The sequence below is a fragment of the Mya arenaria genome, chromosome 17 (assembly GCF_026914265.1).
Source record: "Mya arenaria isolate MELC-2E11 chromosome 17, ASM2691426v1".
Taxonomy (NCBI): domain Eukaryota; kingdom Metazoa; phylum Mollusca; class Bivalvia; order Myida; family Myidae; genus Mya; species Mya arenaria.
Genome location: NC_069138.1, coordinates 52878559 through 52984283, shown reverse-complemented (window position 1 = coordinate 52984283; position 105725 = coordinate 52878559). Strand labels below are relative to the sequence as shown.

At 34.9% G+C, this 105725-nt stretch overlaps 3 protein-coding genes across 3 annotated transcripts; 1 reads left to right on the top strand and 2 right to left on the bottom strand.

Moving 5' to 3' along the window:
• Positions 1-5323: 5323 nt before the first annotated feature.
• On the bottom strand, positions 5324-47033 carry LOC128223833 (GTPase-activating protein and VPS9 domain-containing protein 1-like). The gene is made up of 25 exons (XM_052933251.1): positions 46952-47033; positions 45460-45603; positions 43536-44294; positions 41409-41551; positions 38907-39021; positions 34801-34932; positions 30826-31006; positions 27152-27315; positions 26309-26450; positions 25712-25887; positions 25280-25409; positions 24490-24629; positions 23426-23621; positions 20732-21747; positions 19751-19832; positions 18472-18501; positions 15147-15236; positions 14470-14687; positions 13999-14189; positions 13533-13667; positions 12746-12936; positions 11917-12031; positions 11164-11302; positions 10657-10789; positions 5324-9970 (listed from the first exon to the last, which is right to left on the bottom strand). Exons 2-25 carry the CDS (start codon positions 45559-45561, stop codon positions 9819-9821), a joined length of 4872 nt encoding a protein of 1623 aa, XP_052789211.1. The 5' UTR covers positions 45562-45603; positions 46952-47033; the 3' UTR covers positions 5324-9818.
• Positions 47034-52835: 5802 nt separating this feature from the next.
• LOC128223656 (carbohydrate sulfotransferase 12-like) lies at positions 52836-68189 on the bottom strand. The gene is made up of 3 exons (XM_052932928.1): positions 68162-68189; positions 63550-63668; positions 52836-55444 (listed from the first exon to the last, which is right to left on the bottom strand). The coding sequence occupies exons 2-3, from the start codon at positions 63665-63667 to the stop codon at positions 53919-53921; spliced, it is 1644 nt and encodes a 547-aa protein (XP_052788888.1). The 5' UTR covers position 63668; positions 68162-68189; the 3' UTR covers positions 52836-53918.
• A 13168-nt stretch (positions 68190-81357) lies between these two features.
• On the top strand, positions 81358-93588 carry LOC128224935 (carbohydrate sulfotransferase 12-like). The gene is made up of 3 exons (XM_052935040.1): positions 81358-81504; positions 86539-86657; positions 92109-93588. The coding sequence occupies exons 2-3, from the start codon at positions 86540-86542 to the stop codon at positions 93434-93436; spliced, it is 1446 nt and encodes a 481-aa protein (XP_052791000.1). The 5' UTR covers positions 81358-81504; position 86539; the 3' UTR covers positions 93437-93588.
• Positions 93589-105725: the final 12137 nt, after the last annotated feature.

Genomic DNA, 105725 nt, shown 5'->3' with positions numbered 1-105725 from the left:
TAGGCACACAATGGATCAAGAGCCATAGCTGCATAGGCATTCAAGGATAAGCACTAAATGGCACAAGGGTCAAAGCTGTACGAACATTCAAGGCTAGGTGCTAAATGGCACAAGGGTCAAAGCTGTACGAACATTCAAGGCTAGGTGCTAAATGGCACAAGGGTCAAAGCTGTATGGAAATTCAAGGAAAGGCACAGTGGCACAAGAGTCAAGGCTGTATAGACATTCAAGGATAGAGGCACAATGGCACAAGGTCAAAGCTGTACGGACATTCAAGGATAGGCAAACAATGGACCAAGAGTCATAGCTGCATAGGCATGCAAGGATAAGCACTCAATGGCACAAGGGTCAAAGCTGTACGAACATTCAAGGCTAGGCACACAATGGATCAAGAGTCAAAGCTGTATAGGCATTCAAGGATAGACACACTAAAGCACAAGGGTCAAAGCTGCATAGACATTCTATGATAGACAGTTTCTGACACATAGGTCAAAGCTACAGAGAGTCAAGGAAAGACAGTCAATGGTGAAAGGGTCATAGCTGCATAGACATTCAAGGATATACACATAATGTTACAAGGGTCAAAGCTGTAAAAACATTCAAGGATAGACAGTCAATGGCACAAGGGCCATGGTTGTATAGACATTGAAGAATAGACACACAAGGGTCAAGGTTGTATAGACATTCAAGGATAGACAGTCAATGGCACAAGGGCCATGGTTGTATAAACATTCAAGAATAGACGCACAAGGGTCAAGGTTGTTTAAACATTCAAGGATAGACACACAACGGCTCAAGGGTCAAGGTTGTATAGACATTCAAGGATAGACACACAAGGGTCAAGATTGTATAAACATTCAAGGAAAGACACACCGTGGCACAAGGGTCAAAGCTGTTAGTCATTCAAGGATAGACACATAGTGGCACAAGGGTCAAAGTTGTATAGACATTCAAAGTTAGACACACACTGGTACGAGGGTCAAAGTTGTATAGACATTCAAGGTTAGACACACACTGGTACGAGGGTCAAAGTTGTATAGACATTCAAGGTTAGACACACACTGGTACGAGGGTCAAAGTTGTATAGACATTCAAGGTTAGACACACACTGGTACGAGGGTCAAAGTTGTATAGACATTCAAAAATTGACACATAGTGGCACAAGGGTCAAAGCTGTATAGACATTCAAGAATAGACACATAGTGGCACAAGGGTCAAAGCTGTATAGACATTCAAGGATAGACACATAGTGGCACTAGGGTCAAAGCTGTATAGACATTCAAGAATAGACACATAGTGGCACAAGGGTCAAAGCTGTATAGACATTCAAGGATAGACACATAGTGGCACAAGGGTCAAAGTTGTATAGACATTCAAGAATAGACACATAGTGGCACAAGGGTCAAAGTTGTATAGACATTCAAGAATAGACACATAGTGGCACAAGGGTCAAAGCTGTATAGACATTCAAGGATAGACCCACAGTGGCACAAGGGTCAAAGTTGTATAGACATTCAAGAATAGACACATAGTGGCACAAGGGTCAAAGATGTTTAGACATTAAAGGATAGACACACAGTGGCACAAGGGTCAAAGCTGTATAGACATTTAAGGATAGACACATAGTGGCACAAGGGTCAAAGCTGTTTAGACATTAAAGGATAGACACATAGTGGCACAAGGGTCAAAGCTGTTTAGACATTAAAGGATAGACACACAGTGGCACAAGGGTCAAAGCTGTTTAGACATTAAAGGATAGACACACAGTGGCACAAGGGTCAAAGCTGTATAGACATTTAAGGATAGACACATAGTGGCACAAGGGTCAAAGATGTATAGACATTCAAGAATAGACACATAGTGGCACAAGGGTCAAAGCTGTATAGACATTCAAGAATAGACGCATAGTGGCACAAGGGTCAAAGATGTTTAGCCATTCAAGGATAGACACAGTGGCTAATGGGTCAAAGCTGTATAGACATTCAAGGATAGACACATAGTGGCAATAGGGTCAAAGCTGTTTAGTCATTCAAGGATAGACACAGTGGCACAAGGGTCAGAGCTGTATAGACTTTTAAGGATAGACACACAGTGACACATGGGTCAAAGCTGTTTAGTCATTGAAGGATAGACACAGTGGCACAAGGGTCAAAGATGTTTAGTCATTCAAGGATAGACCCACAGTGTCACAAGGGTCAAAGCTGTATAGACATTTAAGGATTGACCCACAGTGGCACATGGGTCAAAGCTGTATAGACATTTAAGGATAGATACACAGTGACACATGGGTCAAAGCTGTTTAGTCATTCAAGGATAGAAACAGTGGCACAAGGGTCAAAGATGTTTAGTCATTCAAGGATAGACCCACAGTGTCACAAGGGTCAAAGCTGTATAGACATTAAAGGATTGACCCACTGTGGCACATGGGTCAAAGTTGTTTAGACATTTAAGGATAGACACACAGTGGCACATGGGTCAAAGCTGTATAGACATTCAAGGATAGACCCACAGTGGCACAAGGGTCAAAGATGTTTAGACATTAAAGGATAGACACACAGTGGCACAAGGGTCAAAGCTGTATAGACATTTAAGGATAGACACATAGTGGCACAAGGGTCAAAGCTGTTTAGACATTAAAGGATAGACACACAGTGGCACAAGGGTCAAAGCTGTTTAGACATTAAAGGATAGACACACAGTGGCACAAGGGTCAAAGCTGTTTAGACATTAAAGGATAGACACACAGTGGCACAAGGGTCAAAGCTGTATAGACATTCAAGGAAAGACACATAGTGGCCCAAGGGTCAAAGATGTTTAGACATTCAAGGATAGACCCACAGTGTCACAAGGGTCAAAGCCATATAGACATTCAAGGATAGACACTTAGTGGCACAAGGGTCAAAGCCATATAGACATTCAAGGATAGACACACAGTGACACAAGGGTCAAAGCTGTATAGACATTTAAGGATAGACACACAGTGACACATGGGTCAAAGCCATATAGACATTCAAGGATAGACATAGTGGCACAAGGGTCAAAGCCATATAGACATTCAAGGATAGACACACAGTGACACAAGGGTCAAAGCCATATAGACATTCAAGGATAGACACACAGTGACACATGGGTCAAAGCCATATAGACATTCAAGGATAGACATAGTGGCACAAGGGTCAAAGCTGTATAGACATTCAAGGATAGACACACAGTGACACAAGGGTCAAAGCTGTATAGACATTTAAGGATAGACACACAGTGACACAAGGGTCAAAGCCATATAGACATTCAAGGATAGACACACAGTGGCATAAGGGTCAAAGCTGTATAGACATTTAAGGATAGACACACAGTGACACATGGGTCAAAGCCATATAGACATTCAAGGATTGACACAGTGGCACAAGGGTCAAAGCCATATAGACATTCAAGGATAGACACACAGTGGCACAAGGGTCAAAGCCATATAGACATTCAAGGATAGACACACAGTGGCACTAGGGTCAAAGTTGTATAGACATTCAAGGATAGACACATAGTGGCACTAGGGTCAAAGCCATATAGACATTCAAGGATTGACACAGTGGCACAAGGGTCAAAGCCATATAGACATTCAAGGATAGACACATAGTGGCACTAGGGTCAAAGCCATATAGACATTCAAGGATTGACACAGTGGCACAAGGGTCAAAGCCATATAGACATTCAAGGATAGACACACAGTGGCACTAGGGTCAAAGTTGTATAGACATTCAAGGATAGACACATAGTGGCACTAGGGTCAAAGCTATTTAGTCATTTAAGGATAGACACAGTGGCACAAGGGTCAGAGCTGTATAGACCTTTAAGGATAGACACACAGTGACACATGGGTCAAAGCTGTTTAGTCATTCAAGGATAGACACAGTGGCACAAGGGTCAAAGATGTTTAGTCATTCAAGGATAGACCCACAGTGTCACAAGGGTCAAAGCTGTATAGACATTTAAGGATTGACCCACAGTGGCACAAGGGTCAAAGCCATACAGACATTCAAGGATAGACACACAGTGGCACAAGGGTCATAGCCATATAGACATTCAAGGATAGACACACAGTGGCACTAGGGTCAAAGCTGTATAGTATTCAAGGATAGACACACAGTGGCACAAGGGTCAAAGCCATATAGACATTCAAGGATAGACACACAGTGGCACTAGGGTCAAAGCTGTATAGACATTCAAGGATAGACACACAATGGCACAAGGGTCAAAGCCATATAGACATTCAAGGATAGACACACAGTGGCACAAGGGTCATAGCCATATAGACATTCAAGGATAGACACACAGTGGCACAAGGGTCATAGCCATATAGACATTCAAGGATAGACACACAATGGCACAAGGGTCATAGCCATATAGACATTCAAGGATAGACACATAGTGGCACAAGGGTCAAAGTTGTATAGACATTCAAGGATAGACACACAGTGGCACAAGGGTCATAGCCATATAGACATTCAAGGATAGACACATAGTGGCACAAGGGTCAACGTTGTATAGACATTCAAGGATAGACACATAGTGGCACAAGGGTCAAAGCTGTATAGACATTCAAGGATAGACACACAGTGGCACAAGGGTCATAGCCATATAGACATTCAAGGATAGACACATAGTGGCACAAGGGTCAAAGTTGTATAGACATTCAAGGATAGACACACAATGGCACAAGGGTCAAAGCCATATAGACATTCAAGGATAGACACACAGTGGCACAAGGGTCATAGCCATATAGACATTCAAGGATAGACACACAATGGCACAAGGGTCAAAGCCATATAGACATTCAAGGATAGACACACAATGGCACAAGGGTCATAGCCATATAGACATTCAAGGATAGACACACAGTGGCACTAGGGTCAAAGCTGTATAGTATTCAAGGATAGACACACAGTGGCACAAGGGTCAAAGCTGTATGACAGTTGAAGGTTAGACCAGTCAAGTTCAACCACATTATCTCTTTTTTTGCTCTTATATTGACACCTTTACACTGTTTAATGCCATATGGACTTTGTATCTGACCAGTTAGGTTCAGACATAAACATTACTTTGCTCCAATATGGACACTAAGGACCAGTTGAGATCAGACACATACACGCTATTATTGCTTCAACAGGGACATTGCAGACCTCTAAAGTTCAAACACCTCATCAGTATTTTGTAGCCTTATAATAAGACTTGGCATCTGACTACTGGTAGTTAAGTTCAGACACATTAATGCAATTTGGATTTTGCAAACCTGTAACACATCTATTCAAAAGAAAAAATGACAAAAAAGTGTTCATATGGTATTTATTTGCATTGCATGTAAATGATATTGTGTAATTCAAACAAAACAACAGTTATAAATTATACTTCTTGTACAAAGCTTCTTTAATAAATTTAAGTTAAATACACCTACTTAGAATGTTCTAACAACTTCCTCATTTAGCATACAACAATATAATCTAAATCATAAAAAAGAAACAAAACAATATAAAATAACAACAAAAATAGAACTATCATTTTAGTGAAATCAAGTAATAATATAAAACAACATTTTAATGCAGTGTTTCAATCAAGAAAACAATATTCCGCTTTAACAATTAAGAAATAAGAACAATGTGCTTGTTTTTACTAAACTTAATAAACAATGTGCTTGATTTTAACTTAATAAACAATGTGCTTGATTTTAACTTAATAAACAATGTGCTTGATTTTAACTTAATAAACAATGTGCTTGATTTTAACTTTATAAACAATGTGCTTGATTTTAACTTAATAAACAATGTGCTTGATTTTAACTTAATAAACAATGTGCCTGATTTTAACTTAATAAACAATGCGCTTGATTTTAACTTAACTTCATAAACAATGATCTTCCTCTTTATTTAAATTTATAAACACTGTTCTTGATTATTATGCAACTTCATAAACAATATGCTTGCCTTTTATTTAACTTAACAGTATGCTTGCTTTTTATTTAATACTAAAAGCAACAGCAATATGTTAAATCTTTATATAAATCAAGTCACTTTGTTTTTTACAGAATGCAATATGGGTTACATGTATAATTCCTAAATTCCAACCCAATAAATATAGCAAAATCTACAAAATAACACTTCAAACATAAATTTCCTACTCAATATAAGCTCAATGACTTTTTTTCAAAGAGAAAAAATAATACATTTTTTCATAATTGCAAAAACAAATGGCGTATAAGACCTTAGTCATTCAGATTTAACAAGGTTTGTTTTAACTGACTTAAATAACCAATATTTTTCAGACTGGAGGGGAACCAAATTAGGAAGGGAACCAAATTATGATGTTGTAGGATAGCAACTTTTAAAGCTTAAGCCTGGCTGAAATGTATGTCATACTGTAATCTAAATAAAAAAATAATAAAAATAAAAGCATTGTGTCATGTTATTCTCTTGATATAAAATAACTTCTTGGTTTAAATGTACAATCATGCAACACATCATTTCTGCTAATTTTTAAGTTGTTGCTTAAAATAATACTTATAGGTAGACAACTCTGAAATCAGTTCTGTATTAAACAGAGTTTGATTATAAAACAACCTGATTTACCCTTATAGTTAAGTAGAAGATATATTTTTAATAAAATAAGAAATTATTGACATAATTTGTAATTTAGAGAATACTTGACATTGACATGTTTCAATACATAAAATTACCATAGGTTCGTAAATCAATAAAGTCTTGCCAGTGAAGTTTAACTTTCAAACACAACTACATAAATTGCCTTTGTATACATAAATGATGTTATTCCTATATTTTCAACTAATTTTGAATTTGCACTCGAAATATCCACCGAAAAAGAAGTTGTTATAATCATTCTTTTTTTTTTACTCCTAACATGATTGAATAGATATGACATAGGATTGGATTACAACTGTCCTCTACAGTTACCTACCAGTATTTTGTTTCACAAAGAAATATAAATTGAATCGAAGTCCACGACCACTTGTTTGTCCAGGGCTAATTCCTCATCATGAAAACTTTCATCAGGATGATATGGCATAATTTCAATTATAAATATTTCCCTACATAAAACCATCGTGAAATTAAAACAATTTACAGTATAGGGAAACATACCGTATATACTACACACGAGTATACGACAGTCAATAGTTATCACAGTCCTCAACAATCACAAACAACATTAACTAGTCATAATATACAAACACAGTATTACAATGTATCAGTAGTAATAAAAGCAAATATGTACAGTATACACTACAAGAAGGCAAACAATCATTCATTATTAAGGTTGCCAAAAACTTCTTTTACCGGTACCAAAAATGTATAGCATGTTTAGTGAGAATAATGTTACATGGGGCGATCTTGTTTTTTGTGAGACATTTTTGTTCGTACACTGTGTAAATAAGACTTTACAAAGTTGCCTGGCTTAAAAAACATGTAAGAATTGAAAAACATTTCACCTCTCATGCTATACTAATGAACAGATTAAGGTGTGTCCTTCAGATGCCTCAAATTATATAACCTACTCGAGTCCTCCTTGGCTATAAGCGATTAGACTACTGCGCGCGCAGTGCATCTAAACTCCAAACCATGCTCTATTACCAGTATAACTCAGAAATGTAATTTATTTCCTGATGAACAAAACTATCAGCAGCTCTTTTGCCTAAATAGATGTTGCAACATGGTATGGGTATGTGTGGACTACATTTTAGTCACTTTGTACTGTAATGTCGTTTAGTACATAAAACTTCGTCTTATATGGGGCATATGATATGTATCCCTATCAAATGTTCATGCCATAATGATTTATAACAGCAACATTATGTTATTTGAATACCTTTGCTTGTAACTGTCTCCTTAGTTGATTGCTGCACACACCTGTTATGTTTGATGGAAATTAAAATAAAATAATACAAAGTTGCTATGAAACTATTCTTAGCAGGGATGTGATTGACCTGGCAGCTGGAGGGCTGAAACCATTTCCACCATGGGTTCTTGGGGCACTTTTGGGGTCAAAAGCACACTGCCGTAGAAGAAAGACTGGCTTTGAGGGTTCTTCTGACTTTAAATTTGAAGCAAACTGGGATATCAACTCTAACAACCAAAAGCACACTAGTATCTTTTTTAATCAGCTAAAAAAAAACAAAATATATATATTTTTTTTTTGGGAGGGGGGGGGCCATTAGATCTGCGGAATTCCGCGAATCCGCGTACAAATCACATCCCTGTCTTAGTCTGCATCTTTATAAAAGTTTAACCTTGACCTTTGTGTAAAGAGCATGGCACCTTCTTCTTATGTTGCTCAACAGCTGTCATTGTGAAAATGTTTATATCAAATTACTGTGAATGATAATCTTAAACGGTATGGGTAATAGTTGCATGCTGGAGATGACATTTCGAGTAACTGTATAGGTTATAGTTGCATACTGGAGCATGCAGGAGATGACATTTCAAGAAACTGTATAGGTTATAGTTGCATACTGGAGCATGCTGGAGATGACATTTCGAGTAACTGTATAGGTTATAGTTGCATACTGGAGCATGCTGGAGATGACATTTCAAGAAACTGTATAGGTTATAGTTGCATACTGGAGCATGCTGGAGATGACATTTCAAGAAACTGTATAGGTTATAGTTGCATACTGGAGCATGCTGGAGATGACATTTCAAGAAACTGTATAGGTAATAGTTGCATGCTGGAGATGAGACATATATCTTTGAAACAAACTAAAAATAGGTAAGCACTATTCCCAACTATGCTATGATTAGTCAACATGAATATACTGGAACAAATATGTTATATTTCAAATCAATGTCATGAATGATTGACAGAACTCTATAATAAGCAATTCCAATTTTCCTACAAGCATAAATATACATGTAACAAATGAAATATATGTTGGTAGCTATCATCAACTGCAACACAATTCTAAACCACATAGTTCCTAATTCAAGTAAATGAATATTTTTGAGACCACAGGGTGACTCCAATATACCCCCTTCAAACTTCGTTTGTCAGGGTATAAAAATTTGCACATCAAACTATTACCCAAGACTCAGCTGCAAGGTAGAAATGTGGTAGTTTTTAGTGCTCAACAATTCTTAGCTTACACATTGAAACAAGCATTTAAGAATATATCTAAGTCGCATCAATACAGTCCTGTCTATAGGGTTGTCTATGATTTTTTTTATTCAACACTTTCAACCTCATGCACAGATATTTCTTTGTTGATCCAACGAATAAGTTTGGAATAGGAATGGTGATCATTTAATGACTTTATATCACTTTGACCAAAACATCTTTGGCTCAAATCAGATTGGCAAATGACCATAAATCTTGACAAAGAAATATTACTTTCCATCATTTGAATGATAGAAAACCTAAAAACACACTCCACTCAACACTGCTATCCTGAGAGTAATACATGGTTTTTAATAATAACAAAAGATTAAACATCCAAATACATCTCACATCAAATTTCTTTCCTTAAAATTTTAAGATGCCTTTTTAGATGCTAACAATTATGTTGCTAGTAAATAATCCCTCGCTTTGACAAGACTTAACTATTTGTTCATTTTACATGTGCTATGTGCCATCTACATACTGTTTTAATATTGTGAGGTCCTTTTAGCATCCTTTTCACAAGATTTAAGCTTTGGGACACCATTATTTTATCAATGGGTAATAAAATTACCCCAGTGTTTTATTTGGCGACCTTTATAAGTTGTGCAAAATAGCAAATATTAAACCCAAACAAAGTTTAACAAGTCTAAAAGTCTTCAGTAGCACTATGCACTGCTATCCCGTGGGTAGTCCATGGTTTTGATGAACTCTACAGCAGCCACAAACTGCATCCACCAGTACTGTTCCTCTCCCTGCAGTCTGTCCTGGTATAGGCTAGTTACATACTGTATAGTTGACAGCAGGCATGGGGGATTGGCTGGAGGAAAAACAGTTCATTTTTATTTAAAATTTAAACATAGCCATATAAGGATTGTAAGTTGTTAAAACATTAATCTGTTTCCTAAGCATGATATTACAGATACGTTTGGTCTTTAGCAGTTTGGGGAACCGAAGTTGTTGTTGTATAAAGGTCATGCCCGCGCCTTATAATGGCTGCATTATAGCATGACCCCGTCACATCCCCAAGAGTGACAAACAAAATTTTGAATCCAAAGGGGGAGTTTTACCCTCAACAGTTGATGGCTTATTCACTGAAGGAGCAATTTTGTACGCAAAATGCCTTGAGACTGACTACTGGATATGGTTTCAATTCTCTGGTCTTAAATTCAGGCAAAACCCATTGGCTTGATAACTCAGGGACCGGCCGAAATACTTTGAGCCATTCAAATATCGAGCCAAGCGGGAATGCTTACATAGTGTAAAAAAACAAATTGGTTCTTTACATCAAGTTTGAGCCAACAAGGATATCGAGCCAAACAATATCGAGCAAACAGGTTTCGACTGTAGTTGTAATTTAGAAGTGAGAAGCTAGTTGACATTCGCTGTGCTAACCAAACATCCTTGACCCCTTTCTACTGCAAGGCGTTTAAAAGCCTCCTTACCTTTAATTATCACAAAGATGATGACCCCTTTCTACTGCAAGGCGTTTAAAAGCCTCCTTACCTTTAATTATCACAAAGATGAAGACTGGTGTAAATTCGTCAGCAGCAGGGACTGATTTCTCGTTTGCCATACTCAGTAGGTTCATGATGGTTGTAGCACACCGCTGAATACAATACAGCTTATCCCTTGGTGTCTGGAAATGATATACATAGCATGTAATTTTTTCATAGATTTAAGTAATTGCATGCAAAACTCATATATCTCATTGGCCAAAGCTTCACAATTGTTGTGCCACATTGATGAATGTAATGCAGCATATCCTGTGGTGTCTGTAAAGGGAATATCCCGCAAGGGTTAAAGCTGCGAATGTTTCATAACTTTATCCATTTGTGCACTTACAAGCAATACTTTGACTAAGTTCAAGATGCCTGAGGCATATTTACAGCACTGAAGCTGATCAATTGGCATCAATAATATTATGGAATTTTAGTTTAACCCACTAGCTTCCTTAAAATGACTATTAAGCTTCTTACCTTGAAAACATGAAGAACAAGGACCATTACTAACCTTGTAAGCATTGATCATGTACAGTTCCCTCTGTGCAGCGGGCCAGGGACATTCTAGGTGATACATCTTGGGTATGGTCAGATCCTTGTGTTCTGGCGTGATCATCTTACTTAACTCTTTGATATGCGCTTGGAATAACCTGATACAAAACAAGAATGCGTTTTATAATATGAAAAAGTGACCCAGATATGTGAAATATCACACAATACACATTTTTTCTTAGGCATGACAGCACTTACTTTTAGGAATACCTTTTCAGTTCTTAGATCAATGAATACATACAACAAAAAACATATTTGAAGATTTCAGTTTCTTTTGTTCAAATGCTTTTATTTTTTTCTCCAAATTAAGAGACTGGTTTACTCATTTTTTTTCAAATTATGCTAAGTAAATGCATATTTCTAACAGCAATTTGAAACCAGTCTATGCTAGGAGCTTCCTTTCCACTTGGTCTCTGATGGAGCAGACAGTAATTCTATATAATATTGCCTATAAACAATGTACCAATTCGAGTGTTTTCTTTTTTAATAATATCATGAGACAATAAATTCCCTTTTTGATCTATTAACATGGAAAAGAAGTCCTTTTTCTATAAACATATATCTGGAAAGACTACATATTTAACTAAAATTTACTGAGCCTTTTAAGTTAAAATCCATGCACCCATATTGTTTTTATTGTCATTAAAGATACATTTTACTATTTAATTTATTAATTTATCCTATTGCAGCCTAGACATGCATAAACACGTACTGATCCCTGTGAATGTCCCCATCACCGTTGGGAAACATGGCATGGGTGTAGATTCGAGACATAATGTAACGCTCTATTGCTAGTTGACCGTCCTCCAGCTGGCTTTCATTGGCTGCTGCAATGAGAGAAACAACCGGTCTATGTTAGAAACTTAAAAAAATAGTCAAAAGATGAAACAAGAGCAAGGCAACATCCATGCCTACGAACAGGACTGTATCACGGCTATGAAATCGAGAGGATATTACATGAGTGGCCGGTCATTTATTAAACAAGTTTTCCAAAATTGATGAAAGGGATCCTTGGCAAATTTTTATAAATTTTAGTAAACAAGCTAAATAAACTTTGTATTAAATGACCATGATAGTGATATTTTAATTATGTCATCAATTATAGCTAATAGTAATTTATAGCACTAAATACATAACATTTTAACTACGAAGAGCCCACATTTACAATGCTTTTCATTTATGATGTCAACTCATAACCAAAACTAAACATTTATTTCTATTTTTAGTAATATTGACCTTGACGATGACCTCTACCCTCTCAAAAGTAAACCAAAGCTAGCTCTTTTCATAAGCTACCTACACACCAACTTTATCACTTACCACTCAATTGATAAGTTATTGGGCAGAAACGCCCGTCCAACAACATTCCAATTTAATAACCTGGTTTTCATTGATTTTCGTAGAGAACCAGGTTAATATGATATTATTGTATGATGGGGTTGTCATTTGTGATATTATTCGACTTCTTCTTTCATACAATATATATTGAACATAATAACATTTTCAAACAGAAAAGCAAACATGATTCTCTTTCCACATACCAAGCCAGATTGAATCAACGTTCATCTTCTGGTACAGATACTGTAGAAACCTCTCCAGCAGGTCCACTTTCTCGTCAGCCATTGTCAGCTTCTGAAAGTCCTGTATGAACCCTTGCAGTGCCTTCTCCCAGGTTTCTAGGAACATACGGATGCACACACTCGTCATGTGCTTGTTGTAAATCTCTTTCTCCCTGTAATAAAGGGTGGAGGTAAACTTAAACTTAACAAGTAATGAACAATTCAGTTATCAGCAATTAAAACAATGGCAAAGGGTTTAAAAGATAAGTACAGTGGAAACTCACTAAACCGGCTGTCAAAACAAAGTGACACGCGATTCGTGAATTCCTAATACACAAAATTATTTTGACATGTTTGATCAAATAAACGTCCGGTTTTGTGAGGTAAAATTACGTTGACAACTAACAAATTTTCTCGATTTTTTGTCCGGTATCCGGAATTCCGGGGTTCGGCTTTGTAAACCGGGACTCTGAAAAAAGTCCGGTATCCCGAGGATTCCGGTTTTGTGGAGATCCGGTTTAGTGAGTTTCCACTGTATATACAGTTGAACCGTGTTGACTCAAACTCACAGGGACCGTTGAAAATACCTTGAGTCTCGGGAAATTGAAGCCAAGCAGGAAAGTATACCTTTAGCCGAAAGATATCGATCCTTCACATCCAGTTTGAGCCAACAAAGAAATCGAGCTAAGTTAAGTTCGAGCCAATGGGGTTCAACTGTACATTTTTTGCCTTTTAAATATCTTTATTTCAAACCCTTCAGGTAACTCACCGCCTGGCCCTATCCTGAAGCTTTCTCAGGTGTGACAGGGTACACAAAAGGCCCTGTTTACACCTCACCAGATAGGAAATGTAGCTCGCCCTGGTACGATAGTCCTCCTGGAGGGACCTGACTAGCTTCTTACACCTGGAATAGGGAACAGAAGCTCAGATAATAAGAAACACTTCTCACCTATCTTCATATTTAATTCACATAGATTTCCTCCATTACAAGTCTTCCTTTATCTTTAGTCATTGATAATCATTTATACAGACAACACATGTATACCATCTTTTAGAACAACACTGCTTTCAGAACAACACTTAATTGTCAAACTGCCGATACATCTAAGCAACTATTTACTAAGGTATGGTTTCCTTGTCCCATCCATCAGCTGGTCAGCAGTATATTAACAAGGTATAATCTGTGCCTCTACGCAATTTACCTACAGGCAGTGTTACTTTAAAAAAAGTCTCACCCTTCGTTGTCAAACTGCCTGACGCATCTAAGAGCCTCATGTAGCTGTGCTATGGTGTCTTTGTTCTGTAGATTAATCGCCTCAGACAGCTGTGCCCTCAGCATGTTGACAAGGTCATTATCACGTGTAGAAGACACTTCCCGGGGACTGTAGGGCACACTTGGCTGACAGAACAGGCTGTATCCCACCTGCTGTGAAATTTAAGACCACAAACTTAATTCAAGTCAAGCAAAGTTTGACCTTTGTATAAGGTCTTTGACCTGATCATAAGAAAAATCTTGGGATTAGTGGAAATAACACAGTTTTTACATTCTAATCTGACTATTGAATTCCCAACATCTGATCTCTATAAAAAAAAATTGCTCTACTTTTCTGAAAGATTATTGCTATAAGATATGATATTTACCTAATCTTAAGTAAAAAGGTAGCCTTTAAGCATGAATATTAATCCCAAAGGGTATATGGAAGTACCTGGAAGTCAGCAGATCCAAGCACAATCCTCAGTTTCCTCTTGGCGTCCAGGAATGCAAGACATTTCTCCAGGTTGTCTGGATCGTACAGAGGGGTAGAGTCATCATTCTCCTTCAGAGTTAGGCGAAGGGCTCTCTCCGACTGGGCGGGCTCTGAGCTGGGCGCACTCGTCAGGATTGACTTTTTGCGATACTTGGCCAAAATGTCATCTGAAGTCTCTGTAAAATAAGGTCATAATCATAAAAAAACATCCAACAGTAAAGATTGATACAGTCACAAGTCATTATGTTGTTGATATACTTCTTGAAATATTTAACTAGGTTGTTTTGTTTAAATGCTTTGCTTTGACAAAAAGGCAATTTCAAGGCCAACTATTATATTAAATATTATTAATTCAAATTTTTTAAAGCGGTAGATTTTGTCAGAAGAGCAGAAGGAGCGTCTCAAAAGCGGTAGATATTACCTAACGCCGGTAGAGTTCACATGTCTGATTGATATAGTTTTGAAAACTGTTGTGGGTTGGAAGATGCTTAAAACAAAGTTATCATTTTTGTCAGCAATTTTGGCTAGTAGAAAGTTTTGAACTAAAAAGCTTTCATAAGGCCTAATTTACACCATTATTTAAATCTAAACAAAGAACTCGCCAAAGCCCCTTTACAAGTAGACTGTGTCCCTACCAGTGATGACAATGTTGGGCTCGGGTGCAGCCTTGTCTGTTGTATCCCCACCAACAGCCCCCTCACTATCTACAAGCGTGTTGGTACTCTCTGAAACATTGGGGATTTTTCATTACATGATGTGATATCATCGAAATGAACCCTGTCCTGGCGATTAAGTGATAAAAAACCCCCAAAGATTTATCCATGTGGTTAGATTGATAAAAAAGTTAACATGTATAATTAAACAACTCATATGTACCGTATAAAGATGCCTGCTTTAATTAAAGAATATACTTCACAAAATTTAAAGGCAATTCTTTCTCCATACGATTCAGTTTTGCAGCCTATTTCAATTAATAAAAAAAATCTTTCAATAAATATGTAAATTACATTTAACAGAATGTTCAAATAATTCAAAGTGAAGTATAAATGAAGTATATATCGTGTTAGATATATATATAAATATTAATAACAATGTTAATATGTGCAACAACAAGCATGAATGGTGACTACAAAGTCGCGGCCCTCTGTGTCCACACTTGCCTTGCATCCGGTCCTCTTTCTCCGGATGCCGTTGTCCCTTCTTTTTAATCCCTGAAACATGCAAGCGAACTTTACCACCAAGCTCCAGCTACATCATTATGCATATGCAAATACATTGGGCAGATTGTTCAGAACAACATTGTAAACTTCATCTTGTTTACTTTCATCTTGTTTACTTTCAAATCTTTAATACTCTATAAGTTTCATGGACACAGATGTGATCTGTAGTATTTTCACAAATACCGTAAATGACTGGGTATAAGACGATAGGGGGTATTAGACGCAGGCAAAAATCCGTGAAAAATCTAAGAAAAAACTTTTAATCTAAGTTTTGGTTTAAAGGACGCATAGAAAATATGTCAAAATGGTCTGCTAATCTTGGCCACCATGTTTGTTGACAGTGACGAATTTTTTTTTTTTCGTGAAAATGGTGATGGTTATCTTTAAAACCATACAGTGATAATGCAAAATGTGTTTCATTTTTATTCGTTTCATGTTAGGATAGGCACTGAAAATTACTTAGTGTGACAATTTGTTTCTGGATGGCACTGAAATGTACCTATGACTATTTGTAAGATTTCTTTTTGACAGTATATCGTAAAAGATAACCTGTCGAGAATGAATAGGGAAGTTACTGTATGCAAAAACTTTATATTGTATGGGCTTGTTCTCAAAGTGTCAACACCTACAGAAAAGAATAAAGAACATGGAAACGTGCGAAAAATCATGACCATTATTGCATCAGTTTGTAGTATTGGTATGTTAAACAGGTCTAGAGGCAGTGCGAATTTTTCACACCTTTATAATCGTACAACTGACAAAAATATTTTGACAGTGCCCAATTGCTTTTTTATATGCATGTTTAATTATTGTTTTATTCAAATTAATATTGAATAATTTTGATAATTTAAATCGTACAATATTTTTTTTCTTAATTATCTTGCGAAATACCGTATCCCGATATTCAACTGCCGTTTTAACCTGTATATACTCAATCGATATGACGCGAGTAACTTCCCTTTCTACATAAATCTAAACAAACTCTCGGCCTGAAATCGACCTCAGAAAAAATTCAAAAGGTTGTTACTGGGTTTTATACGCAGGCATTTTTTTACATCGAAATCTGAGGGAAAAAAATGCGTCTAATACCCAGTCATTTACGGTACTTAGACAACTGATCCAGCTATGCTTGTTTTACTTTCATATATTAGCATGTCATAAAATATTTAACCTTTAAAAGTTAACAACGAAATGGTGCTATTAATATATTGTTAACTTTAATAAAGTTCAATCAGCCCATCATGTATTAAACTGTGTACAACAATGTTTTTATTTATATTTTGTCAGTAACAGAATTATAACATAACAATAATATAAACAGCATACCTTTCAGTTTCATAATCAACCCTTAATTCACAAACTATCCCTTAACTAACATACTGTTTTAAATTGTTACTGCTCTTAAGTCTTCATAAAATTTCTTTCAGAAAATATGTATGAAAAGTTGAAAAAACATAAGAAATTTCAATAGGTTGGACCACTTAAGTGGCGAAGAAATTTACATTCACAACAATTCATGCAACTTCTGTAAGAAATGTACAAGACTTTTAATCAAAGTATTATAAAACATTTTGTTTTCTGTGAGGCTTCTGGCAATTAAAGTCAACTTGGTACAAACTTCCTATATAATGTGTTCCAACTATAACCAATGGAAACAACCTGGTAATTAATCTTAACATGAATATGAGTTGTTACCCTTAGATTGAATTTCGGTATACCGTACTTAAATTGGCTTATATATAGAAAATTTTAGTGTAAGCTGCATTAGTGAAGGAATGTGTTTTTTTAAACCAATGAAATTTTTTGTTTTATTTTGAAACTGAATAAAATAGTTTATATTCTTTCCAATCTATCTCTACAAAAACTCATTCATAACATACATATTCCATATAACAACATAGCAAACAAAATAAATGCAACAAGCATACAATGTAAATTCCTAGGGTACAATAGTATGAACGTCAAAATATTTTGCGAGCTATTTTATCAACACAATCTACCTATTAATCTATCAGCTATCCCCAGCTTGCCCCAAATTCTTAAAATCAGGATTGGCAATAGGGATTCGAAAACTTGGGGGAAAACCGATTGGAAATTTAAGGGTAACCTTAATATGTATTATCATTATGCATTTTTATTGACCAAATAAAATCTGCCCACCCCAACCATTTTTAAAAAAGTTTGTTGAGAATACCCATTTCTAGCCTTCCACATAATTTCATTCTCATCAGTGATCATGTGAGCAGCGCATGCTTGTGGTAATGGGTCTATGTAGTTTTACATAACAATATACGCTCAAAACAGACCTTTGTGAAATTTACATGTTCTCTTTTCTCCATTTCAAAAGCTTATCGTTTTTTTCACCAACAATATACATTATCTTGAGAAAGTGTTAGTTTTCCATACAATAATTATATTTTAGAACACAAACAATGTAGTGCCTGTAATTATTTGTTTCCACTGGCTTAATATTTTTATATTTCGAAGTTGTTGTATTTTCACATGTTTAAACAGAAGTCTGTTTTGTCAGTCAAAGAACCCAGTTATCGTTTAATGCAAGTTACAATTACAAACTATTCTACAACAATTTTCTAAAAAAAACAATAAAACAAACCATTCAAAGCACTTAAAATAATCATGCAATCGAATGACTTTGAAATGATAACTGGGCAAATTGATAAACCATGCATGATACTGAGAATGGCGGCCATATTTGTCGGCCATATTGAATATCAAGTACCTGCTGCAGTCTGCTGGGTGACATCCACCACTAAAGGCGAAACCGTAAAAGGCAACTGATTTTGTTAACAATAAAGATATTACAAATAATTTGGCAATATTCTTTTTAACATCATACTTTTCCTTTTTCTAAAATTTCAGAAGGTGTTACTGTGGGTATTTAGGATTTTGCCGTATGACTGTGATGAACCATGTCAATGTCATCATCAGTACTGGTACATCTAGGTATCGGGGGTAGTACTCACACTTTCTACAATAGTTGTCGTCAAATCAAGAAAACTAAAAATTACCTCTAAAAACTCTACAAATGACATTCCAAAAATCCATTCTTGAAGTTATTCAACGAAACGTTCGACAAGAGGAATGAGTTTCCACAAAATTTTCTTGACTCAAATTAACTGTCAATAAGTGCCATTTTATGCTTACTACAGTTCATTTTGTATTCACTATTGTTAATTATGCTAACAGAAACTATAACAGGAAAAAAAATCATGATATCAGAATACAAGGGAATATGACATACAATAGTGAATACTATATACATGGTGTTATGTTATGATCCAGCTGGCGGTTTCAATAAAGGATTTAAGTTGTAGCTTTAATTCTCTTAAATCTATACAAATGTTACAAATGAAAATTAATTTTTGTTTCTTTTTTTTATTTTTGTTTCTTTTTTTTCCCCCTGAATTTTGTGTGCATTTTCAAAGTTGGCTAAAGTTGCCCAAGATCATCTTTGAAACAGCCCCGAGAGCCTTCATGTTTGAATGAGACATCTTGGTCGTAAACCTTGCACTGCTGAAGAGTAGTTATTTTTATTGAAATGCAGATTACGCCCAAAACAGGGCTTTGCTGGAAATTTGCAATCTTTATTGAAGTGGGACCCAAAGCAATGGGAATTGATGATAGTTCATGAACATTCAAAGCCATTATTTTCCATTTGTTTTTTCATTTAATGACTGGTCAAAACTGGTTCAAAATTGTCCCAAAATATAATTTGTTTGCATTTTGTACAGAGAAAAATCTCATTTTCTCAATTTACATGATCACTATGAATTCCCCAAAATACATATATTTAGATCCATCATAGACGTAACATCTTAAAAAAGCAAAGGAATGCACAAATTAAAGGTTTACCCAAAAAATATATTTACGACTCATTTTTTCCCAATTATAAATAAACTAGAACCTGTTCCCAATACAGAGAAAACAATCGCAATTTTCTTACGACCTTAAACATTATTTATACAAAACAGAATATATCACATTGAAAGCTTATTTACCTTTATGAATTTTTTCCCTAAATGTCCTGAACAACCCTCGTTTCTTCCCTGGAGTGGCACCGTCTTGTTCCCCGGATAATTCCTGAAACATATTTTCTTTTTATTATACAAGTAATTTTTCTTCTTCATCTCGGGTCTATTTTTATACGGATCTTAGTCGATGATTTTGGCCAATTTAACTTCACTCTGATCTATGAAAATAGCGAAGTCGCTGCGGACCTGAACATCTATAGAAATTAGAGATTATTTTTATAGAAATTAGAGATTATTTTATAACTCAGATCCTTTAATAAAATGGGCCAATGGTGTAAACTTAAAATGTTTAAGCCCTCAGTAACAAAGTTAAGTAACAAAAAAAGTCAAGTTATGATTCTTATTTTAATAAAATTTGGCTATATCACCTTACAAATATACAAACATTTAAGTTTAGGAGGTTAGGATTGAGGAGAATGTCAGTAGCATATACATTGGGCATACAGCTTAAATTTTTCTTATTTTAATATCTGTAAAATTCACAGGGCCTTCCCAAGGTCAATTTAGCGCGCTGGCTCAATGGCACCTGAATACTGAAATTGGGTTACCAGGGCACTTAAAAGTCAAGTTTGTCAAAATTAACACCCAAAGCATTTTACAACAGTACAAGTACATGTGTACATCTGTTGAAATGTTCAGCACTGGTAATTAAGCCGATGAGAAATGTCAAACATTGCATGATTATTGAATTTCACTCATGACCAACTGCACTACCATGTGTTTTGATGCTTTTATGCTTTGATGGCACTCGAGAAACTTAGATAGTGCCAAAAAACACCAATAACAGTTTCAAAGCATTTTCATTTTTTCACATCAGAATACGGGTACTACCCCAAGGTAAATAACTCAAACCAACCCATATCCACCATTATTCTGAGGAAAGCTCTGCTTCATATTAAAATAACAAATTTAAAACTTGAACAATATAAAGTTGCTTTTAACACTAACCTTTTCATTCTGAAGGCTGGCCCTGTCCCCTGAATTTGACCCATCCTTAGATAGACTAGACCCCGACGACCGATTACTATCAGTACTACCCCTTCTTGGTTTTGGTGGCCCATCGGTTTGTAAAAACACATCCCCAGTGTCTATTAATGTAGCACTTTGGGCCTGTTCCTTGGTCCGACTAGGAAGATCTGCATTATCACTTTTGTTTTTGCCTCGGCTGTTGGGCAGTATTGCATTTGTGGCAACTTCTACAAAGTTTGGATTGGAAAAACCTTGAAAGGGGGACCGTTCATGTGGGCTGCTTGGACCCTCTAGTAAATCCCCACCTCCTAATCCTTCCCCCTCTGCTAACGGGTCAAATAAACTTAAAGCGGCGGAAAATCGGGTTTCATCGACATTTGTGTTCTGTTGTTCTAATATTCGCACATCATCACTTGGTGCCGCATCTATATATTGTGTAGACCCTACACCGGAATCATTGGATATTGGCCTAATTTCATCAGGAATTAAATTAACACTATTGACCCCATTAAATCTATAACTACTATCCTTCGTTTTAAAATTTGACACAACATTTTTATGATTCCTATTCCTATCATTAAAAATTTGTTTTGGCCTAGCACCATTCAAAATCCCAGTATCACTCGCAGGCCTGTGCTGATAACTCTCATAACGAGGCTCTAAGTCAAAATCGACCAATCGATTTCTGGTTGACCCTGTTTCACTATTCCGATCTGGAGATGAACCGGACGGTGATTGTCCACGTTTTTTCTTGATTGGCACAAATAATTTATTAGAGTCAATAGAGGGAAACTGCATATTTCCCTGCGCAGGGCCACTTATTGCTCGAGGCTCACGACTGTTTCTTCCGCTTTCAACATCAATATCGGAAAAGACACTATCAGAGAACGTTGGGGACATGCTGATGTTGTCAGAGTTTATCGATGTTCCCTGCCGACCTGCACGGCCTGTTGAGAAAATATCGACCGGAGCAGTGTCAGTTGGGCTCTGGAAACCTGAAAATCAATTACATTCAAATAGAAACTCTTCATTTTTTTAAAGTATATCGCTAAATGGTAAAGTTGTGTGTATTGTTTTTAATAAGAAATAAGGCAGAAATTCTGCAAAAAAATGTCATTACATAAAATTAACAAGACACGCCGCAATGCGACAAAACCAGGTTTTCAATGATTGACAGAAGAACTTCAGCCTGTGTCAGTTTTTCTATTTTTAGTAACAGCCACCTTGACCCTAGGGACCCCAAACGCAATCCCATGAAAGGTCTCCATATACTCTTCCTTTATACCAAGTTTGGTCAAGATATGTGAACCCTGACTAAAGTTATTCAGTTTCAACTGTTTTTCTATTTTTAGTAACAGTGACCTTGACCTTGACCCTAGGGACCCCAAACGCAATCCCATGAAAGTTCTCCATAAACTCTTCCTTTACACCAAGTTTGGTCAAGATATGTGAACCCTAACTAAAGTAATTCAGTTTCAACCATTTTTCTATTTTTAGTAACAGTGACATTGACCTTGACCCTAGGGACCCCAAACGCAATCCCATGAAAGGTCTCCATAAACTCTTCCTTTATACCAAGTTGGGTCAACATATGTCAACCTTAACTAAAGTTATTCAGTTTCAACTGTTTTTCTATTTTTAGTAACAGTGACCTTGACCCTAGGGACCCCAAACACAATCCCATGAAAGGTCTCCATAAACTCTTCCTTTATACCAAGTTGGGTCAAGATATGTCAACCCTAACAAAAGTTATTCAGTTTCAACCGTTTTTCTATTTTTAAAAACAGTTACCTTGACCTTGACCCTAGGGACCCAAAACACGATCCCATGAAAGGTCTCCATAAACTCTTCCTTTGTACCAAGTTTGGTCAAGATATGTCAACACTAACTAAAGTTATTCAGTTTCATAGCTGTGTTTGACGCCAGCCGTCCGCCCTAACAACGACGTTCGTCATTCTAATAACCAGATTTCACTATGTGAAAACCTGGTTAACAACTATATTTTTTTCAAACAAGAATAATCTTATTGTTATCTATGTCTAAGAAATATAAATATAATAAGTTTTTTCTTAACATATGGAAATGGTTGTAGACAAAACACAACCATATTATTTAATATAGCATTACAATAAAACTGCAATAACTCCAGGATGCCAGGGCTCGACCTAAGACCGGGCTTCATCAGATGTTTCTTATTATTCAAAGTTTCTATTTTTTGTCCTTTATGATGTTGATATAAATGCACCCAATATCGGTCATGCATAAATGGTGATTATTAGTTTTCACTTTTCACACCATTAATTATCTTTTGTCTTTAATTGCAATTTTTATAACTTGCTAAAATTTTAACACCTGTCAATTGTTTCTTTATTTTCTAACATTATTTCGAGAAAATGTGCGAAATTATGACCTCAAGTTATCATAAGCTTTGCGTGATTTGTGGATTTGAAATTCAGTAGTCAACTTATTAAGGTTTCGAGTTATCTTCAGTATATTTAACATGAAAATAGAAGGAGTGAAGGTCGGAACTTAGCCTTGACCTCGACGAATCTGCAGCTCTTAGAGCCATCAAGGTTTTACAGTACAACAATATCGTTAAAAGATAGCTTTCTCTTTGCATCTTATTTTTTAAACCACTTTACAAAAAAATAAAGTGCACTTTTCCAAACTTACCTGAAGCAAGGGGAGTAATCTCATTTCCATCTGTGGTGTCAGGCTCACTTCGCACATCGTCAAGGTTACTCCCTCCCCCGCCCACTGACATGTCGTCAAGCTCTGAGAACGTCTCGCACTGCTTGTCTTCTGTATCAGATGGCATTACGTCCATACTCCAAGCCTCACTGGGTGCCTTTGACAAGCCCGGAACATTCTGTAAAAAAAGTCACCCTCAAGATTATAATGCAACAAAAACGTTTTCTCTCAATAAAATCTCTACCAGTATACATAATCTTTTACTATCGTTAAGTAACATGTTGATGTTAAATTCATCTTTATATCAATAAAATAAACTTTTGACTTGTAACAGTCTAAGTGAACGCACTGCATGTTTATTTTTTAACACATAAAAGGTTTTAACAATACGGTAGTTGTTCTAGTTTTACATGGCTTTGAAATCAATGGAAAGTAAGCAATATACTTTTCAAGATGCAGTTTGATAGCCTTTGCAAGGTAAAACATACGAAAGCAATAGAAAATAAAACAGATGAAAGACATATTTGTTGTAATGCAAAAAGGTAAAAGATTCATAAAGCTAATGAGCCTAAGACCACAGAATAGCCATGCAATATCATGCAGCATTTTTTCTCAAGTGTATTTTGGGAAAATGATTTCTTGGAATTTTGGTAATGTATGCATTGTTTTACCCCAAAATCTTTTGCTAATAATAAGTATAAAGGTTGAAAATACTATATTTGTGTTTTTTTATAACTTCAACAAAAATAAGTTACAGTTGGAAAAACACATTTTGGATTTGGGAAAATACATAACAATGGCTACATATATTAAGAGATGTGATTGACTTGAAAGCTACAGGGTTGAAACCTTTTTGGTTTGTGGGTGCATTAGGCCTCAAAAGGGGTGAAATACCCTTCTGCAGAAGGAAATATGGCTTTTTAAAATCCCTTTTACAGGCTTTCCTGACTTCAAATTTGAAGCAAACTGGAGTGGCAATACAGAAATCCTCTCACAAATAACATCCCTCAAATTGCCAACAAACTACAACACTTCATGTCTCGTACCTCTCCAGTAGTGAGAAATTGTCTGCTCATTTCCTCAGCTATTTCTTCAAGTCGCACCTGCTGTGGCATCTCAGGTGGTTCAGAGTCACTGGCCAAGACATCTGTACTCCATGTGTCACTGACGGTGGATTTCAGATCATCTGGAAAACATATGTGTTATTTCAAGTCTCTAACATTGAGTATGATAATGGGAGGGCAAAGGCTTTAATACTAATACCCTCCTGGGGATTTGGAGTCACTGACTAGCACAGTACAACATGTACAGTTCATTTCAGGTCATCTGTAAAAAAAATATCTTTTCCTTTACAAAAAACTTTATTACTAACACTACACACAAACAAATGTTCAGAATTTCAAGGGCTATAACTCTTAAGCAAATTTTCCACAACTCACAAAAGGTTTAAGGCACTAGTACACTTTATGTGAGTTTCAGAACAATCCGTCTAAAAGTGTAAGATAGTTCTCTCTATAAATCATTTCATAACCTACTGCCCGAATGAACAACCAACTGTATGGCGACTCCAATTTACCAATTTTGTTTGCAGGATAATAACAAAAGGAAGAAAACAGCTGCTGATAAATAAGTACACAATAAGCAAGGCAGAAAAGTATAGACCTATGTTTAACAAGGAAAATACTTCAGTACAAGATGCCAGCACGAAATTCCAAACACATGCCCAGAAAAGCATCACCTTGGATTAAAATGAGATCTATAATTTCAAGCAAAATTTTGGACAAAAATAGCAAAGACATCATTCCTCTGAAGAAAGTTTCATCTGCAATAACTTACAATCAAGTTCTGGCTTGATGTCGAACTTGCCGAACTTGTCTGTAACATCCTCTCTGTTCTTCTTGCGTACGGTCTCTGGCAGCGCGGGCTGGATCGGGGGTACATGCACATGTTCCTGCTCCATCTCGGCCTGAGAAAGGGATGCAAAAATTTATCAATCGAATAACAGGGCAAATGTGTACAATGAGTTCATGAACACAATGTTGTTAATGAACACCTGGCAGGAGTAAAAAAAAAAGCATATTGATTAATTTCGGACAATGACCATACGCTTATGAAAGATGCTCCAAATTTAAAACAGCCTTGGTGTCCAAATTTCCAATAACAGCATTTTAAAAATGTCTTCGTCTAAAACGTGAAACTTGAGTATAATTTTAAGAACATAATAATTTACAAACAAATCAAACTATGCTTTGCATATTATGTTTTTACCTGCGAGAGAGGAGTATCTCTACCACTGATGTTTGGGGTCCCGCGACCACTGACATTGGCAGAAATCATGTCGGAGAAGTTGTCATCATTGTCATCCTCGTTCTCCAGGTCCTGGGAGCCGACAGAGTGGCTACTGGCATCCTCAGACATGCCTTCAGGGATGTCACTTGTGTTACCTGTACACATGTATGGAAATACTTTGGTGAGAAAAAATGATACAGGTAAGGTTGGCTGTGTAAATCTAGTGACAAAACTTGCATGTAAAAACAAATACAATGAAAACCCGTTGACTTGAACTCGCTTTGCTCTAATTCCTCGTCGGCTTGACTTGGATGAAATGGACTGATTTCTTTATTCTGAAGATAAGCCTTCCCGCTTGGCTCTTATTTCTCGAGGCATGAGGTAATTTTGCAGGTCCCTTGGAACCCAAGCCAATGGGTTCTACTATATCGCTTTTACCAGAACAAAAGTATGGAATGTTCTCTGTGAGAAAATCATAATTAACACAAAGAGGTATGGTAGAAGTGATAGTTCTCATCATTAAAATGAGGTTTGAAAATATAGTCTTGTGTTTATAATAACAAAAAAATGTATCACCTTCACCAATTGACTCCTGATCATGGGACAGTGAGAAGCGTGTCCTCTTTTCTTGTATCTCCCCTGGCGGACCCTCGTAATCCCACTGAACAGTCTGGTGCTTCACCCGGCGTCGCTTGTTCTCTTGTTCACATACCATCACCTAAAAGTAGGCTGCCTAATTACTTATGTATACATTCAAATAATATGTGAATCACACTCTATTCACGATTTTTGTTGTTGGAACATTTCTGTAAGGTTTAGTTTTGCTATGAGAGTAAAATCTACTTTTATTATCATTATTCATTGATGATGAAATCAAGCCATTTTAGAGGCATACACAACAAACATCTCAAATTTAGGAATCAGATACTATTATGTGAATTTTGGATTCCTGTTGACACCATATTTGAAAGGGAAATGTTAAGAGAAAGAAAATGTAAAAATTATACTTATAATACAATACTTTTTTGGCCTGTAGAACTTGCAAAATGGGTCATTTCATATGTGATTTTAGATGAAATAAAAACAAAAAAATAGAATAATGCAACAACTTAAGCTACAAGTTTTTTCAGTCAATTATTCTATGAATAAGTATACAGCAATCCTAGCCTTTGCTAATGATACCAAACTTTTACACTGCAACTCGTCAAAATTGCCATAAGCTTTTTTTATGAAATGACAACCTTACAGGGATTTCAATAAGTGGACGTAAACGTATTATGCGTCTGGAAAATCACCAAAAACGTCCCAGAATTTGACCCCGCGCATTAGGTCTTTACCTGTATAACAGTTGCCATTAACAGTGAAATTATGTTCTGTGAATGCACAAGACACAAGCACCCAATCTCACAATATACGCACCTTCTGTTCTGACATCATGCCCGGGCAGTCCTGGTCGTTACCAAGGGAAATAACTAGCACCTCTTCCACTGCATTACTAGGCAACGCTTCTGTTTCTATGGTAACAGAAGACACACTAACTGCATCGTCTGGCATTTGGTTTCCTAAGACAGGCTTTTTCTTTCCTATTAACAAAATATGATTCATATCAAGATTTCATTGAAAGCAGACACCCTTTTATTATTTTTTATAACACAATTGTGAATGACCTTTTAGATCATGAAAGACAAAATCAGTCATATTTCCCTATATTGTGCAAGGAAAAACCCCCCAGGTTTTCTTGTTCTATGACATGTTTTTAATAACTAAATAAATATCAACATGTGATTCTGGTCCAGAACAACTTGATCTGACGGGCGCGTGTGGGAACAAGTAATGAGGCTAGCAATGTTAATGACAACAGCATGATTTTCTTTCTTTTTGCATACCTTTAATTTCCACAAAAAAGCAGGTTGTTAGATTGCACCAAATAGAGTAGTGTAATTAAAAAAGAAAACAAGAGGCACATCAGTGCCTGTGCTCCACTGGCCAAAAGGTTCAAGCAAAGACCACCTAACGAACATTTTCGTCAAGTTTCATAGAAATACAATCATCAATTTTTGAGGAGAAGTTATTTAAAAAATTTTTTTACTTTAATAGCTCTGGCTGCCATGTTGTGCAGTGGACCGAAATGATTTGGGCAATTTGAGTAAAGGAGCACCAAACAAACATTTCTGTCAAGCTTTATCGAAAAAAGGTCATCGGTTTCGACGACAAGTCGTATAAAGTTTTTTTTATTTTTTAGCTCTGGCAGCCATGGTGTGCAGTGGACTGGAACCATTTAACAAATTTTGGTTAATGACCACCCAAGGAACATTTCTGTCAAGTTTCATCAAAATCTGATCATCGGTTAACATTTAATCTGAATAGATTATGAAGCAAATATCTAACCTGAACAAGAACTGACGAGATAGAATCGACTTGGTGTTTCACTTACACTTTTCGGCCATTTAAGTTACTAAAAATAGCTGTTTCATAAACTTTCAGAATGTCACTTAAACGAAAATTAATGTTAGTTTAAACATATTTATTTTACAACGATTGTGAAACAAGTTATTACAACATTATATTAATCACTCTCGTTGGCACGATTTTACGCGAGAGTGTGGTCTTGTGTTGTGGGGGAAACCGGAGAACCCGGAGGAAACCCACTTGTCGGGCTTGGTGACCACAAACCAAACTCACATTAATTAAAAATTAATGTTCAGTCTATATATACTTTCCTATGTATAAATGTAAGGTTTTTAAATTGATCTTTTTGTGAGAACTTTATGCTTATATGTTTACTCATAAATTATTATTGTTTAAAAATTATTTAAAGATGCTATAGGTGAAAAATTAAGACATTATTTTTTTTTCTATTAAAGGGAGGTAATTCAGTAGTAAAATGTAATCAAAGCTATTAAAGCATGGCATTTCTTTTCTAACCATGTTGATATTATTACAGTCTATTCAAGCAAGATGCCTTTTGATTTTACATAGTACCCATAGGTTCTGAAAAACAAGGAGCACTATTCCCAACAGAAGGATGTCACTCCCTATCACTGCATGAGCATCATAATAAAGAAATGTTTACTCAAACTGCAAGCTGCTCAATTGAAATAGGTATTTACCTCAAGCATACAGTTTTATAATGTGGCAAAATAGTCGACTACTAGATTGTCATTCAGACTAGTAAAATATGCCATTATGCTAGTCCAACTGGCTAGTAGGTTAAAATGTTTTTCGTGAAGACTGCGGACGAGAAGTCCTTAAAGGTTTTTCTATTTTTAACTCTCGCAGCCATGTTGTGCAGCGGACCGGAACCATTTGGGCAATTTTGGTTAAAGGGCATCCCGATGAACATTTATGTAAAGTTTCATCAAAATCTGATAATCGGTTTCTGAGAAGATGTAGTTTAACGTTTTTTTCTATTCTTAGCTCTGGTGCCCATGTTGTGCAGCAGACCAGAACTGTTTGGGCTATTTTGGTTAAGGACTACCCAAGTAACATTTCTGTCAAGTTTCATTGCAATACGATCATCGGTTTCTGAGGAGAAGTCGTTTAAAGGTTTTTCTATTTTTACCTCTGGGGGCCATCTTGTGCAGTGGACCGAAACCATTGAAGCAAATTTGATAAAGGACCATCCAAGGAACATTTCTGTTAAGTTTCATCAAAATCTGATCATCGGTTTCTGAGAAGTTTTTTTGCCCTGGCAGCCATGTTGTGCAGCGGACCGGAACCATTTGAGCAATTTTGGTTAAGGACCACCCAAGGAACAATTCTGTCAAGTTTCATCAAAATCTGCCTATCCGTTTCAGCGGAGATGTCGTTTAAAGATTTTGCTATTTTTAGCTGTGGCGGCCATATTGTGCAATGGACCAGAACCATTTGAGCAATTTTAATAAAGGACCACCCAAGGAACATTACTGTCAAGTTTCATCAAAATCTGCCGAACCGTTTCAGAGGAGATGTCGTTTAAAGATTTTGCTATTTTTAGCTCTGGCGGCCATATTGTGCAATGGACCGGAACCATTTGAGCAATTTTGGTAAAGGACCACCAAAGGAACATTCCTGTGAAGTTTTGTCAAAATCCGCTTATCAGTTTCAGAGGAGATGTCGTTTAAAGTAAAAGTTTACGCACGCACGCACGCACGCACGCACGCACTCACGACGGACAATCTGTGACGACATAAGCTCCATGGCCTTCGGCCAGTGGAGCTAAAAACCTTGAAACACCTGGTGTGCAGGAAAAAAGAGATGGAAGTGAGAAATTCCAGAAGAGGAATTTCTATAAGTGACAGAAAATATTGAATTTTTAATTAATATGTTTATATTAAAGTAATTAAGTTACTATTTTAAGTTTTGAAGGATAAAAGCAATAATGACCTAAGTAATTTTTAAAGCATTTTTGGTTGCTTACTTCAAATTATCTCTATAAGGCAAATATTATAAGTATCTTACATGGCCGAGAGTGTAAGATAGGTTCATTCCGACCCGAGAATAGGGTGTTTTGCAGAAATGAGGTTTACCGAGTTTCCGCAAAACACCCTGTGCGAGGGTTGGGATGAACCTATCTTACACGAGCAGCTATGGTAGATGCTTTTTCTCCCACCTCAGTTAAACAAAATTAAGTAAAAATGTATTTTTTTGCTGGAACTCTTTTGTGCTTAGTGAAAATAATTGCGTACGGATATGCAATAATTCGTGGTTGTCATGGATATGCGCGAATTGATTCAGAGTATGTTAATGGTCTGATCGGTCTTTTAATAGTTCTAAGAAGAGTGAAGCATTATTTCTTGAAAGGTGCATGAAAACTGTTTTCTGGTGACATTTGAAGCGAGAAATAATTAACTCGCATTCGAAATATTGCCACCAGAAAATGTTTCCATGATGCGCTACAGACGACAGTCTTCAACAAGGGAGGTAATTACAATTTGGTGACCATTAAAAGAAGTTCCATACGGGCATTTTATCTTCGCCCGTGGGCAAGATAAGAATTTCTAGCATGGTTAAATTAATGGATCTACTTATCTGACGTGGGAGAAAATAATATCTGCACATAATTTTAAAACATTGAGGAAATGTCTTTTTTTATCGTAACTGACATAACATACCTTTCATTTTTTTGGCAGTGCTAGGTGTCCCTGGTGGGGTCGAGGCGCATGGCAGCATCCCCTGAGGGGGCATAACAGGGGTCACCGGGGTTATAGGGACAAGCCCAGCTAACATCTCATCTAGGGCCTTCCTGTCTGAGCTGTCCTCTACAAATGGTAGGGCTGCTCTCATAAATGTTACCTGCAGGGTAAAAATTCATTTACCTGTAAATATACACTGTTTCAAAATCTATTGATTTTCTACCTTTATATTTGAGGCCAACTCATGATATAGATCTGAATATTTCTTATTTCCATTTCAAAATACATATACAACTGTTTCATTTCATTTTCTGGATGCCATCAAAGTGATGCTCTCATAGATTGGCAAATAAGAACTGTTGGGGGAATATTCACCTGGACTGAATGCTGAAGTATTGCAAATGGTTACTTGTAGTAAAAATTGAAGTACTGAAGCTTCCATAATGCAGAAAATGTCTATTAATGATCAAACTCAGGGTTCAAGCTGGGTTTTTAAAAAAAGTTTGCCACTTTTTCACCATGTGGTGTGTCCATGAAGTTTACTAAAATTTTAATGTGATGTTTTCCCATGTGGTGTGTTCCAGTTTTCTTATGAGTCAATGAAGATTTCATACAAGTTTAATGGGTTCCTTTAATATATCATTAGTCAATGAAGACTTCATAAAAAATTTAAGGGGCTCCTTTAATTTTTCATGGGTCAATGAAGTTTTCATACAAATTTAATGGGCTCCTTTACCATATCATGTGTCAATGAAGTTTTCATACAAATTTAATGGGCTCCTTTACCATACCATGTGTCAATGAAGTTTTCATACAAATTTAATGGGCTCCTTTACCATATCATGTGTCAATGAAGTTTTCATACAAATTTAATGGGCTCCTTTACCATACCATGTGTCAGTGAAGTTTTCATACAAGTTTAATGGGCTCCTTTACCATATCGAGTGTCAATGAAGTTTTCATACAAATTTAATGGGCTCCTTTACCATACCATGTGTCAATGAAGTTTTCATACAAATTTAATGGGCTCCTTTACCATACCATGTGTCAATGAAGTTTTCATACAAATTTAATGGGCTCCTTTACCATACCATGTGTCAATGAAGTTTTCATACAAATTTAATGGGCTCCTTTACCATACCATGTGTCAATGAAGTTTTCATACAAATTTAATGGGCTCCTTTACCATACCATGTGTCAGTGAAGTTTTCATACAAATTTAATGGGCTCCTTTACCATACCATGTGTCAATGAAGTTTTCATACAAATTTAATGGGCTCCTTTACCATATCATGTGTCAATGAAGTTTTCATACAAATTTAATGGGCTCCTTTACCATATCATGTGTCAATGAAGTTTTCATACAAATTTAATGGGCTCCTTTACCATATCATGTGTCAATGAAGTTTTCATACAAGTTTAATGGGCTCCTTTACCATATCATGTGTCAATGAAGTTTTCATACAAATTTAATGGGCTCCTTTACCATATCATGTGTCAATGAAGTTTTCATACAAATTTAATGGGCTCCTTTACCATACCATGTGTCAATGAAGTTTTCATACAAATTTAATGGGCTCCTTTACCATATCATGTGTCAATGAAGTTTTCATACAAATTTAATGGGCTCCTTTACCATACCATGTGTCAATGAAGTTTTCATACAAGTTTAATGGGCTCCTTTACCATATCGAGTGTCAATGAAGTTTCCATACAAGTTTAATGGGCTCCTTTACCATATCGAGTGTCAATGAAGTTTCCATACAAGTTTACTGGGCTATCTTAACATGTTGGGTGTCAATGAAGTTTTCATACAAGTTGTTTTTGGCTTTTTTACCATGTGCAGGGATGATAACAGAGCCAAGTTGCCAATCCTGAAAATGTCTGCGTGGGGTTCAGGGGGCCGCCAAAGGCCCCCGATGGGTCCAGGGCAAAGCCCTGGTGGGGGGACAAGGGGGGCGAAGCCCCCCGAAGCTTTCCGTATTTCAGGGATTCTAATACCCTTTTTGCCTTAGAATAGTGTTCAAGGAGTACACCTTTCGGTTTGGTAGATATAATTATGTACAACACGAGACATCCACAATCAGAACAATTATCAGGAATCTTAGCAGTGAAGTTTAACACCTTTGTCTTTAAACAAAGTTAAATTTACTTTATTTTACCTGAAGTCACAGGCATTAGACATGTACCTGACATTTTGGTTCAGTTGTCCACTTCCCATAAAACTCAACTGGCTATGATCAAATGCTTGTGTATGAACAGTCTACACTGTGGGATGTTTGATTTATAATAATGAACAACATATCGATTATGATGCTTGCAAATGTTTATTGTAAAAGTGTTAATTATTCAATTTTTATGTATCATAAAAAGAGTATTTATTCCATTTTCTGCACATTTGATGAGAATATAGTGTTATTAATTATTATATATATTATTCCAAGTAATATCCAAACGGGACTTAAATGCTTTGGCAGCGTAGCTGTTGTGGACATGGTGGACTTTGACGTATTCTGGTCCCTAAGCCAGATTATTTCCCCTAATGGTGTTACATGAGTCCAGTAGAACACAAACTAGATTATCCCACGGCAGTTCAAGTCTCTCAAACAGGCTTTCAAATTCTATGAAAATTGATTCAGAATCAGCCCTAGTGATTTTTAAGGAGGCCAAATGTCTCAACACTATTTTTTTCTCTATAGCAGAAAAATAGCTGCAACAGTTTTCTCATTGTGTTTGTTGACTTGTCTTAGTTGAAACAAAACCGAGATCCATTAACTCCTCCACATGTTCATCATTGAAATGGCTAGCCACTCCGTAAGTCATCTTGTATGATGCTGTACACCTTTGAAGTTTTAATTCGCTGAGAGCTTTTGTATCTTTGGCAGGTGTCTTAAGTAAGACACACTACTGTGGTGCCAGGGAGCATGTTCAGCCATAAATCCAAGTATCATGGCCTCTGGATTAAATTGTCAGTCATTGACAGGAATAACTGGATGCACTGGCTGAGGTGTCTGTTCATCCCTGACTTTTGTAACCATTAACATAACTGGAAATACAAATTACAACTATAGAATTTAAATCTCACTCAAACTGGGTCCTCAAGAAGTTTTGTTGAACTGTCTCAAATAGAAATAAAATGACTGCCTCTACGTAATATGTATTACTACTACAAAATATTTATTCATTTTTTTTGTTTAAATTTGAACCAAACCAATTTTCATTTGAACCTCCCATTATGGTCAACAGCCACTTCTTATTGAGAACAATGCTTCAAACATTATGAGAATAATAAAGAAACGGTTTACAGCGTAAACTTCAATCGGCCAAATAAAATTTGTAAAATAAAAATCGATTATTATGACACAATCCGAATCGGGATGTCCGAAATAATGCTACATGCGCAAAATTCATAATCAGTTTGATCACTTTCTATTAACTTAAATAGAAACGTTTCGGGAATTTCTCTTAATAAAAAATGGCAAATATACCCTTTAAATCGACGAATCGATGTTTTTAGAAGTTGGTGGTGGTCGTTTTTCTCCAATTTTCCAATACCCGTTTATTCGTCTTCGTCGTCTGTCATATCCGGATACGACCATCCGGATACTGTCTTCTAGTCCCATCGGTAATTTCCGTAATCACCGGATGCTATCTTAACCAATCATATAGCTCGATTGCCAAGACGTTAATAGGTTCGTTAATTTCCGACTTTACGCTTCCGGAAAACTCACCTTTCGTACCCATATTGTTCGAACTGAGCTCAATTCGCTCCCTGTACCCCTCCCCCCTAGAAAAAACTCAACGGATTTACATAAAAAACTCAACGGATTTACATTAATCTCAAAATCGATCCGTGAGGCCTTAAATCCGGAATTCCGGATTAATCCGGAATTTTATCATCCCTGCATGTGGTCTGTGAATGAATTAATCGTGTTCAAATATAATGTACTTTACCAGCTGGTTTAGCCCTCTGAGTGTGATGAGACTAGATGTTCGTGACAGACACGGAAGCTGAGACGAGGTCACAGATGGTAACTCCATGCCAATACCGTCCAGCAGAGAGTCTAGCAGTGTCGACATACAACCCTGTAACGGAGACAACAAAGGCAACATTAATCAAGTGGTATATTCAAATGCAATTTGAACTCCTCTGCCATTTTCTTTCAAAACCATCCTTGGATGTATGCCTGTACATCAATAGAAATAGTTCATAAAATTAATAATAATACTATTAATAAATTGTATGGTTTTCATGTGTAATTTGTATTTCTTAGTTCAAATTGATTCCCAGTAAAGTGTATTAATGCAATAAATGAATTTATATTGTTATGAGTAAAGTCCTTAGGTTTAATTGCTAGATTAAAACAACTACCGATCTACTTGCAGCCTAGTTTAATTTAAAGAATTCTGACATTGTAAACCGTCCAACTTCCAATCTTATTTTTGATGGATAATGGCCCAGCAGTTCCGATTGGTTCAAATGATACGAACAGTTCTAAACACAAATATGAGCAATAATTTTGTTGATAATGTATTGACCATTCAAATAACAGCCATCAAAGTAAGAACAAGCTCAACAGCTCTGCACCGGTAGAAGGCTGCCCAGGTTTGCTCAAATTCTGGCTCTTATATAGCAGGGCTTGTTAAAAATGTGATGCTATAGCACTATTATAAGATTTCAGATTTGTTCATCAGAAGATCTTACTTCATTGACTGAATCAAGTAACGTATTCAGTATTATCACACATGGATTAATTTAAACACCTTGATCATTAACATCTTAAGACAAAGGGAGTGAATGGAGCACTCTGCCAATTGACTTAAAAAACATAATTTTAAAGTAATAAAACTAGTATTTTTATCTTTCCTCAAGCAGCCAGATTATTTTGTTATGCAATAATTACCTTTGCATATATACATGTATGATATAATTAGAAATTACATAACAGGATACAGATTCATCATTGTTTTGTTTTGTTACTCAAAATGTGGCCAATTTTCGGCCTCATTCACACTCCCAAAGGATACGTTTTTCACAAAAATTGGACTAAAAATTAACAAAGCAAAAAAAAAAAATGTCTCTCAACTTTTAACTAGTCAACTACATGTAGTATAGTAATGTTTAAATGTTTTCCTAATCTCTTCAAATTCTGTATCCCATGATGCCTTTGAATTGTTTCCTTGTTTAAAATAGACTATTGTAAATCAATTTTTTTTTGGCACATTGCTGCTATTTTCACAATTCTGGGCCCAGTGGCCCATTTACAAACAGCCAGAAAAAAGAAACTATATTTTTTTGTTTAAGCAAAGTACCTTAATTTACAACTAATACAGTCATGTTTAAAAACAAATTGATACAAAGTATGCTAGAATAAAAAACTTCATAAAGCAAGACTCTATTCAGGCAAGCTGACCTAGAAGATATGGGTTTGATGTATGCAATCAGCAAAATATTTATTACTATTTTTCTTTTGTATCACTATATTTTAGATCAAATTGATTTATTCTTTATGAAATTTTCTTAAAAAAATAGTACACAATTATAGCAGCAATAGGGCCTTTAAACACTGTATTTTGACAATTCTTTTTCATGTTTTTGTGTATTTTTTTTTGCAAACTTAAACAGTGTTTTTATATCACAATTGACTTTCTTGGAAGAAATATCTAAATATATATGTCACTTTCTCAAGTTAAAGACCATACAAGTTATATCTGCATGTTACATGTTTTGTTAAACCTGTCCTGTTAACTTGGCCTTAAAGCATACATTTTATGTTTTTACTTCCATCTGGGGTTTTCCAATGCAACATTGATTGGACTATAATTATTCTACGTACATTCATGTACATGTATTCAATGAACATGACTGTTAGAGATACATGTATATATTGGACATGTTATAGCTATGCACCAGTCAATTGTTACCACTGCCCCCCAGGTCCGGGGGTATACCGGGGATAGCCGGGGAAATGGGCCGTGTTTTTATCTTTCAGGTGGCCCCGCAGTGCCGGGTGAATGCGGTGGATTTGTCTTCACCTAAGGTCCCTTGGGTGCGGGGGCATTTGGCGAGGATTTTACTATCAAGCAAGGCAGAGATTTTAGCCAGGGTTTGCTGGACCGAAAGTCAAAGTCCCCACAGGGGGGCCATGGTTACAATTGACTGGTGCACTACATTTATATGATGGACAAGTTGTAGATACATGTATACAATTGACATGTTGTAGATACATGTATAAAATAGACATATTGTAGGTACATGTATACAATTGACATGTTGTAGAAACATGTATAAAATAGACATGTTGTAGATACATGTATACATTGAACATGTTCAAGATACATGTATACATTGGACATGTTAAAGATACATGTATACATTGGACATGTTATAGATACATGTATACATTGGACATGTTATAGATACATGTATACATTGGACATGTTAAAGATACATGTATACATTGGACATGTTAAGATACATGTATACATTGGACATGTTAAAGATACATGTATACATTGGACATGTTATAGATACATGTATACATTGGATAGATGTTGTATATATAACATGTTAATGCACAAGTCAATTGTAACCACGGCCCCTCCAGGTCCGGGGAATAGCGGGGACTTTGACTTTCGGTCCAGCCTAGCCTGTTTTTGCGGGGACGAACTGATGGTAAAATCCTGGCCAAATGCCCCCGCACCCCAGGGACCCTAAATAAGGCACATTCCCCGCTATATTTGGCGCAAATACAAAACCACCGCATTCACCCGGTACTGCGGGGCCACCGGGAAGGTTAAAACACGGCCCATTTCCCCGGCTTTCCCCGGTATACCCCAGGACCTAGGAGGTGGTTACAATTGACTGGTGCATAGAGATACATGTATACATTGCACATGTCGTAGATACAAAGACATGTACATAAACCTAATCAAGGCATCTATTTCAAAACCAGTTATTTTTACTTAAACTTAATTTAAGAATGGAATGTGGTTTGTTGAATCAAGTGCCAGAGCATTGTTTCTATACATCAATCAAACATGATCAGACAAAGGACTCCCTTACTTCCTATTTTTACAATTTTACAATTGCTTGCCAATGTTAAACGCCTTTTCCCACAAGACTTCATTCATATCTGTACTTAACAATTCATAACTTTGACTTCGAGCTAAAATTACAGAATGTGGTTAGGTATTTTCGTCCTTGTTTATAATTCTCTATCATAAACATCACTTCAAACATTTCCCTGCTGTCTTTGATATTTAATACTAGTTTCAAGTTGATTGACAAGAGAGGCCATCGAAAGTTATTTTTAAGTTTTACAATCATGCTTGTTCATCCAGGCTGTTTTCTGAAAATGCTTAAACCTACATGCATTTAAACATGAACAGTAATTCAGATTGAAAAGGTTTATGAATTCTTGAAATTCTGAATGAGCTGGAAATAATATAGATTTTTCGTCCATAAATGCATCCTTATCATACTCCTTTTTTCGCAAACTGAAAGACTTTCCTTTATGTCGGTAACTTTGATACTTGTCTTTTGAAATATGGGTAACATTGAATAAAGCCTAGATGACATAACTTCCTTTCCAAATTGCACTATGGGTAATGAAGAAGGGATTCCATAATGTTAACACCTGAATACTTGGGTCCACCTGAATATCCAGCAGTGGCGTGCCTGTTCCTTTTTCAGCACTCTGTTCCTTTTTCAGCACCCTGTTCCTTTTTCAGCACCCTGTTCCTTTTCCCTTTTTTTAAGCACTGAAGAAAAGGAGCAGGGTGCTGAAGAAAAGGAACAGGGTGCTGAAAGGAACAGGGTGCTGAAGAAAAGGAACAGGGTGCTGAAAGGAACAGGGTGCTGAAAGGAACAGGGTGCTGAAGAAAAGGAGCAGGGTGCTTAAGAAAAGCAACACAGTGCTGAGAGACAAAAGGGCACATTGTATCAGGCAGTGAATAATTAAAGCTTCCATGAGGGCAGAAGGGTGCTTCCACTCAAGAACCCTCCCATAACACTCTAGCTAAAACACTAAACATGTATGTAAATACAGCCATCTTACCTTTTCAAATTTGCCATAGAGGTCATGCAGTTTGGGGTCAATCTCTTCCCACTGGGATATTGCCAATACCTGGATAATCTGGGCCATCTGCATCAGGTTGTGGCGCGCTATATGGCTGAAAATGTTGAGATATTGTATCATAACTTAAGTTTAATTTAACTTGAAAACAGCTATAAGCTCAGTGCTCCAGCCAGGATTTAAAATGGGTCAGTTGCTAGGTCAGAATGGGCACTTTTGATGTGCATTGAATAAGCATTTCTGGGGCACTTGCAAGGGCCAATGTTCATTTCACATTGTGTATGTGTTGTAACTATTTTCAATACTAATGGATTGTAATAAATACCTTAGCTCTTATCTTTAATAACTTTATGTATATTTATTCTTTTTGTACTTATTTCTAAAAAATTACTTGACACTATGTCCAACAAATGTCAAATATAGTCCATTATCATTAAAGAGGGCTCTGTCAAACAAAATGGCACAGCAGGGCAGAGTAAAAAGGCAGCAGGGTGCTCCCCCCTGCTATTCAAACATAGCTGGAAAACTGAAGCTGATAGGGGTATGAATTATGCTGGTGTTTGTTTTCTTTACAAACCAGTATTGGCATTAATATTTAGAAGTGGTCACATGCAAAACATTAACTAGACTTTCTAAGTCTAATAATAAATGGCCATTACTAGCATTGTATGCAAAATAGAGTTATCTAACTTGGTTATACAAGTAGGTTTGATGGTTGAGTACCTTAGCCAGAATTTCTATGTTGAATGGTAAAGAGCAAACATTTGCATTATGTGCAAGATAGAGAAATCTAACTTGAATAATCAAGTAAGTTGTTGGGAACACATGTCTCAAGTTTTAATGCAATACTTGATGTATTTGCTGAGATGTTGACTTAACTGTGGTTATATGCAAAACCTTTAAACAAAAATTTTTAAGTTGAAATAAAAAGGCCTGGGCCAAAATTTGCATTTTATGCAAAATATAGTTATATAACTTGGTTATTTAAGTAGTTTGGACGGTTTGAGTACCATTGTATCAAGTCTCATTGCAATACATAAAGTAGCTGTTGAGATATTAACTTATGTGTGCTTAACTAGAATTTAAAGTTGAATAATAAAGACCCATATTAGCATTATTTTCAAATTAAGTGTTATCTGACTTTATTTAGTTGGTTGCAAAATTGCGAACACATATCTAAAGTTTCAATGTAATACATAATGCATTTGTTGAGATAATGACTTAGAGGTGTTTACATCAAAACCTTAGCCAAGGTTTTATGCTGACACTAGGGTGAGTAGTATAATACATTGTAGCTTTCTTTATTCTTTGATTGGTCAAACTAAAAACCTTCGACTGAAGTGTATGTCTCTTTTTTAGACTGCTGATGGGTAGGACCAATAAGATCTGTCTGATATTTATTACGCCATTCTGCCTTGGGAAAGTGTTAGAATCCAAATACAATGTAACCAGGCCAGATCATGAGACCGAAACTGTATACTAACAACAATCATGGTCAGTACCACACTTAAACATTCAATAACTTTCGTTTCACTTTCACTTGATCAGTGCATCAGTGGACCAATATATCTTTACTATTCTCTGTACATAAATAACTTCCATCTGATCACGAAAATAATGAGAGCTGGCCGCTGATTTATCTATTTGAGACAACCTCTGAGCTAATCACAAACAATGTGGTTGAAACAATAGACATGTAAATAATTGTAAAAAACCATCATTCCATAGAGTAATGAAATCTTTGTTGGTTGTGATGTGCTAAAACATAAACTAGAGTTCATTTTATTCCTTAGAAAATGCTAAAGGTATCAGACCCACATTTTGGATGTCTCAGGTGACCCCATATTACTTTGGTATGATTTGAAAACGGTTATGTGTGAAGAAAAAGAAGAAGTAAAAACAAAACCAAAAGTTCTATAGCAAAAATGTTTTTTTGAATTCAAACATAAAAAAATAGATACGTGAATTCCCGATCTCAGTTGAAATAAAGACTTATAACACAGTCAAAATGTCATATTATAAACTTTGAGTATGATGTACTTTGGGTAATTAACTACTGCGGCTGATATGGCCACTTCTCTATGAAGGAAAGAAACTTATACATGAAAACTTCACATTTGTAGATAAAGAAGGTAAAACCTACTATAACATGTATGTTCACAACGCTGCAAAAGGATGCAAACACCCAGCAGTTTTTCTCAGGCGATCAAAGTCAACAGATATTTTAGTTCATGTTACGTGACTTGCTTCTGGATTGTATATTGTCATAGCGTACATAATTATGTTCCTTGCTTCACGTTAAAAGTAACATCTCCTACATTTTCTTAGCTATGAACTCATCCCCGAAGGTTAGCGATTTACAATGTTGCACAGCAAGAATATCAAAACTATATCAATACATACCCCAAAACTTCGAAAATCAGACAAGCTTAAATCTTTAACTTCTGAACGTATGTATAAACACTTAAAATTTTATCAACCCACCTGATGGGCACATCTGTGGTAATGCCATGTGGTTCGGGGTCACATATTGCAGGACAGATGAACAGGGCAAACACAAGGTCGGCACAAACCGATCTCACCTCACCCATCTCAGCTTTACCCGACTTGGCCAGCACTTGATACACCTGTTGAATGACATACATGTATTGTATAGAATGATTTATAACTGGTATTTCATTCAAGAACACACCACAATGGGACAGATGACCTAAATGTAGGGATTATTCTAGAGACCAAAAAGGGGCAGGGGGGCCCAAAAAAAGGGCAGGGTGCACCAAAATCAGGGCAGGGTAGCATATGTAGCGGCAGCCGGTCGTTAGAGTGTTTAAGAAATACAACATGTGTTTAGTGTTAAACATATTAAGTGTTATGTCCACATGCTCATTTTAAAATAATGGCAAGAAATCAAAGTAACAAAACACAACTTGACAAGCAATAGTTGATAATTAAGAATTTTATTCATGTAGATGCATTAATCCTCAAAACATTAATCAAAAGACAATCTATTGGCTATCAAATCATCAGCCAGTACCATTCTTTCACACATATTCCCATAATATTCATGCCTGTAGTGTTTTATGTGAAAATGTGGGAAATAATTGTACTGACTGAGACATGTACTAAAAATTATGAAAAACATAGTCTACATTGTTCACATTTTCACAAAGTCCGACATCGAACGATTATTCCTAGCTATTTTAGGTAGCTCACGATCTTTTTGCACAAGCTTCCGTTTAGAGTAAGGCATCACTAGAACTTAATATCGTATTACGTACAAGTAGTGTTATCTATCAGACTTAAATCGAATATATGGGACAGTAATTCACATTTTCTTACCTTTTCCTTACCTTTTCTCAACTCCATTTTCGTCTTTTAGCGAGTTCAAGTAATTTAAAACATTAAAAAGTAGCCGAGGTAATTCGGTCTAATTATCGTTATTTAACCTCATTATAAATCTATTTCATCTCTCCCCAGCTCTATCATTAAATACCGCTTCGATAATTACTTTCCTAACTTCTTAATTCTGTCTAAGGCATCAAACAATATATGCCGACATGTTGTTCACACTTATACCGCTATACGCTATTAGTACAGCATTAACACCGGGAACCGCGCTTAAAGCATATAGCGTGCTGTGTGTATCGATTTTTTACACGCGCTAGTTGTAAACAAGCCAGTGACAGACACATGCTGTGCATAATTGCTGATTATCGAGTGTCAAACAAGGCAGTTGATGGGATTAAAACAGCGTGGCGCTAATTAGGTAGGAATAGGGGCAGCGTGGGGGACCGGAAATAGGGCACGGCGGAGCGCCCCGCTATTCCGCTCTAGAATAATCCCTACTAAATGCAAACAAGAGGTTCAAACTCATCAACTGTTCCCATACCTGACTTTGTCTTGAAACACTTTTTGTCGACTATTAAACCTGAACATGTAGAGGATAGGGCAGGAAGTTTGGTAACTTACATGTACATTACTCCCTAGAAATAGGCTAAAACTTCAAAAATTGATTCATTAGAAGTACAATGTACAAAAACTGCAAAAGACATGATTAAGGTATAATAAAGGGGGTTTATTTTTCGGCATTAAGGGGTAGCGGCTCCAAGCCCTTTCTTGTGATCTTTCCAATTTAGGCGGAGTTTTATTTTCCCAAAAAGAGGAATTTTATTTGATATTCTTTATTATCATATGGTATAAGTACATCAGTATGACAAAATTAACTACATTCAACATCTCCCCACATTTAATGCTCCTTCTATTCAACATAAAGTAAAGTGAATTGTCAAAGTTGCATTTCTTGCTTCTTCTTTGCCATAAACATATCAACCAGAGCCTCCCAATCATCAGATCAGCTTTTACTTGAAGACAAGTGCCTGGTCTGGCCATTTCATCAACATCGACAGACTTGATTTGTTTTTTGAATTGTTTGCAATACTTTGTAAAACTTGGTCTTCCAATAGTGAGACATGTTTGTAACTAAAGCGGTCTTAGATGTATGTCATTAAACCAGTGCTCAATTGATTAAATTGCAAATTATATAAGGATAAAAAATCCTGAATATTTTGAGAAATAATGTTAGTATATGTACAAGAGTATTTGTTATATTACCTGAGACACAATCCAGCCAAGACTCTGAGGAAAGCAGTGCATATTGTTCTTGATGGACGTGATAAACCTATTCGCCATAAGCACCAGTTTGTCTACAATAGTTGTCCGATATTTCACCAACTTCTCTTTGTATTGGTCGGTACCCGGCTCTCCAAACCTTCGCAGCCGCTCTGCTGGTGGGAAGCGAACGAGTGCTTTCCCTGGGTCGATGTCATAGAACCACTCATCCTCCATCAAAAGTCTCATAACGGGGTCATGTAACGCGGCGGTCAGGAATAATTTGGCAGAGAACACCATGTCAAACAGTTGTTTAAATGCTACACTAAATGCACATGAGCCTCGTCTCAACAGTCTTCTTGGATCAACACTTGATGACAATTGTAACTCTAACAAACTTTTCAGCACATGTAACATTGCTGTTTCATCTTCTTGTAAGATGCAGTTACCAAAAACCGACCGTACCAATGTCTTTATGACATCAGCCACATTTGGAACATTGCTTTTCTCAGCAATGGCTATCACTGTGCCAATGAAGACCGGATTATCCAAGATATATTTCAAGAACTCTCCATACTTTGAATCATGATAGCTCAGCTGTTTGTAGCTATCTATGAAGTTTGTAGCTTCAAGCTGGCTCGTCTTGGCACAACACTCTGTGGGCGTGACTTGTTGGGATGCAGACACAAGCAGATCAAGGAATGTCTTCTGTTGACGACCAATCCAAGACTGATGGTAAAGCTGTTCTGCAGCAGTTTTCACCTTAAATGGTAGTACATTTTATTAGGATTTCAGCTGTATGTTTTTCTTTATGAGACATACATGTTGTATTAAATTTGAACAGTATGAAAATGGCAATTGTTTTGCTATCAAATTGTACCAGGGGTTATATATCAGATAAGTGGTAGACATAAATGTAAAATAGCCAAATCAATCTATTTTGTAAAAATATTGAAGATTCATAATGACATGAAAAAATTAACCCTGATTGCAAAAAAATGTACAAAAGTAATTAAAGGTACATATATAGCTTAGCACTTAATTCTTCACACACATATGTACAGTTGAACCACGTTCAATCCAACTCGCTTGACTCGAATTCCTCGTTGGTTCGAACTGGATTTTAAGGACCAATTTCTATAAACTGAACATAAGCATTCCCATTTGGCTCAAATTTTTCCAGGCTCGAGGTATTTTCGCTGGTCCCTGGGAGTTCGAGCCATCGAGGTTCGACAGTATATATATTACATCATCATACATGTTCGTTACTTTTTGTACATGTATGTTTTTAAATACTGGTAGCTCTAAGGTCAATAGGGTAAGGGTACAATGAAGAGTTACATCAATTAGAGTTACATGTATGGACTCCCATATATTATATAATTTTATATGTCACCCTTATTTCTCAGTAAGCTGCACATTTTCGGATTTGTGAAAGATTTGAATCAAGGTTGCTCTATAGAAAGAAATCTAAGCAGGAATTTAAATAGTGATGTCTGTTCAGACAGGAAAAAAAATTGCATTGTGATAAAAATTCCACATTAAATGATCTATACAAAAATTTATAAGAGAATCACAACTTATGAACTGACAGGTTTGAAACTATGAATGTTGGCTGGGTCAGTAAATTTTAATCTCAAACAAGAAGACGTGATTAAAGAGTCATTAGAAACTTTAGTTATAACATTTTACCATTAATATAGTATCATCACAAACTGATCCTAATAATTGATCATCGAAATCAGTCTGCAAATAGCCCAAGACACTGCAAATACCAGAATTCAAAGCAGATTATTACCTTTTTAAAGTTTATTAGCTGACAGGCTAAATCCCAGAATAAAATTGTGAAAAAGACAGATTTTCTTAATGAAAAATGCAGACTGATGGAATAGTTATTTTCATACTGCCACTTCAGTTTTTAAAATACCTGCTCATAGAGACTCTGTAGCTGTTCCCTCTCAGATGTGACATACAGCCTCTCTTGTCGCAGATGCCTAGACAGCTGCGCCAGGTCAGGGCCTAGAGCCATCTTGGCTGATTTATGAGGTTGATATTGGAGTGATTATCTACTCTGAAAATTAGACAGTAAACAATTTTCAACTGACTAGTACAGCCATTTTGCCTGGGCAGCTGAGCACAGGAAGGATAACATTCTTGAAAATTTAGAAAAAACATATTGAACAGATGTACGATAGTCTGGTATTGAAAGATATTAGCTCTTATTTCAGAAATAATCCTTGTGAGCAAAGTCAAAGGACAATTAGAATAATGCAAGATACAGGTTTAAGATACAGCCCATGATGGCATCAGATCATAAGGCCGTGATAGTCTGACCATACAACAGTCAGCGAAATTAACCTTTCTAACCAAGTAGCCATTTTATTACAGGGCTTCCATTAAAGGAAGATTGGAAGTATATTTCTCCCTAGAAATTGGTTAAAACTTCCAAAATTGATTCCTTAGAAGTACAAAAACTTCCATAATTTTGAAGAAATCTTGCTAATTTGAATGCTTGGAAGTTCAAAATATCAAAACCTGGTGTCAATATTACTTTTCTGGTCACAATTTCAACTAGTCTTGAAGTAAAATGAATTATTATAATATTATTCGGAATTTGGCAAGTTATACTTGCAAATTATCTGATTTTAAAATAATTGTATTCGGGAGACTTAAACTTCCATATTTCAGTGAAACACTTCCAAAATTGATTGACAGGAAGTTCATACTTCTAGTTTCAAATTCTTAATGAAAGCCCTGAGCCAATGGGGAGAAAGACTTTGAGATGTGACCCAGATTTCTGTAGACAAGCAGTTAATTGAAATTGAATTGTTTTAGTAACTACTTAATTAGAAGTTATTAGTAAAAAATCCAAACTTCAATACGTCACTTAACCTTAATATCAGCATTGACAGTCTTAAATATGATTTCAATCATAATAATAACTTTTCAGCAGTAAAGTATAACTAGTCAAGGGAGAACAATTTATCGGAAAATCTGTACCGATGAGATATTATAGATGGAAGGCGGTAAACATTGTCGAGGTAAATATCAACCCAAGATTTATTTTGATTGACATGTCCTACGATATCATCTCCCATCAGGCTATCTTACAAACTTTTTCCTAGACTAGCCCGGTCATTTTTTCGTTGCCTCAGGTGATTTGGCTCCTGTTATCTTTGCACACTGTTTGCCATAATGTTTTCAAACTTAAACAAATCTTAATTGTTTCAGGAGCTGCCAATGATCATTTAATTAGGCGCATGCGACTGCCAAGTGATCTTTGATTTTGAGTTGACAGTGATTCGAGTCAGACTGATATTTTCAGCATTCATGGCAATATATACGTAAGTTCTATTCAATGAAATAGAAGAAATATCGAGAAAGAAATACATGCAATAATAACCATAATGTTCACTCACGAAATTTCTTTTGCAGATGAAAATTTACGTCGAGATTAAGGTCTTAGTTTGCATCATTCTCCTCCCCGTATTTACATCTCAGTGCGCATGCGCTTGACAAAGCGAGAAACACGACTTGTATGAGTAGCAAATAGGTTACAGAATACTAAGAATGAATGCGATAGTTGTATATTACGCAGTTTAAAGCGGTAATTAAATTCTATTTTTTTAGACTGTACATATCTGTGTCAAATTCAATATCCGTTGCTAGGATAACGGGGGGATCATAGGGGCCAGGGATATTTAAGACAAAAAGGTGGAGCTACCTTCACCTGGGAGAGAACAGTTCATCCGGCCAATCTATGTACAATAACCAGTTTTAGGCCAATCCAGGCCTACCTTTTACTTCTTATACTTGGGAGGAAGTGACTTGTTCTTGCACTTTAGATCAAACCTGGTGCCGAAACCCAGTAGTTCTTTTTACTTCATTGATAAAGGAGTTAATTATAACTGCTGTTACAATATAATTTGAAAGGGAGCCCAAGGAGTTAAAGGGACTCTATCATCTTTTGGCACCAAATTATCTCCTCCTCCGTAATGCATCTGAAAACGCTTATATTATAACAATTTCACTCTTTGATTGCAGAAAACAATTCACTTTTAGTATATAAAACCTTCTGGATTTAGTGGGGTTAAGAACTGACGTCAGTACAGTCAATGGCGAATTAGAAAACTGACAACAAAACCTCACGCCTAAGAGGACCAATATAAGCCTTTGGCTGCAACGCGTTACTAACGCTATTCAAAATCATTGACTTCAAAGACTATATTTGAGCATATAACAAAATTTGATGAAGGGTTCCAGCTGGCCGGCAATATCTCAGTTTTAACACTCTTATATTGATTTGGCCCACTTTATTTCGTCATACAAAACGTGCATTTTACAAAAACACGAGATAGTCCCTTTAACAACATTCTGTCGACTAAAACCTTCTTAGTTCTCGATATATTTTAATATATTGTTTACGTTTGTCCATTTACTGCACCGCACTCATCATAGTGATACCATCAGCATTGGGCAGATGTTCATGTTCTTTCCTCCATTGTTTTTATCATTTCACCGCCAAGAATAGTCAAGTATTAATCAATGACATAAGATGTTAAAAACATTTAAAACTGTATACAACTAAGTTTAAATCGGATATACATGTCTTATAAACATATTTTAATGATCATCTGCAACAGCAAAATTACACTTAGTGTCTAAAATTATTGAAAAAAATAATACTGAAAGGGCAGTTCAGCAATAATGTTGAAAACAGAAAATTAAGCGAATGTAAAAAACGAAGGCAGCGGTGCTTGAGAAACTTATCCTTACTTTTTGGCATTATTTGGAGACTTCGTAGCTAAATTGTATAACCCTAAATATAACGAATAAATTGTCTCTGGGGAAGAAATATGACGTAGGCGAAGTTGGTGTTGGTATTATTATTGTTGTTTTTTCAAGAGGAGGCCGTTTTCTCCCACCTCAGATAAGTAGATCCAAAAATTTGGCCGTGCTGGAAGGGCTGGTAAGATAAAACAAGTACCCGTATGGAACTCAAGATGTATACCAAAATAATTTAACAGATCATTAAGTCCCATATCGTAAGGGCGTACGTGTTGCTACACACACCAATTTAATCCTCAAAAACTTGTCAAGCTTGTTTCTGGTATGTATACACGTGACATCCTATGCAAACTTAACATGTATAGTTTTCTTTGGTAATTCTGGTTTAAATCGTTTTAGTGTATTGAATCTCTATAAGAGCAGCTAAACCAAATCAAGAAAGTTCAAAGTAAAGTAGCATATCAAAATTAATTATGTTTAGTCATAAACAATAATTATATATGTATGGTCGTATGGTCCGCCAGTCCTGGGCAGTATGGTGTGCATATCTTGGCGGTATGGTTAACCAATCTTGGCCGTATGATCCGCCAATCTGGGGTGTATGTTTTGCCTATCTGGGCCGTATATTTCGCCTTACTGGGCCGTATGGATCTCCAATTCGGGCCTTATGGATCGCCAATCTTAGCCGTATGGTCCACCAGTCCTAGCCGTATGGTCCGCCAATCTGGGTCGTAGGTTTTGCATATCTGGGCCGGATGGATCGCCAATCTGGACCGTACGGTCTACAAGCCTTGGCCGTATGGTCCACCAATCTGGGCCGTATGTTTCGCCTATCTATCTGGGCCGTATGTTTCGCCTATATGGGCTGTATAGATCTCCAATTCGGGCCTTATGGATCGCCAATCTTGGCCGTATGGTCCACCAGTCCTAGCCGTATGGTCCGCCAATCTGGGTCGTAGGTTTTGCCTATCTGCGCCGGATGTATCGCCAATCCGGGCCGTACGGTCTACAAGCCTTGGCCGTATGGTCCACCAATCTGGGTCATAGGTCTTGCCTATCTTGGCCGGATGGAACGCTAATCTGGGCCGTATGGTCCGAAAATCTGGGTCGTAGATTTTGCATATCTGGGCCGTATGGTTCGCCAATCTGCGCCAATCTTGGCCATATGGTTCACCAATCCTGACCATAACAGAGATCGGCCGTATCGCCGGTATACCACATTGATACATACAAATACATTGATTCTAGTTTGGAGGAAGCGGTACTATCACAATTCGTATTAGCATTTTAATATCTAACGTATTGCATCATCGCTGACACATTAAGCCATCAGAGGACTTATTCTGCGTATAAAGCACACATATAGTAAATGCTAAATTATACCTTAATGTAACATGTAAGAAGATATTTGTTTCAGTGTAACTGGACTTTTGAAGGGGGCATGTAGGAGTCACTACATGGTGGTGCGTCCGTACGTTAAACATCATGTTTTCTAATAATGACCAGCACGAGGAGTATTCATGGTTTTGGCGCGGGACATCATTTTTTGTTGACTTTGACCCTGGAAACTCAGATTTACTGCCATATAATACATGGTACCTATGCACTTTGAATAAACACTTTGTTGTTCAGACTAACATGGTATTGCTTTATAAGTGACCAGCACGATGACTAGAAGTACATGTCATATTTTCCACTGAACTTGACTTTAGCAACTCAGAAGTATTGCACTTGAAATCATCTTATAGTACAAACTGTTTAGTGTATTTACTATGAATGACTATATTGTGAATCTAACTCCTTCTACAGATTTACATTGCATGACTTTATAATTGGTAGACGCCACAAAAAATAATGAAAAGGTTTGTAGTACGTAATTTTTGTTGACCTTATTGGCAATATAGAATAATTGCTTTTGAAGTCATCATATTGTACATGCTTCCTAAATACTTATAATCAACACTTAATCTGTTTCAACGCGCGATTTTTAAAAGCGACATTTGGGGGTCAATCTGTTCTTGTTTTATTTAAAAAGGATAAGCAACACATATGTCTGATATGGTCTTTTATTTGTTGTACTTAATATGTCCAGCGATTCAGCCCAACCTCAAAAGAACAGAGGAAATTATGTCTGTCTGTTTCAAACAATGCAGAACCTTAACTGACGTAGTGTTTTATCTTGTTTTACTTGTCAGTCCTTCGCCTAAACGTGGTACCTTCACCAACGCCAAACAACAAGAACAACAGCAACAACGAATTTATGATTTAAAGGCTTTTCGATAATGTGGTTGTTTGTGGTATTTCTGTACCTTTAGTTCCCTGTTTTGGGCCATTGTGCCTCTAAACTGTATTTCTTAAAGAATTTTTGACTACTGTGTTTATCCATGTAGTGTTCATTTATCATTAAAATTCCTGATCAAATTAACATTTCACGTCCATTATTATATTAGTATAATTAACCGACTTCAGTCAGTTGTGTTGACAAAATAGATAGGGTTGAGAAGGATCAAAACAATTTGGTTTTACATTGTTCGAAAGAAACAAAATATCACGTTACCATAGTAACAGTATGTATACATCAATATCAAACTGATATAATTAAATTAAAAAACTACGATATTACAAATATTTATTTTATTTTACAAGTATGTCGAATAATGTGAAATAAGTATTGAGTATTTTTTGTGAAATAGTAATGTCTTTGTATATAAGAAACTGGAAACTTTTTAAAGTTAGCGAGTAAGCAATTATAGTTCTTGAAATGTTGTACAATTCCGATTTATAAAATCACGGACCTATAAACCGTGGATTGGACACTTTCTTCAATGTATATTAAGAGCATTTGAACTAACTCGTATAGAGCGCGAGCTCGTAGCCGGTGTTTATTCTGAAGCATACGGAACTCCTTGGCCATTTTCGATCGATGGAAAATAAAAGCCGATGAGGTCCGAATGATTCTGGAGTCATCCGCAATCTTGTTTCGGCTTGAGAAATTGTATAACATTCATCCGCGGCAATCTTCATATCTACTGCTGCTACCTACTACTGTAGTTGGTTTTCATTTTATATATTTTGTGTTGCATTTGTGTAGAAGTAGTACCAGTTTAATTCTCGTATTTCTGATAAAGTAACGGGTTTTTTTGACAATGTCTGACGATCGGGAGATAAAACAGGTAACCAAGTTTATGGGTCCGTGATAAATTGTATACATTACATACAAATACTGGTATAAAGTACATAGTATATTGTATACTAGAATAGGATTGGTAATTGGTAAACATTTCATGGAAGGCTATACATACAGTATTTATGTAATTGCCAAATAAATACGCATCATTGATAATAAAAGCGAACGGTTAATTAAATGGGAAATCTAAATATTTAATATTTTTCTAATATCGACAATTTTCTCATGTTTTTACTGAAATAATAACATTTGTAAGTTTATACTAATTCAAATAAGCTCGACAATAAAAGCAGTTTAAAGCTAATAAAACTCCCACTCGAGTCAGTTGGGTAGAAATAAGCAATCAATTATATAATACTGGCTCTTTGGTTTGGTCAAGGTTAGCCAAAATATTGAATGGCATGAATTTATCCAATAATAACTATTATTATATAATTTAAATGTGCAAATTTGCCTAAGATAACGTGTGGACAAGTTATCAAAGTTTTATACAATCGGCTACAGTACAGGTACGCTTTCTGAGAGGTCAAGAAAACATGTCCTCGTTGGGCACGAGCAATCGAACACTTTGGCCAATCTTTTTATAAACATAACATACAATCTGCAATTGCTATAAAACACAACCAATTACACATCAACATAGTTATAAAATTAAAGTAATTTTATTAGACAATATACTTATCCCAATATTTAGTATTTGTACTTTGTACTTTATGATCTAAGATTAAATAGGGAAATCGGATTCAGAGCCAATGTGTACTTTTTTTAAGGTATTGATGAAAAGAAATATAACAATGGGGTAAGATCTTGGTTTTTCAATCGAATGTATTCGTAACTTTTAAACTCAGTACATATATACATTCTTAGTACGAATACATTGGATTGAAAACCTTTCCAATTATTAGATTTATCACAAAGGTTTTTTTCCTAATTCACTTGATGATCTTTCCGGAAATATATATATATATAGGATATTTGTTTATTTCAGTGTAAGATCGTATTTTATTTCACGAGTGTCATAGAAAAACAAGTGAAATTAAATACGATCTTACACTGAAATAAACAAATTTTCTGTTTCTTTTATGCTTATTTTCGGAGTTTTATTTGTTTTTTTATTTATTTCTGAATTACCCCCTTTTTGGAAAAGGGTGGGCTTTACGCCGCTACCCGTGGGGCGCCCCTCATGCATAATTATAGCTGTCAACTTTTCTACTTTCGGTTTGCTGAGAAATAGTTCTCTGCTATTCATTCTTATAGCTTAATATTCGCTCGTTTTTTATTGCAAAGTTTTATGAACAGTAAAAAATGAAGTATTATTAGTGCACAAATGTTCCAAAAAATAATGAAAACACTTTTTATTTTAACCAAATTACTACGCCGCTATTTATAGAAAGAAAATTTGGAAGGTCAAATGTGTTAGCAAAACAAATGGATACTCATTGGATTTTAACCATTCTTCTTAGTTTAAGACTGCATATACGCGTGTTTTTATAGAAAGTTAATATTCAGTCATCTTACTGTCAGAGACCAGTCTGTTTCGCTTTAAAATGTTTGTTTTCCAGAAGAGTAAATGCCACGCTAGTTTGTTGACACATTTTGAAATGTGGGTGGGGTAAAAAATATCGGATCTATCTGTAAATTGTTGTGTGAATTCTCCAGGAAGCTCATTTTACGTACTACAATGGATAACAGTTCAAAATACATTTGAACGATGCTATAAAATTTTATTTATGTCCGAACAGTTGTTTTTGTCTGTAATTTTTTTGGAATGAAAGCAAATGTTCGAACATTCAGCTTCAAAGATCAGTAAAATGTTTGATAAACGGGATAATCGGTAATAAACGGTAAGTTGTTAATTTCCAATTATATATTTATTTAAATTTATAAAATATTTCTTTATTTTTTTTTAACATTTTACTGAAGTCCAGTGTTCTGTTTTGACCAAGGCAAGTACATGTAACAACAAAGGATTTTAAAAGTAGTTCTGAAAATTGATATTTTCACTCCTTATTTTGCAGTGAAAATATCAAATTGATATTTTCACTGTTGTTGTTTCACTGTTTAAACCCCATATTTCATCGTAAAGCATGAAAGAAATATATATATATACATTATCCTAGTTGATTTGCCAACCGTTGAAAAATGAAATGGGATAAACCCTCCTTGATAAATTCTGTTATTTGACTGATGGACCGGTTTCGCGTGTTTACCATTGTATCAATATTATGTGGTTTCTAAAAATAGTGACCATACACGCCAGGGACAAGTGTTTTGTATACTAACCGAGTAAATCCCCGTGTTTATTATTGATAGGCTCTTTCAATGTGGTTATGATTCATGAACAAAAATATATATGTATTTTGTTTTTATCATTTGGTCTTTATGAAAGACCCGATTAACAATTTAACAATTTACCAGCATGGCGGCACATTTGTGTAATTATAGACCAGAAAGTCGTACTTAAAGATCTCTTGCAATCCTACTATAATGCTTTTAGGAACATCCTCATAAGCTTTGCATAAATACATTTGCCTTTGCTGTTTTCTCTCTTCTGATGACAAAGGTCTTGTTTTGATATAGTCCAATATCACCATGGAGAGGTACTTGTGGTCTAAAAATCTGTCGGAATGTTCGAATTTTTCAGACGGAAAGTCGATATCTTGACTTATGTATCCTTGTATCTGGAAGGACGTCCATACTCTTTGTGCAACGCCTTTCCATCCAAGGCAGTTCACAACGTATTCGTTTCTTGCATAGCCATATATCGTCTCCACATAACCAGGAATTGTAATTTCAATTCGATTATTGTGTAAAGTCTTACTAATGAAGTTTCTCTTTTCTTTTGTAACATTTAAAGTGTCAAGAACAAATTCAACATCCTTTACGAAGCTTTCCTGCTTCATAAGTAGAAATGGTTTCACTTCACATGGATGACAATAGGCCGAAATAGGCGCCCAATGGTGATCAAAGTTGCGTCCCTTGAATGCTTCTTTAACTGTGTGTTCCAAAAACTGTTTGAACGAAATCGTCCCTGGACAATGTCCATTAAAATTTGGCTTATTGTAGGGTACTTTTAATATTCTATAATTTATTCCAAACATAATTGGTAAGTACAATTTATCTATAAAAGCAGAGTAAAGTCGAGAGTACGGATCGCGCGATATAAGTATGGTTTTTTGAGTTCTGGCTTTTTCTCTTGAAGATCTGAAGTAGTTAGTACTAGAATGCACGTGACTTCTTTTGATTGAAAGCAAAAATGCACCATGGTCGATACCTCTCTCTAAAATACTTAACATCTGCACCAAAAATGTTGAACCAACTTTAGCTACTTTACAAACTGTGAAGTTGTAGATCCTTGATTGCATAAATGTACCTTCAAACGTTCCTTTGTAAGCGTCATTTTTAGTTATATCATAGTTATTGCAAACGCTATTTATATGTTCTATTCGCTTGTTGTGCTCTATTTTATAGCCGTCCATGACGTTGTCAACCAACTCCACTTGAGCTGTCACCTCGCCACTTTCATCTTTATCTGAATTATTAGTTACACTCTTATACACACTATAATGTGAGGATGTTGTCTTGCTTGATGACAGTTGTGTTGAGGATGACCATTCTGTTGTTGGCGAATTAACATCTACATGTGAAAGACCATTTTCCTTTACTGCTACTAACTCATTTTCCAATTTCCTAGTTTCTGTGACAGGTTCTGAACCAGACAATCGTCGGCTCTGTGGTTGGTTTCTGTTTGCTTTTGCGTACCCTTCTTTGGAATCTTTGGTGGACACTTCTTCATTGTCAGCCTTGGCTAAGGAGTCGTTTCTGGAAGTTCCTTCCCTTTCGGTTAGACTAAAAGTAGTTTTTACATTCACTTGCTGCGTTGAAGGGAAACCTGATTTGCCGTTTGAGCCCAGAACATCATGCTTGATCGCCTTTTCTGTAAAATAATTTGAGTAAATGAAAAAGCGTTCGTCAATCCATGGCGTATCATGCTTAAATATATGTACATATTATGTATAGTAATGTGCGTTACAATTTCTATTTCGAAATAAATTTTATTTTTATATTCACTGAATTTTCGTGAATTGCATGTCATTAAGATCTTTCTAGTGGAAAAATGGTTCCATCACATGATAATTGTTCTAGAGTTTTACCGTAAAATATCTAATCGCTGTTATTATTACCACCGAAAGAAAGTACCATCTTTGGTGAAAACACCATCCCCAAAGCAATACAACGTATAAAAATAAGCAGATATTTCTATTAGAAAACTCATACTGGAGCATCTGTGTTTTAGAAGACATAAATATGTATGACATATTGGATTTATTATGATCAATACAAATGTACATGGGGGTTAGTTTTGTGTATAAAATAACAAAACGTTTATTAGGAAAACTCTCAGATGGAAAGGATTCATATCTACACACCAGAATGTGTTCATATAGAGCAATGAATGAAGAAATTACATATATTTATACAATATTTAAACATACATAAGCAATCCGACCCACAAATGAACCAGTTCTCTGATTGTTCAATTAACCTTTATATTAGACTATGATGCCTGGTGGCCTTATTTATTTTTGGTTTTTACTTGCTGAAAACTTATAATATTTTAGAAATGACCAAAAAAAAAACCCCACACAATATATATATATATATATATATATATATATATATATATATATATATATATATATATATATATATATATATATATATATAAATGCCATACGTGCTCTGTACATTAAACCTCATTTTATTACAGTTGGTATGCGTGTTCTGTACATTTAATTCAGTTAGTATAGTTGGCAAACGTGTTATGTACATTATATCCACATTATTACAGTTGATTAACATGTTCTGTATATTATACCTCATATTATAACAGTTGGTAAACGTGCTCTGTACATTATACCTCATATTATAACAGTTGGTAAACGTGCTCTGTACATTACACCTCATATTATAACAGTTGGTAAACGTGCTCTGTGCATCTTACCTCAAGTCCATTCAGTTGGTAAACGTGCTCTTTGCATTATATCTCAAATTATTGCAGTTGGTAAACGTGTTCTTTGCATTATATTTCAAGTTATAACAGTTGGTAAACGTGCTCTTTGCATTACATCTCAAGTTATAACAATTGGTAAACGTGCTCTTTGCATTATATCTCAAGTTATAACAGTTGGTAAACGTGCTCTTGGCATTATACCTCGAGTTATAACAGTTGGTAAACGTGCTCTTTGCATTATATCTCGAGTTATAACAGTTGGTAAACGTGATCTGTACATTATATCTCAAGTTATAACAGTTGGTAATCGTGCCCTTTTCATTATATCTCAAGTTATAACAGTTGGTAAACGTGCTCTGTACATTATATCTCAAGTTATAACAGTTGGTAAACGTGCTCTGTACATTATATCTCAAGTTATAACAGTTGGTAAACGTGCTCTGTACATCTTAACTCAAGTCCATTCAGTTGGTAAACGTGCTCTTTGCATTGCTCTGAGCATTATATCCAAATTATTACAGTCGGTTAACTTGCCCTGTACCTTAAAATTAAATTATTACTGTTGATATACACACTCTGTACATTGTACCTCAAGTTATAACAGTTGGTAAACGTGCTCTGTACATTATACGTCAAGTAATTACAGTTGGTAAACATGCTTTGTACATTATACCTCAAGTAATTAGAGTTGGTAAACCTGCTCTGTACATCATATCTTAGTTACTACAGTTTGTAAACATGCTCTGTACAATAACTCTCAAGTTAGTGCAGTTGGTTAACAGGCTGTGTACATTATATCTAAGTTACTACAGTTGTTAAACGTGCTCTGTACATTATATCCAAGTTACTACAGTTGGTAAACGTGCTCTGTACATTATATCCAAGTTACTACAGTTGGTAAACGTGCTCTGTATATTATATCCAAGTTACTACAGTTGGTAAACGTGCTCTATACATTATATCCAAGTTATTACAGTTGGTAAACGTGCTCTGTACATTATACCTCAGAAATTACAGTTGGTAAACGTGCTCTGTACATTATATTCAAGTTATTACAGTTGACAAACGTGCCCTGGACATTATATCCAAGTTATTACAGTTTGTTAACGTGCCATGTACATAATATTCAAGTAATAAATGTTGTTATACGTGTTCTGTTCATTATACGTCAAGTTATTACAGTTGGTGAACATGTTCTGTACATTGTATCCAAGACGTGCTCTGTACATTAAAATCAAGTAATTACATTTGGTTAACACGCTTTGTTTATTATACCTCAGGTATTTCAGTTGGTAAACGTGCTCTGTACATTATACCCCAAGTTTTATGACACAATTTATCACGTGGTATACACGCACTGTATAAGGCTATCAAATTAAGATTAATGTCACCATTACACAGAACCTTCTCGTTTAATCACATATTTTGGTGTATTTAATATCATGATCTGCCAGTTAGATTTCCAGTTAACAATTCCATACCAAAATTTAACAATGAAACAAAACGGGACTATTGTTTTCAATTTTATCACCCATCACTCGAGACAAAAGTATAATTATTCTAATGCATGTATGTTTACCAAATGCGGATGATCATGGTGGTAACATATGCAGAAAGGTAATTGATATATGTCAGAAAATGTGTGTTTGCACATCTGCTTATCACTCCGGGTAATCTAGTCAATCATTGTACAAAGTGGACAGACACGCATTGTAATTGTATATTTATATATCAATATCAAGTCTGAAAAAAAAACTGATCCTGAAATAAATAACAATGAAAATGTAACAATAACAAAAAGATCATCCTCAATTGCATTTGACTGGAAGTCATTACGTTTCATCTGTGGTAAACGTGTGATATAAGATACCCAAGTAATCAAAGACCAGACAGGGGTTGGTCCATGGTAGAAACGTCAATTGACTCAAGTACATACTCAAAAGTCCTGAAAGCAGCAGAAATAAAGAATGATATTTCTTAGGTTAATAGGCGTAGAAGAAGTGTTTCAAATGGGGATCTTGTGGCTCTGGAGGCTCGCAATCACCCAAAGAAACGCTGTCTTACCAAAAATTAATACATGTAGTATGATACTAACCTTAAGGCAGACCAAATTAATAGCAGCATTGCTCAGAAATTTAGATATAGATCAGCAGCATTTCAATTAAAAGAAGAGTATGCATATTCTATCATGACACAAAAGAAGGTTTACAAACTCACTGACTTGAGGAACAGATTTATTGAAATTGCAAGGGAAGACGTTGGTGATAATGTAGAAACATACGGAAGCTTTTACTTCAAAATCCTTCTGCAAGATGTATGGCTTGAATTGACATTTGTGTATTTGTGTATCAAAATGGTAAACCAGACTTAGTTTGCTCAAAAGATGTTACTGTATGAGAAGTTTTAAGAGATTAGAAAGAGTTGGAACAAAGTGTTCATGATGCCAGTGATGAGGACATTGAAATTGACCTAGCTTCTGATGAAAGCATAGTACACAAAGCTGTTGGTGTATTAAGAAGACGAATCTCGCGAAATACTGAAACACTAGATAGTGAACATTTTTCTGTTGAAATGTCTCTGTCATCTCAGAAGATGTTTGTTGATCCCCTATTATATAAAATGATACGTTGGATGGAAATTATAAGGACCATGAAAATGCTACTGAAGTTCCATATGATAAACAAGAAGTTAAACTCCTAGCACTTGCATGTGATGTTACAAGTTAAGTCACTTCAGTTCAATTACCAAAGCACAAACATTTTTATTTAAATTCAGCTGAATGGTGTAATTATTTTAATATTTTGAATCTACAATTTTTTATATTCTTTATGTATCGGGTATGATTTTATGTGTTGAAATAACCTTTTATTAGTAGCAGATTATCTCCATTTATATGAATGAAATGGTACAATCATCAGTTTAACCATTGATTATAAGTTTTTATCTAAATTGTATGAATGTTTTGATCGTACGTTTTTAGTGATATCACTAAATGTACAGAAAATTATTATTTTTTGGTTATAATCACAGTTATAGTCAAAACAATGATGTTCGGCGGCCATCTTTGATAGCAATGTTCTACCACTGTTTTCACAACTGCAACATGCATTTTCATAAACTACAGACTTAGTCCGTTACATTGATATATTTAAACCCTTGTTTACAGACACAGACCGGTTAGTCCAAGAAATAAGCCAGATATTCCTATCCATTTGCAGCACTATTATACAGTTTCGATTCTACCCCAGCATGTTATAACAATGTTTTTTTCTTAAACTAAAGTTTTTCTGAACAGATATTAGAGCTAAAATGGGGATTTTGGGATGCCTATCTAGAAATATAGCGATTTTCTAGGGACAATTAGTCTCGCATGGGAGCTCGTAAAAATACATTTTGATTTATACTTATTTATCATTTGCTAAGGATAAAAGAAATGCTAGCTATGCATAATTAACATGCTTAAATACATTTCATGTATAGTTGTAGTTCATACTTTTCTCCTTAAGATAAAATTTTGTAAAAAATATCTAATATTTATTTTAAATTTATATTTTACTCTTTGTCTTGTCATTAATGCCATCTAGTATGTTCTTTGTGTACTGGCAATGTTCTACATGTAATTGAAGTTGCTAATGAAATGTTGACTTGACTTGACTTGAGTGAGCCATTGACACGTGAAGACCTTTCATTGGCTTGTCTCATTTACACCCCGATAACATATGTGGTCATATGCTTAGCTTCCAGAGAAGTGTCAAGGTCCTAGATTATGTTTCACGCGAGTTTATTATGCGGACACGGCTGAGAAACCGACCAATCAACCTATAACCCATCTTTTCCTCGAATTGGCATGATTCAACAAAAAAAATAATGCAATTACAAACCGCACACACATGGTGCAACATCTAGGCGGAACAACGCTCATAATTGATTATCGTAGCGTATCTGCTGCGCTTGCTTTATAAAGTGCAATGTTATTGGTCGTGCGACAAGATTGTGCTCTAGATCTACCTGCTCGTAATCCTCTAGTATAAACAGCTTCCATTTCGGTACATTTATGTAAGGGAATACTTCTTTACTTCCTAATGAAATCAATTTGTTTAAATAATATATATGTGAGGGAAATCAATTTGTTTAAATAATATTTATGTGAGGGAACAAAATTAGTACTGTTTGGGCATATTTCTTCCATGGATATCTTCTTCTCTTTAGAACAGAAATAGGTCCTTTTAAGCATAACTGTGTGAAGGAGATCTACTTCCGCATGAAATTACTTTCTATAAAGCCTTGTAACGTTTCCGAATGGATAAGAATGCATTATAGCGACAGATTTGGGCATACCGATTGGATTATAGTGTCAGATAGCGTTTAAATGTATAAACCTGCATACCAGGCAGGAACAAATAAAACAAATATTCATAAACACTAAAATAAAATCTATTATATTATTAATTCAAACTCTTTTTACATACGACATCAAAGTCGCTATTACCACGAAAAGTGTTAATATTCCTAAAAGGGAACGACTATTAATCGCCTAGCAAAATTAATGATAATTAATGGATAATGTATTCATACTATTAAATAATAATTACTTTTTTAACATTTTATTTTCTTTCAATTATCGAGTTAGAAATAGCGTTTTGCCTGGTTTATCTTTGATTTCTTCAAATGCTCGTGTTGCGTTGAAGAAAGTTATAAATAAGTGGAGACTAATTTTGTCATATTATCGTCGCCTTAACTCCTCATTAGAGCTGAATGCCTTGTTAAAGAAAATGTTACAATGAAAGTAGATACCTGCTTGATGAGAGATTTGTCATTATTCTGAGAGCTGTGTAGCATGCAATTAGTACTGCGTTTTGTTTCAGGAGTACGTATTCGACTAGAGTGGAATTTTGCAGATTCAGAATTCATGAGGCGCTGGCCGAAGCAAATTAAAATCGAGAGTCAAGAGTCAGATATGACATCCAGATCAAAACATAGTAGAAATTACCATTTTATTACAAACATTTCTGGTTTAAATCACTAAAAGACATAAGAAAGCACAATAAATGTCATGTAAATGACGCAATATTTTGTGTTTATGCGTCCTTTTGATATTGCGCAATAATACCCGTTATGACGTGACGTCAGCACTGGAGCGTACATATTTCTTAGATCAAGAATAGGTAAGTGTTTCATTTAAATATGAATTGAAAATATACTCTCAGGTAAAGTGGTAGATTTCAAAAGTGTCTAGTGACTGAAAGAGAATTTGAGCATTTTCTGCCCCCGCCTCCCTATGAACATACATGTTTCGTGGTCAGATGTCATTAAACAGAATCCAGAAATGTATTTGGTAATGTATTATTGAATGAAAAATAAATGAGTGGATTGATTGTATGTTATTTTTCATTCTAAATTCGATTTCTTTGCCTACATGATAACAACTGCATACATGAGATGCATTTATCTTCAGCATTTTGTGTAAAGTCACAGCCTGGTGAAAGTTTATGTGGAACCTTTAATCGGGTTGATTGGAGCCCAATCGGCGGTCCTTGTAGGGTTATTTAACGCAAGCCACACATTGTGGAGTTCTCCCCAGTTTTAAAAACATTGCATTTAACCCTGACAATAAATTACACTATGATGCAGACTTGAGGTGTCCTGCTTAAGCTGTTTTTTATCGAGCGCTATCCAAAACAGTCGAAACCGTCAGGCTCGATATCGCTTGGCTCGATTTCCTCGGTGGCTCGAAGTTGATCTTGAACGATTTTTTAAACTTAATGTGTAGCTCTAGCATTCCCGCTTTGATCGATATTCGCGAGGCTCGAAGTAATTCGGACAACGGGTTTCGACTCTACATGTAAGCAAAGGTCACATTTTAAGAATTTGTCTGTCTCATAGATAGCGCTGTTTCGTTTCAGGTCAATACACAGAAAGTCTGCATTAAAAATAAATTGTTAAAACACCGAGGACTTTTCTATTTTTACCGGATTGCGCTATCTTACTAAATGCAGGTCATTGTATAGTAAAAAGGCTCTTACATGGTGTTATTAAGTAGAGCTATGCATACGTTATTCGCCCCTGGTTTAAACTATTTTAGGCCATTCAGATTTTAATGAAAGCATACACATTTGTGCCACAAAAAGTGTCTTCTACATTCAATGGAAGTAATACTGAATAACACAAAATAATTCGAGTATAGCAAGAAAGCGCCTGTGAATAAACAATCGATATATACCAGAATCGTACTGTTTAAGTGTTTTCATCTTCGTCTGTTTTTCCCCAATAAGCCGAGATATTGTCAGAGCCTTGCTTTTCGCAGGTGTGATTGACGTCGTTTTTCACAACCATTTACTTTGCCCATTAATCAAAAAAAATTCTGTTATTATTGAATTATGATTCTTCTTCGAATAAAAAAAACAACAACATGCGTTGGCTCGAACGGGCTCTTGTTTAATCATATGGAATTCACATATTTTGTTTATTTTAAACTTATTATTTTTACAACGATTGTGAAACAAGTTTTTGCACCTTATAATAATCACTTCCGTTGGCACGAAGTTAACATATTTAATTTACAATCTGGGAATGGCGTTTTTTACAGAGTGTAATGGAGGTAGTAGCAACAAATACAGCAAAGACATCAAGAAAAGGAACAAAACAATCTACATATAGAATTGTTTCTGCAATAAAACGTGTGCATAAACAAAATATATATTGTAAAAGGGGCCTCTTGCAGTTTCTATAATTAATATCTCTTATTCAATATTCTGCAAATCACGTAACTAATTAAATTACCATTCTCGGAACGAAATGTTCCACAGCGGGAATATTACACAATAATTAATCTCAATGGAAACATAGTCTTATAACAGAAATATCACATAACAATTAAGCATAAATCTTGATATTATAGTCTTTTCATATAAGTAATGTAACGTGGTGTTAGTGATTTCTCTCGGTGATAATACAGTCGTTACGTGGGGAGGTACACGACCAAAGATAAAATATTTTATATTATTAAATAATTAAAATACTCAACCTACCCGAAGCAAAAAACAGCGACCTCTGTTTACCGGAAATGACGTATAAAGCCATGAGCGCTACCACTAGAACAAGGCCAAAGGTTGCGAAGGACGGTCGAAATGACGTCTTAAGGAGCATTCTAGAAAGAGATAATAAATTGTGTCTGATTAAAGATTGAGTTGATTATTATCAAAGTTTCCCATGTCCATACGAATATAGAGTATCGACAATCGACCGTTGTGAACGTGTCAACATTTGATGATCGTGAAGCTGTTCTTTATATTTGAAAGGTAACAACATTTTTTATTTCGATTATATTTTGTTTAGAAACAGATGTGCAATTATGTCTTAATTAATGCCTGTTTATTTTTGATGCTTGTTTTTATTTCATTTGTATATCATTTTATTATGTTCGTCAGCAGACAAATGTTTAATACGAGTAGTTCTTTCGGTTTTGTCAAAAATAGCCAAAACTGTTTTTATTGGTCCTATAATTACTATAGTCCATTCAATTAATTTAACTGTGAAAACTTGCCTAAAGATAGCCTTATGTTTGTAGTTATGGTAGTTTATGTTTAGGCTTTTTGCTACTCAGCTTGTTTCTGTAGTTTTAGACATAAGTATTTATACAGTAATTCGAATAATTCTTTCAAGGAATTGACAACATTATGCCAGCCTTTATTTTCTTGAAAATCTAATCTGAAAAATAACACATTTACTTAAAATAAACATGACACATTGTCCTATAACACTATTTGGTAGAACTTTTTTACCTGGCATTTAATACTTAAAGTAAAAAAGTCTCATGAAAAAAAAAATGATTAAAACTAAAAGTAAATAGAAGTCTAGTGTTACAAAATTCAATATACAGAAATTGAAAGAAAACACTATAAAACTTAAGACAGCGAAAGATAAAAATGCAAAATATTATATTTGAAGTTATTGAAAGAAAGAAGTACTCAGTAAAACAATATATTTAAGAAAGAATAGATTGACACAGAATACACTCATTCCGTAAATTATCCAAACGATATATTTTATTTCAAGTTAACGACGAGGTTATTTATTTAATAATACTACAATGCAGAATTAAAGAATAAAAATTAAAATACTAACTTGTTAACTAGATAAGATTCGTGTTACCACTTGCTAATTGAAATACGCAAATCATAAGTACTTTCTATAAATATATTTATAGATATAACTGGCAACCCGTGTATTATCGAATTAACCAGTTATTATGTAACTTATTGAGTGGAATTCGCAAACCATAACTAGATAACCAGTTACTGCTAGAAGCCAAAGGAGCATATTAGATATGTTGTAACACGAATCTTAACTAGTTAACCAGTTATTATGTTACCTATTAAGTGGAATTCGAAAACCATAACTAGCTAACCTATTAGTGTTGTATACCTAAAAAGGGTAATAGGTGGCAGTTCTGGACAATTTCAAGCCTGTTTTTAGTCTTATGATATTTATCTTACCAAAAAAAGTATCGCGAATAGTTACTAGATAGCTAGATAATTATCGCGAAAATTAAGTGGATAACACGAAATGCTATCAGGTTATATTACGGCAGTTATATGCCACCATATCAAACAGCATGTTTGAAGAATTTGATATTCTCTTTACATAAGATGAATTATATTTAAATATAGATACTGGAAAAATTGTTTGGCCAGTTGTCATGGTGAATGAATTTATTATCAATAGGAAGATTGAACTTTCAACTTTCTTGTTTTAATTGTTTAATAAAATTTTACACTTTTGATATTTTCGAGATAATGGATTGAAGACTTCATAGTGTCAATTCATAAAGCATCTGACTATATTGTAAGGAAAAACCTTTGGTTTAAGATATAAAAGCGAAGTTTTCTCAATAAAATTATTTTAGATATGTTTGAAAAATCGGCTTTTATAACATACTCTCAAAATTAAGTAATAGAGTGTGTGTCTAATACTGTGAAAAACTACAGAAACAAGCTCGGTAGCCAAAAGTTTAAACATAAACCCCGTTTAATGGCACAGGGTAAACGCCAAAGACACTAAACAAAAATCACAAACTAGAAACATGGAACACTTATCCGAAAAAATCAAGATATGGCACGAATAGGCCGTGGTTTGGTCTAGAGTGCAAGAAGGCGCGGTCGTTACACAATATAGCACAGAACGCTTTTACTATAAAGAAGAATTCTAGAAGAAATAATAAACATACTCAGTTTATCAATATACACCATACAAATATATATATTCTTAAAAAAACAAAACAAAACAATTCCTTTAATTTTTTTAGAGTTCCTAAAATTAATTGTTCTTTGCCTAACCAGATCAACGGTTATGTTCGAAGTCCAGCAGAAGATCGACAGCTATGTACACAGTGATCTTAACTAATCGATCTTAAGATCAATGGTCATCAAGTTTATGAATACAATTATTTTATATAAAAAAAAACCCACACCATATCGTGTGTCAACAAAACAATACACAACAATCAAATGAATAAAGCAAAGCCATGACAGACACTGAACAAGAGACACTCAATGTACAAACACCACATACTACACCACATAATGGAGTTAAATAAGGAATCGAAACCAAGCGAAACTCGGCAAAGCCGTATGCAGCGTTCATGTAAGTATATATAAAACAGACCAATCGAAACTCGGCAAAGCCGTATGCAGCGTTCATGTAAGTATATATAAAACAGACCAATCGAAACTCGGCAAAGCCGTATGCAGCGTTCATGTAAATATATATAAAACAGACCAATCGAAACTCGGCAAAGCCGTATGCAGCTTTCATGTAAGTATATATAAAACAGACCAAGCGAAACTCGGCAAAGCCGTATGCAGCGTTCATGTAAGTATATATAAAACAGATCAAGCGAAACTCGGCAAAGCCGTATGCAGCGTTCATGTAAGAATATATAAAACAGACCAAGCGAAACTCGCCAAAGCCGTATGCAGCGTTCATGTAAGTATATATATAAAACAGACCAATCGAAACTCTGCAAAGCCGTATGCAGCGTTCATGTAAATATATATAAAACAGACCAATCGAAACTCGGCAAAGCCGTATGCAGCGTTCATGTAAATATATATAAAACAGACCAAGCGAAACTCGGCAAAGCCGTATGCAGCGTTCATGTAAGTATATATAAAACAGATCAAGCGAAACTCGGCAAAGCCGTATGCAGCGTTCATGTAAGAATATATAAAACAGACCAAGCGAAACTCGGCAAAGCCGTATGCAGCGTTCATGTAAGTATATATATAAAACAGACCAATCGAAACTCTGCAAAGCCGTATGCAGCGTTCATGTAAATATATATAAAACAGACCAATCGAAACTCGGCAAAGCCGTATGCAGCGTTCATGTAAATATATATAAAACAGACCAAGCGAAACTCGGCAAAGCCGTATGCAGCGTTCATGTAAGTATATATAAAACAGACCAATCGAAACTCGGCAAAGCCGTATGCAGCGTTCATGTAAATATATATAAAACAGACCAAGCGAAACTCGGCAAAGCCGTATGCAGCGTTCATGTAAGTATATATAAAACAGACCAAGCGAAACTCGGCAAAGCCGTATGCAGCGTTCATGTAAGTATATATAAAACAGACCAATCGAAACTCGGCAAAGCCGTATGCAGCGTTCATGTAAGTATATATAAAACAGACCAAGCGAAACTCGGCAAAGCCGCATGCAGCGTTCATGTAAGTATATACAAAACAGACCAAGCGAAACTCGCCAAAGCCGTATGCAGCGTTCATGTAAGTATATATAAAACAGACCAAGCGAAACTCGGCAAAGCCGTATGCAGCGTTCATGTAAGTATATATAAAACAGACCAAGCGAAACAAGTATTTTCAAGATGAATAGTTCGGCTATAACTACTTATGGTTAAGTGTATCTTATGTATTTTCAAATTCAAATATACTATGCTTATACATCTGAACCCAAAAACCTGGTTCATTAATTGTTTTTTTTTATTTTATAATTTTATTATATTAAAATATAAACTCTACTTGTATTTACATGTATAATGTGTTGAGCGTAATAAAGGTAAGAATGAAAATAATAGAAAAGGGTTCACGCGGAGGATGCGGGATGGCTGTCCCATTTTACAAAGAAACACCTTGTCCTTGTGCGAAATTGTAAACTAAGAGAGGGACGACGAATGGGCCGGCCGGTCGTCTCCTTTTGCCCAGCAACACCGTGTCTGAGGGATTACAACTAAACTGATGGACGGGGAGGGCGAGGGCGGGAGATCCCCATCTTACATCATGGCTGAGTAAAAGATACTAAAAATGAACAGGAAGCTGTGCCAACGCCTGTCTACAAGATGGCTGATTGGGAGATTGAAAATATGTTTCACATTTTGACTAGCATAGTTACATAACAAGTAAAATTTGTTGTAAACATATACAAATACGGGTAAAATCCTTAGTACTGTCCAGTGTGAGCCGTTAGAAGACAGTGTCTTATGTCATATTACCATAATATCGTCCTAAAATGTTAAAATAATATTATCTGTATAAGGATTGCATTACAATAGAAATATTTAGTTTTATTTAATACCAATTATTATAGTAGATATAATTATGATTAAAACTAAACTATTTACCTTTCTTGTTCGTTGTAGCTTTCCAGGAATATTCACCACACAATTTCCCGATAAATAAACTACGTGTTATTTTTTGCGTTATGTTTTAATTGCTTATTGGAAAACGAGGAAACACAACCATAATGATTAGTACTATCCAGCTGTGGATGTATGATCCGCTTAAATCGTCAGCTGTCAGTGACGTTAAATTGTATACAGGACGTTCGAAGATCACAGTACTAATCTTCAACAGAAAGGTAGCGATAACGTTAATTAATATGCCTTTATTTCCTGGTCACTGTTCTTTGTTATGTTTTTATATGTGTTATTCATGACGAAAAATAGCTCATTGAGCTTATAATTCTTGTTAGCATGTACCCGAATTTAAATAACGATTCTTGTATCTTGCCTGCTAAGCCCGCATGGTTACGGTATCATTGGAAAGGGCATTGTCTCCTGGTTGATAATGTGCCCGAAAATACATTACAAATAAATTGAGGAAGTTATCCAGTATATTCAAACTGAAATCGGACGTAAGTTTGCATATTTTACAATCGTTCTAGAACCTAATTTTTGTTTGTTGCATTATTTTCTGGCCAAATAATAATAAAGCGCATTATTGCATTTTCACCCCACAACTTGGCGCATTTACGCCCCGTCACTTGGTGCGTTTTCACCCCACAACTTGGCGCATTTACGCCCCGCCGCTTGGTGCGTTTTCACCCCACAACTTGGCGCATTTACGCCCCGCCACTTTGCGCATTTTCACCCTACAACTTGGCGCATTTTCACCCCACATCTTGGCGCATTTTCGCTCCGCCACTTGGCCCATTTTTACCCCACAACTTGGCGTATATTCGCCCCGCCACTTGGCGCATTTTCGCCCCGTCACTTGGCGCATTTTCACCCCACAACTTGGCGCATTTTCACCCCACATCTTGGCGCATTTTCACCCCACATCTTGGCGCATTTTCGCCCCGTCACTCGGCGCATTTTCACCCCACAACTCGGCACATTTTTACCCCCGTCACTTGGCACATTTTTACCATACAACTTGGCCCCTTTTCGCCCCGCCACTTTGCGCATCTTCGCCCCGCTACTTTGTGCATTTTTGCCCCGCCACTTGGTGCATTTTAGCCCTGCTACTTTGTGCATTTTCGCCCCGCCACTTGGCGCATTTTCGCCCTGCTAATTTGTGCATTTCCGCCCTGCTAATTGGCACGTTTTCGCCCTGTTTCTTTATGCTTTTTTTGCCGCGCCACTTGGCGCATTTTCACCCTGCTACTTTGTGCATTTCGCCCCGCCTCTTGGCGCAGTTTCGCCCTGCTACTTGGCGCATTTTCGCCCCGCCATTTGGCGCATTTTCGACCTGCTACTTTGTGCTTATTGGCTTTGCTACTTTGTGTATTTTCGCCCCGACACTTTGCGCATTTTCGCCCCGCCACTTTGAGCATTTTTCGCCTTTGGACTCCACACACTTTGACCAGTCCAATTGTGTTCATACCCCGATAATGACATCAGCCCCGAAATTCATTCCTTAAATATCAGTGATCAAGCTCTGTTAAATACTGGAAAACATATAAAACAAAACTAATATGTGATTTGATAAATCAATTATTTTCGCATCAATCTGGATTGCTGGTTGGGGCAAGACAAATATATACCTCACAACTTTTTTTTTTCAACGACAGAGATGTTTACCAGTTAACTCGTTTTTCATCAACTGGGGCGGTTTTTACCGACGATATATATTGTTTAGAAAAGCTATATTGTAGACTGCAGCCGGTCTTACCGACTATACCTTCCACGACATGCAGTAACAATTATGCAATGGTCTCTATTGTTTGTTTTTTGAATATCTCCTGCGTGTAATACGTTTTTGTATCGATAAATGTAACAACTTCCGTTTACACACAAATATGTACTTGCTATTTCTCCCATTCGGAACTTCTCGGCCATTTTTATCGAAAACAACCTCAGATGTATTTGGACGGTTTACATACTCAAAAAGTGGTACGTTTAAGTCCGCTGCAAGTAGATCGCGTAGTAATTTTATTTAGCAGTTAAACTTTATGACTTAACTCTTGGGAATCTTAATTATGTTTGCAATAATACACTTCACTGGCAATCAATTTAAACTTAGATCAATAAATACAACTCTAAATGATTTCATTTAATTAATGATATAATTCAAATAGTACTTCAACTGATGTACCGGCATACATCCGAAGTTGTTTTCGATAGAAATGGCCGAGGAACTCCGAATGTATCCGAGGTTGTTTATGAAAAAATGGCCGAGGAGCTCCGAATGATTTCGCCCACGACGATGAAGAGTAAGACTAATATTACGTTATAAAAATAGCAATGGGCACAATTATATCATATTTCATTACAGTGAAAGCATACTTATACACGTATTAGTTATAATTACAAAGCATTTACGTAGTTATTTTAAGAACACGCAAAAGTTAATGATATAAATTATCATGATAATCAATAATTCAATTATAATGGAATAAGCAAATAATACAAAATATTTTAGCTTTCAAAATAACTATAGCACATAGGTTATGACACTAAATCAGCCTACAAACACATTAATGCAAATCTATCCCCATAAACGAAATACATAGCTAAGCGGATTAGTGCGGATTATCACAACATTCCATGTTTAAAATCAGCTTAATAAGCTATCATTTGCATATGCTATATATGATTTTAGTAAGATATACAGTAAGAAGCCGTTTCGCTAGGACAAACACCAATTTCGGCCGAGGCGAAGCAGAGCAAAACGGTATCTTACGTCTGTAAGAGGACTCTTTTGAAGAAAAAAAAACGAGTAACTGTATCTGACTTATACGACGAAATGTGTATTACATATATAAGTGAGCAAATAAATGTTATTAAATGCAGTTATTAAATAAATACAGTTTATAAATAGATAAATATAAATACTTTCCCGAAAGATTACTATTAGATTATTATCATGGCCTTTCTTAATACAATATATCGGCTAGTTGGATTACTCGAAATTCTCGTGCACGGTCCGCTTATAACCGTAAGAAGACATCTTTTCAATAGCTCTGCTGAGGGTAAAGTCGTATAGTTCTTTTTTGTTGCTGTTGTCAACAATTTTACGATTAGTCGGACATTCCATTTGTACAAAAGCCATGCTTTAACAGTAGGTCATCCAACACTTTAAAGGAGCACATTATCGGCTTTATTATCTTTGACTCATTTAACTTATTTGATAAAAAAAAATGCATTTGATTAATGTACAGATTAAAAAGTATTAGGGATATTTTTGCGCCTTTTAAACAGGGAAATTTGTGGCCGCGTTTCCATTATATATATATATATATATATATATATATATATATATATATAGTTTTAAAACCTCTAAAATATTGGGGCCCTGTTTATATTTACACCCGAATTATTGGGTCCACGGTGTATTTATTGGGGCATACCTCAATATTGGGTCAAAGACCCAACATATAAGGACCCAACATAATTGTTTGTTTTAAATGTATCTGCAGGGTCAAATACGTGATTGCAACCTATATTCCTAAACACATTTATTGGGTCGCAATTTCACTGTTGGGTCGCCAAATATACACGCACCGTGTTTCGTGTATATTTGTATATTATAGCCACAACAATTTTTTTATGACCCAACAATTATTCAGAGTTCTCATGGAATATATTAAAAAAAATGTATAATACATTGTCTTTTTGTCTGTTAACCATTCTTGTCCGCTCAATAACTTTAATACTATTCAGCTTAGGGCTACCATGGATTAAAAATTTATGACCCAACAATTCTTAGGGTTTTGCAAGTTATATATGGGCCGTTCCACGCGAAAACCCGCATTATTGACATTTTTGCAAAAACAGAACTAATAAATGGAAAAAGAGTTTTGACTGTTCTCTATAATTTCTGAAAATTTTAATGCATTATTGTGAATAATAAACTAGATAGCCGCTTCAGAACACATATACCCATGCCGTTTTAATAATGACGTTACGAACGTCATAATGTATGTTTTGACGTCACTTATATCTTATTTCTTTTTTTGACGTCAGTTACAGAAAAATGTTATAATTTTCAACACTAAAATATTTTCAGCAGAATTACAATGGTTTAATGATTCTATTCAACTAAAAACACAGAACAACCCGTTTTTTACAGTAATTACAGTGGTACAAAGTTACCAACAGTCAATTTTATAGAATATGGGTGGGTTTAGAACATGGGTAACCATGGCAACAAATATAATATTTAGTGATTTTTTCAAACATGACCAGTTTCTAATTTGATTATTCTGTATAGGACAATTTGTTTCCTGGACATATTAGGACATGAAAAAATTATCATTTTTTAACACTTTTGTGAGGCTATTTACTCAATTTTATTTCGATGTCACTAATGCTGGTTTTTGCATGGAACAGCACATATATATTACATTGTTGGGTCAATTGTTTTATGAACCAACAGTTATTCAGAGTTCTCATGGAATATATAAAAAAATGTATAATACATTGTTGGGTCACCAATCTCAAATACTACCAGTAGCTATCTTATTTCTGAAGGTTACGTTATCGGGCACCAGGGCAACACTTAATTAGGAACCAAATTAATGTCAAGGTCACAGTTATCTGAAATATAGAATGCCTGTGCACTCAAACATTTCTACTCAATAACTTGAATAACTTGATCAATAGGTCAAGGCCACTGATTTTTAATCTAGTCAGTGCCATTAATTGAAACCCATTAAGCTTAGGACTACCTTATGTGGTGTTATAGATGATCATGGTCTGTAGGTGAGGCTTATTTTTATACCCCCAGAAACCAAGTTCGAGAAGGGGTATATAGGAGTCGGCACTGTCGTTGTTGTTGTCATCGTCATCATCGTCATGGTTGATGTAGGCATGAAAAACTTTAACCTTTGTTCTTGAAGCTACTGCAATGAAACTTCACACAGTTGTTAACAATCACAAGGGCTACAATCTGACCAAGAGCCATAACTCTGTGATGCTTTGTTGTCAGAATTATGTTTATGGACTTAGGAAATAACAGACAAGAGTTGGCCTCTCGTTTTGAATTGTCTCTTCAAGACGATAATGGAGTAATAGCCCATGATAACAAAACCTTGTTGTGTCAGGAGCTGGGGCGGAGGTATTGATAGTTTTAGGGTTTTTTTTATCTGTAGGTTAAATGTCAAGGTCACTGTGTTAGGATTTTGATGAATGTAGGTGTCTTTGTCTGTACCCACAAGGGAGTTGCTATGTCGGTTTCTCTGTCGCCATAAGACACGTTGCTATGTTTGACTACGCCGTTAATACAGATAACTTTTCAACTTTCAACGTTTCACCAGGGTCAGATGTGAATGAACTCGCACATGTTTTCTTGTTTGAGATGTATAGATAAACTTAAATCAAGAGGTCAGTCAACTAGCCTTGTCGTCTTTTCCAGTAAATTCTAATACACGGTGGGATTGGCGACAAGATAAGCGCTTAAAACTCGGCTCAAAAACTTTTTATATCAGCGATCTTGCAGAGTTCCTATTTATGTCGCATTCCTATGATCATGATATGTTCTTTCGGATATAAAATTAAGAATACTGGTGAGTTACACTCTGAAAAAGCATAAAAGTACTTTTGTTCAAAGTTCTAGCTTCACAAAAGCTACATTCACAGTTCATCTTAAAGTAATTAGAGACCAGATGGTGTTTACTTATAAAAGAACATCTGATTTATTCATTGGCGACAAGTTCAATTTAACAGCTGTTTAGAAAAGGAGTGTAAAAATATGTTCAGGTTGTATTGGGATATTAAAGAAAACAAGATAAGTGAGGCATTTCTAATATATAGTCGAACTCCGTTGGCTCGAACTCCCAGGGACCGGCGAAAAAACATCGAACCTCGGAAATTCAAGCGGGAATTTTTACCTTCAATTTAAAGAAATCGGTCCTTTACATCAAGTTTGAGCCCACTAGGATTTCGAGCTAAACGAGCTCGAGCTAAGCGTGTTCGACTGTATAGGTGTCCGCGTGTTTCATGCTACTTACTATGTTATTGTATTTGTGAATGAAAGGAAAGGCTTGACCATTTCTGACACTCTTATGCACCAGTCAATTGTAACCACGGCCCCCAGGTCCGGGGAATAGCAGGGACTTTGATTTTCGGTCCAGCAACCCCGGGTAAAATTCCCGCCCTGCGGGAACGCACTGATGGTCAAATCCCCGCCAAATGCCCCCGCACCCCAGGGAGCCTAGGTAAGGCCCATTCCCCGCTTTATTTTGTGCGAAGACAAAACCACCGCATTCACCCGGCACTGCGAGGCCACCTGAAAGGTAAAAACACGGCCCATTACCCCGGCTATACTACCTTAATCAAATGTGCCTACATGTAGAGGCCGGATGGTGTATAAACTTTGAAAAATCCTAAGAATCATAAAAGAAGTATAATTACGCTTTGACGAATGTCAGATATAATTATGAAATGGACCTTGTGTTTTGACGAATCTAATACAGACAGTTCAAAAGAGACAATTATTTTCAACCTAAACTTTTATGTAAAAATACAACAATATACTGATATTAAAGAAAGGTGGAATAACCGCACTAGATATGAAAATACCTGAACAGAAATTAACCTTAAGGACATTTGAACGATAAACCTGTAATTGTTAATGTTTTAGCTACGGTGATTTAATATTAGTTTGGCCTGTACACAGGGACGCCAACACATATTTGTGAAAAAGAGGAAACCAATACGAAAAAAGAATATCACCATTACACTTGATCCAAACAATCTTTTTTGATCGAATAAAAGGCAATAATTGAACTTTTAAAGTTTTGTGTCCAAAAAAGAGGAAATCAGCCGAAGAGAGAAAAAATGGCATCACTGTTAAAGTACACCAGATGGAAAAATGACAAGATAACCACACATATAGTATATAATATAGTGAGTCGAGATACGTATGGCGACTACTATATCCGTCTAAAATACAACATACTTGGCACGAGAGGAATAAACTTCACGTGCATTTTCAACTAGATTAATATATAATATTATATATATATATATATATATATATATATATATATATATATATATATATATATATATATATATATAAAGGCTGAGATTTTTTTTTATCTGCTTACAAATCATATGTGTTTTTTTTGTTTTGATCATAAACAATCAAGGAGTTAAACATAATAATGCTTTAACAAGAATAGATCAACCTATGCTTAAGTTCAGCAGTAGATAAGGCTTGGTAAAAACAAAGTCTATGAACAATAATTTTTCGAGTCAAACTATCGCATTAACGACAACGCTAAGTGAAGTTATTTACACATAACGCGTAGCAACATGCTTCATAGGGGAGATAATTCAGGGATGTCTCTTTGAAATAATCCATCAAGTTACGCCAGTTATCTCCCTTAGAATACTGGTACTTTGCTGTACCAATGTTTTAACGTAAAAATCAAAATCGTTTTTCACAAAAATTTTGTAGGAACTGTCCCCGTCTGTAATTAAATAAACAGAATATCCAGAAGCCCATATTTTGATATTAGTGTATACATTTCTGGAATAGTTCCACTAAACTGGTTGTCATAGCCATTGAATATACCTGCATATCCTATAACTATAATTAAACACTTGTTTAGCTAGGTACTTTTCTGATATACGACACAGTTGCCAAAGGATCGCAATTCCCACAAATCTACAAAAGTATCTATTGAAGCAATTCCTATTACTTTTGTTTGACCACAACTCGCATTCATACAAAAACTTGGGGTGACAGCAGTTGTATAAAAATATACGACAATATTTCATGAATAAAAGCATGGCGTTGCGACGACTCTTAGAAGACAACATCAATACCATATCGCCTGCCACGGTTCATTACTTCATATTATGCAAACAAATGCCTTGTCCACTATGTTCTAGTACATTAAAAAGTTCATTGATATTGAGAGGATAGATAATAAGCGCAGACTCCCCCCGTCTGGTTCCCTGTCGTACTGTCTGGTTCCCTGTCGTACTGTCTGGTTCCCTGTCGTACTGGGAACCATTCTGACCTATTTTCAAGGTAACGGACACAACTAGTCATGCATTTTTACAACATGGCGAAACGTTGTAGTGATGTGGAGTCCAGCTCACATTCCTTGATCTGTTTGTATATGAAACCAGTCCGTGAACACTATAAAGACATTGGACCCGTGTTCACGAGCAAAGTCCAAACATTGCCAAAGAACGATCGATGTCATTTTATAATTTTACAGCCAAGGGCTCCTAGAAATCCGACTTGCTTGTAATTTTGTTTTGTTAAATTAAATATAAGAAAAAAAAACACAATGTTATGTCTTATGTCTTAAATTTTAATGGTTAAAATCGATCTGTACATTTTATAATGATAAGCATGTATAAGTTGTATGTATAAACATTGAATAAAATTTCTCTTCCATGTTAAGCTTCTGGTGTTTAAAGCTCACAAATTGTGTAAACCCGTCTTTGTCATCGTTCTCATATTTTATCAATACATATTGTACCTCGTTTATTTTCAATGTAGTTTAATATTTAGTATTTGTTTGAAAATCGTCAAGAGATTAAATTTTCATGGGACAATACATTAGCCCGGTTCCATGTGGTATCGCTACGTGGCGGTCTAATTAGCCTCACCAAAATTGGACAGCGCCTCAGCGTTCCTGGTAGTAATGATATGTTTTGTCAAATAAATGATGTTTACTTTCTTCGGCACCTCCGCATTATGTTTTGACAGAACGCTTAAGACATTGAGCTGCCAATTGACCCTGCCCCCCCCACGGGGAATTTTGAAGGTTATGATTTTCTTAAAGCTTAAGCAAAACGCCACAAAATGGGATATGTTTACGCTCTGAGGGAGGGGGCATAAGTGAGTTACGAACTTTTAAACTACGTTACCCTAAGTAGTTACTTTTAAGTTTTATCTGTACTATTTCTGCTATGTATAATGATCGTTTATGAGATAAGAGTTGGTAAATCATCGTTCTTAAGTTCGATGAAGGTTTTCTAATAATTCATACCGCGCTAATTGGTGAAAATTACGTTACTGTTAAAAAGTAACATAAAAAGCAACGTTTTATAGGAATAATATGTTACACAGAGTGCTTATACAAACAAGGTCATGTTATTTTGCTTGATGAAAGCGGTATACCATATTTTAAATACGTATTAGACGATTTCATCAATAAATCCCTAAACTTTCTTATGATTTTACAGATAACGAGTGTGTAATTTACGTTACTTTTAGTTATATTTTGCATAATAACGATTGATGCTGGTAAATTATGAATACCCTTTACACAATTAATCGCTTTAGTTATACACATATTATATTCTTGTTTTATTTCTAATTTGAACCAGTGATAGAACCTACGTAACCATGATTACTTAGGCAAAAAATATTATTGTTAAGTTTCATGTGGAAAATGGGAAAGATCAAATAGAGTTGCAAACAATTAAATGTTAAAACACAATAATATAAACACATGTATTTGTTCAACATAACTTGTATAAAGGCATAAATATATATATATAAATTAATACTCAATACAGCGTGAAAATTCATTAAAATGCAGTTTACAAACATAAACATAAATTGATAAATAAGTGGAAAAACTAAATTTTGTAAGATAAATTGGATTTAAAATTGCGCTCATGGAATGGGATAGGCAACTATGGAATAGGTCATTAAAATCCAATTGTGAACAAAACTGCCCTTTTCCTATGGTCACGTTACATGGTCCTTCGTTAGAAACTGCTGATAGAATGGCTTTTAAAACCATGCGAGGATGTTGCACAAACATATGTCGGCAATGCTACACTTCAAAGCCTACCATGAGTACCTGATACATTCGGAAAGCTGGTTGATTACTCTGATTTATTCAAGTTAGTTGAATGAAAAAAAAGAACTGCGCCAATATTATTGATATCTGGTCCCGAAACAAGAACGGCTTGGCTTTTATGGGTAACAATGACATACTAGTAACCAAAATGTCATGTTTACTTTTCGACCAGTGGAAAATTGACAACTTTGCAGAAAAGTTTTGAGACCCTGTTGTTCTAAGAGAAATATGTTAAAATCTTACAAGGCTTGAAGGTGCCAATGTTGAAATATTTCACAAGAAGGCATTGTTTTTATCCTAACAAGAGGCAGGCATTAAAACGTTCATTGTTAGATCTCCAGATGTCCTAGTGGTTTAAGCGAGGTATTTCAGGTTTTTTTCATACTGGTGTAGGTAACAAGCAGTATTTTTCTTTGGAAATGAAATTGGTCAAAACAAATGAGAAGATATTTGTTCAGAAATATTAAAAGCCATTCTTATAGCATAGCTTCACAAGATGTGATACAACAATGGCGCCCCTTTAAATCCTATAAAAGGGCTATTACCAATTCCATATGGGTTCACTGTCTAAACTTAGTCACATTATTGAAAGAATGGAATGCTTTGTCTGCTGAATGGTAAACCAAAATATAACAGGTGAACAAATTGAGATATGACACATTCTGCAAAAAAAGAACCTAGGTTCTCAAGGTTTCTCTCTATACTCCTATAACAGTATCAATATGAGTTGTAGAGCACCCCTTAAAATGCATGGTCAACTACCAATTGTACGTCTGGTAATACTTCCATGAAAATTTGCCTCTACAACTTTGAGATATAAAATGAAGTGGTTGGATAAAAGTGCCAAGTAGTATCGAAAACGTGTGGACATGTGATAAGATTGTATCACAAGAAGTAATTAAAAGTTTGTATACTAGGGAAGAAGAAAATTACAGTGAATCGGAAAAGGATGTTGAGGAAATGGAGCTTGATAATATGACTGACATAGTATTTGAAGATGAATCTGATACAAACTAAAGCAGGATGTTGCTATATTACGAGCATATCGTTTAAAGTGACACTCTTATTCAAAATCAATACATGCACATGTATAACAAACATAGATTTTAAGTGAAAAACCTTTTACTTCTGAAACTTACGCAATAATCCAATTTTGAAAATATTATTTACTGATAACAAGATTGTATTAGTGTATGACACGCAGTTTTCTAAGATTGGTGAGTACTAAAGATTTAATGTGATCTATTTTCGTCTCATAAGGTAGAAACACCGTGTTGTCTGCCTCTACACTCGGTATCCTTTATAAAAACAATTGTTTTCGACGTTTATATTTCCTCTTTGGTTTATTAAACAATTGTATTATTTGTGGTAAATCATATTTGTGAGTAAGAGTAAATCTTTAAAAATATAACGAACATTAAATGAAGTTACTTGACTTCACTGATGCAGAATGTTTTTCAAACTTTAACTATAATGAATAATATTAAAAACGTGTTGACATTTTTTCATGTAAATTTTGCACAATTGGTAAGATGTATGAGCATTACAATTTGTCACGTATATGACACATACTGTTAACAAATGTCAAGTTGTTTTAATATTATGTAAGAGAACTGCATGTAAAGGAACACACGGGCGTGTACAGCAAATTTCTAGACTGTGATTGTTAACATATTGTGTACATAATGTATTATAATCATATATTGTACCGTTGCATGGTTAAGGATATTCTTGTTAACACTGGTAACGTAAACTACAATTGACAGATGCAATAGTATTCCCATGTAGGAATGTAATTTATATTTCTAATCCATTTACATAAAATATATAGGAGTGGTATGTTATGACTTATCGAGTCAAAATGTCAGGTCATATAATTGAAATTTGAAGTATTTTATATGCAGATTAGCATTTTTGTGACATATCATTAATTTAAATTTAATGATGTAATGATCGTTCATTTTGTTTTTGCAATTTAATATTGCATAACAGATTAGAATTGAGATGTGAAAAGTGTAAAGTTAATAAATCTAGTCCTGTTTACTTAGGAATTGTCTGTAACATTTTTTTTTACAAAGTAACGTATTCTACATGCACATTCATCAGAAAATGTGATTGTTTATCTAAATTATATTTGCAATTTGCTTTTGTGTCATAAACAAGGATCACTGAATAGATAGGATTGCAAAATGACGATAAATGCTCATTGTAGGCATTATTTGATTAATATATATAAACAGCCAACATACTTTTTCTGATGATGTAACGTAATATTAATGTGAAAGTTTAACTTGACGTTATGTTTTATTCATCAGTACTGTCTGAAGTTTAATGTCTAAATAAAGATTTCTCATCAAATTGATGCAGTTTATTTTGATGCTTGTTTTTCGTCATAAAATATTGCAAGTTTTGAAGTAACGTAAATTTCCAAACGCCTCAACGGCCAAGGCGTAAACATGTCTAAAAATGTTTGTAAGATGATACACTTTCATAAAATCATGGTCTACAAAATTTCCCCTGCAATACAATATTACATAAAAATGCAACAATAAAGAAAAAAACCCACTGAAATACATTATTACACTACATCACTGCAATACAATATTACACTACAAACTGCAATACATTATTACACTTCAACACTGCAATACATTATTACACTACAACTTTGCAATGCAAAATAGAAATGTAATACAACCCCAAAATGCAACAAGACGTAAAAAAATAATATGTTTTTTTTTCGGTTTCATGTCGAAAAAACAAAACGGTAGATAGGTCAGAACATCTGTATAATCAGAATCAAAATCACTGGTAGTGTTCAAAGCCAAACACATTTTTATCTTTTAAAAGATTAAAAATCAAACAAATGATAAAAAAAATAACTCGTAAGAACGGTAAAGAGGTTTAGGATCAAGGCAAAAAACCCGGAAACAAACATCTTTAGCATTGTTTCTAAAACGTGCCATACCTATCTTAAAGCACTAACAGAGGAATGGCATCCAGACGTCTTTTATAGAACTATAAGCAGAATATTTTTAACCAAAGTCCATTCAAACTCATTATCTATGGCGTTGTTTCTAAAACGTGTTGTACATATCTTAAAGCATTAACAAAATAATGGTGGTTTATAGAAAGCAGAAAATGAAAACACACTAGTTCTTACGTTTGTGTGTACACGTGTACTTTTGTTAAGAAGGTTAAGCCTTTACATCGCGCGTGTTGTTGAGTAGGCTCTGCTTCTTGTGAAACTGTTATGGGTGTATCCTAGTTAAGTGTGTTCTAAGCCCTTAAGCGGATAAAACATCTGTAGCTGGATATTACTAATCATTAGTACGACGTTTCCACGTTTTCCATACGCAGTTGCTATTTATGGAAAAAAACTGTTTATGAGAAAGCGCTCTTCAGATGTTTTAACAGCATTTATTTAATGGTGATTTTTTTTGGAAGCTAAAACGAACAAAAAAGGTAAATAGTTTTGTTTTTCTTTCAAAGGAGACACAATTTCTGGTTTCTAATTTCTGGTACTAAAACAGCTCGTTTTAAAAAAATCTTTATGTTCATATTATAATATAATTTGCGACCTTTTGTACAGTGTGAACTTGATTAAACTGCACTTTTTAAAATTTCATCAGATCTTGTTTTAATCAATTTTAGAAAACTCGTTTACTTAATTCCGTGTTGAATGAGCACTCCTGTAATACGGTACACCATATTGGCACAAAAAACCCTTTCCTGCTCATAGTTTTCGTAGCTGTCGTTTTTTTCTGTAACGAATCTCAGGACAATTATTTAATAAAATGTAATACTCTTTGATATCATAATTGTACAAAAATACCAAAATGCAAGAAAACAAAATCGAGCCGGAGACCGGGTTCGAACCGGTGTCGCCAAAATTGCAGTCCAGTGTCGCATACACTGTGCTACGAAGGCTTAACCCAAACTGTTGGAATATTAAAGCTATATACCTACCTTGGTAATATCACGTGATAACATCGACGATCTTTTTTTAATTGAAAAATACGAAAAAAAACCTGCGAAAAATAAATTAATTGTAAACTATGTGGTACTTCTGTTAGTTAGTTTCAATGCATTGTACACATCGATACCGAGTTTATGTCAGTTTTCAACAATTTTCTTCTCTTTTTTTTCGCTATTTCATCAAACGGAGTACAGCCACTTGAAAACTTGACTTGGTTTGAATCATGCGTTATTTGACACATGTTTTGTTTCGTATCAGCAGCTATCAAGTTAGTTCAAATCGTGCTACTAGGTGATTTTACCTCTATTTACAGTTTTGTCTACGACCAGAAGGTCTTGCATTAAAATGGCCAGTACCGGGTTCGCCCTTCTCAAACAAGTGCACCACTGCCCTGTATGCAATATGTTTAAAAATGTCCCAAGTTACTCCTTTCTGCTTATTTAAATATTAAAGGTTACACCAATATTATAAAATACGAGTACACGTATTTGAATTTTTAAGCACGATTTACAATCAGTTTATTCGCATTACATAACTTGACATTCGTTTGCGGTGTTTTAATATAAAAGTCATATTAAGATTTAGGTGATAATTAAAGAAGTCCAATTTCAACACAAATTATTTATTTATTTAAAATTTCGGAGCATAGTGCAAAGACAAAATGTAACCTTGGTGGGAGCTACCTGGTTTCTTCAACCACCAGTGTATAGCACTGTCACACGGCACCCAACTAACGTCCCTCCCTGAGGACGATACTTATCATTTTAGTGGTGCGGCAGAGAATCCTGAGACCCCTGGTTTGACAGTGTTTTATCAACACACCAGTGATCCACCGCATTCGTTTGCTCTTACTAATGACATTTTAATAAGCCAAGAGACCCATTTGTGCTGATTCACCAAACCTTTTAGCAGGGACCTGATAATTGCTCTCACCAATGTTGTTAGCCTCATTAAATTGTTACCTGTGGATACTTCACCTGCAGAAAGCGTTATTATCACTACCTGCGGCGGGCATAAATGGTCGCTCCGTACTTTGTAAACAATGGTGTACGTGGTCTTTATGGGTCATGCTAGATAATAATGATTTTTTTTTCAATTAATGCGAACCTGTTATATTAAGGGTTCGATTTTTGAAATTATTTTAATCAGTTTAACTGACGTCAAATTCAAGTCAAGTTAACTATTAATATATTCAATACCATTTACAAAGAGGAAACAGTAAAACTTGTAATTGTCATTTTCACCTAAATTTCAGTTTAAATCGAGGTAAACTGTATTTGTCATATATGTCCCTTGGCAATATCCCAATGAGAAGGACACTTAAGCACACTTTGTTACATGTTTTCATCTTAATCAATTTCGAAAGGACGCTATCTACAAAACAATATAATAAGATGAATAAACCATTGAATTATTTTGTTTAAAACCAACCATTTTATGGGTATATCCCGTATACAGCAGTGTGATGATATTCAAAAAACAACAACATAAGGTTGTTCATGAGTGACAGGATGACTAACAATGCATTTACGTAGTGTGAACATGAATACAGATACATTTAACCATCATTAAACTACTGTTTTTGTATTGTTAACTGGGAAACAGACAGGACCATATAGATAGTGACCTAGGTTCTTAAGTATGTTAGAGTATACCCACTCCATTAAGTTTATTCATTTTTTAGCAAAGTCTAAGCTTTAAAGAATACTATTCCAGGGGTCCAAAAGTCGATATTTTTTGGTGAATCGGTAGCTGCTACCTTTACCACTTATGTTGATGGTCTTCCAGTAATGTATTGACTATATGTGTTGGACTTACACATTGACATGTTACATTGACACTAATAATATGAGCAAATAACGTCTAATAACAAAGATTATAAATAATGAATCTTTTTAATAGCCTATGACTCCTACAGAAACCAACATTGCTCTGTATTTTAAGTGATAGCGATTTCTTCAACTGTCTGAGATCCAGTTTCTATCGAAACACCTCGGCCATTATCCAACAGATATCCCGATCCCTTGGTCTTCGTAATAAACTTTTCCTTGAATGTTCGGAAAGTTAAAGCAGTGTAAAGGCTAAAAACGGCGGTTTATGAGGAATAAACCATTAAGTCGATTGTTTAGAGCTATCTTTTTAGTTAACAACGTTGTTAACGTCATTATTGTTAACTGTTCAAGCTTAACTTCCCTGTAAGTTCCATGGAAACTTGTGTTTTGTAATATTTCAAACAAGATCTAAGACAACTGTCTTAGCTTCCCTTGGTATATTTAAATATACGATAACATGGTCAGAAAGTTCATTTATCAAAGTAAACAACACTGCCGTTTAAAGTGTTGTTATTTTTTTAAGTCATGAAAAATCAGCCCATTCTATTTTAAGTCTTACAATTGCGTAATGTACTGTGAAGATTCCAAGTCCGATTCTCGGTATTACTAATTAAAGCATATTATCAGTTGTGGATTTGACTTGTACGTTTACCTTTCTTAACTTTTTTGTAAGAATGTAAATACACGTGGGTTCTGTTTCCATGTCATTTTACCAGTTTATCTGTCTATTCGCAATCAGCTGAAACCTCTTTCCACCAATCAAATATGTTTTTGCATACTTTTCTCAATCTTGGCTTCATACCTAAATTGCAATAAACTGGGGGAACGATTCATTGATGGAGGTGTGTCTCACCAGTCCTGATTGTTGTTTGTTCGATTACACTCCAGTGCGATAAATAATGTATGACTACGGTGATATTTCTGTTATTGTAACTACCATATCGGCTCAATGATAATAACAATGAGTTTTACGTTAGTGGAATTTATTTTGATTCATTACATAGAGCTGGCACATACGGATATATGTCATTGATATAAACACTGTTTAATTATTTTTTTTAATATATTTTGTGATGTACATCTAAGTCATCCTCGTTGTATGACCACGTGTTTTTTTGGAATCTGTGTACTTAAATGTTTGGATAAAGTAGGAAAAGGTAATACTTACACTTTTTTATTTTACTGACCATTTAAAGGAGGTCATTCAAACATTTTTTAAGCTTAGGCATTTCAGGATTACGTTCTGGATGAGTGATCTTTCGACTTGACCCATTGACATGTAGTAATAATAACAATAATAATAATAATAATAATAATAATAATAATAATAATAGTAATAATAATAATAATAATAATAGTAATAATAATAATAATAATAATAATAATAATAATAATAATAATAATAATAATAATAATAATACAATCAAACTACAGAGACAAGTCCAGTGGCCGAAAATTAAAAAACAACAACAGGAGTATTAGAATTAAGAATATGTGACCCAGTCACTGTAAGACTGGGAATAAAGGCAATTTGAATTGTTAGAACGGGGAAAGATTTTATTGCTTCCACACGGCACACACGAAAATGCTGTGAATATCAATAATACAATGAAAACTACACAGACATAGGTCTCGATGCAACGTTTTTATTCTCATTGTGTATTCCATTCAACAAGAGTATAATAACTTAATATCGCTACCAGCTTGTCCTTGTGTATGTTGTTGTCTCTCATTTGAATAAAAGATGTTTTGAAACGTTACACATTCGTTAACTAGTGCGTGTGAACTACCTTTTGAGTACCACGTCATCAAGTTATGTGTACACGTTATACACGTTAAAGCATACATGAAATGTATAATTTAGATATTACTTCTGGCCATCTAACTTATACGAATACAACCTGGTTGGATGACACATTGCCAACGCAAAATCTGACACAGAGATTGTGTATCGGATGAGTGGCAATAGGCAGACATTTAATCACCCGCGAAAGTTGAAATTCTTAATGACTAAGCCTACTTACGTAACTATTGCCTATCTGCAATTTTATTGGCTGAAAATGTAGGTTGTATTTTAAATCATGTAGCAAGACACCAACTAAATATTTCATAAGTCGAATCCATCGCATTTATTAAATGTAGAAAACATACTTTTTAAGCGATCTCACTTATTCTTTACTATTTGAATAGAATACAAATGGCAAACCTGCTTAATTGCAGAGCCACCGTGTTGCAAAAATGATAGAAGATTGAATTCGTCATACAAAATGAATACTTCTTTGGTTATTTCATTAAACCTATACTAAGAAGGGCGAATTCAGTTTAAATAGTTTAGGCTTATCAGTCTAAATATTCATTATGTAAAAAATAAGCGGTTTCACTTCCATCCGTCCCTGTTCTTAAACGAAATTGAAAACCTTTTTGTTTGGTTCAATTTTTCTTGGCCAAGATCCGAAAACAAAACACTAACTTTGTGTGTCATAAGGTATTATTTGCAACTCGGTTTAGACCAGCATTTTGATATAAGACATATCTAAGAAGTACCTTACCGGTGTAAACAATAACATAACCAACTGTTGATTGGTGATAATGTACAATCATATATATACGTATCGGGACCTCAAGAAGTTTTGAAATATAATGCTGAACGGAAGCTATAATCAAAACCATTTTATTATTCCTTTTCAGTATGCTCCAGATGAGGCCATTTCGACCGTCCTTCGCTAGATTGGGCCTTGTTCTGATGGTAGCGCTCATGGCTTTATACGTCTTTTCCGGTCGCCAGAGGTCGCTGTATTTTTCTTCTGGTAGGTTGAATATAACTTTAATATAATCTTATAGTTAATTATGATTTTGGTTGTGTAACTTCTCACGTAACGCAGATATTATCACTACAATCTTATATGGTAAAGCGAGATTTTTTTCTTCTGCACTCTCACAGATTGAACGTTTTGATAACTATTTTATTTTTTGGCTTGGAACGATCCAATTTTTGCGAAAATCCATGAAAACCAGTCATATAAGACTGCTGACTAAAAATTAGGTAGCAGATTTTTATATTTAAGTTCAAAAATTGATGTTTAATTCATTTTTCTTAAACCATAAATCATCAATTTTCGAACGGAAATAAGGACATCTACGGTCTTTTTTTTGTCATCAATCTTATATCATTGGTTTGCAGAAATTTACGCAAAAATTTGCTCTTTCCATGACAAAAAATTTTATAAGTTGTAAAAACGGTATACATGTATATGTGAGAGTGCAGCTTTTAAGTTTCGTTGAGGGTAATGACAACATTTATTTTGATATGGAAAGGTCAACACAACCTTCACACCAGTAGCACAACCACTCCCGTAAAGTTTTGGCCAGCATTTTCTTAAAACAGCATACAGAGGCAAACCAGTCACTAGGAATATACAAGGGAATGAATACTTTGTTGTTGCAGGGATTCAAGACGAGAATACTACTAAATAATGCATGAACATCGAGAACACTTCACCTCTCCTTTCATTCACTTCAGAGCCTGACTGTTCGTCATAACTCAACGATGTTTTGATATATTGGTCTCATATTCAGCTCGCATCGAATCACATTACTCGGTTTTCACAACTCTTTCAAAGAAATGCTTGAATATTACACTCACACACGTGATACTCGTTGTATTTAAAGAAGCAAATTTCAATATTGTTTTTCAAATATTTTTTATTAAAACTCCGTAAAACATTTATTACAGGGATTGGTTATTAAATACGTCACGTGAATTGCAGAATATTAAAAAAGTGATATAGTGTTGTTTTTGCTAGATATCGATTGTTTATCAACAAGATTCTTTCTGCCATGATCTCAAATCATTTTGTGTTTCATATCTACTTCCTTAGAATGTAGAATTTGATACAAAGTCGCTTGCTTTTTGTCCAAATCTTATCTAAATGGCCTGGAATGGTTTAAACCAGATCTCTTTTTAATACCTAATTTTATCATCTAAAAGGTATATTTCGTTTGTCAATTTCCAATTCTTAATCCACCAACCATTATGCACCATAGGTGGCAGTTTAAGTCAGCGATTGTTTATATGTATAATTGTGTGCCAATTTTCCACCCTCTCTGAATGATTCTGTCACCTATATTTTGAACAGTACATATGGAACAAAACATGGACCAATCAGGTATCTTTATGAATGAGGCCCGAATTTTTCGAAATTTCTTAAGTATAACAGACTTAACAAGTTGATATGAATTGGCAAAAATATATACTTGAATTAAATTTTGAAAAACGAAAAAAGGTTAATTGTGAAAATCATAAAATTAATTTTTATCTGAAGTATAAAAAAAATCTTTACGATTTTTTTTTAGAAAACAAAAATAGTGAGCTAAGCTTAATCCTGTTATAAGGGACTTAAGAAGATTTGGGATATTGGGGCCAGGTGTTCTTATATAATTTTCGTTTGATTAAGCCGTTGGACATAATGCTAACTTGTAATACCTAGCGACCGCATATAATGTTGGTTTACATGAAAGGGTACTGCTCACTGATTACTAATATGTAAGATGAATGGCACAAAACACAAAACAGATAAAGCTATGCCAGTTTGTGTTATTTTATATTTTAACTGAAATACTTGTATCAGCATAAAATTAAAATATATTTCCACTACACACTCTACTCTTTCAAATGATACCTAATTAATATGAGGTTACCAGATATAAAAAACAATTCACTTTCTGTACACCGGATACCTAGAACCTTAGCAAGGAGAGTGGACACAACCTTCAAATACAATCCTTAGTTTTCTGCCGTACTCGTGCAATGTATATATGGACTGTTCCGTCCAATCTTGCAATCAAACATTTGACAAACATTTATTTTCCTTGTTTTTGAAAATTAAATGTTTAATCTGTCATTGTCAGTCCCTTCCATGTATAATGCACAGGCTAGCTGCAATGGTCAAATACTCTTTAATGGTCTTTAATGACCAAGCATGAAGCCTTAAACAAATTACACGGAACGCACGATATAATGAAGCTCTTGTTAATCCAGGATCAAAGAAATATGTAGCCTTACCATTATTCGAAAGACAACCTCTGTACCCAAACATCCTGAATCCATTATTTTTGCAAGATACAATAGATCCTTTAACTAAGGCTTTCAGCGCATCTTCCATAGGGTATTATTTACAATGAAGAAATACTTAAATACCATATATTTATTATATACGCATCATGCAAGAAATACATACCGAAAATTACATTTGTGCTTTTCCACCTAGTGCAGTACGACCGTATTCCGCTTCGCTGACGTCAAGCCACCACAATCATCAATGGGCGATGTTAAAATACATCAAAAAGTGCGTCTTCAAAATATAAGTTATTATCTAAAAGTTATTTCTTTCCATGTGATTTAATTCAGTATCTAATAAATGGGTTACCATCTACTTAATCTACTCAATATTGTATATATCAAGTGATTCGTGGATATAAAATACAGCTCTAGCTTGTGATAGATGGCATTTATAATTGAAAAGGAAGACAGTCTGAGATGAACCGAGACGGCCGTGTTAATACTTTGCTTATACTGCGTGCTTTGCAATTCTCAGCGTTATGATTATTTGACCACCCAATATAAAAAAATCATTTACAATGAAATTTGAGAGACGTGATGATTTATGACGTATTTTTTTAAATGCAAAACAAGGAATATCGTAAAACAAGAAAAAAAATCTAATGCCAAATCAATAATTTAGAGAAAAGGAAATTTTAAGAAATAATTGATATTTTTCCGTTGTCTTTTATCAACCACCATGTATTTTGTGATATTTTATTCATTTTGTATGGGCGAAACCTGGCTTATCAATTCTACGTGGCCAAACGTGACCGGGTGGTATATGGCATTCTTATTTATTCGATATGTCCTGATTCTGGCGCTATATAGTGTTCTTATTAACCCGGCATGGCCTAACCCTGTCGCTATATTGTATTCCTATCTATTCGATATGGCCAAAACCGGGCGCTATTTAACATTCTTATCCATTCGATGTGGCATAAACCTCCGGAGCAATTTAGCATTCTAATCCATTCCAATATATATATAGTCGATATGGCCGAAATGTTACACAAAGGGAACTAATGCTTTTGGAAGAGGGGTAGTTTTTCCTCAAAGATATAGGCTGCAATGCAACTGATTTCGTGCGGAAGAGAAGTAGTATTTGCGACAAGGTAGCTGTTTCTTCTAGAAGATTAAGAGAAATATGTCTTAATCATATTCTCGAATGAGCAGACGTAGCATATTGTACTTTATAATGCAGACACAGCAGATATAACATCACGCTTAGATAACCAATTAGTTCTGCGCAGGAGGTAACATGTGTGGTAAGCGTTCTGAAAAAAAAAACGTAATACATTGTAGTATTATTCTAGTTGGAAAATTAACATTATGTCGGCCGATGTAAATCATTAAACATAATTCAGTTCGAAAAAGACATGCGAAATGTACATGTATATCAAACGAAATACAAAATTAAAAAAAATATATTGTTAAAGACGGTTATAAGATACGACTGTATGATTCATGTTTCATGTATACGCTAGCTGTTCTGAATCGCTGTTTCCTTTTAACAATATTTGTTTTGCGTGATAATTAAGCGATTTCATTTCCCAACATGGTCGACGGCATTTACTACCAAAGATTGCAAGAAGAGCAAAATACCCCAAAAACATTCCTGGTTATTTATGGAAATGGTTCATTGCAAATATTAATAAGTGCAACACGGTCGAGTCTTAATAATTATCTATTGGAATTAAACGAATGATTTTCTGCGAATGAAAGTCATCTTGAGAAGAAATAAACCAATAAAAGCTGTCTCTATTTGCAAAGTAAGACACAAGTAAACGTACTGTTTATATTTGTATTTCCATATAATGCAGCCTGGCAGACAGTTCCATGCGCATGCGTTCAGTAATTGCATGAACCACTCCGAAGAAGAAAGGGGTCGATGGATGTTAAAAAAATACCGTTCAATGTCAATGTCTACGAGTTTTTTTTCTGTTTAATAAAAGCATGATATAGACTTATCTTCTTTGGAGATGATAATGTCAACAATATGAATCAGTTAGAGAATTAGAAAATGCGGTTACATAGTTATATTTAAACTTCAAATGAACGGCCTTTGGGTAATTGCGAATGTTTTCCGATGGACACAACATCTTCTGGTATGTTTGGATCGAGAATCATCGTGTGTTATTATAAATAGCGTACAATTATATGTTTTGTATCAGCAGGCCTAACAACATGTTATCAACATGTTTAAAAGTGGTTATGCGTGATTTTTTGAAATGTATTGTTGTCTTTAGCGTTTCATTGTTTCGTTAAAAAAGTGAATCTATTTTTGTCCGTCGCAATAACATTTGCAAACCTGTCGGGTCGTTATGTTTAGTATTGCATGGGTGAGAAAGAATTAATGCAAGGTTTCTCATTAATTCAATGGAGGATTTTCTTAACAATTATGAAAAGACATAATGAACTATTGGTGTAAATATAACTTTAGCTCCACACACTATAACCAGGTCATGATGCGTTAACACCGGGATAACGACACCGATCACGCAATTCATTCCTTAAGTAATCTTCATATTCCAAGTATAAACGAAATCAATTCAGTAGCTAGCCTAAAATTACCTTTACACTTTAACATTCCTCTTGGCATTAGGTCTTGTATAGAAACGACTTGATTAAGATTTTTTAATTAGGCTTAAAAAGAATGATTGAGTAAATAGTGTATTTCATCATCAATATCAATTAAAGGACAACAAATATACACTTTATAATGGCATGCTGGCCATTAGTTGTCTCCACCTACCAAATTTATCAGGAATTCTAATGATTTTCGTACGAAAATGTAGAACGTTTGGCGGAGGATTTGTTCAAAATATTTAAGATAACATATTCAATACAATTGTCGAATTTTGGAAAGAAGCTTTCAATGCTGGTATTTTTCTAGTAAGTGTTATCATGCGCAAGAAATAAGGACTTTGGGTTTTCGATATAAGGTTTGATAGGGGCTCTTTTCATGTCAAATGATCATTATTATACACACACATATATATCACACACACACACCCACACACACACACACACACACTAGTGCAGTGCAGTTCATTTATTATAGGTATGGCAAAGCTTTCGTATCAAAACTGATCACTTCTCGTTTTGTTAAAGGATTTTTGTTCAATTAGTTTACAAATATTAAATTAATTTTTTTCAGAGGCGGGAGCTGCCCATATCTTTCGACCGAATAAATGCCTCTTGAAATACACAAACGTACCCGTGTATAACACCACCGTCAGTTCAACACCAATATATGTTTCACCTATGAGTTCCTCCATGTTTCCACTGGTCAGTAGGACAAAGGACCTCCCTCCACCACCAGCAAGACTCGACAATGGTATACGAATTCAGAAGACTGTTAAAAGCGTCGCTGATGATACTGAAGAACTGACAAATGAATTTGCACAAATGGAAAAAGAGCAGAGGTTACAAATAGACAAGCTTACACAAGTATGTTCCACTAACGTATTGCAAAATGCAACATACGCTGGTATGGGAAGCTACAAGTATCATCGATCGAGGGCTTACAACGTTGGTTACTGCAAAGTACCGAAGTGTGGCAGTACATTTTGGATTCGATTGTTTACTGTCCTCGATAATGGAATTAATGTAGCAAAGAATATTCTAGAAAAGTCCCGTTCATCACTTCACAACATGCGACACAGTTTTCATTCCAGCCTTTTGAGTATTTTACAGTTAAAATCCCCCACCATTCTTTCAGCAAGAAATCCATATTCTAGATTGCATTCGGCGTATATTGATAAGCTGTACCTATTTCTAATGTGGAATTACAGTTTAAATATACTCGGAATAGATAAAACAAATACAACTGAGAGAATTTGTCCACAGGCAGTTTCATTTGAAGACTTTTTGCAGTGGATACTACGAGATGCTTCACAAGGGAAAACTCTCAACAGACACTGGGCTCCCATCTTTTCGTTATGTAAGCCATGTGATGTTGTGCCTATTTCAATCATACGCCAAGAAACTTTTGCAAAGGATGTCAAGTTCATTTTACAGTATTTAAAAGTCGACGAAGATAAGTATGAATTCATAATGTCTGCTTTACAAGGAAACCGTGTGAAAACGGCATTGCCAAGCATTATTGCAACTGTGTTTAACAGGGTGAAATCACTTGTAAGAGATAACTGCCTAAACTGGATTTACATAGCCAGAAGAACATGGTCAGCCTTACAAATTCAAGGGTTCATAGCTAATGAGGTCAATTTTCCATTTGAACAATTTAAGAATTTAACAGATCCATCTGATGTTGTCAAAGTATCCGAATTTATAATATCGGAAATATATAAACACCCTTTATCTAAGGACGAAAGCCATAATCAAAGAAAAATGGCATTGCAAGCAGCGTATTCTGACGTCAGCGAGGAGACAATTGTTGGTATACAGCAATTATATAGAGAAGATTTCCTCCTGTTTGGTTATTCGTTTGTTCCACCAAACAAAGAAGACATTTATAGCGAATAAGCTCAACCCAAGCTTTTTCTTATTTTCAATTACTGTTAAATTCGTCCTGTATCAGACCAGCAATTAAATGACTATATACTCAATACAAACAATTATGTGCTGTGTATTTCGCTTTTTTTACTGTATGCACTTTTTATGTGCACACAGTTAGATTTTTTGTTATAATGGGCATTATATAACAGTTCAAAATATGTTATTAATAATACTAGTACATATTCATAATGCTTTTATTTTAAAAAGCTAATTATTTGCCAATTTTCTGGCATTCAACCTTAATGGATAGAGCTTTCTATCCAATGCTTGTATTTTTACCATATCCGGGAGTTTCTTTTTTGTTTACGATCATGCATTAATGAAATCGAGAAAGCTACTGTGCAATAAGTAGTATGTGGATAAAGACTATTTCAATATACGCATGTTACGTATTGCATTGCAAGCTTGGCATTTTGGATACATAAAATATTTCACTCTTCGAGTAATGGGTGTAGTACCTTATACATAAGCACCTCATTGTGCAACTTATGGTATAATTGTGTTTATAAATGTTTTTATAATTTATCTGCGATATGTTGTCCGTCTTTTTAATTTAACTTTATTCCTGTCATTTAAATATTTGACCAACGGAGACAATCATCACATAAGCAAATGTGTACAGTTTTAATGAAGATGCCCAAACATGCAAGTTACATCGTTTGATGATTTTGCTTTTTATTTAGTAAGACGATATATTTCAGTATAAAATATTTTCAATGCTTGAAACACTGACATGCGTTTAATCTTATTACACGGAGAAATCTGTATAAACCACAGAAAGCATTCACTAAGAGTGCATGTCGTGTAGGCGCTCATTTATGTAAATAATGCTTATGGTATCCGTTACAAAAATATGTTAATTGTGGAAGCCGGGAGACCTCATGCTATTTTAGTATCATTTGAATGGGTTTTATGAGCAGATAAAATAATATACAAAAGTACATCCTAATCTATTATGACAGACAAGATGTTTTTTCATCAAAAGATGGCAAAATTGGTTAGTTTATGTCCAATTTAACTTCAAATATAGAGCAATTATTCCAATTCATTTCTAAACATAATATAAGCAATTAGCAAGCAAAGACCTTTCAAATGATACAAGAATTTAATGGAGTCACCCTGCACTACAATTTAACATTAAGCTTTATTAGGCTATCCGATTACTGGCTTAGTTATGGGTTTATATGTTTAAACATAGTTTTACTTGTTTGTGAGTATTCATTCATCGTTCTATTTGATAAAAAAAAACCATGTTGATGTGTAGTTATGAAGCCAATTTTAACATTTAAGGAATTCAATGGCTCACTTATATACCATATATATGTTCAAATTGCTTTATACAAATACAGTTATATTTTAAGAATGTACTTTAATCTTTAATTGTTTATTCAAACATTTCGATATACGTGTAAAATAAATACTTTTATGCTACTGTTCATGCCGTACTGCAATTACGTTTTCGTTTGTTTTAGTTTTATCAATATGTTCGATATAAATGCATGTATATTGTTACTATTGTAACGTGATCTTTTTCATTTAATGTAAAACCAAATAGTTTTAATCTTTCTTAAAGCTTTCTTGTTGGTGTTTTTAATGCGCGTAACGCCGTATTGTTGTTTTCCTCCGTTACATGTAATTTGGTATTTTTATCAATTAATATAATACATATTCGTGCGTTATGGCGTGATTAGGCTTTTCATTTTTTTTCAGCGAAGGACTGAAACATGTAACACAAAATAAAGGACCACACCAGTTTTGGTTTTACATTGTTTGAAACAGACAAACATAATTTCCTCTGTTGTTTAGAGGTCGGATGGTATCGAAGGCTCATGTGACGTCTGCATTTGAAATAAACAGATATCGTATCCTATTTGGTTTGCTTGTTTCGAAATAACATACACTAATACCTCTTACGCATGTCACTTATTTAGAATGCCGCTTTGAAATAATTTGTCGATTGTTGATTGGGCAAATAAGTGAAAGTAGACAGTTACAATAGTAATTTGTCGAGATCTTTGGCATTGTTACACATAATACTTGTCACATCTACCGATTGAAAAGTCATTTTTATGAAAAGGTGTAATGCATTTCAAGGCACTTTATGCTCATCTGACGTGCTTTTAATACTTAGTATTTTCCAAAAATGCATTATTAAGTAAGTTGTTAAAGGGTTAACAGTCAAAGTATGTGTGTGTTATACATGTGTATGCATTTAAACAGTTGCCATGGTAACTATAGAGTCTAGTTTTCTTAAGAAACTGTAATTGTTGTCTAAAAACCTTTGTATTTTCAATGTGATACTTTTTAGCATGTCCGCTTCAGTCAATGAAATATTTCTGTTATTTGTTAAACATTTGGTCATACTTTGTATACAATTATATTTATAATTTAACCTTGAAAATTACTGACAATCTCATACTTATATTGAAATATTCAGAATTGCTAGATGGGTTGAAGTTCACCTTTATTACAACTGTCAGGCAAATCATGGCAAGATGTACATAATTCTCCTTTTTAACAAAAAGCGATGTTTAAAGCATTTTTTGTATTTTTATTGAATGGTTACCATGGCAACTATTTTTTTGTTTGCAACTATTAATTGTTAAAATGCAACAGTCAAGCAGTGAATGGAAGAATGTAAATGTTCTTTGTCTTTTACCTTTTTCAAGCTCATTCTTCAAAATATAAAGGAATTTTAAAATTTCTTAAAAATGGACGTTTTTTCATCATTTTTTTAAAGTAAAATAATTTGCTTAAAACTTTGTTTAGGTTCTGATATTTAGGAATGTGTATTAAATTTATAGAAAATAAACAAAATGTGTTGTTTGACATTATTCATTTCATTTAAATTCCGAAGTTTTGAATTTGACCTATTTTGCCAGAAAAATTGATAAAAATGTAAAATTAAAAGGGCCATAATTCTGTCAAAAATTGATGGATTTTGAAAAAATGTGCATATTTGAGTTTGTAATGACGTAACCTTTAAAATGATATATCACTTTAATATACCGCATTAAATTAATTTTTTACGTTGTTATTGCTACTTTTATAATATGAAACATATAATTGATCTTGGTTTCCAAGGTCACGGTCAATGGAAAATCTTTCTTGCTAGAAGAAGTTTGTGTCAACTAAATTGTAAAAATAGCATGAACTATATACATGTTCCATGCGAATAAATCGTACTTTGCCAACTTAATAATAATAATGATAATAATAATAATTATAATAAAAGCTTTATTTACCGAAGGTTACACATTAAGACATATGCGAACATATATTCTAATTTTCAATATGGCCTTCAAAGTAAAGAAACAAAAGGAAAACAAACAAACAAACATTATCTTTGAAAATAAGTCAACTGACAATGTTAAAACTAAAAAGATACATTTGCACTTACAACTATAAGACATTCTGTTAATAATTGCATTCATACTTAAATATTCACTGACAGACACTTAAACGACATGACTATAAATTAAACATATACATATGTTAGAGAACATGTAACATAACTTATCATTCACACAATAAATTATACCAATTTACAAGCAAAAGGGATCAACAAAATCTCCTGAAAATTATCGTCCGATAACAAGTTTAAGTTGCTTAGGACAATTATTTACAGCTGTGCTTAACGAACGGTTAACTAAATTCTCGGATAAGTACAGAATTATTTCTGAAAATCAAGCAGGTTTCCGGAAAAATCATTCCACCTCGGACCATATTTTTACCTTACACTTTTTAACCGAATTATTAAGATTACAGAAACAAAAGCTCTTTGTAGGGTACGTCGATTTCAAACGTTGTTTTGACTCCATCTCTAGAATTGAATTATTCCAAAAATTTATTTCAATGGGCATAGACGGCAAGATTCATAAAATTGTGCGAAATATGTACTCGAACATCAAATCTTGCGTTCAACTTAATGAAAATAGCTCAACAACATTTTCTTGTAACATAGGCTTACGCCAAGGAGAAAATCTTTCTCCAATACTTTTCTCCTATTACCTAAATGATTTGTACGAATTTCTGGATACTATAAATAATGATGGAGTAACGATTGAGTATTTAGTAGAAGATTTAACGAACTATTTAAAAATTCTTGTCCTGTTGTACGCCGATGATACAGTTATACTGGCCAGATCACAAAACGATTTTCAGAAATGCCTTAGTGATTTTAACGAATATTGTCAGCATTGGAAGCTCGAGGTCAATATAAACAAAACAAAGGTCATGATATTTGGGGCGAACAGAAGATCGTTGAGAAGAGCTAGAATCGTTGATAACTATAAGTATTTAGGAATGGTATTTAGCCCAACTGGGAAATTTAATAAAGCCAAAAAACATTTAGCCCAACAAGCAAAAAAGGCTCTTCATTTCCTATACAGAAGAATTAATTAACTTGACTTACACTGCGGAAAATGGTTGAATATACGAGAAAGAACGGTCCCGTACATCTTGAATATACGGGCGTGTTCGGACCCGTACACCCAACGTGTACGGGACCCGTACACGAATACGTATACGGAACACCACGTGTACGGACTTCCGTATATTCATCCCCGTACCCGTGGATATACGGAGTTATCATTTTATATAAAAAATATTTTTTATTGCTTTCACGTGTTTTTGAAGAAATACATATTTTAAGCATAGCATTTTTTGCCAAAAAATATATGTATGGATGTACGGAGCCCGTACATCCGCATGTTCGGGATGGATATACTGACCCCGTACATGCAACGTGTACGGGATGAATATACGGACCCCGTACATGCAACGTGTACGGGATGAATATACGGAGCCCGTACACGCAACGTGTACGGGATGGATATACGGACCTCGTACACGCAACGTGTACGGGATGAATATACGGAGCCCGTACACGCAACGTGTGCAGGATGGATATAGGACTCCGTACACGCAACGTGTACGGGATGGATATACGGACTCGTACACGGAACATGTACGGGATGAATATACGGAGTCCGTACACGCAACATGTACGGGGTGGATATTCGGACCCCGTACACGCAACGTGTATGGGATGAATATAGGACCCCGTACACGCAACGTGTACGGGATGGATATACAGACCCGTACATAATCAATATGTACGGACCTTATACGGGATGGACAAAGAAAGGGTTTGACCGTGTTAGACACGAATGATAAGAAATAACAAATAAATGCTGTTTTTTATAAAACATTATTTATAGACAGGTAAAACTACTATTTATATAAGTTCATAAGACTTAAAAATATCATGTTTGAGTAATCAATGTTTAATGTCATTCTAGATCTGCCTTAACAAAATCATTTCATTGTGGCATTTGCTCAATCAGAATGTTATATGATTAAAATTCCAGTGTCTTGTCAAACAACAATTTATACAGGCTGTTAAAACAAACATCATGAAAACATTACACAACTAATTATTAGTAATATGAGTTCCATTCCGCGATTTCTTGGCTTCAGGCATTAGGTCAATTTGCGCACGGACATCAGGTCACTGAAAAAAGAAACTATACAGACACAACAAGCTTATGGCGTACAGACATTTGAAAAGCAGATTTGATACAACACAGCAATATGGCAAATTCATCACCATGAAGTTAGAAAACCCTGTGATAGAAAAACCATTAGAAAATGTGACACAACCTATATATGTCTAAGTCTAGACTTGTTAAAAATGCACTCTCAAGGCATTTAAAACTGTAATCTTTGGCAGTTTTTTAGCAATTGACTGTGATCTTTGTGCTTGAATTGAAAGAATTTATACAAAAGTTAGCTTAATCTGAGACAAAATATTTTATGTCAAAACGGTCAATCTGAGAGAGTGCAGCTCTAAAAAATTCAGCCAGTCCATTCCCAGATGTGATGATAATACATAAACATAAATCTGTGTTGTACATGACATTTCTATGAAAAATTGTCAATGTTTGCCAACTAATATTTAATCAAAGTAAATTCAATACATAGCTTGTATTAATTCATAAAGGCATACATATTTATTATTTTGTTTCCCCTCAAAATTGTACCAGCGAGCCAAAAATTGTCTAATGTCAAACCTTTTAGATTGCCGTCTTTATTCTGATGTGTATTTATTCTAATTAAAAGATATTTTATGCTCACAATGCTGTACCTTAATGAAAATACCAAACCCACATTTCATCAGAATTAAAGTTTATCCGGTTGTTCAATGGTTCACGTTCGAATGATAAATACCTATGCACGGTTCACAGACATAATAATTAACTAATAATCGGTGTCCCATCAAAAAATAAATAACAATTATATCTTATAATATGCTAGCTCGTAGTCTAACCTCATTATTGTTGGGTATTCTTCCTTGTTGTTATTTGGCTCATGTAATGACACAGATGATATCGATTCTCGCACTTTCTGCATCCCACCGTTACGATTGGCTATTGATTATACGCTCTTGATTGGTTTAATGACCAGTCGCTAAATATTGGCTGAAACTTACGCATTTCTTGAAAATTTAAACTAAAGATTAAAACTGTTTTATTTACTATTATTATTATAATTATTATATTTGTTGTTATTATTATTATTTATTATTATTATTATTATTATTATTATTATTATTATTATTATTATTATTATTATTATTATTATTATTATTATTATATCAACGTAAATTGAAATTATTATAGTCGCATAAATATGCATAGCAAAAAAGAAAAATTGATGTTGTATGGCTAAAAGCCAAATTAAGCTGATTCTGAGACAAAACGTAAATAAGTAAAAATTGTCAAACTTAAGAGAGTGCAACTTTAAAGATAGGGCATCTTTATTGCAACTCCCTCATACCAATGGATAGGTTAGAGTCAACCGCTATCAATGAAAATCATGCAAACTTGAAATTAATAATTATTGTTCTTGATTTTATTAAGTATTCAGTCTAATTTCTTTAAAAACAGATGCCTCTTATTTTATATATGACATCAGAGCGGATTTCTTCAGCATTCTTCAAGTCAGTTGTCACATTTGTTTAAATACAATAATTAGTGAGATAAGGAAGCTGGCTATCTACATATGTATTTATTTTTCATATGTATTTATTTTTCATTATTTCTATTTATATTTTATTGTGTTATTAAATTTCCCGCAGTCTGTCGAATTAATTAATAAGATTTAGAATTTGTGTGTTTTAGTTGTATTTCGTATAGTTTTATGAGTTTCAAAGCAAATGATCATGTCACTAATTGACATAACGCGGGCTGTCAGTCAAACTAGCCGGCCAATACCCGACTGACCAATCAACGTCCAAATAAGGCGTGGCTTATCAGTCGCCCTTTGTTATCCGCCATGACCTCCGACAATCTGTACTTCAGTTGTATAATACGTTTTTTTTCTAAATATTTATTACAAATGAGTTCTTTATGATTTAGAGAAAGATTAAACAAATAACGAGAGCCAAAAACACTGACATTAACACAATTACATTGATTTTGACTTCCTCTGCATTTCTTTTACATACATAATAATAAATGAGTATTAAAATTGCACTCTCACAGATTGACCGTTTTGACTATTTTTTTTTGTCTTGGAATGAGCCAATTTTGCGTAATATTCTGGAATTCAATGATATATGACTGCTGACAAATGATCAGATCACAATTGTTGATATTTAGGTTTGAAAATTGATGTTTTATGGCTAAAGGCGTTACAATAATACTAACGTTTTTAAAAAAAACTAAATATTTCGGCAGTTTTCAAAACAGTTGAGATCTGTTATACTGTGAGGTGTCTTATATGACTGAAATGAAGGCATTGATGCCAAATTCATCAGATGAGACCAAACTTAAATTTGTCAATCTTTAAAGAGCATCTTTATTTCAACTCCTTCATACTCTCTCATACCAATGGGAGGATTAGGGTAAACGGCTTTTAATAAAAGGAAGTTCATAATAGGAATCAAACTATGAAGAAAGTAAGCTAACAATTTTCAATAAAATTAAGATCAAAACAAATCTGGTTTCTTCAAAATTATAACGTAATGCAATTTTAATAAAATGCAATTAAAAAACTTGAAATTAATGAATATTTTTGTTGTGTTTAATAAGTAATCGGTCTCTTTTGACGCCTTATCTTAGATATGATCTTATTTTATCAGCATTCATCAAAGCAGATGTCACAGATAATATAAAATCGTTTGAATACAATTATAAGTGAGATAAACCTGCTGCATATTTATTTACTTATTTTATTCATTTATTTATTTATTTATTTATTTATTTACCATTATTCAATTCATGCATAATATGATAATAATATTTTCCGCAGCTTGTCGATGAAATTAATTAATAATTTTAATAATTCGTGTTTCGTAGATTTATGACCCACTGGCCATGTGGTTATGAAAACAAATGATCTCCGTGCGACATGCACTAATTGAAAAAGCCATAAAAGTACCCGAGAAAAAGACAGTGATGACAATTCTTAAATATATTAGGTGCCACACACACACACACACACACCATATAATTCCAGTTGAAACTTTAGCATGGCAAGAAATAGAATACGCACACAGGCGGTGTTCGCTCTGTCAGTCAGACATTGGCGACAGCTACCATTAATATTAACGTGCAAATATTTCCAGGATCAAAGAAAAATCTTCATTTCTCGATATTATTGGCAGCATCCAAATATGATAAAGTATAGCAAGCTCCTAAATACAAGTAATAAAAAAACTCTCGTTAATCTGTCAAAGTTCGCTAGATATTTGATGAATCACGTGAAATTTTAACAATTATTAATTACTCTACTTCTTCTCACCTCCAGGCTTGTATTCCAAATCACGCAGCGATCATTATCTCAACAAAGGCCATTATTCATAACTAGTTAAATCTAAATAATCTCATATTAAATTTGTAGCAAGACCAAGACCACTTACACCATTCATAAATTTCTGCACGTGCTTTTTGTACCGCTAGCCAATGAAACGAGGCGAATTTCCATTCATAAAATATCCCGAGGCAAGTTTAAGGGACTTGTTTTTACTACAAATAAGTTAGCAGATCAACGAGTAGTATACATTTGTACATGCAAACTTCTTAAGCTGTAAAACTTTGTATTACATTGATTTCCTTTATCATGCCTGTTAGCGGTTTGTCACTGTACCCGGTGGTAAAATTGCCTCAATTGTTATTTTCCGTCATGTTGTTTACCCAATTGCCTGTATATGTTATTACATGTCTGTTGTAACGATATGTTACCGTGACAAAATAAAAAGTGAATGTGTGTGTGTGGTTATATTTCGTAAATGGCCAAAGGCAAACTATGTCGATTGAAACTTTAGAATTAATGTATCGTTGTTCTCTTAAATGACCCCTTTATTAGAAATTACTATGCTATATCCTAAAGACACAGGGCTATTGATTAACTGAAAATAAGTTGTGCACCAACTTGTAAAAGCAATGTTAACTACATTATATTCTTCAAATTTAGTGACTTCAAATCCATTCACATACTTTCCAAACTGCTCTGAGGACAGTCCTACTTTGATCCCATGCAAAACAAGTTGATTCGGAATTAACTGAATTGGTAAGGTTAAGTCAAGCGTGTAAATACCAATAATAGCCTCAACATTTTGCTACAGACTAGTTAAGTTCATCTTAGGAATAATTTGCTTTCATTTAATTAATATTCAAAAATATCATTCATAAAATGGGTTTGTTTAAATTATACATGAAAATGTTGTTACTGATCCGGAATACCGCACTGAAGCTGACCAAGCCTGGATAAATCTACTGCTGTTGAACTGACCATGCTATGTGACAGTTTGAATAAGTAGGACAAGATCTAACATAAACAGATTTAATGGTAATTGGTAACATAAATACCTGAAACGATTTTCTTGGTGCATTTTGAAACAGGGATAGACAAGCACAGAAAATTGGTTAGTTATAACTGATGACCTGAAGAATATAAACAAACACAGCATGTACAACAAATATAAACATCAAATAAACCTTAAAATTTTAAACTTTTTTTAAAACGTTTATTTAAGAAAGTTAGTTGAATGTATATGATGTTATATTTGAATATACGAGTAACATAGTATTGTTAAGATCAAACTCAAAATGATTTAATTAATCTTATCAACATTCATGTCTTACTTTTTTATCAAGTAGCTTAATGCCAATATGGCTTGATTTTCATCCAAATTTATAAATCGGGCCGGGAGTTGACATTGTTTTTTTAATATGACTGTTTCATCATCGAATATGTGTTTATGCCATTTCTTATTGCATAAGGATTCATAAGGATTGGATAATGGACCATATACAAGTTTAGACGAACAACGGTCACCATCGCTACAATTCTCCTTTCTCATACAAAATGTAGGTGAATGTTTACATCGACACCGACTGGTATGTATAAATGCCGTTCCCGGACAATACACTGGACCAATACGCAAATATAAAGAGGTGGGGGAGGGGGCTGGCGGGGATGAAAATTCAGCAATAAATATATAATCGCCTAAATGCTCATGAAACACGGGGAGCGTTATAGCCGCAGGGGACTTCAACGGCCAGTTTCTTCAGGATGGTGGTAAAGGGAGCCAGAAATCACGAAAGCTCACACATTTCATCCAGAAAAACAATTTACTGTCCTGTAATCCGAAAAATTCTCATACATTTGTACCAACTAGATCTATATTGGATTATATATTTATCGAGCCAACATTCAGAGATCATATAGAATCATTCAAGATAATTGAAAGTGAAGAGATATTTACGTCAGACCATCTTCCGCTTATCATGTCATTTCATGTTGAACCTAAAACGCAGACATTAAATATTAGGGGGCCATGCATTGCGTGGCACAAGTGTACTAGCGAGCAGTTTGGAAATTATCCAAACTCTATACAATGTGACCTTAAATGTGTTTTAGAAACAGCAAGTGAAAAATGCGACCCGAACTTTTTGAACACTCTGATCACAGAAGCGCTTCACAGTGCTGCGCGTCGTTTGCCGGTCAGTAAGTTTAACAAGAGGGCTAAACCCTACTGGTGCAAGGAGGTTAAGGTCGCACATACCATCGCGAGGCGCCTGCGTAGAATGTGGATGGCGGCAGGGCGCCCAAGGGGGAATGACCATGTGTCATACCGACAGTACAAACAGGCCAAAGCAAACTTTCGAATCATAAAAAGGAAAAAGCAAGATGAGAGCGAAAATAATTACTTTGATGAGCTTAACAAAACCGCTGAACTTGACTACAAGTTATTTTGGAAAACACTAAAGCGTAAAAGTGGGAAGCGTCCTGATATTTGCAGTGATTTAATTATTGATGGCACCAAGTACAGTGACGATAAAGTGGTAGACGGCTTCCAGGATTACTTCAAAAGTGTATTTAATCAGGAATACCCGCTTTCATCAAACGATATTGAAACACTAAACTGCGTAAATATTTTTGCCGCAAATGATAATTTAAACAACCCAAACTTGTTAGCAAACATTGAAATCAAGGAAATAGACCACGTTATACATACTCTTAATAAACAGAAATCACCAGGAATAGACAATGTTCTCAACGAACACATTATACATGGTGGCGTGATTATTCGAGATGCGCTTATCAAGCTTTTTAACTCTGTGTGACGTAACGAGAAAGTCCCAGATATATGGAAATAAAGGGTAAAACTAAAAGCGACCCTAACAGCTATAGACCTGTCTCGTTACTTCCGTGTACCTGTAAAATATTTGAACGGATACTGCTGACAAGAATTAACAACCATGTGACCACCTCTAATTTACCATTCCCGTCGGCACAACAACAAGGCTTCCAGAAAGGACTTAGCTGCATTACAACTGCATTCAACCTCCAGGAAACAGTTTATACACAGATTGAGAGTGGCAGTAATGCATACACCGCTTGTCTCGACCAGAAAGCTGCGTTCGATTCGGTGTGGCACGGTGGTCTATTTTACAAACTTGGACAGTTGGGAATATGTGGAAAACTATTGCGCTTAATAATACAATCATACAGCAGTCTTAAATGCGTAGTTCGTACAAACGGGAGTACATCAAAGGCCATTAACGTTAAACGCTCAGTTCGGCAGGGAGAAGTTTTGTCAACTTTTTTCTATTTAATATACATCAATGAACTACTCGTCACACTCGAGAACAGTAACTACGGAAGCAGTGTCATGTCAGTCAAGGCAGGTAACCCATCATTCGCGGACGATATAGCACTGATTGCAGTTAACCCCCTTTACCTC

Bases quoted from the DNA above. Each gene is read 5' to 3' on its own strand.
- LOC128223656 (XM_052932928.1), bottom strand. From the start codon at position 63,667: ATGCTCCTTAAGACGTCATTTCGACCGTCCTTCGCAACCTTTGGCCTT. The intron at 55,445-63,549 runs GTAGGTTGAGTA...ATTATTTTACAG, and splicing joins GTCGCTGTTTTTTGCTTCGG to AAAAGGCGATCAAGCATGAT.
- LOC128223833 (XM_052933251.1), bottom strand. From the start codon at position 45,561: ATGGCTCTAGGCCCTGACCTGGCGCAGCTGTCTAGGCATCTGCGACAA. The intron at 31,007-34,800 runs GTAAAGTACATT...TTTACCCTGCAG, and splicing joins TCAGAGGGCTAAACCAGCTG to GTAACATTTATGAGAGCAGC. The intron at 12,937-13,532 runs GTGAGTTACCTG...CCTTTATTACAG, and splicing joins CTTCAGGATAGGGCCAGGCG to GGAGAAAGAGATTTACAACA.
- LOC128224935 (XM_052935040.1), top strand. From the start codon at position 86,540: ATGCTCCAGATGAGGCCATTTCGACCGTCCTTCGCTAGATTGGGCCTT. The intron at 86,658-92,108 runs GTAGGTTGAATA...AATTTTTTTCAG, and splicing joins GTCGCTGTATTTTTCTTCTG to AGGCGGGAGCTGCCCATATC.